This window comes from Misgurnus anguillicaudatus, chromosome 20 (genome assembly GCF_027580225.2).
Source record: "Misgurnus anguillicaudatus chromosome 20, ASM2758022v2, whole genome shotgun sequence".
In the NCBI taxonomy this organism is placed as follows: domain Eukaryota; kingdom Metazoa; phylum Chordata; class Actinopteri; order Cypriniformes; family Cobitidae; genus Misgurnus; species Misgurnus anguillicaudatus.
The window spans coordinates 25,982,672-26,120,595 of record NC_073356.2 but is presented as its reverse complement, the minus strand read 5'-3'; the positions used below and the strand labels follow the sequence as shown (position 1 = coordinate 26,120,595).

At 37.5% G+C, this 137,924-nt stretch overlaps 8 protein-coding genes and 1 long non-coding RNA gene across 16 annotated transcripts; 2 read left to right on the top strand and 7 right to left on the bottom strand.

Moving 5' to 3' along the window:
* Positions 1–49,344: 49,344 nt before the first annotated feature.
* On the bottom strand, positions 49,345–51,507 carry hoxa1a (homeobox A1a). The gene is made up of 2 exons (XM_055220028.2): positions 50,874–51,507; positions 49,345–50,629 (listed from the first exon to the last, which is right to left on the bottom strand). Exons 1-2 carry the CDS (start codon positions 51,505–51,507, stop codon positions 50,277–50,279), a joined length of 987 nt encoding a protein of 328 aa, XP_055076003.2. The 3' UTR covers positions 49,345–50,276.
* Positions 50,394–57,742, top strand: LOC141351486 (uncharacterized). Its single transcript, XR_012359745.1, has 2 exons — positions 50,394–50,522; positions 57,596–57,742. It is a non-coding gene; the product is annotated as an uncharacterized lncRNA (long non-coding RNA).
* A 130-nt stretch (positions 57,743–57,872) lies between these two features.
* Positions 57,873–91,872, bottom strand: hoxa3a (homeobox A3a). Of its 7 annotated transcripts, XM_073858396.1 has the most exons (6): positions 91,741–91,872; positions 82,635–82,786; positions 77,011–77,119; positions 63,667–63,727; positions 60,249–60,807; positions 57,873–59,312 (listed from the first exon to the last, which is right to left on the bottom strand). In XM_073858396.1, the coding sequence occupies exons 5-6, from the start codon at positions 60,688–60,690 to the stop codon at positions 58,519–58,521; spliced, it is 1,236 nt and encodes a 411-aa protein (XP_073714497.1). In that variant the 5' UTR covers positions 60,691–60,807; positions 63,667–63,727; positions 77,011–77,119; positions 82,635–82,786; positions 91,741–91,872; the 3' UTR covers positions 57,873–58,518. The 7 variants fall into 7 exon arrangements, with proteins under 7 accessions (XP_073714497.1, XP_073714502.1, XP_073714499.1 ...); XM_073858401.1 differs by lacking the exon at positions 91,741–91,872 and having other exon boundaries at positions 57,873–59,309; positions 82,635–82,891; XM_073858398.1 differs by lacking the exons at positions 77,011–77,119; positions 82,635–82,786; positions 91,741–91,872 and adding an exon at positions 68,159–69,400.
* hoxa4a (homeobox A4a) lies at positions 69,894–76,991 on the bottom strand. The gene is made up of 2 exons (XM_055220039.2): positions 71,234–76,991; positions 69,894–70,756 (listed from the first exon to the last, which is right to left on the bottom strand). The coding sequence occupies exons 1-2, from the start codon at positions 71,643–71,645 to the stop codon at positions 70,428–70,430; spliced, it is 741 nt and encodes a 246-aa protein (XP_055076014.2). The 5' UTR covers positions 71,646–76,991; the 3' UTR covers positions 69,894–70,427.
* On the bottom strand, positions 77,126–82,621 carry hoxa5a (homeobox A5a). The gene is made up of 2 exons (XM_055220038.2): positions 79,284–82,621; positions 77,126–78,778 (listed from the first exon to the last, which is right to left on the bottom strand). The coding sequence occupies exons 1-2, from the start codon at positions 79,843–79,845 to the stop codon at positions 78,528–78,530; spliced, it is 813 nt and encodes a 270-aa protein (XP_055076013.1). The 5' UTR covers positions 79,846–82,621; the 3' UTR covers positions 77,126–78,527.
* Positions 82,743–91,720, bottom strand: hoxa9a (homeobox A9a). Its single transcript, XM_055220043.2, has 2 exons — positions 88,561–91,720; positions 82,743–88,285 (listed from the first exon to the last, which is right to left on the bottom strand). Exons 1-2 carry the CDS (start codon positions 89,072–89,074, stop codon positions 88,041–88,043), a joined length of 759 nt encoding a protein of 252 aa, XP_055076018.2. The 5' UTR covers positions 89,075–91,720; the 3' UTR covers positions 82,743–88,040.
* A 5,245-nt stretch (positions 91,873–97,117) lies between the features above and the next one.
* Positions 97,118–99,444, bottom strand: hoxa11a (homeobox A11a). The gene is made up of 2 exons (XM_055220037.2): positions 98,829–99,444; positions 97,118–98,203 (listed from the first exon to the last, which is right to left on the bottom strand). The coding sequence occupies exons 1-2, from the start codon at positions 99,442–99,444 to the stop codon at positions 97,971–97,973; spliced, it is 849 nt and encodes a 282-aa protein (XP_055076012.2). The 3' UTR covers positions 97,118–97,970.
* Positions 99,445–103,304: 3,860 nt separating this feature from the next.
* Positions 103,305–105,770, bottom strand: hoxa13a (homeobox A13a). 2 transcript variants are annotated; one of them, XM_055220030.2, is made up of 2 exons: positions 104,971–105,770; positions 103,305–104,766 (listed from the first exon to the last, which is right to left on the bottom strand). In XM_055220030.2, the coding sequence occupies exons 1-2, from the start codon at positions 105,653–105,655 to the stop codon at positions 104,522–104,524; spliced, it is 930 nt and encodes a 309-aa protein (XP_055076005.2). In that variant the 5' UTR covers positions 105,656–105,770; the 3' UTR covers positions 103,305–104,521. The 2 variants fall into 2 exon arrangements, with proteins under 2 accessions (XP_055076005.2, XP_055076004.2); XM_055220029.2 differs by having other exon boundaries at positions 103,309–104,769; positions 104,971–105,764.
* Positions 105,771–115,519: 9,749 nt separating this feature from the next.
* On the top strand, positions 115,520–118,539 carry evx1 (even-skipped homeobox 1). The gene is made up of 3 exons (XM_055220027.2): positions 115,520–116,196; positions 116,960–117,195; positions 117,698–118,539. The coding sequence occupies exons 1-3, from the start codon at positions 115,839–115,841 to the stop codon at positions 118,232–118,234; spliced, it is 1,131 nt and encodes a 376-aa protein (XP_055076002.2). The 5' UTR covers positions 115,520–115,838; the 3' UTR covers positions 118,235–118,539.
* The last annotated feature ends 19,385 nt before the right edge of the window (positions 118,540–137,924 follow it).

The following is a 137,924-nucleotide window of genomic DNA, read 5'->3' as shown; positions in this document are numbered from 1 at the left end:
GCAGGCTTAAAATTGCCCCGTCAGCATATGGAAAACTCCCCCAATAGATGTCGGAGCAGTAGTGGTGCAGTATTAACATCTTCCATGCTGAAATTGCTCTCTTTTTCAGCCACATAAAACACAGTAGAGAAGGGAGTGAAGAAGATAAAGGAGAGAGACAGACATCTTGAAAGCGCAGAGTGACAGAGAGAGATAAAACCCAAGAGAAAATGAATGGAGGATGAGTGATGGAGAGAAAAGACAGAAAGAGAAGGAAGAGGACAGAACACAGGAAGGAGACCCCTGACCAAAAGGGCTCCGGGAAGTCTGATGCCCCCAAAGCGGTTGGTGTTATACATACATACACATTTATTTTTCTATCATGGTGGGGACTTTCCATAAACTATTAGCATTTTTACAGTTGAGATAACGATATTTTCTGCCCTCCACCCCTACACATTAACCTTATCCGGTCTAAACCCTTTTTTTATTTTACGCTTTTTGTGGGATTTTTAGCTGGTCCCCCAATGAATGTTATTTTAGGGTATCCTATACTTATGGAGACACGTCGTAGTTTATGCAGGCCAAAGTATCATTTTTTCAAAAGAAAGAATAGGTTTCAGATTTAGCTCACTTTTAGGTAGACCCACACCAACATGCAAACATTTACAAAGACATACACTTGCAAAAATCATGGCAATATGAGCACAGTTCCTTTTTATTTCTAGTTAGTTTGTGTGTGTGTGTGTGTGTTTATGGGTGTGTTGAGCCGATAAAGCGTCAGCTGTCAAAATGATGGAGTGTCTGTCAGACAGGATGTGAGCATCGAATGAGTTCAGTGCTGCTGTCTGCATCATTGACTTACATCCTCCAGTCATTCAGAGACACACACAGTCAAACTGAGATCCTCATAACAGAGTCAAAGATTTCACATTCAGCTGCACATGATAGGCTACTCGTGCCATCCTGCAGTCATTTTGTTGACATTAATTTAGCATTAAATTATTTACAAAGAAATTAGACCAATACATTTTTAATTATTTGAATATCACATTTCCTAGAAATGTAGCTTCATAAAGCAAATGAGAATTTCATCCATCCTTTGAGATTCATGATGCAGAAGAGCCACAGGGTTTTACAGTTTATACTAGTTAATACGAGTTCTTGCTAATCTTAAAAGCTTATAATGTTCTTGTAGCTCACTTGGTAGAACATTGCATTAGCAACGCAAAGGTCATGGGGTTAATTCCCAGACATACTGATATAAATATGTAGTTTTCTTTTTGACAAATACATAAATGTACACCTATTGTAGATATCTGTTACCATAAAATGCCAAACTTACACATGGGAAGGGAAATTAACACTGAATCTGGGTATTACATACTCATTCTGTTTAGCTTATCTGGGCCACATGGAGGCATTGTTAAGCATGTTCTTAATGTATGAGCTCCTAGATCGTTACAGGGTAGTCCCCTGTCAAAATGCTGACAGATTTTTGGTCGCAGAAAAACTCCAAGATAAGATCTCTAGTGCCACCTAATGGACAAAGACTAAGAAGGGTGCACCCATGACGACAATTACGCAAATTAACCATGTTGTTTGTAGTATGGTTTAACTATAGTAGCCATGTTGTTTTTTATTTTTAACTGTAGTAAAATCATTGTAAATTTTCGTATGGGATGTCAAAATGCAACATTTATGCACTCATCTGCGTTTAGTTTTCACCTTATCCGAAGTGTTATAATTTGTTATAATCAATAAAATATTAGTACAGCTCACAACACTAAACACTCCCTGCTGAAAAAAAAACAATAAAACCATTACAGAAAAATGTTAATGGTTTCCATTAAATTACCAAAGGAACCATTAGCTTTTACCATTAAAACCACTACACTGTAGTGTATTTTGGGCCATATTCCATTAAAACAAATACATAGAACCAATACATACCATTAGAGACCAACAAAAACCAATACACTGTAGTGTGGTTTGGGCCCAATTCCATCAGAACCAATAAAACCATTAGAATTTTCTGTAATGTTTTTTTTCAGCAGGGCTGACAGGCACGAGGATCATTAACAACGACTCAAACTCGTGTTATTTATGAAGACACTAAAGCCATAGGCCACCATAACATGTTTAAAATAAATAACATGATTACATTAAACATTAACATTTAAGGGCAATAAGACAGAAAAACGGACAAACAAAAATATTTGCTAACAAAGAATTTCTATTGAAATTTTGTCATAAAATATATTTACAGCACTTTGAGCTCTAGCTATGGCTAGTTCTTCTGCTTTTCACCACTAGGTGTCACACTACAACATTTAAAGAAGGTTGTCAAACAAAGCTGTGCAGTCAACAGAAAGGTTGGGGGCGCGCTGCGCGCTGCCAGGTGAAGAGTTCAGTGCGCGTCTGTGAGTGTGATGATGTGCGACCTCACATCAAACTATAATTCAATTTGCCAAGAGGTAGTAAATGCATGTTGTATTGCGAGCATCTAAATAAGGCTCTTAAACTGAGGCATGCCAATAAACGAATGCTTCGATCGCGAGCTATTACAAACAGTTAACATTATAGACGGTGTAGGACTGCGTCCATTAATTTTAGTATTTCACAGCGCGAGAGACAAAATGTGTAATGAGAAAATCTCGTGTTTTTAATTTAAGGTAATGGGAATTATATTATATTTGTTATCTTTTATTCCACTAACCCTGCAAATGTAATAGGCTGTTTTAACGCACATGCTGTTTTTTTGTAAAAGCCTATATACCATAACCGAAACATCGTTGAGATAACTTATCATCAACATTAAAGGGCTGTAAAACAACCCTCAAAGAACTTTATTTGTATTGTTAGACTTTATGTCAGGCTAATTTTTTTAAACAAATTAGCTACTTTGCCGTCAGTAATTTATCTTAATCTTAATAATGTTAATAAAATATTAATTTATTCTAAATATTAGATCACAGTAATATTGTGTGGTTGTCACGTGAAGAGGATGTGGGCGGGGAAAGAACGGAATGACATCACTCAAGGTCAACGTTCCATGCAGACTGTGAAAAGGGGAAGCGGTTGTGGAGATGATAAAGGAAGATCTGTTAATAGGGGTGAGACAAAATAAAATTAATGAATACATTTACGATTTCAGTTTATGCACTTCAATACGTAGCCTACACATTTAATGTGGTGTGAATTACCAATCTACACGTTGTTTAAAACACTCGCTATGAAAATAGTAGCAAGTAGCCAATAATTCCTGTTAATTGCTGTAATTACGAAGTGAAGACACTTTGATTAAATGACTGCAACACCAGCTGCTATGAACTTGTAGTGTGAGAGCATATGGCCATGTGATTTCTCTGGTGGGTTTGTGTGTGTGCACTGTGTTGACTTTAAACTTGTATTGGCCTATTATCGTGAATGCATGCTGTTATTTCACCAAAATGTAATTTATGTAAAGGTTTACGGCAAATAAAGAATGCATGTCAATCACAGCTACACATGAATACACACTAAACCTGCTTACACATACTAAACCTGTCAGACGCTTCCTTTCTTGCACATACACAGACGTCGATATGGGAATAACATACGTGACTTGTGTCAAACTTACAAGAAAGGTCTTATGCCTTTGCCCTGGAAGAGTTTGCCAAACACTTCGACAAAATTTTAGACACGCATAGTCACACATTCACAAAGACAAAGGTGGGTGGACTGATAAACACCGTGATATGGTTAGAATGCAGACAGCGTTTTCCTTTCAATGCACAGACATCCTGTTAAATTCACCCCCTTATTATGCTGTTCCCATTTTTTCCATTCACACTCTAAATGAGCATATAAAGAAAACGAATCGTGAGACTTTGCGTTGATTTGAGTTAACTTGTAACCTTTTTCTGTCTTGCTAAAATGATTTCTGGGCAAAATATCATTTAAAATGTCTCCATGGGTTTCCGAGCATCTGGCTTTCAAGTTTACATATGGAAAATGGATTGATTAAGGTTAAAACTCAGATTAAAGGGAAAGTTCACCCTAAAATGATGTCATCATTAATTTACCCTCATGCTGTTCCAAACACGGCAGACTTTCTTTATCTGGAATACAGAAGGAATAGTTAGGCAGAGTGTTAGATAGCCTCTGTCCTCATTTACCATCATTTTATGAAAAATAAATGTAATGTAAATGATTAGTGAGCGAGGAAGTTCCTAATGTTCTGCCTTCTGTGCTCCATGGAAGACACATTGTCAAATACGAGTTTGAAGAGTAAATTGACAGAATTTAAAATTTGAGGTGAATTTTCACTTTTTAAAATTATTGTTAGTTGCTCCCTGCTTCTTTCCATGTTTCTCCTTTTATTTCTTATCTGTAGATCTTCATTTTAATTAAAGTGACTCATATTCATTGTTGACCAGTTTCTTAATGGTATGCACCGTGAAGATGTTTGAGCTGGGCCAACATTTGTGCTGCGTATCTGAGGATCGATGAGTGGTCTTAAGTTTATCTGATTTTCCACTGGCCGGACGGGGGACAGGTCGATGGGATGCTGCCTGTGTCAAGTTGACCTTTTCAGGGCATTGGCGGCCGTCCGTCCCCTGGGCTCCCCTCCCGTTCCCGTGTCACACGCTGAGTGACACCGGTCTGTTGCACTCAAACACAAAGTCCGAGTGGACGTCTATATTGCGCTGTCGTGGCAGTGACAGAGATTGGCCGCAGTATTTGTGAGCTGTCCTTTGCATCTGACACTTTCCCGATGAATGCGAGCTAATTTATGCAGCTAAATCTCCTCTGTGCAAAAATGAAAGCTAATTGAGTCATTATCCGCTAATTCAGGCCAGGATTGCTTGTGTAAATTGGCTTACTTTGTAAAGCCTTCTCCTAACAAACTCATCTCTCTCTCTATTCTCAATGTCTCGCTTTCCTTTTTGTACCTTAACCTTAATATACCTTTCATATGGCTTATTTTCAAACATTGTGACCCTGCATGTGAAACCCAGGCTACTATCATAATCTAATTTTAGATTAGGAGCATCAAAGTTTGATTTCATTCATTGATTTCATTTTAATGTTGATATTTAATATTACCATGGATGCATGGATGGATAGATGGAAAGATAGATGCAATGTAACGAGACGGACAGATACGAGTAAGAACATTTATGTCATTTTGCAATGTAACAAGACAGACAGAAAAATAGGCGGACAGACAGATAGATAGATAGATAGATAGATAGATAGATAGATAGATAGATAGATAGATAGATTTATATGGGGAAATTATCATTTTATTTTGCAATCTAACAATATAATTAATGACTTAATTATTCACAGGCTAATGTCTGAACCACTGCATCATTCATTATGTAGCTCAATGGTTTGTTTATAAATCGATATGGACTTTTCCGGAAGGACAGTCACACTGTCATCATCATGATTAATTAAGATATTTCCTGCATAGCTAATGCATCCATGGCCATCACCATGACAACTGTTGAGCACCTCAAACGTGTGTGTGTGTGTGTGTGTGTGTGTGTGTGTGTGTGTGTGTGTGTGTGTGTGTGTGTGTGTGTGTTTGTGTGTGGTTAATATAGTCAAGTTGGCAATAAACAACTCTAACTGCGTTTTTCACTTGGTTGTGGTTTCTAGTGGGACACAACGTAATGAGCTTTCCTTCTGTGTAAGTCTTGCCGAAATAAACCACCCTTTTCTCTTCCCCTGTGGTTTCTAACAAGAATGAACACAGTAATTTGTCTTTCTTTTGTGGTTTGAATGAAGTACATGTGAGACTAACATTTGACACCCACTCTGACCCTACAGCTGCAACAGGCAATGAAAGTCCAAAACTAACCACTTTCACTTGCCACTTATCAGGGACTGGATCTAAAGATCTTTGCTCTCTGAATTACTGATACATGGTTAAAAAAAGGTCAAAATATGTACCCCAACTGCCACTGGGGCAGTACCCTTTAAAAAGGTACTAATATGTACAATTAGATACAGATATTGATAATATGTAATATGTAATTGAGATACTAAAGTAATATGAACCCTTCAGGTGGAAAGCTGAACTTTTTGAAAAGATACCATCACAGTGACAGGTGGTGTAGCCTACATATTTTGATAATTTTTTATTGTGTACTGATTAAACATTTGTGTTATTCTGCAGTAAAATTTAGTGCTAATGTGCAGATTTACAGTATAAATAATAATAATAATAATAATAAAAATTAAAACTGCAAGCAGTGATGGAAGGGCCCTCGCACTCATGTGCACCGCCACTCTATGGCCTTAGTAAAGCAATAAACCAGGGGGATTGAAATTTCCGTGGATAAATATAGGTGGATATTCAAAGGAACTTTGAAGTGCCACTACTTCTTTATGCAGCAGGTGGCGCTATGATTGTAATTGATTGTTGTAACATTGATGTGTTGAGGCCAGGACCCTTGTCAAACGTATGATGTCTGTGACAGGTCGGACATTGCATGTCTGAGTTACAACAGCTTTCTCATGGCGAAAAATCAAACTTTGACAGGCCACAACGGACTCGCCCCTTTAACGAAATGTCAAGATCTTCACAATTTATCATTGTGAAGTCCCTAAGTTCAGACTGACCAAATATGATGATGATCTGAATACATTTTAATGAGCAGTAAATCACAGTGTAAAACATGTAATTTCCTGCTTCCAGCAGGTGGCGCTATAACTTACTGAATATTGCCATGTTGATGTGTTCAGGACAGGACAATTATCAAACTTGTGAAGCGTGGGTCAGATTGGACATTTTAAACCTGAGTTAGAACAACTTCCTGTTTCATTGAGAAACACAGAAATTTGGCAAGCCGCCACATACACACCCTCCATAGAAATGTCAAGATCTCCGCAATTTAGCATTGCAAAGCCCTTTAGATGACACTCACCAAATATGATGATTATCTGATTAAATTTATAGGAGGAGTTTGTTAAAATACGAAGGCCAGAAATGGCAAAATTTGCACTCAAATTACAGAGAAAATTCAAAATGGCTGACTTCCTGTGGGGTTTAGAGCTTTGCTCCAAGAGACTTTTTTGTAGGTCTTGGGGTGATACATGATCCTACCGCATTTCGTATCTGTGCGATTAACGTAGCGGGGGGGCTGCTCTATTGAATTTTTGTAGGTGGCGCTATAGAGCCATTTTAACACCCCAAGTTCTGAAGCCTATATCACATGAAAATATTCGCCACTTTTGACACGTGTGCAACGTTTCATGACTTTTTGAGCTCGTTTAGGCTGTCAAAAATGGGATTCATTTAGCGATACTTTGCGAGGCCGCAACGGACACGCCCTTTAACGAAAAGTCAAGGTCGTTGCTATTTATCATCCCACAAGGTCTTGAGATTAGACTGATGAAATATGATGTTGCTATGGTTAAATCTCTAAGAGCAGTACGTCACAGCATAAAAGGTGGTATTTCCTGCTGCCTCTAGGTGGCGCTATGACTGATACTGAATTATGCCATGTTGATGTGTTCAGGCCGGGACCCTTATGAAACGTGTGAAGTTGGGGGCAGATCGGATTATGTATGTCTGAATTACAACAGCTTCCTGTTTCATGGTGAAATATCACACTTTGCCAGGCCGCCACGGACACGCCCTTCAACGAAAAGTCAAGATCTTTGCAATTTATCACTGCAACGGGCTTAACATCAGTCAGACCAAATATGATGATGATTTGATTAAATCTCTAAGAGCAGTAAATCACAGCGTAAAACATGGTGTTTCCTCCTACCTCTAGGTGGCGCTATGAGTGAGGTTAAATATTGGCATTGAAATGTGTTCAGGCCAAGACCCTTATCAAACGTATGAAGCGTGGTGCAGATTGGACATTGTATGCCTGAGTTAGAGCCACTTCCTGTTTCATGGCGAAAATGCAGAAATTTGTCAGGCCGCCACGGACACACCCTCTGACGAAAAGTCAAGATCTCCGCAATTTAACATCGCAAAGGCCTTTAGATGAGATTGACCAAATATGACGATGATCGGATTAAATCTGTAGGAGGAGTTTGTTAAAGTATGAAGCCTGGAAATGACCAAATTTGCACAAAAATCAAGGCAAAAATAAAAAATGGCCGACTTCCTGTTGGGTTTAGAGCTTTGCTCCAAGAGACTTTTTTGTAGGTCTTGGGGTGATAGATGATCCTACCAAATTTCGTATCTGTACGTTTTTCGTAGCGGGGGGGCTGTTCTCTTGAAATTTTGCAGGTGGCGCTATCGAGCCATTTCTACACGCCCACTTCTGGCGCCTATACCACATGTAAATTTTCGCCACTTTTGACATGTGTGCAAAATTTCATGACTTTTCGAGCATGTTTCGCCCCTCAAAAATGCGATTCACTTTGGAGAAGAAGAAGAATAAATAATAATTAAAGCTGCAAGCAGCGATGGAAGGGCCCTCGCACGCATGTGCACCGCTACCCTATGGCATTAGTAAAGCAGTAAACCAGGGGGGTATGATTTAAATTGGATAAATACAGGTGGATATTCAAAGGGAAACTGATGTGCCACACCGCCTGTGTGCAGCAGGTGGCGCTATGGCGGTACCTGATTATTGTTATATTGACGTGTTCAGGCCGGGACCCTTATCAAACTTGTGAAGTCGCGGGCAGATTGGATAATGTATGCCTGAATTACAACAGCTTCCTGTTTCATGGCGAAATATCACACTTTGCCAGGCTGCCACGGACACGCCCTTCAAGGAAAAGTCAAGATCTTCGCAATTTATCACCGCAAAGGGCTTAACATCAGTCTGACCAAATATGATGATGATTTGATTAAATCTCTAAGAGCAGTAAATCACAGAGTAAAACATGGCATTTCCTGCTACCTCTAGGTGGCGCTATGACTGATGTTGAATATTGGCATTAAAATGTGTTCAGGCCAAGACTCTTATCTAACATGTGAAGTGTGTGGCAGATTGGACATTGTATGCCTGAGTTATAACAACTTCCTGTTTCATGGCGAAAATGCCGAACTTTGGCAGGCCGCCACGGACACACCCTCCAGCGAAAAGTCAAGATCTCCGCAATTTAGCATCGCAAAGGCCTTTAGATGAGACTGACCAAATATGATAATGATCGGATTAAATCTCTAGGAGGAGTTCGTTAAAGTACGACGCTTGGAAATGTCAAAAAATGACAGAAAAAATTCAAAATGGCCGACTTCCTGTGGGGTTTAGAGCTTCGCTCCAAGAGACTTTTTTGTAGGTCTTGGGGTGCTAGATGATCCTACCAAATTTCGTATCTGTACGTTTTTCGTAGTGGGGGGGCTGTTCTCTTGAAATTTTGCAGGTGGCGCTATCGAGCCATTTCTACACGCCCACTTCTGACGCCTATACTACATGTAAATTTTCGCCACTTCTGACGCGTGTGCAAATTTTCATGAGTTTTCGGGTATGTTTAGGCCTTCAAAAATGCGATTCATTTCGGAATATAATAATAATAATAATAATTAAAGCTGCAAGCAGCGATGGAAGGGCCCTCGCACACATGTGCACCGCCACCCTATGGCATTAGTAAAGCAGTGAACCAGGGGGATATGAATTAAAGTGGGTACATATAGGTGGCTATTCAAAGAAAAATTGATGTGCCACACCACCTGTGTGCAGCAGGTGGCGCTATGACGGTACCTGATTATTGTTATATTGACGTGTTCAGGCCGGGACCCTTATCAAACGTGTGAAGTCTGGAGCAGATCAAACAATGTATGCCTGAATTACAACAGCTTCCTGTTTCATGGTGAAACATCACACTTTGCCAGGCTGCCACGGACACGCCCTTCAACGAAAAGTCAAGATCTTCGCAATTTATCATCGCAAAGGGCTTAAGATCAGTCTGACCAAATATGATGATGATTTGATTAAATCTCTAAGAGCAGTAAATCACAGCGTAAAACATGGCATTTCCTGCTACCTCTAGGTGGCGCTATGAGTGAAGTTGAATATTGGCATTGAAATGTGTTCAGGCCAAGACTCTTATCAAACGTGTGAAGTGTGTGGCAGACTGGACATTGTATGCCTTAGTTATAACAACTTCCTGTTTCATGACGAAAACGTTGAAATTTGTCAGGCCGCCACGGACACGCCCTCCATTGAAAAGTCAAAAGCTCCGCAATTTAGCATCGCAAAGGCCTTTAGATGATACTGACCAAATATGATGATGATCGGATTAAATCTCTGGGAGGAGTTCGTTAAAGTACGACGCTTGGAAATGTCAAAAAATGACAGAGAAAATTCAAAATGGCTGACTTCCTGTGGGGTTTAGAGCTTAGTTCCAAGAGACTTTTTTGTAGGTCGTGGGGTGATAGATGATCCTACAAAATTTCGTATCTGTACGTTTTTCGTAGTGGGGGGGCTGTTCTTTTGAAATTTTGCAGGTGGCGCTATCGAGCTATTTCTACACGCCCACTTCTGACGCCTATACCACATGTAAATTTTCACCACTTCTGACACGTGTGCAAAATTTCATGAGTTTTTGAGCATGTTTAGGCCTTCAAAAATGCGATTCATTTTGGAAAATAATAATAATAATAATAATAAACGAAGCAAAAACAATAGGGCTTTGCACCCACGGTGCAGGCCATTCTGGCCTGCTCCTCGGTGCTCGGGCCCTAATAATAATAAACGAAGCAAAAACAATAGGGCTTTGCACCCACGGTGCAGGCCATTCTGGCCTGCTCCTCGGTGCTCGGGCCCTAATAATAATAAACGGAGCAAAAACAATAGGGCTTTGCACCCACGGTGCAGGCCATTCTGGCCTGCTCCTCGGTGCTCGGGCCCTAATTAAAGCTGCAAGCAGCGATGGAAGGGCCCTCGCACGCATGTGCACCGCCACCCTATGGCATTAGTTAAGCAGTGAACCAGGGGGATATGAATTAAAGTGGGTAAATATAGGTGGATATTCAAAGAACAAAAAATGTGCCACACCGCCTGTGTGCAGCAGGTGGCGCTATGACTGTACCTGATTATTGTTATATTGACCTGTTCAGGCCGGGACCTTTATCAAACGTGTGAAGTCTGGAGCAGATCAAACAATGTATGCCTGAATTACAACAGCTTCCTGTTTCATGGCGAAACATCACATTTTGCCAGGCTGCCACGGACACGCCCTTCAACGAAAAGTCAAGATCTTCGCAATTTATCACGGCAAAGGGCTTAGCATTAGTCTGACCAAATATGATGATGATTTGATTAAATCTCTAAGAGCAGTAAATCACAGCGTAAAACATGGCATTTCCTGCTACCTCTAGGTGGCGCTATGACTGAAGTTGAATATTGGCATTAAAATGTGTTCAGGCCAAGACTCTTATCAATCATGAGAAGTGTGGGGCAGATTGGACATTGTATGCCTTAGTTATAACAACTTCCTGTTTCATGGCGAAAACGCTAAACTTTGTCAGGCCGCCACGGACACACCCTCCAACGAAAAGTCAAAAGCTCCGCAATTTAACATCGCAAAGGCCTTTAGATGAGATTGACCAAATATGATGACGATCTGATAAAATCTCTAGGAGGAGTTCGTTAAAGTACGAAGGCTGGAAATGACAAAATTTGCACAGAAATCACAGTGAAAAATCAAAATGGCCGACTTCCTGTGGGGTTTAGAGCTTCGCTCCAAGAGACTTTTTTGTAGGTCTTGGGGTGTTACATGATCCTACCAAATTTCGTATCGGTACGTTTTTCGTAGTGGGGGGGCTGTTCTTTTGAAATTTTGCAGGTGGCGCTGTTGAGCCATTTCTACACGCCCACTTCTGGCGCCTATGCCAAATGTAAATTTTCGCCACTTCTGACGTGTTTGCAAAATTTCATGAGTTTTCGAGTATGTTTAGGCCCTAAAAATTGCGATTCACTTTGGAGAAGAAACGGAATAATAATAATAATAATAATAATAATAATAATAAACCGAGCAAAAACAATAGGGCTTTGCACCCACGGTGCAGGCCATTCTGGCCTGCTCCTCGGTGCTCGGGCCCTAATTAAAGCTGCAAGCAGCGATGGAAGGGCCCTCGCACGCATGTGCACCGCTACCCTATGGCATTAGTAAAGCAGTGAACCAGGGGGATATGAATTAAAGTGGGTAAATACAGGTGGATATTCAAAGGGAAACTGATGTGCCACACCGCCTGTGTGCAGCAGGTGGTGCTATGACTGAAGCTGAATATTGGCATTGAAATGTGTTCAGGCCAAGAACCTTATCAAACATGTGAAGTCTGGGGCAGATCGAACAATGTATATCTGAATTACAACAGCTTCCTGTTTCATGGCAAAACATCACACTTTGCCAGGCCGCCACGGACACGCCCTTCAACGAAAAGTCAAGATATTCACAATTTATCACCGCAGAGGGCTTTACATCAATCTAACCAAATATGATGATGATTTGATTAAATCTCTAAGAGCAGTAAATCATAGCGTAAAACATGGTATTTCCTGCTACCTCTAGGTGGCGCTATGACTGAAGCTGAATATTGGCATTGAAATGTGTTCAGGCCAAGACCCTAATCAAACATGTGAAGCGTGGGGCAGATTGGACATTGTATACCTGAGTTAGAGCCACTTCCTGTTTCATGCTGAAAACGCCGAAATTTGGCAGCCCGCCACGGACACACCCTCCAACGAAAAGTCAAGATCTCTGCAATTTAGCATCGCAAAGGCCTTTAGATAAGACCGACCAAATATGACGATGATAGGATTAAATCTGTAGGAGAAGTTTGTTGCAGTATGAAGCCTGGAAATGACCAAATTTGCACAAAAATCAAGGCAAAAATTCAAAATGGCCGACTTCCTGTGGGGTTTAGAGCTTCGCTCCAAGAGACTTTTTTGTAGGTCTTGGGGTGATAGATGATCCTACCAAATTTCGTATCTGTACATTTTTCGTAGCGGGGGGGGCTGTTCGCTTGAAATTTTGCAGGTGGCGCTATCGAGCCATTTCTACACGCCCACTTCTGGCGCCTATGCCACATGTAAATTTTCGCCACTTCTGACATGTGTGCAACGTTTTATGACTTTTTGGGCTTGTTTAGCCTGTCAAAAATGCAATTCATTTACCGATACTTTGCGAGGCCGCCACGGACACGCCCTTTAATGAAAAGTCAAGGTCGTTGCTTTTTATCATCACACAAGGTCTTGAGATTACACTGGTGAAATATGATGTTGATATGGTTAAATATCTAAGAGCAGTAAATCACAGCGTAAAACATGGTATTTCCTCCTACCTTTAGGTGGCGCTATGAGTGAAGTTGAATATTGGCATTGAAATGTGTTCAGGCCAAGACCCTTATCAAACGTATGAAGCGTGGGGCAGATTGGACATTGTATGCCTGAGTTAGAGCCACTTCCTGTTTCATGGCGAAAATGCCGAAATTTGTCAGGCCGCCACGGACACACCCTCTGACGAAAAGTCAAGATCTCCGCAATTTAACATCGCAAAGGCCTTTAGATGAGATTGACCAAATATGACGATGATCGGATTAAATCTGTAGGAGGAGTTCGTTAAAGTATGAAGGCTGGAAATGACCAAATTTGCACAAAAATCAAGGCAAACATTCAAAATGGCGGACTTCCTGTTGGGTTTAGAGCTTCGCTCCAAGAGACTTTTTTGTAGGTCTTGGGGTGATAGATGATCCTACCAAATTTCGTATCTGTACGTTTTTCGTAGTGGGGGGGCTGTTCTCTTGAAATTTTGCAGGTGGCGCTATCAAGCCATTTCTACACGCCCACTTCTGGCGCCTATGCCACATGTAAATTTTCGCCACTCCTGACATGTGTGCAAAATTTCATGAGTTTTCGAGTATGTTTCGCCCCTCAAAAATGCGATTCACTTTGGAGAAGAAGAAGAATAAATAATAATTAAAGCTGCAAGCAGCGATGGAAGGGCCCTCGCACGAATGTGCACCGCTACCCTATAGCATTAGTAAAGCAGTGAACCATGGGGATATGAATTAAAGTGGGTAAATATAGGTGGGTATTCAAAGGAAAATTTATGTGCCACGCCGGCTGTGGGCAGCAGGTGGCGCTATGACTGTACCTGATTAATGTTATATTAATGTTTTCAGGCCATGACCCTTATCAAAAGTATGAAGTTGGGGGCAGATCGGACAATGTATGCCTGAATTGCAACAGATTCCTGTTTCATGGCGAAACATTACTCTTTGTGAGGCCGCCACGGACACGCCCTTCAACAAAAAGTCAAGATCTTTGCAATTTATCATTGCAAAGGGCTTAAGATCAGTCTGACCAGATATGATGATGATTTGATTAAATCTCTAAGAGCAGTAAATCACAGCGTAAAACAAGGAATTTCCTGCTACCTCTAGGTGGCGCTATGACTGAAGCTGAATATTGGCATTTAAATGTGTTCAGGCCAAGACCCTTATCAAACATGTGAAGTGTGGGGCAGATTGGACATTGTATGCCTTAGTTATAACAACTTCCTGTTTCATGGCGAAAACGCTGAACTTTGTCAGGCCTCCACGGACACACCCTCCAACGAAAAGTCAAAAGCTCCGCAATATAACATCGCAAAGGCCTTTAGATGAGATTGACCAAATATGATGACGGTCTGATAAAATCTCTAGGAGGAGTTTGTTAAAGTACAAAGCCTGGAAATGACAAAATTTGCACAGAAATCACAGCAAAAATTCAAAATGGCCGACTTCCTGTGGGGTTAAGAGCTTCGCCCCATGAGACTTTTTTGTAGGTCTTGGGGTGATAGATGACCCTACCAAATTTCGTATCTGTACGTTTTTCGTAGTGGGGGGGCTGTTCTCTTGAAATTTTGCAGGTGGCGCTATCGAGCCATTTCTACACGCCCACTTCTGGCACCTATGCCACATGTACATTTTCGCCACTTCTGACGTGTGTGCAATGTTTTATGACTTCTTGAGCTTGTTTAGGCTGTCAAAAATGCGATTAATTTAGCGATACTTTGCGAGGCCGCCACGGACACGCCCTTTAATGAAAAGTCAAGGTCGTTGCTTTTTATCATCACACAAGGTCTTGAGATTACACTGGTGAAATATGATGTTGATATGGTTAAATATCTAAGAGCAGTAAGTCACAGCGTAAAACATGGTATTTCCGGCTGCCTCTAGGTGGCGCTATAAGTGTTACTGAGTTATGCCATGTTGACGTGTTCAGGCCTTGACCCTTATCAAAGTTGTGAAGTCAGGGGCAGATCGGACAATGTATGCCTGAATTACATCAGCTTCCTGTTTCATGGCGAAACATCACATTTTGCCAGGCCGCCACGGACACGCCCTCCAACGAAAAGTCAAAAGCTCCGCAATTTAGCATCGCAAAGGCCTTTAGATGAGACTGACCAAATATGATGATGATCGGATTAAAACTCTAGGAGGAGTTCGTTAAAGTACGACGCTTCGAAATGTCAAAAAATGACAGAGAAAATTCAAAATGGTAGACTTCCTGTGGGGTTTAGAGCTTAGCTCCAAGAGACTTTTTTGAAGGTCTTGGGGTGATAGATGACCCTACCAAATTTCGTATCTGTACGTTTTTCGTAGTGGGGGGGCTGTTCTCTTGAAATTTTGCAGGTGGCGCTATCGAGCCATTTTTACACGCCCACTTCTGACGCCTATACTACATGTAAATTTTCGCCACTTCTGACGCGTGTGCAAATTTTCATGAGTTTTCGGGTATGTTTAGGCCCTCAAAAATGCGATCCATTTCGGAGAAGAAGAAGAAGAAGAAGAAGAAGAAGAAGAAAAATAATAATAAACGGAGCAAAAACAATAGGGCTTTGCACCCACGGTGCAGGCCATTCTGGCCTGCTCCTCGGTGCTCGGGCCCTAATTAAAGCTGCAAGCAGCGATGGAAGGGCCCTCGCACGCATGTGCACCGCTACCCTATGGCATTAGTAAAGCAGTGAACCAGGGGGATATGAATTAAAGTGGGTAAATATAGGTGGATATTCAAAAGAAATTTGATGTGCCACAAAGCCTGTGTGCAGTAGGTGGCGCTGTGACTGTACCTGATTATTGTTATATTGACGTGTTCAGGCCGGGACCCTTATCAAACTTGTGAAGTCGGGGGCAGATCGGATAATGTATGCCTGAATTACAACAGCTTCCTGTTTCATGGCGAAATATCACACTTTGCCAGGCTGCCACGGACACGCCCTTCAACGAAAAGTCAAGATCTTCGCAATTTATCACGGCAAAGGGCTTAACATCAGTCTGACCAAATATGATGATGATTTGATTAAATCTCTAAGAGCAGTAAATCACAGGGTAAAACATGGCATTTCCTGCTACCTCTAGGTGGCGCTATGACTGATGTTGAATATTGGCATTAAAATGTGTTCAGGTCAAGACTCTTATCAAACATGTGAAGCGTGGGTCAGATTGGACATTGTATGCCTGAGTTATAACAACTTCCTGTTTCATGGCGAAAATGCCGAACTTTGTCAGGCCGCCACGGACACACCCTCCAGCGAAAAGTCAAGATCTCCGCAATTTAGCATCGCAAAGGCCTTTAGATGAGATTGCCCAAATATGATAATGATCGGATTAAATCTCTAGGAGGAGTTCGTTAAAGTACGACGCTTGGAAATGTCAAAAAATGACAGAGAAAATTCAAAATGGCCGACTTCCTGTGGGGTTTAGAGCTTCGCTCCAAGAGACTTTTTTGTAGGTCTTGGGGTGCTAGATGATCCTACCAAATTTCGTATCTGTACGTTTTTCGTAGTGGGGGGGCTGTTCTCTTGAAATTTTGCAGGTGGCGCTATCGAGCCATTTCTACACGCCCACTTCTGACGCCTATACTACATGTAAATTTTCGCCACTTCTGACGCGTGTGCAAATTTTCATGAGTTTTCGGGTATGTTTAGGCCCTCAAAATCGCAATCCATTTCGGAGAAGAAGAAGAAGAAGAAGAAGAAGAAGAAGAAGAAAAATAATAATAATAATAAACGGAGCAAAAACAATAGGGTCCTCACACCCTGGTGTGCTCGGGCCCTAATTAAAGCTGCAAGCAGCGATGGAAGGGCCCTCGCACGGATGTGCACCGCCACCCTATGGCATTCGTAAAGCAGTGAACCGGGGGATATGAATTAAAGTGGGTAAATATAGGTAGATATTCAAAGGAAAATGTGCAGCAGGTGGCGCTATGACTGTACATGATTATTATTATATTGACGTGTTCAGGCCGGGACCCTTAACACACGTGTGAAGTCTCGAGCAGATCGAACAATGTATGTCTGAATTACAACAGCTTTCTGTTTCATGGCGAAACATCACACTTTGCCAGGCCGCCACGGACACGCCCTTCAACGAAAAGTCAAGATCTTCTGAATATATCATATTAAAGTCCTTAAGATCAGTATTACCAAAAATGATGATGATTTGATTAAATATCTAAGAGCAGTAAATCACAGCGTAAAACATGTAATTTCCTGCAACCTCTAGGTGGCGCTATGATTAAAGCTGAATATTGGCATTGAAATGTGTTCAGGCCAAGACCCTTATCAAACTTGTGAAGCGTGGGGCAGATTGGACATTGTATGCCTGAGTTAGAGCCACTTCCTGTTTCATGGCGAAAATGCAGAAATTTGTCAGGCTGCCACGGACACACCCTCAAACGAAAAGTCAAGATCTCCGCAATTTAACATCGCAAAGGCCTTTAGATGACATTGACCAAATATTACGATGATTGGATTAAATCTGTAGGAGGAGTTCGTTAAAGTATGAAGCCTGGAAATGACCAAATTTGCACAGAAATCACAGCAAAAATTAAAAATGGCCGACTTCCTGTGGGGTTTAGAGCTTAGCTTCAAGAGACTTTTTTGTAAGTCTTGGGGTGATAGATGATCCTACCAAATTTCATATCTGTATGTTTTTCGTAGTGGGGGGGCTGTTCTTTTGAAATTTTGCAGGTGGCGCTATCGAGCCATTTCTACACGCCCACTTCTGGCGCCTATGCCACATGTAAATTTTCGCCACTTCTGACGTGTGTGCAACGTTTTATGACTTTTTGGGCTTGTTTAGCCTGTCAAAAATGCGATTCATTTAGCGATACTTGGCGAGGCCGCCATGGACACGCCCTTTAATGAAAAGTCAAGGTCGTTGCTTTTTATCATCACACAAGGTCTTGAGATTACACTGGTCAAATATGATGTTGATATGGTTAAATATCTAAGAGCAGTAAATCACAGCGTAAAACATGGTATTTCCTGCTGCCTCTAGGTGGCGCTATGAGTGTTACTGAATTATGCCATGTTGATGTGTTCAGGCCTGGACCCTTATCAAAAGTGTGAAGTCAGGGGCAGATCGGACATTGTATGCCTGAGTTATAACAACTTCCTGTTTCATGGCGAAACATCACACTTTGCCAGGCCGCCAAGGACACGCCCTTCAACGAAAAGTCAAGATCTTTGCAATTTATCAAGGAAAAGGGCTTAACATCAGTCAGACCAAATATGATGATGATTTGATTAAATCTCTAAGAGCAGTAAATCAGAGCATAAAACATGGTATTTCCTCCTACCTCTAGGTGGCGCTATGGGTGAAGTTGAATATTGGCATTGAAATGTGTTCAGGCCAAGACCCTTATCAAACGTATGAAGCGTGGGCCAGATTGGACATTGTATGCCTGAGTTAGAGCCACTTCCTGTTTCATGGCGAAAATGCTGAAATTTGTCAGGCCGCCACGGACACACCCTCCAACGAAAAGTCAAGATCTCCGCAATTTAACATCGCAAAGGCCTTTAGATGAGATTGACCAAATATGACGATGATCGGATTAAATCTGTAGGAGGAGTTCGTTAAAGTATGAAGGCTGGAAATGACCAAATTTGCACAAAAATCAAGGCAAAAATTCAAAATGGCCGACTTCCTGTTGGGTTTAGAGCTTCGCTCCAAGAGACTTTTTTGTAGGTCTTGGGGTGATAGATGATCCTACCAAATTTCGTATCTGTACGTTTTTCGTAGTGGGGGGGCTGTTCTCTTGAAATTTTGCAGGTGGCGCTATCGAGCCATTTCTACACGCCCACTTCTGGCGCCTATGCCACATGTAAATTTTCGCCACTCCTGACATGTGTGCAAAATTTCATGAGTTTTCGAGCATGTTTCGCCCCTCAAAAATGCGATTCACTTTGGAGAAGAAGAAGAATAAATAATAATAATAATAATAATAATAAACGGAGCAAAAACAATAGGGTCCTCACACTGGTGTGCTCGGGCCCTAATTAAAGCTGCAAGCAGCGATGGAAGGGCCCTCGCACGCATGTGCACGGCCACCCTATGGCCTTAGTAAAGCTGTGAACCAGGGGGATATGAATTTAAGTGGGTAAATATAGGTAGATATTCAAAAGAACTTTGATTTGTAACACAGTGTAAAACCTGACATTTCCTGCTGCCAGCAGGTGGCGCTACAACTTTTATTGAATATTGCCATGTTGATTTGTTCAGGCCAGGACACTTTTCAAACATGTGACCCATTGGTCAGATTAGACATTGTAAGCCTGAGTTACAACAACCTCCTGTTTTATGGTGAAAAACCAACATTTGGCAGGCTGCCACGGACACACCTTCCAATAAAAACTCAAGATCTCCGCAATTTAGTATCGCAAAGGCCTTTAGATGACACGAACAAAATATGGTTTTAATTTAATGAAATCTGTAGGAAGAGTTCATTAAAGTCCGAAGCCCAGAAATAGCAAAATTTGCACTCAAATTAAAGAGGAAATGTAAAATGGCCGACTTCCTGTGGGGTTAAGAGCTTGGCTCCAAGAGACTTTTTTGTATGTCTTGGGGTGATACATGATCCTACCACATGTCGTATCTGTACGTTTAATGTAGCGGGGGGGCTGCTCTCTTGAATTTTTGTAGGTGGCGCTATAGAGCCATTTTTACCTCCCCCCCAGTTCTGAACCCTATATCACATGAAAATTTTCACCACCTTTGACATCTGTGCAACGTTTCATGACTTTTGAGCTCGTTTAGGCTGTCAAAAATGCGATGAATTTAACAATGTTTTGCAAGGCCGCCACGGACACGCCCTTTAACGAAAATTTAAGGTCTTCGCTATTTATCATCACACAAGGTCTTGAGATTAGACTGATGAAATATGATGTTGATATAATCAAATCTCCAAGAGCAGTAAGTCACAGCATAAAAGGTTGTATTTCCTGCTGCCTCTAGGTGGCGTTATGACTGTTACTGAATTATTCCATGTTGATGTGTTCAGGCCGGGAACTTTATCAAACGTTTGAAGTTGGGGGCAGATCGGACCATGTATGTCTGAATTACAACAGCTTCCTGTTTCATGGTGAAACATCACACTTTGGCAGAACGCCACGGACACGCCCTCCAACGAAAAGTCAAGATCTTTGCAATTTATAACCGCAAAGGGCTTAACATCAGTCCGACCAAATATGATGATGATTTGATTAAATCTCTAAGAGCAGTAAATCACAGCATAAAACATGTAATTTCCTGCAACCTCTAGGTGGCGCTATGATTAAAGCTGAATATAGGCATTGAAATGTGTTCAGGCCAAGACCCTTATCAAACTTGTGAAGCATGGGGCCGATTGGACATTGTATGCCTGAGTTAGAGCCACTTCCTGTTTCATGGCGAAAATGCCGAAATTTGTCAGGCTGCCACGGACACACCCTCTAACGAAAAGTCAAGATCTCCGCAATTTAACATCGCAAAGGCCTTTAGATGATATTGACCAAATATTACGATGATTGGATTAAATCTGTAGGAGGAGTTCGTTAAAGTATGAAGCCTGGAAATGACCAAATTTGCACAGAAATCACAGCAAAAATTCAAAATGGCCGACTTCCTGTGGGGTTTAGAGCTTAGCTTCAAGAGACTTTTTTGTAAGTCTTGGGGTGATAGATGATCCTACCAAATTTCATATCTGTATGTTTTTCGTAGTGGGGGGGCTGTTCTTTTGAAATTTTGCAGGTGGCGCTATCGAGCCATTTCTACACGCCCACTTCTGGCGCCTATGCCACATGTAAATTTGCGCCACTTCTGACGTGTGTGCAACGTTTTATGACTTTTTGGGCTTGTTTAGCCTGTCAAAAATGCGATTCATTTAGCGATACTTGGCGAGGCCGCCATGGACACGCCCTTTAATGAACAGTCAAGTTCGTTGTTTTTTATCATCACACAAGGTCTTGAGATTACACTGGTGAAATATGATGTTGATATGGTTAAATATCTAAGAGCAGTAAATCACAGCGTAAAACATGGTATTTCCTGCTGCCTCTAGGTGGCGCTATGAGTGTTACTGAATTATGCCATGTTGATGTGTTCAGGCCTGGACCCTTATCAAACGTGTGAAGTCAGGGGCAGATCGGACATTGTATGCCTGAGTTATAACAACTTCCTGTTTCATGGCGAAACATCACACTTTGCCAGGCCGCCACGGACACGCCCTTCAACGAAAAGTCAAGATCTTCGCAATTTATCAAGGAAAAGGGCTTAACATCAGTCAGACCAGATATGATGATGATTTGATTAAATCTCTAAGAGCAGTAAATCAGAACATAAAACATGGTATTTCCTCCTACCTCTAGGTGGCGCTATGAGTGAAGTTGAATATTGGCATTGAAATGTGTTCAGGCCAAGACCCTTATCAAACATGTGAAGCGTGGGGCAGATTGGACATTGTATGTCTGAGTTAGAGCCACTTCCTGTTTCATGGCGAAAATGCTGAAATTTGTCAGGCCGCACGGACACGCCCTCTGACGAAAAGTCAAGATCTCCGCAATTTAACATCGCAAAGGCCTTTAGATAAGATTGACCAAATATGACGATGATCGGATTAAATCTGTAGGAGGAGTTCGTTAAAGTATGAAGGCTGGAAATGACCAAATTTGCACAAAAATCAAGGCAAAAATTCAAAATGGCCGACTTCCTGTTGGGTTTAGAGCTTCGCTCCAAGAGACTTTTTTGTAGGTCTTGGGGTGATAGATGATCCTACCAAATTTCGTATCTGTACGTTTTTCGTAGTGGGGGGGCTGTTCTCTTGAAATTTTGCAGGTGGCGCTATCGAGCCATTTCTACACGCCCACTTCTGGCGCCTATGCCACATGTAAATTTTCGCCACTCCTGACATGTGTGCAAAATTTCATGAGTTTTCGAGCATGTTTCGCCCCTCAAAAATGCGATTCACTTTGGAGAAGAAGAAGAATAAATAATAATAATAATAATAATAATTAAAGCTGCAAGCAGCGATGGAAGGGCCCTCGCACGCATGTGCACCGCCACCCTATGGCATTAGTAAAGCAGTGAACCAGGGGGATATAAATTAAAGTGGGTAAATATAGGTGGATATTCAAAGGACAAAAAATGTGTGCAGCAGGTGGCGCTATGACTGTACCTGATTATTGTTATATTGACGTGTTCAGGCCGGGACCCTTATCAAACTTGTGAAGTTGGGGGCTGATCGGATAATGTATGCCTGAATTACAACAGCTTCCTGTTTCATGGCGAAATATCACACTTTGCCAGGCTGCCACGGACACGCCCTTCAACGAAAAGTCAAGATCTTCGCAATTTATCACGGCAAAGGGCTTAAAATCAGTCTGACCAAATATGATGATGATTTGATTAAATCTCTAAGAGCAGTAAATCACAGCGTAAAACATGGCATTTCCTGCTATCTCTAGGTGGCGCTATGACTGAAGCTGAATTTTGGCATAAAAATGTGTTCAGGTCAAGACTCTTATCAAACATGTGAAGTGTGGAGCAGATTGGACATTGTATGCCTGAGTTATAACAACTTCCTGTTTCATGGCGAAAATGTCGAACTTTGTCAGGCCGCCACGGACACACCATCCAACGAAAAGTCAAGATCTCCGCAATTTAGCATCGCAAAGGCCTTTAGATGAGACTGATCAAATATGATAATGATCCGATTAAATCGCTAGGAGGAGTTCGTTAAAGTACGACGCTTGGAAATGTCAAAAAATGATAGAAAAAATTCAAAATGGCCGACTTCCTGTGGGGTTTAGAGCTTCGCTCCAAGAGACTTTTTTTGTAGGTCTTGGGGTGCTAGATGATCCTACCAAATTTCGTATCTGTACGTTTTTCGTAGTGGGGGGGCTGTTCTCTTGAAATTTTGCAGGTGGCGCTATCGAGCCATTTCTACACGCCCACTTCTGACGCCTACATTACATGTAAATTTTCGCCACTTCTGACGCGTGTGCAAATTTTCATGAGTTTTTGGGTATGTTTAGGCCCTCAAAAATGCGATCCATTTCGGAGAAGAAGAAGAAGAAGAAGAAGAAGAAGAAGAAGAAGAAGAAAAATAATAATAATAATAAACGGAGCAAAAACAATAGGGTCCTCACACTTGTGTGCTCGGGCCCTAATAATAAACGGAGCAAAAACAATAGGGTCCTCACACTTGTGTGCTCGGGCCCTAATAATAATAATAAACAAAGCAAAAACAATAGGGTCCTCACACTAGTGTGCTCGGGCCCTAATTAAAGCTGCAAGCAGCGATGGAAGGGCCCTCGCACGCATGTGCACCGCCACCCTATGGCATTAGTAAAGCAGTGAACCAGGGGGATATGAATTAAAATGGGTAAATATAGGTGGATATTTAAAGGAACTTTGATGTGCCACACCTCTTGTGTGCAGCAGGTGGCGTTGTGACTGTAACTGATTGTTGTTATATTGATGTGTTCAGGCCGTGACCCTTATCAAAAGTGTAAAGTATAGGGCAGATCGGACAATGTATGCCTGAATTACAACAGCTTCCTGTTTCATGGCGAAATATCACACTTTGCCAGGCTAACATGGACACGCCCTTCAACGAAAAGTCAAGATCTTCGCAATTTATCACGGCAAAGGGCTTAACATCAATCTGACCAAATATGATGATTATTTGATTAAATCTCTAAGAGCAGTAAATCACAGCGTAAAACATGGCATTTCCTGCTACCTCTAGGTGGCGCTATGACTGAAGCTGAATATTGGCATTGAAATGTGTTCAGGTCAAGACCCTTATCAAACATGTGAAGCGTGGGGCAGATTGGACATTGTATGCCTGAGTTATAACAACTTCCTGTTTCATGGCGAAAATGCTGAACTTTGTCAGGCCGCCACGGACACACCCTCCAACGAAAAGTCAAGATCTCCGCAATTTAACATCGCAGAGGCCTTTAGATGAGACTGACCAAATATGATAATGATCGGATTAAATCGCTAGGAGGAGTTCGTTAAAGTACGACGCTTGGAAATGTCAAAAAATGACACATAAAATTCAAAATGGCCGACTTCCTGTGGGGTTTAGAGCTTAGCTCCAAGAGACTTTTTTGTAGGTCTTGGGGTGCTAGATGATCCTACCAAATTTCGTATCTGTAAATTTATCGTAGTGGGGGGGCTGTTCTCTTGAAATTTTGCAGGTGGCGCTATCGAGCCATTTCTACACGCCCACTTCTGACGCCTATACTACATGTAAATTTTCGCCACTTCTGACGCGTGTGCAAATTTTCATGAGTTTTCGGGTATGTTTAGGCCCTCAAAAATGCGATCCATTTCGGAGAAGAAGAAGAAGAAGAAGAAGAAGAAGAAGAAGAAGAAGAAAAATAATAATAATTAAAGCTGCAAGCAGCGATGAAAGGGCCCTCGCACGCATGTGCACCGCTACCCTATGGCATTAGTAAAGCAGTGAACCAGGGGGATATGAATTAAAGTGGGTAAATATAGATAGATATTCAAAGGGAAACTGATGTGCCACACCGCCTGTGTGCAGCAGGTGGCGCTATGATGGTATCTGATTATTGTTATATTGACGTGTTCAGGCCGGGACCCTTAACAAACGTGTGAAGTCGGGGGCAGACTGATAATGTATGCCTGAATTACAACAGCTTCCTGTTTCATGGTGAAATATCACAGTTTGCCAGGCTGCCACGGACACGCCCTTCAACGAAAAGTCAAGATCTTCGCAATTTATCACGGCAAAGGGCTTAAAATCAGTCTGACCAAATATGATGATGATTTGATTAAATCTCTAATAGCAGTAAATCACAGCGTAAAACATGGTATTTCCTGCTACCTTTAGGTGGCGCTATGACTGAAGTTGAATACTGGCATTAAAATGTGTTCAGGTCAAGACACTTATCAAACATGTGAAGTGTGTGACAGATTGGACATTGTATGACTGAGTTATAACAACTTCCTGTTTCATGGCGAAAATGCCGAACTTTGTCAGGCCGCCACGGACACACCATCCAACGAAAAGTCAAGATCTCCGCAATTTAGCATCGCAAAGGCCTTTAGATGAGACTGACCAAATATGATAATGATCCGATTAAATTGCTAGGAGGAGTTCGTTAAAGTACGACGCTTGGAAATGTCAAAAAATGACAGATAAAATTCAAAATGGCCGACTTCCTGTGGGGTTTAGAGCTCAGCTCCAAGAGACTTTTTTGTAGGTCTTGGGGTGCAAGATGATCCTACCAAATTTCGTATCTGTACGATTTTCGTAGTGGGGGGGCTGTTCTTATGAAATTTTGCAGGTGGCGCTATCGAGCCATTTCTACACGCCCACTTCTGACGCCTATACTACATGTAAATTTTCACCACTTCTGACGCGTGTGCAAATTTTCATGAGTTTTCAGGTATGTTTAGGCCCTCAAAAATGCGATCCATTTCGGAGAAGAAGAAGAAGAAGAAGAAGAAGAAGAAGAAGAAAAATAATAATAATTAAAACTGCAAGCAGTGATGGAAGGGCCCTCGCACTCATGTGCACCGCCACTCTATGGCCTTAGTAAAGCAATAAAACAGGGGGATTGAAATTTCCGTGGATAAATATAGGTGGATATTCAAAGGAACTTTGAAGTGCCACTACTCCTTTATGCAGCAGGTGGCGCTATGATTGTAATTCATTTTTGTAACATTGATGTGTTGAGGCCAGGACCCTTGTCAAACGTATGATGTCTGATGAGGTCGGACATTGCATGTCTGAGTTACAACAGCTTTCTCATGGCGAAAAATCAAACTTTGACAGGCCACAACGGACACGCGCCTTTAACGAAATGTCAAGATCTTCACAATTTATCATTGTGAAGTCCCTAAGTTCAGACTGACCAAATATGATGATGATCTGAATACATTTCAATGAGCAGTAAATCACAGTGTAAAACATGTCATTTCCTGCTTCCAGCAGGTGGCGCTATAACTTTTACTGAATATTGCCATGTTGATGTGTTCAGGACAGGACAATTATCAAACTTGTGAAGCGTGGGTCAGATTGGACATTTTAAACCTGAGTTAGAACAACTTCCTGTTTCATTGAGAAACACAGAAATTTGGCAAGCCGCCACATACACACCCTCCATTGAAATGTCAAGATCTCCGCAATTTAGCATTGCAAAGCCCTTAAGATGACACTCACCAAATATGATGATTATCTGATTAAATTTATAGGAGGAGTTTGTTAAAATACGAAGGCAATTTGCACTCAAATTACAGAGAAAATTCAAAATGGCTGACTTCCTGTGGGGTTTAGAGCTTTGCTCCAAGAGACTTTTTTGTAGATCTTGGGGTGATACATGATCCTACCGCATTTCGTATCTGTGTGATTAACGTAGCGGGGGGGCTGCTCTATTGAATTTTTGTAGGTGGCGCTATAGAGCCATTTTAACACCCCAAGTTCTGAGGCCTATATCACATGTAAATATTCGCCACTTTTGACACGTGTGCAACGTTTCATGACTTTTTGAGCTCGTTTAGGCTGTCAAAAATGGGATTCATTTAGCGATACTTTGCGAGGCCGCAACGGACACGCCCTTTAACGAAAAGTCAAGGTTGTTTCTATTTATCATCACACAAGGTCTTGAGATTAGACTGATGAAATATGATGTTGATATAGTTAAATCTCTAAGAGCAGTAAGTCACAGCATAAAAGGTTGTATTTCCTGCTGCCTCTAGGTGGCGCTATGACTGATACTGAATTATGCCATGTTGATGTGTTCAGGCCGGGACCCTTATGAAACGTGTGAAGTTGGGGGCAGATCGGACTATGTATGTCTGAATTACAACAGCTTCCTGTTTCATGGCGAAACATCACACTTTGCCAGGCTGCCACGGACACGCCCTTCAACGAAAAGTCAAGATCTTCGCAATTTATCACGGCAAAGGGCTTAACATCAGTCTGACCAAATATGATGATGATTTGATTAAATCTCTAAGAGCAGTAAATCACAGCGTAAAACATGGCATTTCCTCCTACCTCTAGGTGGCGCTATAAGTGAAGTTGAATATTGGCATTGAAATGTGTTCAGGCCAAGACCCTTATCAAACATGTGAAGCGTGGGGCAGATTGGACATTTTATGCCTGAGTTAGAGCCACTTCCTGTTTCATGGCGAAAATGCAGAAATTTGTCAGGCCGCCACGGACACACCCTCTGACGAAAAGTCAAGATCTCCGCAATTTAACATCGCAAAGGCCTTTAGATGAGATTGATCAAATATGACGATGATCGGATTAAATCTGTAGGAGGAGTTCGTTAAAGTATGAAACCTGGAAATGACCAAATTTGCACAAAAATCAAGGTGAAAATTAAAAATGGCGGACTTCCTGTTGGGTTTAGAGCTTCGCTCCAAGAGACTTTTTTGTAGGTCTTGGGGTGATAGATGATCCTACCAAATTTCGTATCTGTACGTTTTTCGTAGCGGGGGGGCTGTTCTCTTGAAATTTTGCAGGTGGCGCTATCGAGCCATTTCTACACGCCCACTTCTGACGCCTACACCACATGTAAATTTTCGCCACTTCTGACGTGTGTGCAAAATTTCATGAGTTTTCGAGCATGTTTCGCCCCTCAAAAATGCGATTCACTTTGGAGAAGAAGAAGAATAAATAATAATTAAAGCTGCAAGCAGCGATGGAAGGGCCCTCGCACGCATGTGCACCGCTACCCTATGGCATTAGTAAAGCAGTGAACCAGGGGGATATGAATTAAAGTGGGTAAATATAGGTAGATATTCAAAGGAAAATGTGCAGCAGGTGGCGCTATGACTGTACATGATTATTATTATATTGACGTGTTCAGGCCGGGACCCTTAACACACGTGTGAAGTCTCGAGCAGATCGAACAATGTATGTCTTAATTACAACAGCTTTCTGTTTCATGGCGAAACATCACACTTTGCCAGGCCGCCACGGACACGCCCTTCAACGAAAAGTCAAGATCTTCTGAATATATCATATTAAAGTCCTTAAGATCAGTATTACCAAAAATGATGATGATTTGATTAAATATCTAAGAGCAGTAAATCACAGCGTAAAACATGTAATTTCCTGCAACCTCTAGGTGGCGCTATGATTAAAGCTGAATATTGGCATTGAAATGTGTTCAGGCCAAGACCCTTATCAAACTTGTGAAGCATGGGGCAGATTGGACATTGTATGCCTGAGTTAGAGCCACTTCCTGTTTCATGGCGAAAATGCCGAAATTTGTCAGGCTGCCACGGACACACCCTCAAACGAAAAGTCAAGATCTCCGCAATTTAACATCGCAAAGGCCTTTAGATGACATTGACCAAATATTACGATGATTGGATTAAATCTGTAGGAGAAGTTCGTTAAAGTATGAAGCCTGGAAATGACCAAATTTGCACAGAAATCACAGAGAAAATTCAAAATGGCCGACTTCCTGTGGGGTTTAGAGCTTAGCTTCAAGAGACTTTTTTGTAAGTCTTGGGGTGATAGATGATCCTACCAAATTTCATATCTGTATGTTTTTCGTAGTGGGGGGGCTGTTCTTTTGAAATTTTGCAGGTGGCGCTATCGAGCCATTTCTACACGCCCACTTCTGGCGCCTATGCCACATGTAAATTTTCGCCACTTCTGACGTGTGTGCAACGTTTTATGACTTTTTGGGCTTGTTTAGCCTGTCAAAAATGCGATTCATTTAGCGATACTTGGCGAGGCCGCCATGGACACGCCCTTTAATGAAAAGTCAAGGTCGTTGTTTTTTATCATCACACAAGGTCTTGAGATTACACTGGTGAAATATGATGTTGATATGGTTAAATATCTAAGAGCAGTAAATCACAGCGTAAAACATGGTATTTCCTGCTGCCTCTAGGTGGCGCTATGAGTGTTACTGAATTATGCCATGTTGATGTGTTCAGGCCTGGACCCTTATCAAACGTGTGAAGTCAGGGGCAGATCGGACATTGTATGCCTGAGTTATAACAACTTCCTGTTTCATGGCGAAACATCACACTTTGCCAGGCCGCCACGGACACGCCCTTCAACGAAAAGTCAAGATCTTCGCAATTTATCAAGGAAAAGGGCTTAACATCAGTCAGACCAAATATGATGATGATTTGATTAAATCTCTAAGAGCAGTAAATCAGAGCATAAAACATGGTATTTCCTCCTACCTCTAGGTGGCGCTATGAGTGAAGTTGAATATTGGCATTGAAATGTGTTCAGGCCAAGACCCTTATCAAACGTATGAAGCGTGGGCCAGATTGGACATTGTATGCCTGAGTTAGAGCCACTTCCTGTTTCATGGCGAAAATGCCGAAATTTGTCAGGCCGCCACGGACACACCCTCTGACGAAAAGTCAAGATCTCCGCAATTTAACATCGCAAAGGCCTTTAGATGAGATTGACCAAATATGACGATGATCGGATTAAATCTGTAGGAGGAGTTCGTTAAAGTATGAAGGCTGGAAATGACCAAATTTGCACAAAAATCAAGGCAAAAATTCAAAATGGCCGACTTCCTGTTGGGTTTAGAGCTTCGCTCCAAGACACTTTTTTGTAGGTCTTGGGGTGATAGATGATCCTACCAAATTTCGTATCTGTACGTTTTTCGTAGTGGGGGGGCTGTTCTCTTGAAATTTTGCAGGTGGCGCTATCGAGCCATTTCTACACGCCCACTTTTGGCGCCTATGCCACATGTAAATTTTCGCCACTCCTGACATGTGTGCAAAATTTCATGAGTTTTCGAGCATGTTTCGCCCCTCAAAAATGCGATTCACTTTGGAGAAGAAGAAGAATAAATAATAATAATAATAATAAACGGAGCAAAAACAATAGGGTCCTCACACTTGTGTGCTCGGGCCCTAATAATAATAATAATAATAATAATAATAATAATAATAATAAACCGAGCAAAAACAATAGGGTCCTCGCACCCTGGTGTGCTCGGGCCCTAATAATAAACGGAGCAAAAACAATAGGGTCCTCACACCCTGGTGTGCTCGGGCCCTAATAATAAACGGAGCAAAAACAATAGGGTCCTCACACCCTGGTGTGCTCGGGCCCTAATAATAATAATAATAATAATAATAATAATAATAATAAACCGAGCAAAAACAATAGGGTCCTCGCACCCCGGTGTGCTCGGGCCCTAATAAGCATTTAAATGAGTTTTGTTTACACTGATACAAAATTGGGTCGGATATGCTGTAAAAATAGATATATATCAAAACAACAACCTATTCATAAAAAATCTGCAAATAAATTTTAACTACAAGTTTATTCACTGTTATCTGCAAGTAGATTCTCTTTGATAATTGAAGCCACTGAGTCCTGTTTGAACCCGACTGCTCCTGCTGGTGATAAATGGGTGTGGCTGTGACCTGGTTTGCCTGGTGGTCTCCTAATGGCTAATTTTAAGACATAATTTAAAACGGCTCAATAATGCTACTGAAATATTGGGTCATGTTTTTAGATGGCTACACAAGGACAGAAGGAAAATGAAAGAGACAGAATTTAAAAAGTGGTTCATTCCGTTTCAAAACATTTGTTCACACATCTGGCCATACCAAGATAAACATTATATTTATGATAGTATTTATAAAAGCTATAAATTATGAAGGCAATGTTTCTCCTATTTACATTAAATAGCTGAAGGAGTAAAAGTTGAATTAAAGTTATTAATTCAGCTATAGTAGTAACTAGGACTGGGAGAAACTTTCAAAGGCCTAGTATGATAATATTTACTTTTATAAAAAACCACTAACATTTACATAGTGATGGATTAACATAATCCTACAATCATAGAGTGGATATTCTAACTTTTGTGACATTTGATCATATTAGCCCTTTAATCTTTGTAATGCAAGATGACCTTATGGCCTCAGTACCATTGAATGTCAAATAAATCCCTGGTTAAGTAGTTTAAGTGTCCTCTGTCTGAGATAAATGGGCTTACTGGACTTGGATGGTATGATATATGAGAGACCTCACTGGAATAGTGTAAGACTGATAGTAACAGCCCAGTAAAAACGCAAGAAATTGTTGATATTTACTACTTAATCACACTTTTTCTTACTGACAGCAGTCCTGTCAGTTTATAATTCCAGGATTTGCTTTCATCTTTATAGATAATGTACAATAATTGAGACTTTGAATAACCATATAAACCATTCAGCTGCACATAGAGACACTACTGCACATTTAACATGACAAGCTGTAAATCTGTCAAATTTTCTTTCGTGTGATTCAATCTCTGGAGGGGACAAACCTGTCAGAGATGAAATATAATCTTTTAATAATGTTTCTATGTATCATATCTCTCCATACTAATTCAACACACAAAATGAAAACAATAAATGGAAAGTTCCCCCTTCTGAAATGGCAAAGACTGGCAATTATAAAAACAAACTTTTTGAAGAACTTGGAACAAAATCTGATGGTAGTCTCTTATTTTTAATTTACCATAAAATTAATATACAACAAGCATATAACTTGGTACAACAGATTTTAAAATTGGTTTGCAGTTGATGCACAGAAATTAAATTTGGTGTTTACAATCAATATTACTTTCACACTACAGTCCTAAGATTTAAAATGCATTGTTATTACATAAACATACACCATTGGAGATCACATAATTCAAGCTACTTAGTTACATTCTCACTAAAGACAACAAACATAAGATTAAAGTTTTGGCAAGTCATTAATCTCAATCATTGTCATATATACTGTACACAAGATTCTTACATTATGAAGTGTTTTACCCTAAACAAAAGTTTTGGATACTTACTGCAAGCAAAAACATTGCGCTGTGATAATATGGTAAGCCTTTTATTGCTGGTTTCCTACAATTGCATTGGTAAATGATAGGTTTATGTTATATAAAGACTTGAGATGTCAGCTCCAGTAAGCTTTTTGAGTTCAGCTACTAAACCTGTCTGGATTAAAGTATCTGCGAAATGATTAAATGTTACTGCTGGGGTTCAAGGACCCCAGTCTTTGAAATGTTTAGTCATGACAACAAGAAGACATTTACACCGTGTGCGTGTTTTCTCTGTGTAATGTTTCCTGTTGAACAAGATGGCTATTAGTTAATCAGCTAATTAGCACCCCTGGGTTTAATTAGGGCAACAGAACACACACTTGCACACTTGCTAATACACACTCACTCACACTAGCTGCTCTGTTAGACTGCTCATTAATTACTTCACTGTTCATTAGTGACAGAGCCCCAGGCCTTTATTAGAGAACTAGATACACAACGCATAAACAAGAAGTATGGCTGTTACACACACACACACACACACAATTTCACCCACAGTCTCACTCTGGGCTATTCCTTTGTGCATTTACATTTACAATTATGCATTTGGCAGATGCTTTTATCCAAAAATGCATTACAAGGTAAATGTTTTTTCAGCTGTGTGTTCCTCGGGTTAAACCCATGACCTTCTGTGCTGCTAACGCAATTTTCTACCACTAAGCTATATAGAAGCACTGTGCTGAGTTTCATAGGTTTTAAAGTGCTTTGGCTCCATGCACCTTCTTTACTAAATTGACAAGTGGATCCATTGATTTACTTTAGACAGCTTTCATTGAATGATTATGTATATTTAAGCATATGCCTACCAAACTTTGGGGCTAAATGCAACACTGATTAAAAACACAGTTGCGTTATATACTGTATGTAAAATATTGGCATACTTCCCTTTAGACATTCTGTTAAGGAACGTTGCACCTATACTCTCAGTATTAGTAGACTGTCTGCTTAATATCTGCTAACACTTAATTGTGCTTAGCAATTCTCATAATTGCTCACAAATGTAAACACAAAGAGGATCATCCCACACGGTCAGAAAGAAAAGGCACAAAACCATTGAAATGTTATAAGGACCAATTTTGTACCTTAAGGAACAATTTTGTACCATTTTAAGATTAACTGTATATTTAAAGGTACACAATAGATAATTGAGGTACAGTAATGTAACCCATGTTACCTGTAAAGGTACAAAACTGAAGGGTACCACTTAGGGTTCTCAAACTTTTTTGGCGTGCGGCCCCCCATGTAAGGTGCATCCTTTCGTGCCCCCCCAAAGTAAATGTATGATATAAAACATTCCAAAATGTAGGTGGTGATGGTTAGTAGCCTTATCTGTTTACACAATTTATAATAAATTATCAAATGTTTTTTATAAAATGTCATCAAACTGGCCCCCCCTGGCACCATGGCCCCCAGTTTGAGAACTGACTTAGGCTACCAGCAACAGTTTTGTACCTTTCTTCAGACAGTCTAGGTGAAAAAAGTGCACTAAAATACACTTGAAGTACACTTAGTAAATGAAGAGTTTCATTGCAAAACGAGATAAATCCATTTTTAACATTTTTGTCAAAACATGTTTATTATTATGTTATCATGTTATTATTGTGTTTTATGGTGCTACTTAGCTGTATTTGTTAAGTTATGAAGGTTTAAATCCAAACAAACCAACTGCAGTTGAATTAATATTAATTGGAATGCACAACCAAAAAACGAGATTTCTGAAAAATTAAAAAAACTCGTTATCTCGTTTTGCAACAAAATTCTTCAAATGTACTATTTTTACAAACTAATTTTGTACCTAATATTCAAAACATTTTAGTACTTCTTCAGTACTTCTTGAGATAGACTTCTTGAGGAACATCTCAGTACATGATTTTTTTTGTGCATTTTTTTCAAACACATTTAAGTACTACTGAAATAGAATTATATGTTAACTATTGTGTATTGCTTTTACACTTTTATTTAACATAAAAAATAACAATGTGCTATGAATGTATTTAAGTATATTTTGAGTACATTTATTTATGCTTTATGCTAATTAATTAGCATTTATGCTAATTTTAGTACATTGTGCCTTCACCCTGTGACGTTGGGGGTGGGGTTCAATTCATGCTTTTTTCAGATAACCGTACATTTTTATATAATTCACATTGTAGGAGTTCAAAAATTCGCAACCACATAAAATAGGTAGGTTTTACCATGATCAAATTGGATTGTCATACACAAATGCTATATACTATACAGTCTTCATCGTCCTTCTATTCTATCATTCTTTTATGAATCCCATCCTTTCCTTACAAAACCCTATTGTTTACATTACTTCACTGTCATTTATTCAGCTCTACCATTTTTCTCATACATGTATGCGAATGAGTGTCTTCTCACGGGCATGCACGCATCTGTCTGTGCTCATCTGTGATGAGGCCTTTATATGAAGGATGGTCCACAGAAGAGCCAGGCAGGTGTGTTCTGTATGTGGGAGGTTGGCTGAGTTCGAATTTGGAGTACAGGTTTGGATGTGTACGTGTGTGTGTGTCTAGAGCACAAAACACTAAGCCCAGCGATAAATCATGCAGAACCTCCCTCTGTAATCACACACACTCCGAGTTGTGATGTATGAGCCGTGTCAGAATCAGTGGCCCCATGACACACACACTTCACAAAGGGACACGGGCAAGCACACACACGTGGTGCAGGGGAGAAGTTCGCGAGGATAAGCAGCATGTGTTTAAGTCTCCACAGGTCTTCTTCACTGCCTCTTACTCGTTTTTTTCAATTATTTTTCTTTTTAGAAAAAAATAAAAATAAAAAAATATATATATATAGATATAGATATAGATAGATAGATAGATAGATAGATATATGTACTTTTTGCAAGCGAGTTGATATTTAAAGACTCATGCATCTTTCTTTAAGCTGTGGCCTTCATGATGTGAAATCACACATTTATGCAGCAAGGATTTGGCTTTAGCGAGAATTTTTACTTCAGACCAGAAAAGATAAGGGATTAGAGTGATAAAGCAACATGCATTACTCATTGGTTGTTTATATTTTCTACCTTTTGTATTGGATGCAGTGTTGGGGGTAACGCATTACAAGTAAAGTGCATTACTTAGTAATATTACTTTTCTGAACGAGTAAAGTAACACATTATTTTTAAATTGACACATTAATATTTGAGTTACTTTTGGAAAAAAGTAATGGAAGTTACTTTTTTAATTTGATTAATTCGATAAAGAAAATTATGTACTGAATTAACTAAACGTAGTCACATTCTGCACTCTATGCGTACATGCCTGTGTGGGAACAGTTGGAGTCAGAAACTGAGATGGCAGGCCAGAGCTCAACATTTTTGTGAAGAAATATGAAATTTTCAGTCATAAAAACACCTGCAAGGCCTGAAAGAGATCAAGCCTCAGCCAAGAAAAAGTAATGCAAAAGTAACTAAAAAGGTTACGTAAGCATTACTTTCCATGAAAAGTACCTAAGTAACGCAATTAGTTACTTTTTTTGGGGAGTACTTAATATTGTAATGTATTACTTTTTAAAGTAACTTTCCCCAACACTGATTGGATGGTATACATTATATCATTACATTTTGAGTGCTGTATCTACTTGTATACTTATTTTATATACTTTCACTTTATTTTATCTTTTTTACTTTTATTTGTTTTTTGCTTCATGCCTGATCAGAGAAAAGTCCCTTTAAACGCTCTAGTGAATGCTGGGTTATTTTCAACCCAGTGTTGGGTCAAAAATGGACAAACCCAACCAACTGAGTTGTAATTTAACATATGCTGGCGTGTTTTAACCCAAAATGCTGGGTTATTTTAACCCATTGTTGGGTCAAATTTTGCTGGGTTAATTTAATCCAATGGCTGGATTTGTCCCTTTTTGACCCAACATGGGAGGAAAATAACCCAGCATGTTTTAGTGAAAATGCTTGATTGTTTTCAACCTAACTGTTAAAAATAAAGGTACAAAGCTGTCACTGGGGCAGTACCCTTTAAAAAATGTCCTAATATTAGGTACAAATATGTATCTTAGAACTGCCAATATGTACCTTTGAAGTACTAATATGCACTCTTTGGGTACAAAGATGTACCTTTTTGAAAGCGTACTGTCCCAGTGACAACTTTTGTATCTTTTCTGAGAGTGTAACATTGGATCAAAAATGGACAAACCCAACCCATTGGGTTGTAATTTAACCTATGAGTGTTTTAACCCAAACTGCTTGGTTGTTTTTAAAATTGTTGGGTGAAATATAAACATTTCCTGGGTTAATTACACCCACCAGCTGGGTTTGTCCCTTTTTGACCCAACACTGGGTTGAAAATAACCCAGCTTTTTTACTGCATATGTTTTGTTTTTCATGGAAAGCAACTACAACCTTGTTAAAAAGCAATAAGTTGCCCTTGTCAAATAATCTATGTACAAACATAATAATATCCGTTTGCAAATACGGTGAAATAATAGAGGTTAGTGTGTCATAAGAGTATACGGCTGACATGTTGACTCATCAAAGTAAGAGTGAGGGTATCCATGGGGATGGGTGATAGTTCCTGGTCAGCAGTTTCCATAGAGACGCCTGGGAGAGTCTGAAATGATGAATAATTTAAAATTCATGCTGAGTGTTGGACATCAATACACACACACTTGTAAGGACAGAAGAGTATTCTTGCTGACAACCAGAATAACTGCACATTGTAAGTGTGCTTCCATAAGGTTCCACATCTTAATTTTTTTGCACAACACCTACGGCCTTTAAAATGCAGTAAATGCATCCCAAACCTGGTATCATCCTATAATTATATTGTAGTTATTTATTCAAGACGTTTATTCACTAAATCATGCAAATCATGTAATTACAGCAAGTGCCTTAAGGGGTCAGCACGAGCAACTGTATGTTACTCTCCAAGTCCAAAAGTGCACCTTCAATCATAAAACTGTCAGTTTGGCAGTGTAAAGTATGCTTACTACTACTTAATTACTACTTAATATAGACAGCGGTAAAGGTATATTCATATAAAAGAGATGAAATGGATCAAAATAAGACACCTCCTGTTCTGTTTCCTAAAATAAAGACCCACATTTGTAACCGGTTGTTTTTGTGGCAATGCCACAACATTTTGTATTACATTCAAAGAACAGATATTAACATATACTGTATGATTGTTAACTGTTTGGGATATAAAAGTGGCTTAAGACATAAGGATCAAAACTATGTTTAAATATAACCAACAAAAAAAGTTAACACAATAGGTAACAGTACTTATTTTATAAGTTTATTAGCTTGTTCTTGTGCAGAAGTGGATGCAGTGCCCTATGCAGTTTCTGTCACAGCAGGAATCCATGTGTGGACTGAGACCTGACCTTCATGTGAACCTGTGGGGTGTGATGCCTTTAAAACAGGCTGGTCACTTCACAGTGTGAGCTAACATATGTGTTCCATAGACACGCCATGTGGGGGAGAACATGAATTTAAGCAAAGCCTCATGGACTCTCACACTGGTCTTTCACAACATCTGGGCTTCAGACATAATTTAGCTTTTAATTTATCATACCTAAATATGTTTCCTTATGGACCCTAGGTAGTATGTCATTTAATAGTGATTTTCAATATTCAATTAAATATCTTCTATAATTGGTGTATCAATAAAATATATACGTTGTTTGTTTATCATTCCAGTAAATATATTCTGTTCTACGTTGGTGGTTTAATTTTGTGCCAACCTTGTGACCTCTTGGACTCTTGCATCTTTCTTTCTCATACACTCCTTGAATTGTCATCTTTACCCTCACGCACATACATACACAAACACCCAACTAAATAAACAATCTTTTCTTGTCTGAGATCAAGGTGTCTACCACTATGAAGCCAATATCAATATTGCTTTTAGAAATAATAATGTTGTGGGTGACAGGATGTGTTTGTGGACATGTAGACACATGTGCCACTTGCAGAAACATCCGACTCTATATCAAGCCAAATCACTGATGCTTCATTGACACAGCACACACATGCATTATGATTTACAGTCAACACACGAGGCAGTAGTGCTCTCTTGTTTAGGACAGTTACAATTGCAATGTTTGCTTAAATGCCTTGAATGCTCATAGCATACCTTTGCGGTTTATCATTTTTATACAATTAATTTATATAAAACCTACAGTTTTCACATCCTTTATGGTCTTTTATGTTTTAGATAGACTAGCAGCGTACTAATAGCAAACTCTCCGAAAAGCTTAGCTAGTGTAAAACAAAAATTCATAGATTTTCTTATTCATTCATAATTAATGTTTAATTTCTTTTCACTTTCTTGTCCTAAGTGTGTACGTCTGTAAAGTCTTCAGAGTATAAATACTGAAAAATATCAATGCAGTCAGAATTCATTTCTCATGTAAGCTCCACCCGCACTGTGTAATATCATTGCACCTGCTGCAGCCATGTTACGGCAGCAAAGTCTTTGATTATTACACCAGAATGAGAGTAGTTCCTAGACATAGCGGCCAAGAAAATCACAATTTTTAATTTTCTGTCAGTCTTAGTACACGATGTAACTACAGAAGGGTCAAGTTTTAAATAGGAAAAATATTGAAACTCTTTGGTTATTTTTTAGCGCGATGCTAATGGTCTGATAAGATTCAATGGATTGTGCTAAGCTATGCTAAAAGTGGTACCACCACACCCGGAGATTGGCTAAATGGAATCCAAAATGGTGTGAGTGTCCCTTTTTAATGGGTGTTTTCAAAAAAAAAGACACAAGAAGCTAGAATTATTTGTGTGTTGGCAGCTTATGCACATTTTGTTTGTCTGTTTGTTGGGACCAGATGAGGATCAAAACACATTTTGTGCCATAAAATGTGATCTGATAAAATGTGTACAGTATATAGTCACTTTTGAGTGTAAACCAGGGGTTCATGGTCATGTAACTGGATTTTGCACAGCTCTAACAACTTGGTGATGTCAGTGGAAAATTAAAGAAAACAAAAAGACAGAAAGGGAAATATTATTTTACCCCGCACCTCAACCAAAGAAATATTTGTTTAGGTCATGACCCCACTGAAGTGATGACCTCTTGTGGTTCACTGGGTAGACTGGATGTCATCCTTACAGAACAGTACCCACATGGAAACACACAACACCCAGGAACTGGCAAGATACAACAAAACATTTGCATATACAACAAAAGAAAAAAAATGGCAACAGAAGAAGTGGGAAGGCAAGTGTAACACTGGCATTGACAATCTTGATTGATTTGACATCGGGTTTCTGCATCCTAATAAATGAATAACTGTAGCTTACAGAATAACAGAGAGAGAGAAAGAGAGATACAGAAGTGATAGAATACACATCAATGGACAGTTTCCCGGACAGGGCTTATCCTAGTCCTGTTCCTGTATAGCTCAGTGGTAGAGCATTGCGTTTGCACCGCTAAAGGTCATGTGTTCGAACCCAGGGTACACACATACTGATAAAAATATGTATAGCTTGTAATGCACTGTAAGTCGCTTTGGATTAAAGCCTCTGCCAAATGCATAAATATAAATATAGGCCCAGACTAAAATGCATGTTTGAGCTGCCCTAAATTAAAAAAACAAAACATTGTACTAACATATCTTAACACATATATCGCTGCATATATCAGTGCCATTGTTTTATCTCAAGATGCACACCAGTATTGTTTTATGTAAGATAATGTATATTAGGGATGAAACGGTATGAAAATTTCATATCATGATTATAGTGACCAAAGTTATCACGGTTATCAATATTATCATGGTTTTGTTGAAATGAGATGGAAATGTTCAAAAAGAACGCACACACACTGAAAACATTTTTTGAAAATCACAATTTAATATTTCATGTCCCTAAAATTATTTCTGTGGTTAAAAAATAAAAAAATCTGTCTAATAAGTTTATTGTAAATGAATACAATACATTATTCCTTAAATGCATTTTTGTGCAAAAAAACTATGTTGCATGTGCGTGCCTGCGTCAAACTGATTCTGGCTGGACAGGATTTACAGCGAGTTTTCAAAATCACGGTAATCAAACACGGTTGTAATGATAATAACATTTTAATTGATAATACTTACCGTCAGGAAATTTTTTCGTGGTTAATCGTGAAATCGGTAATCGTCCCATCCCTAATGTATGTAATGTATTATATTGTAAAATAATGTAACTAAGGCCTAGTCCTGGATTAATCTAAACCCTGTCCGGGAAACCGTCCCAAGTGTCTTAAAACTTTATAATGAACAAAGTTATTAAACAGAAAATAATCTGAAAAGACTTTCTTTTATATTTTTTATATTGTAATGTAATCATGTTTTAGTCACTAACATAACTTAGCTCATATTTAACTTGCCTGTAACTCTACATGGATCATTTACTGAGCTAAAACAGGCAGAAATAAAAATACTAACACATATTAAAGAACACAAAAAATTCCCTGCACAATAGAAACCACAGTAATAAGTAATCATTTAAAGTACTACACGGGATTTAAAGCAGTGAGGCAAGCCCCCATGGCATCAAACATCACAGCTGAGAAAGAGCCACGTTTGTGAAACACATTAATGTATAAAACACATAAGCTCCATCGCAGCATTACATGTGGCTGCAGGGGCTTTTAAAGAAATTTCCTTTTGAAAGTACTTCAGAGGTGGTGTTAGCTTACAATCATGAAGATGGCTCTTGGGAGAAATATTTAACTCTGTCCTGTTGTGGCCTGTCACACAATATTAGTCTTGAAAACATGAGCTACCCTCATAAAAAGTACGGAGGTGGTACTGTAGGACAGTTATGGAGTGAGATAGTATTACTCTCGTACAGTATTAAAATTAATGTATCTTGGTATTTACATAATGCCTAACCAAAAATACCATGCTAAATGAAAAACAATACATTGGTTCCAGTTCTGAGTGGTGTATGACTAAATGTAAACTGAGGAGTGTGAACAAGAGGAAATAAGCCAGCCTCTTAAAACCAAGTTAAAGTCATTTGTTGCAACTTCTGTGATGATTAATTTGAGGTAAATCCATGGCTGTTGAATTTGTGTAGCTGTAAGATCTACTAAGAGTAACATATCTACTGACAGACCTTTTTTGATTGTAGGTAAATAGTGCTGCAGATCTGAATGTAAAACCATTATTATAGGCTTACCACTGTGACTAAGCAAGCCAAGAATGTGGTTTTGAACACACATATTTTATTGACTGGGCCAATAATAATAATATTTTGTACATTTCTAAAATCCCCCTATAAGTAATAGTTTTTTTTTCACAAAAAGGCACTTTGCACTTTCTATTGTAATTATGGGATGCTTAATATGGCTCTTAGTCCTGACATGAGGATGATAAAAAATATCCTAAACTAATAGGAGCTTGGTTATCTTGGTCAGCCTCCTGAGAGTTTGAGAATGGATCAAACCACTGTTTACATGGCTAAGCTAACAGGCTAACACCATGCTAATCCTGCTAAGCGGCTGTTTATGTAAACGCTCGAGTCAAGAAATCCCCGATGAGGGTTATATTGACCTAAGGCTCAGACATGTGCATGCACACCTCCACGCATTTAAATCACTTCACAGTCCCATGGACGTGTCAATGGAGAGATGGACAGATGGTCCCAAAGGAACTGAAATGGACACACATACACATACAAAAACAGAGAAACGTACAAAGCCAGCAAAAGGCGGATAATGACAAAGAAACAAATATACATCAAATATGTTGTTAATCTGTATTTTATAATTTTTTTCTATAGCATGATTGTTCTCCCACAGTATCTTTTACATGCTGTGTTTATTTTTAATTCCATGAATTAGTAGACTAACTAGAAGACTGACTGATTAAATTGACTTTCTGAAGTTTTAAGTTGTTGTTTTTTTTCTCTATTTTGACCTCCTTCACATAATTTGACTGTGAGCAGCCTGCTGCCATTTCGCTATTGGCGATTGTGTCTTCAGCCTCTCGCTGTCCTGTCTAAGTATTGCCGTGACTGCGTTAAGTTCCTGTCAGGATATTGGCTGACAGAATGTTTAGCATGCACACTGGGGTCTGGTGTCTGAGGGACCAAAATGCCAGTCTATAGATCATGAGGGGACTAAAGATCACATCAGGGGCCACATGGACACACGGGTGACACGGCACGCTCTGGTGGAATGATCTCTGCCAGTGTCTGACAGTGATGGTCAGGGTAAAGACAACTCTATCATTAAAGTTATCATTTTGCCTCTGCTGCACAAATTATAATATGTGCAAGTGTGAGCCAAAATGTTTAAAAAGGATCTGCACAAATAACGACCATGCTTTCAAAAGGGCATTTCTAAAAAAGCAACCAAATTCTTTTTTGCTCGTTTCATTGTGATATTTCTGCCTGTCATTCAAATTTTATAAAGTTTATTTGCTAGTTTAGCTGGTAGTGCAAGGAATGAAGTGCATGAATTTTTCTTTATTTTTAGTATGTCTTTTTCATTTGACACAGTACACAGATAAATGAATCAACAGGCATCTTAAGTTATTTACTACCATAAATGCAGCAATGGACCCTCATGATCTATTTTATGAGGCAGATAACTTATATAATTTAGCATGATTCGCTTTTATCCGGTTTAGGGGTGGGGTTTGGGGTGTGGTTTCATTCTTGCTTTTCCTATTCAAATTCATACAAAATCACCACCTGCATAAAACAGTTACATTTTCCTGTGAAACTGGGTTGAATTCAGATTTTAAAAAAGGGTCCAGGAGTAAGTGTACATTGTGGTATATATTTGTGACCCTGGAGTATAGGTAATTTGTAGCAAAATCCAAAAATACATTGTATCAGATGCCAAAATTCATTATTCAGGATTCATTATGTAAAGATCATGTTACGTGAAGATATTGTGAATTTCCTACTGTAAATATATCAAAACTTACTTGTCTAAGTGGATGCACTGCTAAGGACTTCATTTGGACAACTTTTCAACTTTTCTCAATATTTCCATTTTTTGCAGCCATAGATTACAGATTTTCAAATAATTGTATCTCTACAAGATATTAAAAAAAATACATCAATGGAAAGCATATTTATTGAACTTTCAGATGATGTCTCCACCTCAATTTTATATGACTCTTAAGACTGGTTTTGTGGTCCAGGGTCACATTTGTTCTTTTTATATTGTGGTACAGTTTCTTTAACAAGTATTTTTGTTGCTAACCTTTTTTTATTATATGGTTTATTAAAGGATAAGTTCGGTATTTTACACTTAAAGCCCTGTTTTCAGATTGTTTATGATGAAATAGAACGGTTTTGACTGAAATTTGGACATATGCGGCTGCCCCGATAATTTTCAGGTGCTTGTTGTTTCACCTCCCACCTCTACAATGGGTGTATAGGTGCACTGAAACAATCCTTCCTAAAATGCATTAAACTTTTGTTTACAAAGATGTGAAACTCACCGAGTGGTCAGGGGTGTTCACTGATGCTCACACAAACATCGCTGCAAAATACACATTCCAACAGGTTTTATCGTAGTTTTTGCCAACTCCATTGACTTGTATTAGATGTGCTGTGAGGTACGGTATTACTCCGCGCCGGGAACATTGTTTGTATTCTTGCAATTGGCAAAGGCGGATTATCGCCAACAACTGGGCTGGAGTGTCTATTATTCAAGCTCTCAACAGAAGAATACGGGTGTGAGGCTTTTGGAAAAATAGGTCCACATGTTTACAACGAACAGTAAAACACCTGTTGGAAAGCATCTTTTGCAGCGATTTTTGTGTGAGCATATCAGTGAACACCCCTGACCACTCGGTGAGTTTCACGTCTTTGTGAGCAGAGGTTTGGTGCATTTTGGGAAGGATTGTTCCTGTGCACCTGCGGCCATTGTAGAGGTGAAACAACAAGCACCCGAGGATTCTCGGGGCAGCCGCATGTGTCGAAATTTCAGTCAAAACTGTTCTATTTCATCATAAACAATCTGAAAACAGGGCTTTAAGTGTAAAATACCGAACTTGTCCTTTAACAACGTTCGGGAGCACGATCAGATAATTAACTAATTCAGCACAGGTGCATCTCATTAGGTAATAAGCCAAACATATCAGCCATACAGACATCCTACCTGTCTAAGTCTCGAGATTGTTTTCCGACATCCCTCCACCACCCCAACTCGCCACTCTAATCTGTTCTATCCCACTTTGGGATCGGGGAGTTCGAGCTTCACTCCGGATCCAGAGCCCTCCCCCAGGACAGCGCGCCAAAAGATGCCTACTTTCGCAATCAGATTAGATATTAGGGCGAACTCTTGAAATTATGGTTCTGAAGACTGTTTAGTATTTTATTCTTAACCTGTTCAATGCCTATTGTGTCCATCCCTGCAACTGATATCAGCATCTGATGATAACACAAACTGGTAGCCTTTCCATCTTATCCATACAATCACCCATAGACAACTATTGCCTTTTGGGAGATGTAGTTTGCATTTCATTCCTTCATATACTTGTACAGGTGTGTCAGGTGCGACTGGCGTTTCCCAGAGGGGACAGACAATAATTGAGTATGCATAACTTTACTGTAGGTGTCTGACAGGTTGTCGCTCTTTCTCTTTTTGTAAATGACATTTAGTGTGAGATTGAGTAGGTGTGTGAGAAAGACAAGATGTTTCACCTCATGAACATAGTTGAGTGTCACAGTCGCCCCAGGCTGCACTTCCATTCTTTGGAAAACTAGAATATCATTATTACTCAAAGACACTGACAGGATAACCATTGTTTGCATAAACTGGGAGCAGAAAGACAGCTGTTAAAAAGCATGATATACATATGATAACACTCAAGCAATGTCCCATGTAAAGTGCCTAAGCAGGAGTTTGGCCATCAGTTATCTTTTTACTTTGAAGAATATACCTTATTACAGTATACTAATAAATGACTGTCATTGGTTTTGGTCAATAATGTTACATACCTTTTAGGATGCTAATGCAAGGTCCACGCCCTGGTTTGTTTATATAAGGAATAATAAATCTGAAATTTGTTAAAAGGGATTCTTAGGAAGCTACTTAATTCCAAGAGCAGACTCTTGAATATTTGTTTTTTAACTGGAACTCAATAAATGTATTCTGAGCATATATCTGACATATAAAAAACATTAAAACTACAACCATTTTTCAACAGGAAGACAAATTGCCCTAAATCCACACATGCAATGTTTAAATGGTAGGCCTGTCAAAAGTAATGTGAGCTTAGATTTGTGATTTTTAGACGTGTGTGTGCGTGCGTGTGTGTATGCTTCACAAGGGATGAGAATTGTTTCCCTAGGGTTAAATGTTAAAACTGAATCTGATAAACCTCAGTTTGCTTTCAGGGAATGACTGCGGAAATATTTCCCATGTTCTCACTTATCTCTCTCTCTATCTCTCTCCTGAAGTGCATTTTACATGACCATAAGTAGCTTTCTTTTAAAGTGTTTGCATGTGTATTGTTGTGGGAGGACCTCGGACTGTGCTTTGGTCATTTTGTATTGGCTTTAATCTTCACAATTCTACAGTTTCCGTTTTCAACTGATTCCACTTCGTGTTTTTTATGAATTTTATGATAGCTAAAGAGATTTCACATCACTCATTTCAAACCTCTCCAGCTTTGACTTGCAAGTGCAATAATTAAGTGACTGTATCACACTATTTATATTGAGCTGTCAATGCACTATCATTTATCTTGGTAACAGGTTTAGGCATGTGACTTAAAAAATCCACCCCTGCAGCTATGCATAAAAGAATTCTAACATTATTTGTTTTTCTGCATCCATATATAGTTTTGTCAAGGCTTATTGCCCGGTTTGACTATTAGGACATATTAGCGAATGATTAGCATGTGAAGCGTATACGCACATGGCTTTTGTTTTCCAGATGTGAGTTGTTGCGTCCTTAAATGCAGTTGTGGTTTATGTTAGCTAGTCATTTTAGTTAAATAGTGGCACTCACATCAGTAAACTTGCAGTAACGCATTTTGGAAGGTGTTGACAGACAGCACAAAAAGAGCATGCTAAAGCGTTCATCTCCACGGTTACCCGATCTCCTGCACAGACGGGAGGTGCCCCATTGGCTGGCAGGCTGAGGTCACTGTGAGGTTAAGACAGTGTGATGGATGGACCTCTCTTTTTCTGTCCTTTTTACTTTGCCTCTCTCTACCCCCCATTTCTTCCTCTTTTTCTATCTGACTGACTCGCTTGCACACCCCTCTGTAATGGTGTTCGTTTTTATATGATGTTTGCTTTGGAAAAGTTTTATTTAAAATGAGAATGTGAAAGTTGGCGTGAATATATATTGTATTCGATTTGCGTTGTTGTTACAGTAGGATCTATTTTATCAAACGGGGGACCAAAACATAATGGGTTCACAAAGAAGGACGGTGTGAAATCTTTCTAGTCTTGATCGCACAATAGCTACGAACCTTTTATAATTTTAGGCAGCATCCAATGTTTAGTTTGCAATTGCTGGTGTTTGTAATATTGCATAATAAAATGTGTAGGCCTGTTTCTTCATCAGAGCTGATCGAAAATAATCAATGTTCTCTTATATTAATGTTTTAGTCAACACAGTAATGTATGAACTTGTATCAAGTTTAGCACAAGACCATCATTTAAGATAGTCTTAATAAAGAAACTTTGTTATATGTTTATTCCTTTCTCGACTATGCTTCTCTAAAAAGAAAATAATACATTAAAATGTATGTCATTAGGGTAAAAAGACAAACCCAAAATTCTAAAGTATTGGTGAGGTATTCAACAGTCTAAATTATTGAAGAAATGCAACAGTTTTGGGGTTATAATCTTATCACAAAGTATACTTACTGTAATACTTTCTATGTTTGTAAATAAACAAAATAAGTCATAATAATTATTTATAATATAATTATATTGTAGTTTTCTATTTGTATGTGTTTGGTAATAATTTACTATTCAAAAGCATTGAGCTATTTCAAGAGATTATTTAAAATTCTTATCAAATGGAAGGTCTTTAACAAATTTAATATTTCCTTGACATAATTTTGTCCTTAGAAAGAAGTGTGGATTATTTCTTACTGGTTGGGTGGTCATCGTCATAAAAATAGTAGAATGGAACAGAGTGAAACAGTAACTTTAAATCTCTAGATGTTCCATCTATTTATTAAGAGTAGCCTAACATTTTCACGGTGTCAATTGCTGGATCAGTAACGATATACAATGAAAAAAAAACTTTTGTTTAACGTAAAAAAAAAATACTTATATAAAACAAATAAAAATATTTAAATAAAATAATAAAATGTTACACAAGCTTTACATTAAAATAACAACAGTGTCCGCACAGTTTCTCTGTCATGTACTGCCCAAAGTAACCAACAAGTGCCCCATTGAAGATGATCAAATACATTTTTTTATTGAAGTTATAGAAATGCAAAGACATTTAATTTTGTATTGACTTATATCGTTTGAATTTTGTAATATGCATTAAATACAATTCTTCTCGCATGATCAACGGGAAATCATTTTTATCATAATCATGCCAGTAAAGCAGTAAATATTTATTTCAAACATGTGAAGCATTTTATCTTGATTCTTTACCTGTTGCTTAATTGTTAAGGACGTTGATTACATGTTATACAAACGCTACCGAATTTATGAAGCATTTATCTTTTTAAAATGTTAGAAGCCTGTAAGTCTGTGATGATTAAAGCCTGTGATAAAGAACCAGATTTCATAAATAATTATAACAACAATAAACAATGATATTTAATATTTTTTTAAATACATTTTTAAAAATACATACTTTGAAAATGTTTTGAAGAACATTTTCAAAACCTTTCTTCCATTATTATGCTCTTGTTAGTTTCTTGTTTAAGGACACAAGTTAATCGCTTAATAGGACAAAGTAAACAAATGTAGGCTATAACTTTTTAAAAATAATGTTAACTACATTTCTTTCAGGTGCTTATTTCAGTGTGTTTAAACACTTTTCCCATTAAAACATGAATAGATTTTAATAACCATATACGGTAGATGGCATACTGAATGTATCACGTATGATAAACTTTCAATATACAAAAACGTGAATACACTTTATAGAGAATAATATGAGCATAACCCTAAGTATCTTTCTAAATATTTTTTAATTACAATTCCTTAAATAATCTGTATTTGTTATGTTAGATTTGATTTAGTTGTGCTCGGCCTCTTCTGCACGAGAACGTAATCTCGTTTATGTTTTCATAGTCACGAGTCTTCATGCATAAGGCTTAGACTGGACAAGATGACATTACAATTCTCGATTAATCCCTGAACTGCTTAAAGAATTCGATATTGGATTTTAGATTGTCTTTATATTTTTAACTTTTTATATGACTAATTGTAAATTTAAATGGATTGTTGGTAATTTCGAATAATAGCCTAATATTATTAAGGTAATAATTAGTAATAATAAAGATACATTTACGTTTTAAAATTAATGTATGACATGGCCAAGTAAACTGCATATTACTGCCAAATTATCAAATTCAATATATAGCCTACTAGTCAACATTTGAAGTGGATCAAAACCTTTAATAAAAGATAAATATTGAACAATAGCGTTTTTTGTCCTGGGGCCACTTTGATGGGACTTTTTTGCCTGCACAAGTTAGCATTATTAAAATAAATCTTTAAAACAACAGTTAAGCTAGTTAGTGTTAGGCTACTTTATCTTAGTGCGGTTTTGCAGGTGGATTTGAGAGGTAGGGATGAAAAAGTAGTGATAAAAGCATTTAAGTTGTATAAACGCAAATTGTGTGTGGTGTTTTATCAACCTGTGGGTTCCTGTAGATTATTTTTTTATTGGCTGTTTGGTATGTCTTTATAGCTGTGTGAAAGTGAATGGTTGTGGTTTGGGGGTAGATCTTTGATCTGTACTTGAACGTTTTATCTGTAAATAGGCTTGGATTTTTCCAAAGTGCTAGAAGTAAGGAATTAGTAAATTTACCACTTATTAAATCGGCTTTAGATTATGTGATAGGCCTTGTGCTCCGTTACTGCCCCGCACAACAGTTTTGTAAGCAAAGTTTTGTTTTGTAAGCGGGGACTAAGAAATAGGAACTGAGACATGCCATTAACACTGATGGGGTCAGACTGACTCATTAATGTTGATAGGTGACATGACTTAATCGATGTTGCCTTCTTTAATCCTCGTCCTTCTTTTGGATTCGATAAACTAACAGGTCAATATAGGGTTGTCATCACGAATGACGATGACAACGTTGCGAACCTTTCTATAAACACGCTTACCATGTGCCAATATCGCTTCATCCCTAAGGAAGAAATACGCACAGATGCGCATCAGTTACAAACCCATGGAGCGCGTTATTAGATGTTTAAGACTATACAAATAAGCAAATCAATAATCAAATTCTAACTATTATCCAGGTTATCTTGAATAAACAATGGACTGTTTAAATATATTAAATTATCTAGTGTGGTAAATGATTATTAGTTATTACTGTTAAACCTGTTCAAAAAGACATCATAGAGATTTAATAAACAACCCTTGCATGGTTTGTGAATGTGTGTGAGCTGGTAATAACAGACAGACAAGAATTCAAAGACAAGCATTCAAATAAATTGCACTAGTAAACTATTTTAATACACACATATAATTCACCCGTGTCATGATCTTTTTCTAAAGCATGGTAAGCGAGAAAGGCTTGACCTATCATCTCCGACTGATAAAACTCAGTGTGACCGGTCGAAAACTTTATAGAGTTGCGCATTATGTTAAACTCGTATGAATGCAATAATCTGATTTGGTATCTTTCGACAAGACTTACGACAATAAATTATTCTTTCTCTTAAATTCACACATACCATAAATATATTGCACTGTCATCAGGTTCATGAGGTAGGCATTTTGACAAGTGGTTTACAGGTCCGACCTAGCAAAGGTGTGTAAAAGTGCAGCGTTTGCTATAACTGTGCACGAAAATGCACAAGCCACTTGTAAAAACGTGTTCTATCTGGTCGCTTGACAAAGTGCCAAAGAAAATAAATTATAAGACAAAAACGCAAAGTACAGATAAAATACACCGAGCTGTCAAAATTGTACAGGTCAATACAATCTCTAAATAGTGCATTGTTCTCTATATGTGACACTTTCACACCTGTCCATTTATAGACGTGATGACTTTGACAGTAAGTTTGACACGAGAGTCACTGATTGTTCTGCATCCTCATTAACAGTATGGCAAGCCTTCTAGTTTGAGGAGTAAGGATCAAGGGTGGAGGAAGCTGGGGATGGCGTCGATGGTGCTGAGAGCGACTTTTCGGAGGCGTCCTCAGGTTTTTCAGGACCATCCTTCGGTTCGGAAGGAGATTTGGGCATCAAACCTTCCTTTTCACGTTTCTTCTGCTTCATACGACGATTTTGGAACCAAATCTTTACCTGAGTTTCGTTTAGTTGAAGCGCTGCTGCAATCTCCACTCTCCTCGCGCGTGTCAGGTACTTGTTGAAATGAAATTCTTTTTCAAGCTCTGTCAGTTGCTTTGTGGTAAAATTAGTGCGCACTGTGTTTGGCTGCCCTCCATATCCATACTCTCCAGCTTTCCCTGAATAGACAGTAAACGGATAAATAAAGTGTCTGGACGCAAACTCTTTATTTAGCTATTAGACAGTTTGCTTCAAACGGTCTCCGGTTGTTTCACTTTTTAAACTACGGTGTTTGAAAACAAGTTTACTTCTATACTTAAGTCTACTTCTTTAAGTCTTTTTGATTATACTCTAGCATAAACACTGCGTCAACATAATTCAATAATAAAATATTTGGTATGGGAAATTTCTTCAGACACTCACCTGTTTTTGGTGGGTTCCGTTTAACTTTCATCCAGTCAAAAGTCTGCCCTGTGGACGCGCCCTCTGACAAAGGTGAACAGCATGCGTCGTGATGGGTCACATGAAGAGGGGATAACGGATTTGAGCAGCCCGCCACAAACGTAAGGCTCCCTTGATCCGAAATATTACCATATGTGGCTGTGGCGTACTGGAATTGACCATTCAGGTGCGCGTTTCCGCTGCTGTAACCATGGCGATGGTTACGGTGCTGCACAACTGTAGATGAAATATTTCCAGAGTAAACTAATGGGCCGCACTGGGGAAAGCCCACAGACGACTCTACATCCTGATTTAGGGCATAGTGATTGTACCCGGCGCAAAAACTTTGAGTTCCGTAACTAGGATGGGCGCTGTAGGTGATGGAAAGAGTCCCGGGGGACTGGTAAGTCCCGGCTTGATGTGGATGAGGGGGAATGGCGTCTTGTGATGATCTACTAGACATGAATCGCTCGTCCCCCGTGCAGTTATTTACCCTGACAGCACACGACTGTAATGTTGAAAGTCCGTGGTCGCCATGAAACGCTCTAACTGAGCAGGATCCCCCGCCACCTTCGTCTCCACTACTTATAGTCGTAAAATCTAGGAATGTGCTCATTGTGGCATCGTCCTGGATTTCCCTGCACGTAGCTGCCACACTGGCCGATCTTTGGGCCCAGGGACTGATTAACGTCTCACTACTCACCCGGGGTCTAACCCAGCCAACCTTCAGCCTTCTTCAATCAGTCGTGGATTGAGGGGGGGCTGTCTGCTCGCTAGTGATTTGAATGACCAGTGACAGTCACGTGGGCTGGGTCAGCCAGTGATCAGTTGTTCTGTCTCGTCCTGATCTTAAGTGGCCTTGCGCTGACAGGTTGTCGTTAAAGACCGGGCTTATGTAAATGCCGACCTCTTGTCGATCAATGTGACGTAGGCCTACATTACCCATTGGGCAATTTCCATTGAAAGGATGGATTAGCTGGCAAAGAGCAAGGAGGGATTGTGTCAGACAGGCAGCGTCAGGGTAGGATCCACATACTGGTGTGCTGCATGAGTGGAAGTCTATGTTGAAGAAGCGCGTCAGGTAAGAGTTTCAAACCATTGCCATTTTTTTCAAAAGTCTGTGTTTATCATTGTTCAGATAGCCTATTTAATTTGCGACGTTGCACTTCTTTGTGCATTCGTTTTGCTTCATGCGTTGATTATACAGTAAACTTTAGCATCAAAGCGTTAAAATTATAAACTGATTATATTGTTGAGTGCATTATTTGTTCACCATTCACCAGTCTACACGTTTTCTTTCATTAATCAGCTTTGTTTAACACCATTTAACCATACTTAAGCTGTGGTACTAAAGTAGGTAGCTTATCACAAATTTCATAAGAAATATCCGAAATTAATGTAGATCGCTTGTTACTGAATCCTTCATGTGCGTATGATTACAAAGTGCATCATACTGAATACGGAGTGTTTATGTTTCCTATAGGCAAGTGGAGAAGGAGAGACATGCGCCCCCTCTGGATGACAAGGGGAACATTTTGTTTACAGCTTTGCCCAATGTTTTGTAGTTCTGCTCAAAATGGCGCTTTCGCCGAGCTTCTGACTGCCTAAAGCGTACCCACGTCATTATCTTGTATTGTTTATCATGACTCAAAAGGCTTGTGGGAGGACAACAAGAAGAAAAACAAATAAATATAGTATATATTTCGGCCATGCGTCCTCTTGCCAATTTATAAGCATAGTATAAGAACATATTCGGCTTCATATAGAAGTATATTATACATCGCACTGATATGCATGGGATCAATTTTGAAAAATCATGTAGAACAACTTAAATAGTTTAATTACAATTATTTAACGGGTTTTGTGAAAGATGTGGATGAGCATAAGTAGACTACTTTTCAAAGTAACATTATAATTGTAATATCAGTTTTATACCAGCAGAATTACCTAAAAGTACAAAAGAAAACTACACATGGCAATCTTTTTAAAAGAAAATGTAATTGTTAAGTCAAAATCTACTTTAGTCATTTCACAGTCATGGCAAAGAGACAAGAAAAAGCTATAAACAGACTGAAACAAATTACGGCCTGCGCAGTGAAAATGTAGTTCAAGGGTGTTTTGTGTGATCCTAATTCCGGGTTTTAAACGGCAATAAAAAGTAATTATTATTGATCGTCCACGTGGGTTGTGCTTTAGGGTCGTAAATGGTTTAATGGCAAAAAGAGAGTGGAAAACTCGAAAAGACTCTTAAATATCTGCGCAGACTTTTCGCGGGCAGTGATTGTCTCTGGGCTGTCAACCTGCATGAAAGACTTTGATTTATGACTTTGTCAGGGAGAGAAGCATCCAAGGCATTTCCCCGGGCCGAGCAGAGACGAGGCCGAGACAAAGAGCGCAAGTCTGGCGGTAAAGCCATGTTTGAATCCGGTTTGTCGGCTTAAATGGTAACTTTTATAAAATTTTACGGATGCGGTTTAACTAAACATCGCAGCTAAAGTAAGATTTTTGAGGGATTAATTATAAAACATTAATAGGCCTATGCATCGGTCTAAAACGAAAATTATTAACAATAATATTTTCAATTAATATTTTATAGTGCACTTATTTTCCAGAATTTAAAGTAAATTTTACCCCGTTGTTCATCTTGCCATTACCCAACGAGTTGCTGTGGAACATGAATGCCTTAATGTATCTAACATTGTTTTAGCATGGACAATCTTATTTGTTTTGAAACACTTTCAACAAAATTTTTGTTTATTCCAAAAATGTCTCGGCGACAAAATACATAAATGCGTTAATGTAAAAACACAGTAGTACATATGAAAATAATAATCGGGTTAAAAGTGGTTAGATGAAGAATTAGATTATGCGTATACATTTTGTGGCGACTAATATAGTTGCTTCTTTGACATAGCCTAATATTTAATGCAGAATGTATTGTGCTGTTATTCTGACAACAGACTGAGACTTCAAGTAGTTAAAAAAATTTGTTTATTCTTACAAAAATAATAAGATAATCGTAACTGTTATTTTTGTTACGAATAGATTGGACCTTTTTCAGTACAGCATTCAAAGTTAGCTTACCTTCAACAATTTGTCACCTTGCATAAAAAAACAACTATTAAAACTTCTGTTTTGTCCTTGAATTTGTTAACCATTCCGCTTTGACAATCAGTCATTTGTATGTCGTAAAACAACCGTAGGATCCTTAAGTAAAATTCCACTGCAAATCTCTGGTGTTGACGAGTCTGTGTCGGACAGACACGAGTAGTCCCAAATCCTGCAAAAATGCGCCAATAACGTGGGGACTGTAATTGTCCCAGCTGGCACATTAATATCATGGCGTATTGTTGTCTCTTCGCCCAGAGCAGTAGGTGACTGACTGGGAACATCTTTCAGACTTCTGTCCCTAAAGCCACTAGGAAACAGATTAAAGGTTTGCATGTCTTTTGCATCGCAGGGCTGCCTGGAAACTGACAGCTCGTTTTGAAAAGACTCTCCATATACAAGGCCTTCCCTAACATGACTCGGGTCATACATGTCCTCGTCGCTCTATGCACCACTTTCCTCTTCGGTCGTTTTGCTTAGCTCCCCAAGGATGTCGTTAGTCGGGTTCCGACGCTTTTCGCCAGTTCTGGAACCACATCTTGACCTGGCATTTCGTTAAGTTGAGCAACGCGACTGTTTCCACGCGCTGTGGCCTGAAAAGGTATTTGCTGTATTTGAGCTCTTCTCGAGTTCCAAAAGCTGTGTGTATGTTTGTGTGCTGTTCTCACGCTGCGCGGACCTCCTCCTCTGGTAGCCAAACAACGATCTGGAAGCTTTGTGTAGCCTGAAAACAGGAGCCTATACAACATAATATCTTGTCATGTTACATATAAATAATATTTAGACATGGGCTATTTGCCTTATCTAACAAGACATATATCCAATACAATATCTGACTTCAAACTGTAAACGACGTAGGCTACTGTAAAAATAACACTAAAAGTACAACTATTGACCAATCAGATTCAAGGACTGGAACAAACTGTTTATAAATAGAAACAAACCATATTGTCACACAGCCATACTATGTTAAGACAGCACAGTAGCACTATTATGTTGTTTTACATGCTGTTGTATTTTTTTAAGTAAAGCTGTTTTACCAAAACATTGTTTCTCAGAGATGTGTGTGGCACAAATCATCATATGTGAAATCTAACAAACGCCTAAGCAGCACCACAGCACACTCCTAAAAATAAAGGTGCTTCATGATACCATAGAAGAACCTTTTCTGTCTAAATGGTTATTTAAAGCACCTTTAATATCTGAAGAACCTTTCTGTTCCACAAAAGGTTCTTTAAGGTTCTTCAGATTATAAAAATGTATAAAGAAATGGTTCAATGAAAAAGAAGTTTTCACACGATTTACCTCAATAATGTGAACAACGTGGAAAGGACTGTGCAAAATATTTAGTTTATGTAACATTAAATAACCTTCTTTAATTTAATTAGGTGCTTTAGTTTCTTATAGTTTACCTAAAATTGCCCTTTGGTAAGAAGCAAGTAACTTCCTTATTAATAGCTGTCGGCTAGGTGTTGTTTGTCTTTTCTTCGCAGAGGCAGGGAGCTGGCTAAAAGTGGGCTGATCCACTGATGTTCCTGGGCCCTAGGCTTGGCTGCTTCCTATGCCTGCTTGAGATGGTGTGTTCAAAAAAAGGTTGGATAAGTGGGTGATGGTCCTTGAGTGTTGAGCCGTTGATTGATAAGTCCGCGTCAACAGGAGCTAAAGAAGACAATCAGTAACTGACGGCTGACTATTGATAAAGCCAGTCTAACGCTTAAACTTATTATTTATTGTAATTTATTGTTAACGTGTTGCCTCACCCCCAAGAGCTTGGATATGGAAAGTTCTTCAAGTGTATTTGTGTTCAAAAATTCGCTCTAATTTTAAATGTGTGGAAAATAACTTTTATATTGTCAAGACGTAATCACGTGGCTTGAACTTTCAGTTCATTTTTAAAGTCTTTAGCTTGATAGATCCAGTGTACCAACACTTTTTTAGAGGGCGGGGCCACTGCTATTTTTATAGGTGTCATATTTTCGATAAAGCAGGCCATAGCCTAATACTTTGCAACTTTAGGCTATGTTTTGACTGGTTGCAGCCGGTGGATCCTGATAGTATTAAAAGATACTATAAAAATAGCAGTGCTGCATGAAACCGCGCAACCTATCTCTGTATTTTCTAAAAAATGTCAAATAAACATTGCACCAATTCTTAGTCAAAGAGGTTCAAATTGACTGTTGTACAGTTTTACGGATCTGCGCAGCTTTTAATACATTCAACTCACATAAGGGGATTGGAGAGTCACCTTTTAAAAATCTTTAGGGTACAATTAATTGTGAAAAAATATGCACGTATACTCTCCGTATCTTTAAATATTCACCATCTAAGTGTGCTTTCCGTAATGTAATTAAAATAAAATGCTTCCTTATATCACGATTACAGTTTTGTTTCCAAATATAGTTGTAAAGTTTAAACAATGAGGATTAAAGTGAATTCCTGATGATACATGACTTTATATCAGCATGTAACATATGGGTACTTGTTTAATGTATTATAATGTACGTGCTGTGCTGTGTAGGCCTGATTAAGATTCAAATAAAAGTTATGTTTACCATTACCAGATGGTGTTTAGATTTTTTTAATCTGTGAAGTGTTTTGTCAACTGAGTGTTTTTTAAAAAAAGCGCTAGGGAAATGATTGGTTGGGCCGTTTGAAGGTTTAGGGCTGGTGTTCCAAACAAAGAACCCTAGTAGCCTGTGCGCGATCAATCTTACTTGCCTAAAGGTCTGACAGCCTCGTAGCCCCACAACACATTTAAAAGCCCTACGCAAGATGAAATCCTTTTAGGACTCAAGGCAGAAAATGCGACATTGTTAGAATGGTTGCTTCTGTTTTTTTGCTCATATAGAGATTTGAATTTACCCGATATTTTCAGATTGCATAACATGACACACTTATGTGGAGTGTTTGTGCTTTTCTATATTCAGGATGTTATGGGAAGATGAATTAATATTGTGAGGGGTGGCAATGGGTCCCAAACGGTGTAATGTCTTAAGGCATGCTCCTTACTTCATGGAACCCCTAAACACATTTAAATGAGATCATGCGTGATTTCGCCTTAAATTGATCAACTTTGACTACATCCATTTATTTGTAGTGGATTAATTGTTCTGGTTTGTCCTGCTAACCATATGCCATAACTGTTCATAGAAGACTTAAGTAGACTATATGGTCATTGTTAGAACAGAAACTGTAAAGGTGTATTGAATTAATTTACAATGTATACCATTAACCACGACCACGATTCATTCGTAACAGACTATTTAAATAAAACAAATGTTTTTTTTCTACCGGTTGGCAAAAAACATCTTTTAAAAAGATATAGTTGCTAAATGTGATCCTAAATTTATCAGTGAATTAATCTTGTGTACCAAATAAGATTGGTAAATTTTGCAATTACAAAAAAGTTAATTATATTACCCAATTACTTAAAATTATAAGTGCTATTGTCATGCAACCAGACTAATATTTAATTGATGTTGCATTTTGTACTGTACACCAACGCGCTATTGTACACTCATTGACCTAACAGAGGACTCGATTTTATTATTGCAGAATATTAAAGATTATCCATTTTAAATGTTTCTCTCCCACAGGCGCTGCTGGAAGCCGGAGAGGAGCTGTCACGACAATGGATGGGTCTGCTTGAACTAAAATTCAGACTGCAGGAAATGACGGTGCGCCACACAAAATCACGGAGAAGTGTTGGCCTTTCTTTGCCGTAAAGCATTTTTTCAGTATTTTTTTAGAAACGTATAATTAAAATATAAAATTTGCCTAAAACCTATATGATGTTTAAATGCTCTTGTACTCATTGTGATTGATCTTGTTCTTGTGTAACCTCTTTGCTACAAAATTAAATATATAAGTTCGTCAGTTTCTTTCTTTCTTTATTTGAAAATGGAGCAGCATGGAATTGGACAAAAATATTGAACAAATAAAAAGTGTGAGTTTTGGGTGTTTAATCGATGTCTTTCTCGACTCTGCACATGATTAACATTCGCACACACTGATATATTTTGAACACATTGGCTTTCAATAAACAGTCTTGCGTGCCATCATAGACCATATAACGTTTCAGCACTGATGTGGCTGGGAGGATTCCCAACTTTGAGGGATTGGGCTACAACACTTAAAATCCATTGTCCAGGAAAACAAAATAAATACATCTGAAAGACACTAGCTCACTTGTCCAAGATAAGGCTGATGGATAAGCTCTGGTTGTGTTCCTACGCATTCTAACCCAAGTGCAAAATGCAAAACAATAAAGAAAAACATTGAACAAATTTGAAGCTTTAAATTCACATTTAAAAAAAGAATCATAAAACATAGGTTTTATGTGTTCTTATACCCTGTTTCAATTTTCCTTCAAACAAATAAAATAGTAAACACATTTCCATGATGTGACGAAATTTAAGTTTTTAAGGAACTATAACTTTGCCGTTAAGTATAAACCAACACAAATCGCCTGAGCTAGGTCAGGAAAACGCAGTCAGCAAAACAACAAATTGTAGCCACATTACAGATGAGTCAGTTTGGGCGCTTCCTGAATTCTTCCCTGAGAATAGTGCGGAGTAAGGTCGGTAAATGAGCACGGGTTTGGATCGCACGCTCCTTGCTGGTGGCCGTTTCCCATTGTGATAGCGCCGTTGTAGTCTATGTTGCCTTGAGGTGGATGCGGTAGATGTGTCAGACCAAAAACCGAGGCCCCCATGCCCACCAATGAATCCGAGTAGCCTCCATTCCCACTAACGTAAACTGGGCTACCTTGCACTTCAGTCCCGTAATTATTGTTTGCTTGAAGATGGTGAGTCTCGTATTCAGGCGTGGCTGTGCCAACCCCCGGATATCGCTTCTGAGGAGGCGGGCAATTATTAAGAGGAGGTGGATATGACGTAGGAAGGCTGTATGCAGTGGGCTGGAGCTTGTTATAAGATGCTGAAGAGGGTGAGTCGTAGGGCACACTGTTAACCAAAGAATGCATTGAACTTAAATATCCGCTCCCATTCCCTCCTCCTCCAACCGATGACAGAGCAATTGGACTGTTGGGAGATTGCGCCCCAGGAGAGGGCATCATTCCAAGGCCTTTCTGGTCCTTTTTGTACTTCATCCTGCGATTTTGGAACCATATTTTAATCTGCCTTTCCGTCAGATTGAGCAGATTGGCCATTTCCACTCTTCGCGGGCGACATAGGTAACGGTTGAAATGAAATTCTTTCTCCAGCTCTACCAGTTGCGCAGAAGTATATGCAGTTCGAGCGCGCTTGGAAGCAGCAGAACCAGGTGGACTCTTGTCTTCAGTGCAGCTTTCTACTGTATGAGGACAAAAAGGCTTTAGTCAATTAAAGCATAAAGTAGGCCTACAATAAATAGTGTTTAACATCAGCATCAGTAAATCGACTCCACCACCCACTCAACATTCAGTTATTGTTGTTTTTCTTGTTTGCAGTGCTCAATAACGCCCCTGTTGTTAAAACATTGTACAACATGTAATAGTGACATGAAAAATTTACAGCTCTAAATTAATTTAAGAATTCTCTTGTCAGTTGGTAAATTAAGCACATTATAGCTGCAACCATTACCTAAGGCTTAGTTCTTCATATGTTCAGATAGCACACTATTGCAACTGACTAATACATCTAAAGAAAACAAGGTTGTGCATGAAAGGAAAGCGTGTAATTGTAAATCACACACACGTGTGTGTGTTTGTGTGTGTGTGTGTGTGTGTGTGTGTGTGTGTGTGTGTGTGTGTGTGTGTGTGTGTTGTGTGTACCTGGTAATTATCACGTTGTGGGGACCAATTGTAGGAATACCAGTGTTTTTGTGGAAACAAGCAAATCAAAAAGTTTCTTGAAAATGTGAAGTATCAGAAGGGTTTCTGATGGTTGGGGTTAGGGAATTGGGTAGGTAAGGGGAATAGAATATACAGTTTGTATGGTATAAAATGCGTTATGTCTATGGACTGTCCCCACAAAACATGGAAACCAGAATGTGTGTGTGTGTGTGTGTGTATGTGCGTGCGTGTTGAAAGAGTGTCTTCAGTACATGTGATCACTAGCCTTTGAGATAAGTCTAACCACCACAAGAGACGCTCTATCGGAAGTGTTGTTTATCTTAAATAATTCAACATGTATAACGTCATCATAAATAAATTTGTCAGTTAGAATAAAGAACCAATGTAAATGCCAAAAGGCGACAAACTGCTAGCAAATACTAAAAAAACAGATAAGACAAATAATTTGTAATCACCTGAAATGTTACTACATGGTTTCTGCTTTGTATTCTGACGGGACTCCTTCATCCAAGGAAAAATTTGCTTTCTAGTGGCTGGGGTTGGAGAGGCGTGCCCTGGACTTTTGGTTGTGGCATCACTGCTCGGAATTTGGTTCAGGGCACTGGGGGAAACTGGTCCTAGAGGGGCAGTATGGGGCTGGTTGTTTTCGGGGATGTCTGGTACTGGGGCTTGGGTTCCGTTACTCCGTTGGCAACCTTCAGAGATTTCGCTGGGTTTGTGCAGAGCTGCAGAGCCACCAGGGGACTGCAGGGAGCAGGCCGGTCGACGGTACTCACTTTCCACATGAAGGGCGTGCAGATATTGCTGTTGATTGGCATCATAACCTAAACCGTTTGCGCTTTGATAGGGGAAGCCACTGTAAATTGCCGAGCCGTCGCAGTAGGTCGCTTTTTGCATCTCGCCGTTTCCCAATGTTTATTTCGCTTTCTGACAAGGTCCTGACACCGTTGTAGAAGAACATTGGCTCAGCGTAGTCACGTGACACCTCTTCGCCAATGGGCTCTACGGGTGAACCTATGGAGAGAAGATACGGTAAGCGGGTGAAATAAGGTCTATCCATCTTACTTTTCAAAGCTCAACTGACACCGCGGCGAGACCGGGTGAACCAGTCACCACTTACCTTATGGCCAGCTGAAACAATAGCCAACATAACTGAGGTGAACTAATAAATGACCGCCACTTGACCAAATCACCAGTCAACATTTAGGCCCATAAAAATATGAAAATGTTTACTTCCAAGTTTCTAACACTATAAAACAATATTTCATGTAACCAGTAGAGTAGGAGTTTAATGTAAATTTGTAGTATAAATTGAATTAAAACTTAAGCTATAAGTAGCGATAATTATAGGCCACTACGGGGATCTATGTGACCTTTATTTTTATGTTGGCCACTTAGTTTACAATTGAAGGCAAAAAAAGCATAAATCAGTGACCGGCATTTGATTTGGTTAAGTTTTTTCCAACATTTTATGATTTTAGGTATTTTCAAGTCTCTGCGTGTTTTGTGGGGGTTAGAAAGCTGTAGTAACAGAAAACCTGAAAAACCTGCAAAGCGCGGAGGTTGTAGTAGGCTACAGTCAACAATGACGGTTTAAAAAACTTAAAGCAATAAAAATACGTATTTTTATCAATTATTTAAATTATTTTAATTATTTAAAATAAAGAAATAAACCAGGTCTTTAAAAAGTAGTTTGCTAATTTATCCAGTTATATACATACATGTATATGCGTGAAAACAAAAAATAAACTATATGTTAAGCGTATATATAAGCAATGACATCATTAATATAATAATAAAAATAATACGAATATTTCAACGTTAACTATATATTGAAAAATTCATAGAGAAACAAGTAAACATTTTTATAACTTTTAAACAGATTGAACTACTATAAAATTACGCCTAATTGTTATACAAAGAATAGCCTACATAAACCACAAAAATAGCTAACTGAATTTAAAGGCCTTTCTACTTTCTAAACGAAACGAGCCCTTCACGCTTGACATTTACTAATTTACGGTCCGGCACTATCATACACGCAACAAGGTAAAAGAAAAGACGCTAAAGCCACAAAGTAGGAGACCCCAGCTGCCGCACGGGAGAAATCTGACTTGCCTGTGAGTCAGTGTGTGTGTATGTGCGAGTATGAACTCTCCCTGAACCGAGATTTCAGTCGCGCGGTCATAAATCACAAACTCGCCATTTAACAACCATGCGAGAACTCTGCCTCTGTCCCGCTTACCTTCCTCTCTGACGAGCAGCGCGCAGCACAGCGCGAGTTTTTCTCATTCAGCGGCAGAAATCGATCAAACCGCGGTCCAGAGTAAAGCTAAATCGGGAAGACAACAAAGCGAGAACCGCACTGGCAGGAGTCATAAGACGTTTCTGCAGTAAGGCAGCGATTCAGTCGCACTACAGAACTTAAAATCCTTCCTTTTCTCTGTTTTGACGTAGATCAGTAAAGCATGCAGATAACGAAAGTAGTGTCGTGCGCTCTGGTTGAAGCGTCTTCAGACACAGATAATACATACCACTAAATTAAACGTCCATGTTCTCGGACCTATACTAAATGCCACCATGGGCTGCGCTCTAGTGAGTCTTTCTTGTACCACTAACGTGCACAAAGTAGCATGTTAACATACTCATGCACACCCCAGTGAACTCCCTCGAAACAGAGCGTCACAGCAGACAAGGAAAATTATGCAAATGAAGCGCCTTCTGAAGCACAGAAAGCTGTTCCACTCCCCTGTGAACACGGTCAGGAGTAGATACACACAACTTTATCAAATCTAATAGTCTATTCTTATGCTCACAACTATAATGATTTATGAGTTGTCATAATCGTATAAGTTTAACAAACAATGTATTGTTTTTTTATAAAGAATTAAACTGAAAATCAGAAGTAGAGATAGTTGCTCTTAGGAGATAAATTATCAGAATCTCTATAGGACCAGGCTACATGAACTGCCTTAGGAGAAAATCGCAAAGACAATAAAATAGAATTTGCTGGTGAGCTGCTTCTACAATGCTTTCTACAAACTATATTTGATAAATAATTGGCATTAAAGTATAAACCAGTGACTACTACTAATAAAAGTTAAAGATAACTATGGGAAAGGTTAGGGCTAAGTCATAGACCCCCAAAGTAGCAAAAGGAAAAAAAGAAGAAAAAAAGAATTGCGAGATGGGGAGAGAGCCTGTGAATCAAACATTTCTGAATACGAATAAATTACCAACATCAGCTTGTCTTTTCTGGACTCGAAGACGTAATCCCCTTACGCAGCACAACAAGAAATAAATCCATGTTTTTGTTCGGCCCACTGCATTACAGCTTTCCAAAGCTAAAAAGAGAAGAGCAGGGGACGTGGGCTGGTGAGTGGGATTTCAAAAATCCTTGAGGTTGCGTTTTTCTTTTGACAATTTCAGCATTTTAGACATTTACTCCATTGTTTTCCTCCCAATCAAATCGATGACTAAGGAATTTCATTGATGGCGCGCAAACCGCGAGGTGAAAAGTCAATTGTATAAATTAATGTAAAACTCTTATTTATATCATCCAAACGTATTATATTTGTCTCCTTGCTGTCTAAAAAACATTCATCTGCATATTAATCTATATTAAACGGCCCAAAACTGCCACAAGACCACCTTGATACAGACGTCGTCTTCACAATGACAAATTACAACATAGACAAGTGGAAAGCAAAAATTATGGGGCTTCGGTTTCTTCCACATAGAATGAATGTGTGCGCGTGAGTGTAGGATGTGCGTGAGCATTTTAGAGATATGAATGATAGTAATAAATATTATTTGTGTGTGTGTGTGTAAAACATGGCAGTAAACGTATAATACAAAAGAGTAATGGCTCACCTTAAACAAAACAGAGTCTCTGGTAGTCTTTTTGATGAGACACATTCATTTATTTGGAGATCTACGGCAAAACAAAATGAAAATGCAATTGTTACAATTTTTCTCATAACCATTACAGCCAAAGTGACTCTCGGCAGCAACTTATCACAATTTCAATAGCACAATTAACCCAACAATGTACTATTCACATATATCTGTGGAATATTTTAATATTATTTTACGACTAAGTAAATTAATACTACTTTTAATTTAGTCTTTAAATTTTGAATAAAACTGTGGTAAAATATTTTTCTGTAGCCTAAATCTATTAGACTCATGATCTGTTGTAACTGCTAATCCCATCACAGTAATAAATTGAAATCAATAATAAAAAACTGATTTTTTATAACGTGTTAAGCTTTGTACAAACGTTTAATAGTAACAAACTACAACACTACTCAATTCAGACTTAAAACTTACTGTTTTTTACTTTCTTCACTTACATAATGTTTACTTTTATAGTTTTGTTTTGTTCTAATGCAAGTAATTACAACTACCAAAACATCTAAGGCTGAAAATAATGTATTGGTAAAGAAAAATAAAAATAAAAGCAAAGCTTTATCTCAATCTTATTACAGCGACCAAATTATTAATTCGCATGAGAAATAAGAATATATTATTAGGCTAATAAAAATTAAACAACCAAGCAAATATATCGGGCAATCCTCCATTTTGTTTTCTTTCAAGAGAATTTAGATCGAATAGTCATTAGCTCTGAAACAGCGGCCGCCCTAAGTCCCCCAGCCCATAAATCAAGACTCGAGCGTCGTGACCTCGGCATGGCAGTGTGCTTCTGGTTGATACTCCTTATATTATCCTCGTTTCCCATGCGATCCTCTGCAACAAACCGGTCTCTATTGCTCTGTGGAGTTTTATTCGCTGTCTTCTGATTTATTCTTCCTGGGAAAACACTGTTTACACATCCTCTACAATCTAGAGGGCTTTACAGCCACACACGATTGTTACTGATTTGAGCCCACGTGCAATACAAAGACATTATCATTAATCATTCACACATTTAAAAAATAAACAAGGATAAGAAAATATTTTATATAATAAATTCAAAAAGAATCATAAGTGATAACGGTGTTAGATAAATGGTAAATGGGCTGTAGACATCAGTTACATTTTTTTGTTTTTTAAGAAACCCAGTGAAAACACATTTAGTTTGGCAAAAAATTACCGGGTTAAATGTGCCTGGATTCTGTGGGTCACTGAATGTTGTATTAGTATTTGCTTCATTATTAGTTATTTTATTTAATGCAGACCAGCTTAGTGGTTGGGAAAATAGATTTTTTTACTGCAAGGCATCTCGAAATACTTGGATATCAAGGGAAACATCGAGATAAAATTTAATTTAAGTTTCAATAAAAAAATTGTTTTTTTGAAGTGCTGCTTAAAACAGAGTAGCGTACATGTAGCCTTTATTAAATACAACTGAAATGCAATGGGATTAGATTGTACGGGGGTATTGGTCCTTGACAGTTTAAGTGATAAAAGTTCTAGATCTAATTTGCGTCAAGTTTAGTTTAGTTCATTAATGAAGAACAAATTGATAATCTTCATTTAGGCTCTGTCTTATGTAACGCCCGTCTGCTGTTACTGACCTTTTCTTTGAGCCGCAATAACTCACTAAAGTAATGAACAATCAGCGGAAATACCTCAAAATAAAATCCATCCTCACGGTGCGCGGGGCTTTCTGTCTTTTTCTCCGTAGAAAAACATATCCGTTCATGACAGCTGTATAACACCATCCGCTGAACGTACCAGAGACTTTGGTTCTTATTTTTTTCTCTATCTCGCCAGCTCTCCAGCAAGTCCACAATGACCCAACCCCACTTTCGTGAAGTAGGCTAGCATAATCAGCACAACATAAGACCGAGGTTCGCACACCATCCACCCCCTTCATCGTAATATCGCACCCATATTATGCGTTTCACTCACGTGACCCAGTGTCTAATAAAAAAGAAACATTTTTTGAATCTGTGAATCATTAATAGAGACTGTTGTTGGTACCCCATTGAGACGGATCACAAAAGGAGTAGTGTGCGTGCGTACTGCTTTGGTCGAAATTGAAATGGTCTTATGTTTGAGTCTTTGCATCACAGATTAGGTGGACGTTTTCAGGTGATTGGTTATGAGGTGATTGTGGTAGTGTAGGAAGTTATTAAAGCGTTTTGTCCGCCTGTTTGTTTGGGGTAGGGGGTCTTAGAAGCAAGCAAAGCGTGCGTTTACTGTACACGTATGCATATACTTCATGAGTAAATAAATGATCAGGGTCCCTGGCGTTGGTAGTAGAATGTTCTGCCAGTTGAGTTACATGAAATACTACATTGGGCCACAAAACATTAACTGTGTGCCATTGTTATTGGAGGAGACAGCATGCATGACAAGAGACTGATTTTTCAAAATGTAATCCATTGAAAAGAACTTCTGCATCATTTGTCTTTGTCGCTGCCCACGATTTTTTTTAACACGACCAAAATGTGTGATCTAACAATTTACTTGCATTTACATACAATAAAAACTATAGCCTATCACAAAAACAAGTACCTGTAGAGAACTCGTGTGTGCAAGGTGGCCCTCTCTCGGTGAATACGGTGTATCAACAAAAAAGATTGTGAATCGAATTTCAGGGTCAAATGTTCAGCCCTGAACATTTACAGATTGCAAATATGAATCTCTGATGTTACTAAAATGAAAAATTACTATATATTATTGCTAGACTACATTTGACACCATATCTTTTAGTTCGGCCTACAGAGTTGATAGTTTCAGAGACATATTTTTTTTTAAATTTCCTTTCATAGAGCAGTGATCTATCATCTCAACAAACAAAGGAAAGGAGATCCGTCCCGAATAGAGGCCTGCTTTTGACCACCATTTGGTGCTTGTTTACCGGCAGCAGAGTGTTTCGGCTGAAAGCTCATACAACGGACGTGAAGAAGCTCTGTAGATAATTAATCACCTCAGTCGGGAAGGACGCTTCTCCCCCTTACACCAATGCTTTGTTCTCTGAAAAGCCACAACTTGAAGGAGCACAAAGTTTTACATTTGAACACGAGCCCATTTATGTTCTTGCTTAAGCTACATATTCCACACAAACAAGTGCTGGGCAGAAACAAGCAGTGCCAGATGTGACGCGTTATTAAAATACGACGTGTTATTAAAAAGCGACGTATAAAGTCTAGTTTGAACTAGCTTAGGTATCTTGAGTTGACTGTGGTATGTCCTTCATCAATTGCTACTTCCGAAATTCGGATATTTTTTATTAAAAAAAAACAATCTGAGAACCACTCTAATCTGACCTGTTTGGATTGTTTACAGATTTGTTTTGGTTTTGATGATGTATTAACCAGGTTGCGTCTTTTTGCACTATAGTTTCGTTATAGAAAAATGGGGACATGTTAAGGTCTTGGTCCTGTTCGTATGCTGCTTACACATTTCAGCATGGCTCCTGAACTTCCCACTGACCCCAGAACAAGGAACACCACAAACTTACATACAGTGTACAGGACCAGGACGGTACATATCATGGGGCGCAAGTTAACTGTGATAATTGTGTTTTGCGTCACTTATTTTCTTTGTTTAATTCTAATAATTAAAGAGTAATCTCACAATAGTGTACATGTGTCGACATCGGACTCTTACTTCCTTATTGTTCCTTATTGTTTGGTCAAAGTCTGCTTGTAAAAGACGCTAGCAGACAACCTGCTGTATTCACTAAACGAAGTACCCTCGCCAGGGGACAGAACAAATCATGTTGACATGTGGAGCTCTTAATGCAAAGCAAAGATTTTTCCACAAACATCCGAAAATGACTAATCTCCTTGGATTTATTGCTATCATCAAAACTAATAATTATATAGTTATATCGTTTTTTTTTTTCAACGGAGCCAGTAGAAAGTGTAAAATTTTGCCTGCTTTAAAGTTGTGATTAAGACTTATTTGTGAATAAAATAAAATCGGGAAATGTTTAATTACGGTTCCCAACGAGTTGTGCTTTAATTGTAGTAGAGAATTATGTTTCGTACACATTTCAAGTGTTTTAATTGTTGTTATTATTATGTTGACTTTGAAGTTTAAAAGCGTTTCATTTAAGATCCGGATGATGACTTACAGATGTACGAATGCACTTTTCAAACTTCATGTTAAGAAAATGTAGTAGCCTATTACGTCTCTTCAGTTCAATAAACTATTAAACGCACAGCAAATTGCCTAATATTACATTTCAAGTCACTCACATAACCTTTGTAAATAAAGTGACTTTCTACACTTAAAAATAAAATAAATTGATCTATAAGAGAACGTTGATAACTTAAACGAGAAATCTTAGTCCACACCATCTAATATGGACGTTTGTATAGCCTATAACATTTTTTTAGATAACTGCTGCATAACACTTACATAGATAACCTAATATTCAATATTTGAAATGACTCAGATTACTTACTGTATGGCGCAATTTGAAGGTTGACCGGAAGAAGAGCTGGAGCAGGGAGGTTTTAAGATGTCTCGCTAAGTCGATGGTCAATGGTAAAATGAAAAATCCTACCAACCTCCTGTGTCTATTTCTGACCAAGAGAGGTATCTATTATTTAATAAGGTCATGTGAGCTAGTCAATTAAAATTTAAGCACAGTGGATTGAAGAGTGAGGTTGGGGGTGTCGTGATAGAAGTGTACATTTCCTATCTGCCCAGATCTGAATCAATCATGACAGATTGTGAAGATCTTTGTGACTTTTGCTGATGAAATATGACTATTTACTTATTTCACTGATCTCAAATATACCTTCTTGCTTTATTCGGGTAGTAAACGGAAAGTTTCAAGACATACAGGTATTTTCTGTTTAAAATAATTATTTCGTTATGGTAGGCTGTGTGATAAATGCATAGGACGTAGTATGTATTACTTGTGAAAAATTTTGACCTCGTTTTACAGCTCAAAATCGACCATTTATATCTAACGTTTTCTTCTTTGTGACCCGTTTACATTTGTTTACTTGTATTTTGTCTTGTGCAATGAACAATTTAGATAAACATTTAAAGCTTGCCCTATATTTAAAAATAATCACGACTTAATTTTATACGTTTTACACATGAAAATACTTAATATCTTATTTTTCATGTTAAATGGTAGCACAAACGCTAGACAAATACAAAAAAAAGCGTTTCGATTTTCCATTATATTTTGGAATATGTGTCATATTCAAGTTCCACCGCTGCCCTTTGCGTTAGTGAAGAAAGACCATGGTCCTGAATATGGCGAGGTCAGAGGTGAAGAGGTCGTACACAGTGCTTCAGTTTGATGATTGGATAGCTCATGTGTGTCCTCTGCGTGAACCCACAGTAGTTTTACACCAGTGTCTACTGTCGCCTCCTGTTTATTTTCTTACTGACTTCTATGGGAGATATACTTGTTATTTGTTATTTTATTAAATATTTATGTGAATTAAAGTTGAGATGGATTTAAAAATATACTTTAATTTAACTAAGAGTACCTTGAATTAAAAACAAATAAATACGCCTTCAATAAACCCAAAAGCTAGTGGCGTAGAACAGCTCCGTTAGTTTAGAAATTATTTAAATGTTCAGTAATATAATTTCTTGAATGTTTATTGCTTATAAATCAATGAGTAAATTTGTGTGACTTTGTTATAGTATAAATATATTATTATTCAAGATATTTATAAATAAAAATTAAGCCATATAATGTTAGCTAATATCAGTGGAAGTCGAATGATACATTTTCTAACATCATATCCTTTAAATTAAATAACTTGGCAAAAACGAGCAGTAATAAATAGTAATAAATTCGGTTTAATAATGGTTTCAACTTGATACATTTTTGGATTAAATAAAAACGTAAAATTTAAATGCACAGGTTTGGTGGCAAACTACTTTGGTTCGTAAAAGCACAAAGTCACGATAAGCAAATATTGGTGTGGAATTTTGCGTTGTATTTTACAGAGTCTTGTGGCAAGCTTTCTTCCAACAATTTCCCGTTTAATGTGTTAATTGAAACTAAACAGTCTTAAACGAAGGGTCTGTCTTTAAACGTTTTTTTTTTTTGTGAATTTTAATTTGTGAACACGTTTAAATAAAGTAATCACGCCTCTGTGAACATGTACAAATGTAAATAAATCTTGCTTCAACCTTGGTCCTAGCTAGGGATTAGTCTAAAGGGATTGTACACAATAAATTCATATTTATTATTTCCACTGGTTGCCTACAGTTACTTGCATACAGGCTTACTAAAACATCTTGACATCTTTTACCAATATACAAATAACCAAATACACGAATATTCACAGCTTTGATGACGTAAATACAGACACAATACACTAAAAATTGAACTATAACAAATATGATCACTACCTCACATAGCTCGCTCCTATACTTGTGCCTTCATATTAAAATGTCAATGGAATTTGTACACGCGTTACCAGCATTGGCCGTATGCCTTGGTTAGAGAAAAAGAACGCAACGATCCATTAATCAAGTTAAATTACACTCTACAATTGTTCCATTACGAAAAACAACTATCTATACAGGACATGTGTGTTTCCCAGCTCAAATAAGTGTGAAAGAAGAGGTTGGGGAGGCGAAGTGACGTTGCCTTATCGGACATCGAAAAAGTAACCCTGTGAAGTTCCGATCCTAATTCTAATATGTATTCTTCTTTCTTGTTCAGGTCCGTTTGTGCAGATGTGCCTCAAGTACTATAGGTTCGAGGAGCAAGACGTAGGAAGTAGTGTTTGCTGCTGCTGCTGACTGGCGTCCGTTTTCACGTGATGGCTGGAGGACGCAGAACTCGAGGAACGGATCTTTGTATTGGGAAGCTTGTGGTCCTTCTTCCACTTCATACGGCGGTTCTGAAACCAGATTTTCACTTGACGCTCAGAAAGACACATAGTGTGCGCGATCTCCACTCGTCGACGTCGAGTCAGATATCGGTTAAAGTGAAACTCTTTCTCAAGCTCAAGAGCCTGCTGGCGCGTGTAGGCGGTGCGAGACCTCTTGGGCACTCCTCCAGAGTAGCTGGCGGTCACTAAACACACAAACACAATAACCAGCCAGGTGTTACTGACATTCTTCCTTATGTGTGAGATGTCGTCATATCATTGGGTACATGAAATATTTAAACAACAATGAAAATGAGTGCATTACACGATTGGCATAATTCGTGGTCCGAAGGCAGTGTTCCTTTCAGACGAAGCATTAATGTTCTAATTTGGTAGCATTGTAACATTCTGTAAAGCGTGTCGGAAAAAAATCGCTAAAATAAAACACTGGCTCGTGCGAATTCGCCAACACTAAAATATATTTTTGGGCTATAAGAATCCAAGGCAAATAGCCCGGCGGATCTTCAAAAGAAATTGGTGTAATATTTGCAAGAACTCCAAATCACCGGGACTTCATCTTGAGGGTAGTAAATCGTCTAAACGAGCAATTACTACTGGGTCTGTTTCGACGAACGCCCTCCACAGGGCTCCTATAGCGTTTATTGCTCATGCAGATTACTTACCGGTATTAACGTGGACTTTTTTCATCCAGGGATATACCACCGGCTCCTTACCCTTCTGGGCGCCTGGGAGAGTCTCAGACACAAGGCTACACTCCTTGTTTTCAGTTGAAACCGCACAGCTCTCTGTACCGAGGTGGGGTCCATGATTCTGCGGAACGGATTGAGGTTGCGCGTGGTGACGGTCTGTGAAGTCGTTGAGGCCGGTCGTTGACACATTACCGTAATCATAGCTCGGTTCTTGGTAGTTTGATCGCGGGAATGATGCCTCCTCGTGATGGGGGAAGCCCGAGTCCTTCGGCCGCTCATAATAATCAGAAGGCATAGGCATGTATCCGTTTTGCTGGTATTCTTCGCAGGGTGGAAAAGACGGTTCGATGTAATTTGAATTGATCAAGTAGGAACTCATGATCATTAATTTGTAAAGTGCAACAATTCTAATTTTTATCGTGCTGTCGTTTTTCTGATCTCTCCAAAACCCACCTACTCCCCTGTCAAATGTACAAAGTTGGTCGGTCACGTGAGAAATGCGACCAATCAGCGCCTCCTGTGGGCATCGTGTAAACAAGCACCAATAGCAGGTCAGGCATCAGCACAACGAAATTTTGCTCGGGCGGTCTGTGGAGCTGTTTTTTTAAACAAAATATAACTGAAATAATTCGATGTAGTTACTATATTCCTACTTTGGAAGACTTAAAAGTAAGCTGAATTTATAATATGTATATTACAGTGTATTATATACAGTCATAAACAATGGGTGCAACGTGATTTATCATGGAATTATACTGTTTCTGTGATAATGCCCTTTCTGATGATGAATGTACTAAAAATCTCTTTTGTTTTGTACCACGACCTGCACTTTTGTTCCCTACAGGGACGTTCCAGTTTCTATAGGCTTCTCAAAAGAACCTTCATGAAGGCCCACCACTACTTCCCAAAAGAAACTGAATCAGTATAGCCTAGTGAATATCTGTGCACCTGTTAAAGGAAAGCACGAATAGACAACGGCCAATCATCAACTAATTTTACATGTCTTTTTTTAGCAACATTTAAATATAATTGATATACTGGCCTTTTTGGCATCAACCATAGGTATTTCGCCGATAAATTAACTACTAAAACTGCGAATTTGCTCAATGGTGCAAGTCACAAACAATGACAATTGAAATGTTTAAATAAGCACTTAAGTTGAACACATTGGTATTTGTGTGTCCTTTGAAACCCTTATTAAATGTAAAAATGTGTTTTTCTCATGTAACCTAACAATTTGCTTCACGTAATGGCATCTAAAATAGTTTAAAAAATGTATGACTAAAATAACCGGACTTCCTTATGTTACGAAAAAAATAGTAATTATCAAATGCTAAATAAGGCAAAAGTAGTTAATTAGGGTAAGAACTGAATACTACCAACTGTAAAAAGTAGTCTTTGTCTTCTGTAAAAACAAAATAGAAAATATAAATTTTTATTTAAGAAATATTTAAATTTATTTTATTTGACATATTTAAAATGTTTGGTTTGCTTTTGGGTTTAAATTAGCACAGCAAACTGGACTTCTCCGAAATTATCCACATTAATATAACATTACCACGTGCTAACTGTGAATACGCCTGGATTACCAATAACATGTGTACTGTTACCATTGTGTTGGTGTAACCTTATACAGTTGATTGAAGACTTTTTAAATAATATTTTGAACATTAATAAAACTGAGTTTACATCACAACCACTTAAATAAAATGTTAGAGTATTCAACAAACCTTTTTCGCATATAATACAAAAATAAATAATTCATATCTATTTAAATATACACTGATCTCTGTAAATCTTAAAACCAATAATGCTGGTTATTTCTTGTATAGTTCATATTTCAATATCAAATTTACTTCTAATGTTTAAACGGACAAAAGAAAATAAATGAAGGCCTACCTTGCATAAGTTTGTGAATGAAACAGCATCCCTGACCTTGAAGGTGAGTTGTCAGTTTGCTTGCCCAGATGAACTAAAGTATTGACACCGTTCTCTTGCGACAGGTAGTTCCCAACGCTCAAGTAATGTTTAATTTTTCTTACCATCTCCGTAAAGTTAAGCAATGGTCATCCTTGATTTGAAACTTTTACCCTGGAGCTTCACGTATTTGTGTTAACTATACTCTGTAAACCACGTGCGATCTTGCTTCAGAACCGCTATAGCTTCCTTCTTTAATAGTCACACAGAGATAACTTTGGTCTGACCTCTCAGTGAGTGTCCATTTCGCTTCTTATTAATCTTGTTCGTTGACAGTCTTTGTTAAACAACAAGGCGTGCCCTCTGAAAAGGTGACATTTTCATATTTGTTAGACGCAGTGACCTTGCGTTTACCCCGGCCTTGGACTTCGTTTCTCCCTGAATCCCTAACCCCTCAGGGAACTATAATAGGTCCTTTTGGAGGTCGGTGAACCCCAAAGAAAAATATTCCGTTAGTGTAATCATGCAGTGAAATCCATTGGTAAACTGTTGGCGTTTTCCCTTCTATAAGCTGTAAGTTAACAGCTTCACAAGTCCTGTAATTTTCAAATATCATGATTATAATTGTTGTTTTGGGTGTCTAACATTTCAGGTGGTGTAAATCGTATGATAACCTAACTGGTATCTTGATAAAATCAGTAACGACCGTACGGTTTTAACCTATAGTTATCAGTGTGAAGCAAAGTTTTGCCAGCGCTATTTATATATGACGTCTGTTATCCAAATTATTAAATACTACAGAAAACTGGATGCCGAAATCAAACATGCATTGTCTCTACAATTTTAAAACAATTACAATAAACCAAACTATGGCATTCTCTTAATATAAAATAAAGATTATGTATATACAAAAACTTAGCAAAATACGCTTTAAAATACGCTAATAAACCAGGAACAAATATATGAGATGCCTGGGGTAGCCTAGCTGTCACACTTTTAACTCCAGTAGATATTTGGTAAGTTTATTTTTGAAAGTCAAATTCTAAGCGAAACATGTCATACTTTTAAACTCAAGGCAGGTAAATATATATTTACTTCAATTTAAGTAAAACAATTATTAATCATAAAACAATGAATGAAACAGCACAGCATACGAAAATAAAAAATCGTGTGGTCATCAATTATTTTAAGTTTTAAATTGTTTACAACGCAGGAAAGCACACGAATAAGCCTGCCATTTTATGAACAAAATAATTAAAACACAATCAACTTTTTGTTTAAAAGCTTAATTTACGATGAAACTCAATATATTTTACGGCCCTGGTGACAACTGGCCACGGCGTCCCTTATAGATAGGAAAATAATATTTACGCAAGCATCTTCTCTAAACATGTCCATCATCTCTATTTAACAAGTAAAATGCCTATAAATTCATGCTATACAGCAGTTTTTCTATCGCCGTTAATCTGCATATATCTACATTAGGCTAATCCTTTTTTAGATTTTTTTGTACTTTCAATACAATTCTAGAAATGTTGAGGACACGTAAAGTGGCAATAAATCTTATCCAACAACTACATTAATAATTGCTAATGTTTCTTATGGTGACGTTGTGAAACGTTTAAGTTTCCATTGAGGGTGACTGAGATCAATTTTGACAACCAATAGTCTCTTCAAAATTGCTCGACACAGAGATTCATATTTGAAGGTTTCTCGTCAAAAATACGGACAAACATGTGTGTCCAAAATATAAAATAGAGTCAAATGAATAAAGTTAAATTAATTGCATCAATGTGATTCGTACCCAAGTTGCAGAAATTTAATAAATGACTGTACAAATCAAATTACTTGTAAGGCATTTCCACGTAACTGTTAAAATTTTGCCTTGGCATTGATTTTAGTATTTAACAGTAAAGAATCCTTACAGTGGAACTTTTGTAAAACAGAATGTAATTTCAGATACCAAAATTTTCCTTTTATCATTCCTAAATCTTCGTTCAAATAAGCCTAACGAATGTTTAGCTTTTAGGATGCGAGACAAACGTTTTCTCTAGTAGAGAAGGCAAATCTTCAGAAATGTGGGAACAAAGAAATGTTCATTGCGGAAAGATTATCCATCCTAGATGCAAATGTCCCGTCGAACTTTTGGTAATCAAATGCGATTTATTCAAAAGGAAATTCACTAATCAAACCCCCTAATAAAACCTGAATACTCAATCTTTGGCTTTAAAGGCGCATGAGTCTCTTGGGGATGCTAACCCAGGGTCACCTAGCTCGCAGAGTTCACTGGGAGGTTACACCAGAACTCACGGGATTCAGAGCTATTCCATCTTTTGTGCCATTATAAAAGTGGCATTGCGCTCTACAAGAACAGATGACAGCTACGTGTTCTGCTCTAAACTTTTGACCCTGGCCCTCCCCCTACCTTTACAATCTCACTCACTCTCTCAGACTAATAATACGTACAAATAAACAGATGGACACAAATAAGCATTTGAGCTCATCCACTCGTTCCTATTGCTTTCCCCTGCCTTATATATACACACATCTCTTTCATTCATGATATACATCAATGTTAAGAGAAAACTGTTAATACGTTAATCAAACAAACGTTATATTTGCTGACATTTGTGTGCATTTATGCCATCAATTTCTTTCTACTGAGATGCACGTATTTTTTGGGAATGTCTGCAATTTATTGTGTATTTTTGAGTTATTATTTTTCTTATTTATAGTTGTAAGAAAAAAGGAACGGCAATGCGGGTGACACTGAACTTGGCCAAAAGCGAGCTCTGCTGGTGGTTTACGGCGTGTGCACAATTCATCTTCCTGCCGCCGCTGACCTTGCGGTGAACCAGGAGCGAAGACATTTTTCTTTAGTGTTTCTCTCCCCCTCTCTCACTCCGTTGTCTGTCGAACACTGCCTAACTCCCATTTGCTCTAACACTTTACTTTAAGTATGCGGAAGTTAAATCCCCTTTCCTTAACTTAAACATGATATCTGAATTGTTTTATATATTCATTTATAGCGTTTATGAGACCTTTCAGGTTTTTGCATGTCAACGTCTTTGCATAGCCTATAGCATCTGCAAATAGTTGCTTTTTGTTGCGTTGTTTATATTCTGAGTTACTTTTCTTACATATGAATAAAATAGTTTACCTATATTACATAATTTCCCTATGTCAAAATACACAAAGCGCATTATCAAGTGTTACGCTACTCTGAAGTACATTCGAACTCTTTATTTGTTTTAAAACCTTTCAAATGTTTCAAATTTTTGAGCCATTTCTTATGGAAGGAAAAATTGTGAAACTAATTCAACTATAGTTTATTTCACTGATAAAGGATACCCGTTCTCCTTCAATATGCAAAGGGTATACAATTTTACACTTGGAAGGAAGCATTTACCCACAAAAGAAATCCCATCTACACTCTAAAAACAAACGGCGCTAAATAGCACTAAATGTTGTTCACTGGCTCTTAATCATAAGGGAACAATTTCTAGTGCAATACAACACCAATGTAGCACCTGTGTAGAACCATATTGTACTCTGTAGAACCATACGTGGTGCTATATTGCTCCGTATGGTTCTTTTTATGTGCTGTATGGCACTCAAAATGGTTCCCCTTTGATTACGAGCTTTTAGTGCTATTTAGCACCATTTTTTAAGAGTGCACCACTCATATGCCGGACAAGCAGTTTCTCACAGTACAAACTCTCATTAACGCGGTAGGAACTGACCGCATTTATGATCTACTTGTTTTACTGAGGACCCGAAGAAATTTATTTTTCAACAGCAGCGAAGGACTGAAACAATCAACTTAAACTCACCATGAGCTGACCCTCGTCCACCCCAGTGAATCCGGTAGTTATGCTTCCAGTCCATAGCAATCTGGTATGTCAGAAACAGTTGGATGCAGTCAAGGAACACCTCTACGGTCTGTAGAGAAAGAGTCAACGAAGCTCCACGTCAGTGCGATTAAACATTATATGCGATATAGTGTCGACTCCCCAAAACCATAAAAACTGACTTTAATTGCCACCACGTGACGTATTTTATGGCCAGTGAGCCTATCTGCTGGCTGGAACGGTGACTTTTACGATCTAATTCATGGACAAACCTCCTTATTTATCTTACCCGCCAATGTCACGGAGCCAGAATGGTACAGGGTTTAGTAAAGTTTGCCGCTTTAAACTCTGTTAAGCTTTCCAGAGAAGAGTTCGAGACACTGGGCGTGGATGCACTCGTGTTGAATAGGTTGGCAGGGGGACCATAGGTGCCCCCTGCACAGCGGGTGAGTGTAATGGCGATTGGTGCGTCTACCTGTTGAGCTGCCAGAGATCATACCAACTTTTATAGAACTGAATAAATCAAATAGTTTAGATAGATAGATAGATAGATAGATAGATAGATAGATAGATAGATAGATAGATAGATAGATAGATAGATAGATAGATAGATAGATAGATAGATAGATAGATAGATAGATAGATAGATAGAAAGAAAAAATATTTAAATTTTGCTTATGTTAAAGTTTAACATTTTTACTCGACTTTGATTATAAAACAATTATAATTTACGTTTATTTCATGTTCTACAGATCTATTACTCTCAGAAAACAGGATATGGAAAAACATGAAACGGCAATGAGATCAAATATTTTAAATAAAAGTTTACTGTCATATCCATTTTTTTATTAGCACACACCACAGTTTTAGTTTTAAAACATACTTCCACACATTCAAAACGAATACAAGACAAATATGACAAATATGTGGAGTGAACGAAACAATTTTAACAATACAATGGTGGCAGTACAGCACGAACAAAATGGGTACCCTAAATTTGACTACAAAATAATGATACACTTAAAAATATTATATGAAATTAAAATAAATACAGCAATGAATATTTACAAAACATAAAACAAATTTACACATTTTTAAAACAAATTTACACATGTCTTTAAGTTTTGCTTCGTATGCAGTCAAATGTAACACTTCTACAGTTTAGCTTAACTAACGCGTCTTTCAGAAACTTCAAGTATTATCTATTCCAAAATATTTTTGATATTTTACACCTTCGTTTGACTTTTATAAGACAATGCAAAGATAAGCAACACTGAAACACGAAAAGGAAATGATTTTTTTTCCGGCCAAGGCCAACTGGTCATGAGCCAGTGAACGCCCTGTCCAGTGGAAAGTCTTTTGCGAAATGGAAAAAGCCAATAACTTTCGTTTTCTCTTTTTTACAAACACACACGGAAACAGGCACGCATACACACACATTCATTTTCAACACTTATAGACATATAGTTTATACGCATATATACAGTTTGTAAACATTCTTAGGGCCGGTATCCGCCTCCTGCAGCTGTCATGCTCATGCTCTTCAATTTGTTGTCCTTTTTCCATTTCATTCTTCGGTTTTGAAACCATATTTTGATTTGTCTTTCTGATAGACAGAGCGTGTGTGCGATCTCAATTCGTCGGCGGCGTGTCAGGTACCGGTTAAAGTGGAACTCCTTTTCTAGCTCAAGCGTCTGGTACCGTGTGTAGGCTGTCCTCGGCCTTTTACCCTCCGGTCCGGTCAAATTGTCTGTTATACATGAAAGTGTAATAATGTCACCGTTATTTTATATACTACAATATATACAGTTTAATGCACTATACATCCATAGTTAAATGAAATCTATCAACTACTAAAACACGGTAATGGTACATCAAGGACAGATAAACATCTAGGTAAATTCTTAAACAATTTGTTATTTAACGAATATTATAAATAACATAACTAATCCGTAATCAACAGTCGGGGAAACACTAAAGGGCGTAATTAGCCCAATTCTTATGTTTTAATTTACAAAATAACATTTTATGTGCTGATAATTATCGAAGATTATTTGTCTAGTGTAATAATAATTTTAGAGGTGGCATTATTTGCTATAACACCAAATAGTGGGTAAAAAAACAAATTTAACAGTATTTGCAAAATACATTTTTAAATATTACGCCATGTTAAGCTTACTCCAAAAGTAACAGTTAATTCCAAACAGTCAGTCTCAGTCTACAGAAAGCAGCATAACAGAATGCTAGCAGTTTACCATGACTTATATGAAGTTTTCTCATCCATGGATAAATGTGTGGCTGCTGAGCATCAGATACATTCAGTGAGGCTGCCTTCGCACTTCCTTCTGGATTTTCTTCCTCCATGCTGTGGGACGCTTTAGAGACGTCCTCGCGACTGAGAATGGCTCCGACAGTGTTGGTCGTAGAGCCAGTGGTATTCGGTAGTGATGTTTTTAGGGCGCGGTGTGAGGGCTCGCTGACAGTAGAGTTGGCTATTGACGAACAGGGGAGAGGGTCAGAGGAAGGCGACTGGGACTCAGCGCTGTTTGCGGTAACCGGTTGATTGTACCCGACAGGCGTCGCAGTTCGATTGTCTGTGTAGCTTTGAGCTTGCTCACCAGATGAGAGAAAGTGTCCGGTGTTAGAGCTCCCGGTGCTAAGATCCATTCCACTGTAACCATAGCCATACCTGCCCGAATGCATGCCCGTAGAATCTCTGTATTGGCCACTAGAGCTGTGATCTCCATAGTTATGTAAGGGGTAGTCCGCACCATTTGGATAGCGACCGCAAAATGAGTTCACAAAATAAGAGCTCATTGGTTGACAATAATTACCTTATAATTATTTAGTGACTATAACCACAGTTGTGGAGAGAACAAAACTGTGTGTGTTTGATTTGTGTCTCTTGATGGTTTTGAGCTTCTATTGCACCCTTGCACAATTTATGATGAATTATGGAAATGAGTGAGACACAGACTTAATGCTTCCTTACGTATGCTTCCAAATATGGAGTAGGCTTAGAATCACGTGTTTTTGTTGACCAGTCGTAAATCCTATTCAGTGACCTCCAGTGGTAAACTCACGCGTAAGCAGGAAATCAGCGTTTGGAGACAAGAACGCGCAACGAGACTTTCGCCAAACTACATGTCGTCGGTTGTTTTAAAGATTGTAGTAGCGCGCCACCGTCTGGATAGACGTGGAACTGCCCTAAAATATCCGTCGCAAGGCGAGCACGCGACGGGGTCATTCAGAGGGTAACGACTCTGCAGTAGAAAAATAGGATCTGCCGAAACAATGCTCCGTGGTCTGCACACAAAGCACGCATAGGTTACAGAATGCTCATAGAATTCGGAAGATTCATAGAAACAAAATTTGAGGTTTTAAATAAATACGGTCGTCATCAAAAAATATACAATACTAAATATACATACAATACCGTCTTTATGTAAAGACTAATAATTTTTTATTTTTTTATTTCCAAAATTTAGCTGGATTTACTCGGTAAATTTATTAAATAGTTTATGGTTTATTTTATTAATAGGGTTTACTACCACTTTGCCTCTAAATTACCTTATTTATATTTTAACAACTCTTGCTTGTGGGTGACGATAAAATGGTTAGGTTTTGTTACTATGTATTTTTTTGCGTTGGACTGATGACATCTATTTAGGATCACAGCAGTAGGCTATCTTCAACTGAATTAAATTTTTGTAGTTCCGAAGCACAGTAATAAGCCCATTTTCTCCTTATTCTCCACGAATAAAGAGAAAACGAGCTATTATTTTGTACACTGATTTACATGTTCCTGGCCGTTTCATTTAGCTGTTGGGGTACCACCAGGAGTAATGCCTCAACTTACGGTGATGAAAAGAGCTATGGAAGTGTCAAGGACGTAGCTGCCTCTTCGTCATGAACCTCTGAATGACAACTTGTGTTATACTTGTACTGTATGTGTTCAAAGTTAAATGTATACATGTTGGTTATACTTAGTGTTATGCTGACCCTAACGTAGGCCTATTTCGTGTCCAAATAGTCTTCTTCAACTATCTTCTCTCAGATCCATCTAACCATGTCTCCCGTGGAAAAAAAATCAAATTACATTCTAAAAATATTTAATTTTATTTATTATTTCACCACTATATATTATCATTCTTGTGTTTTTTGCTCCTGGTATGTTTAACGAATCGGAACGTACGGGCATCGTAAGGCTACTGGAGCTGAATTAAGGCCAATACTTTCACTAACAATTACAGGACATAATTGGTCTCTGCAACATGAAAATGTTTTGCTATTTTGTGACAACAATTACTGCTTTGGGGAAAATGGGTTAAGAAATGTTAAGCTCAACCACGCAACACTCTAAAAAATGTCTGGGTTATTAATGGGTAAATAATTGGACAGAAAAATGACAGCTGGTTTAAAAATGACCTCATCATGCTGGGTTAAAAAAATGACCCAATGTTGGGTTGTTGTTATGCAACCATGGGGTATAATAAACCAACAGTGGCGTTAAAACAACCCAGCATTGGTTCAATTTAATTTTTTACAGTGAAGGATGAATAAAACTTATTAATATCTAGTTTGCTCTTAAAATAAAATACTCTTCTCTTTACTCTTTAAAATTTTTGACACGCGTATGCCTTGGGGAAAATACTTTACAGTTAAACAATCAAATGCTTTGCAAAAAAGATATTGTAAAATCAAACGGACAAACTATAACAACGAATCACTTCCATTTAACATTTTACATGAGGACTAAAGCAATACATTAAGAAAAAACGAAACCAGTTCATTTAAAATTCTTTGAATGATGAAAATCAATGTTATAACAATATATTTGTATAGACATCGTTCAGATCATAATTCATCAACTGAGTTTCATATGTTGGTTTGAACAAGTAGCCTCAACAAATCATTCGCTCAAGTAATCTCAAGATCGTCACCTTGCCAGTAATGTGATAGATCGCCACCTTGCGGCGTTTTAATGGTATATCTTTTCCGTGTCGTACAAAATGCAGGTTCGGGATATTGCATCCACACATTTTTTTATGTTCAACGAGACTGAAATAGACGCAAACATATAAAAACTATTGTTCTAAATTGCTCTACATCAGAAAATCCTGAAACAAGTACCCCAGGATCTAAACCCCAATGATGGAGTGAAATCTTAGATTAACAAGAAATGAATCAAATTTTTTTTTAATATATACGCAGAATACACACAAAAGAAACAATAGCTGATACAGTCCTACTAATTTCCTTGGGATTTCTTTAAGCTTTAATAATAGAAAAGAGAAAGAGAAGTCTGCACAAACCAGGCGGTCTTTCATCGCGGTATGTTTGACACATCAAATAATAAAAACAGACCATTGTTATTGGCTACATATTACATATGACTACAGCTACCCTACTGATCTGTGGAAAGCATTCGGCAATAAACGGCAACAACAGCCGCAACACTAACCGACACTAGACATAAAACAACAATACAATACACAATAAATCGAAAAACAAAAACAAGCATTAGAAAAATACTAACAAATTGTTATTATAGTTAAAACCATTTCCTAGAGATTTAGTAGTACAAAAAAAAAACAAATCCTTACCGTTCTGTGTGTCTTTTGGTTCAAGAAGGCGAGAAAGAGAAGTTAGCAACAGCTTTTTAGATAGCTGCTCTACCAGCCATAGCGCGACAAACATGTTAAACAATCCTCTTTTCTTTCCAATGTCAAGTTCCGTGTCAGGAAATGTTGAATATCTCCACAGGATTAAACAAAACAACATATAAAGAAGTGAAAAGATTATACAGAATGGCGTTGGTTAAAGAAGCCTAGACAATGCAGGATCAGGAGAAGAATGCAGCTCTATTTTGGGCTGGGATGCATACACATTAAAAGTTCACGTTCATGTGACCGTAAGAACACGTGACCAGCTGGTAGCCAATGGGACCTAGCAGCACCTCATAAAGTTGTGAAGCAAAGTAGTAAATTTTCATAAACAACAACAGATTTATAGCTTATTCGGGGCAGAGGACGAGGTGGGGGTTGGGGAAGCAGTGTCTGCTGCTAGGCGCCATTTTACAGGAGCAACTCAAAGGAAAACAATAAGGACAGGCTTTTACGCATCGCACTTCCCACACGCAAAAGACACATAACACGTCATCCATTTGTTATCAAAACCATTCCAAAGATGAGCACACATAAAGGACAGAACCAACCTAAAAACCTTTATATACCCATACATACATACATACATACATACATACATACATACATACATACATACATACATACATACATACATACATACATACATACATACATACATACATACATACATACATACATACATGCATACATGCATACATACATATTTACATATAAACTTCACATTAAGTGATTTGTTAGGTTGGCTCTATTCCCCACATGTGCCCATCACTTGGTCAATTTTGACAAGAAATGGAGGACGCACACCATATCCTTCGCGTATAAAATGCAACGCGCAAAAGCCCGTCATCATCCTCCTTTAAGCCACTCCTGCAAAATGGCGCCCAGCTTAATATGTATATGGTTCACTTACATTCTTGCAGATGCTGGTGTACCTGCCGTAATTATGTTGTCTTACTATGTTTAAAAATATTATTCACGTAATAATGATTAATATAGATAATGGTGTGAGAGTATAACCCATTATTGCTTGCATATCTTTTCATATCTTTTCCAAAACAACTGCTTTCATGAATTCATAAACTGAAATATATGCAGTGCTCGACGCTAAAAAATCGACACGCCTATACAATTCGATTGTTAAATGTTTGTAAATCATTACAACACGGTTTGGATCATCGTCCCTAAAAGCTGCAAAATATAAATGTAATTCTTCATTGCAGTATAACTTACAAATCTTTCAAGCGGACACAATAAGAGAAATCAATTATGTAACAATATACGCATTGGAGAGCAGCTAATTTAAGACGCACCGAGTAATCAATTTATTACCACAGAGCCAGGGCATTAAAATGTTTACGACTTCACAAATGCTACATAAACAGCTGCATGATGTGATGTCTGCAGTGACAGCACACAATACTGTAGCCACCGACACTGGTAAGTAAGACGTGCTTGGCGTTGTGATTAGAGGATTAACAAATTTCGTTGAGAGGTTTGCAAGTCCTTGCTAAATACCCCAATATTTTAACCATTTCAGATCAAAAAATTGCTCCTGTTGCATTGACACAGAGAAAGAAGATTGGAATGCTCATTGTCCATGAGAAAACAACATCACAATTTAAAAAACAATTCAATACTTTATCACTTGCTTCAGGCATCGTATTTTACTGGTGATTAATACATGCCCATTACAGCCGAGTTATAATATATAATCATAATTCCATGAAATTATTAATGAACTAGATGAATGCCAATGCAAAAAAAAGTTATTGCTATTTTTATTTAGTAGCTATGTGAAAAACTGTATTTTAAATTGAGATATGCTTTTGAAAGTTTTTAGATTAAAGTGTTGAAAATGAAAAAGCAAAAGAAAAATACTTTTTTCAATGTAATATACATTTGAAATATACATTACTTTTTTCTTGAAAATGTAATATACATTTGCGTTTTATCCACTATAATTGTAATTAAAGTGCTTTCTTTGTAGAAGTTGTTCAATTTCATCATTTCATAAAACCTAAGATCTAAGTCTTTGAGAAGCATTGATACATTTAAAAGAAATTATATGACTAAAACTTTCAAAACATATTTAAACATCTAGGCTTATGAATAAAGAAACGAAAGAAGTGATTTTTAAATTTGTAAATATTAATTTTGCTTTTTCACAAACCTCTTTCTGCTAGGAATACGCTGGGAATACAATGTTAAACAATGCAACTAAAAATAAAGAATGTTTTTATAAAAAAAATAGATCTTTCTTATAACTCACTTATAACTATGATATTATTACACACGAGATCTTATGAAATAAATGAATGTGTCTTTTTTAGTTACAGCTCACCGGACCACAAGAAATCTGCATCCAATTTAAACAAGGTGAAGTCTAAGTATTCAAAATTAATAATTTTCAACCACATAAAACAGTTAATATAATAATAGTCAGAGTGTTAAAAACGCAATTTAGCCCAAATTAAACAAAATAGGAAAACTTCTTTTTTGAGGGTTATTGGTATACGACAAAGTCGCCATTTTACTTTCACTGTATTCAAATTGAACAGATATATTAAAATTTGATATCGTGCATGAAAGAAAAGTGTGTATACTGGATTTTTAAGTAAAAAAAGACAATTAAATAAATGAAATGCTAATATAAGTAGCAAAATATAAAAGTAATATTTGCCGTTTAATAATAATGTTTTTTACTTTACTTATATCTTAGTTAGAAGTGTGAATTTAATAAGAGAAATGTAAAATGTGAAGGATTATATAAGACTTAGTGGGAAAACATTAAGTACAACAACATGAGTGCTAAAGTAGACAGTGTTTTTGTGCCAAAAGTATCAACACCAAAGGACAACAGAGTATCACTACACGCCAAGTTAAAATGTTGGAAAACGTAGTTTTCGATAGAGCAATGGGCATTACAACAAACAGGACTAATTACTTTTAGTACTTCAATATTAAATGTCAATTAAAATGAAACTCACCGTAAATAAATTAAAACTATTAGCTATATATTAACAATTATTTTTATTCACAAATGAATTTTTCATCTTCATTACAATGATTTGGTGATGCAAAAAGCAGAAACATAGTGTATAAGGAAAAGTTGGTTTTAATTTTAATAACTAAACATTTAGTTAAAGAAAATAGTTTTAAAAAGAAGCAGGGAGCATAGATCTGAGCAATGCAAAAGCTTGCAATTGTTTACGCACACAAACAAGCAAAAGCATATCTTCGATTGTGAGGTTTTGCTGACATCAAGTGGTTTAACTGTATAACAACAACACAGATGCTTTCGATAGATTGGTTTATTTGAACTGTAACCTCAAAGTTTAAGCCTCATCTTTAGACTAAATAGTATGTCCTAGAATGAAAAGGAATGTTTTTCAACATTGACATACTCATTTCGGGTGAATCTGCACAGAAGCTTCCATTTTGCTGTGTATACCTTCTAGGTCTGCACAAAGGGGGTTTTAGGGTGCCGTAGGGCGAAATGTAATCAAAGAGGCCAATAAAACTAGATTGTTTCCGCTGTTTTTGTGCACACTGTCGAGTCTCGCTGAAGGCAGGTGGGGAATAAGGGGGGAAAACCTCTCCAAATGGGAACTAGGCCTCTGGAAACGGTCTAATTGTGTCTGGGCGGCCATAAAGCCATTGAACGCGGAATGCCAGACAGTGTTGCCGAGTCTACGATTCATGGCTCCTACATGAGGCCTTTGAAGTTAACGTTCATTCGTGATAACTATGCCTACCATCATCTAACGTCTAGTACGCTGCACCGTTTATGTTTTATAAAATATCTGTGTTTTTGGTTTTGAGGTCTGTCTGACACAGACCGCATCTAGAATGGCAGCCTTATAGGCTAGCCAATAGCAAAAGTACCCCGTCATGGAGGCAAATACGCTGGTCCGTTCTTTTTTAATTCCATAGATCCATGAACGCATGACGCATAAATTACTGGCCTCATGTGTCGAGCCTCATATCAACTCTGTTGTGTTGCGTTCTCTCGCCTCGCAGCGCTTTGCACCCCATAAACTGTTATAGCGGTAATTGTCTTTTATGGTAGTGCATGCAGCTAACAACCTCATCTGCCAGGTCTTAAGACTGCTTTTCCCCGAGTTCAAACTCGCTTTAGAACGCATTCCTCAAAAGTAAATGCACATGGGCAAAAATCTAAATGCTGATTAAGATAAAATTAGTATGTTCGTGTATATTATCTTTAAAGCTGAGAGGAATAGTTTTTCTGTAGACAGAAAACATTATATTTATCTCTGATTACGGCAAGTTTCATGTGGCTCCTTAGTTTTTAGTTAGTTATAAGATAACAATTATGTCGAAAATCTATCTGTTCGAATGTTCAAAAGTAGGATAATCTTTCTCAATAATTCATTTTTATTTATATATAGCCCTTCCATCAAATTCGACAAACCAAAATCTTGGTTTAAAATAACTAACCATAAACCAAAAGACCTTTAGACAAGCAGAAGATACAAAAAAATAATTCGTATAAGTTTGCAAAGTAATCTGTAATATACTTTTCAACTTAATTTCCATTAAAATGTCTTGGAGACTTGTTTGGAGATATGATTTGCTTTTATTATTCAATAAATAAAATCACAAATTACATCTGAAAAGTTTCAAAGTAATCAAAACAAAATCATGACGGTCAACAGACCATGAGGTATTTGTATAGTTGTCTACAGTGCTTATTTCTACAGCTCAGTATCTAATTTAACCATTTTCTGTTCACAAACCTCAGTCAAAGCCATTGTTTCGGCTGATATGGCGTGAAGATTTTGGTCAATTTTTTAAAAAGTAATACATAGTCGAGTGTAGGTAGTGGCATGTGTTTGCAAATTATTTGTCATCAACTGTTATAATTAATTTTGTATCATACAAAAGAAATGTGAGGACCATAGCCTTATACAGCCCAAAGCTGTAACCTAACATGAACATGGACCCAATCCCCCCACTTTAAATTTAGTAACATGCTAAAGAACATATAAGAAAACTATTAATAAGACGTCCGAAATACACATTAAGCTGCAATCGAAATGGAATAGCACACATTGCTCCGTGTTCAGTCTTTCTTAAAAAAAATCAGGGCCCAAGTGAAATACAGAGCTGCAAGAAGGTTGGAAATTAAGGAAAATTTAAACAAGTAAGACAGAACAACATATGACAAACAATGAGCCTAATCCCACGACTAGGCCCTAACATGCTATAAGACAATCGACAATTATGGTTTGCTTGAATGGAATGACACAAGACCTAATGTAAAAACTTGGTCCAACAACCAAATGGATGGATCGTTCCTCATCCTCACCTACACGAAGTGCTTTACTCTGGATCGTCCTTCGTTACGTCCTTGTTTATTTTTTTCATCTTCATCCTGCGGTTTTGGAACCAAATTTTGACCTGTCTCTCCGTAAGGTTCAGGAGACGCGCGACCTCGTACCTGCGGTCGCGCGTGAGGTAAGTGTTAAATAAAAACTCTTTCTCCAGCTCGAGGATCTGATGCTTAGTATAAGGGCAGCGTTTTTTACGCGAAGAGCTCGCGTGAAGCCAGTTGGACACAGGGTTGTCTGAGAAAAGGTAGAGGGAAAGGTAGGGGGTTCGAAATCATAAACGAGTAGTGAATAGTGTTAACAAAAGAAACGTCATCTTAAATCCAGGCCAGTCACAGCAACTCAAACTCCATAACACCATTCTCAAATCAAACATCTAAAACTAGATTAAAATATGTATTGTTTCTGGCATGCACGTTTACAGCAGATTAACTAAGATTAGCATCACATTTGGACAAACTATGCAGTTTGATCTTTTAGTTTTATATATGCCAATAACTGGGGAACCTTACCTGGGTCAGCGACTGGTTTCTCTTCAATCTCACCGTCCCCGTCTACAGTTCGCCCTGTCTCTGGCTTGGTAGAGCATCCGCCGTTAACGAAGTCCCCAGGAGGATGCACAGCATGTGAACTGGCCTGTGCGCCTTCATAATTTGTTCTGTGTGTATCAGGTTTGGAATTAAAATTATGATGGACCGCCGGTGGCTCAGTGAGAGGCAGACCACAAGTAGAATCCAACAGCCAAGACTGCACGTAATCCCCAGCTACAGGAGGCTGCGTATGCGGCTGATACACTGCTGGCACACCACTGGAAAAATGAGTTGGGATGTGGCCCCAACCGGAGCCACCATACACAGGTTGCTTTGCTGGGAATGTGCAGGGACCAAGCTCTGTGTGGTCTGTGGGAAGAACATGAGGCCTGGAGTGCGGGATGAGCGCTGAGCCTGAGGAATAGCGAGTCTCCTCGTTCTCCGGTAAAATAAGAGCGTCAACGTAGTATCCTGTCAGAGCGCCGGATGTCGACATGGCGGGGTTGCACTCTCACACACACACACATAAAAACACTAACACACACATACAGTAACACTCTCACAAAATAACAATCTGTGGATACGGAGAGGCAACCCCCTCACAAAGCTCCAGCCAGCTATTAAGTTTAGAGCAGACTGCCATTTGATTGGGTGAGGTGCACACGTGACCATTAGAAGAGGACAATAAAAAATAAATCAATGGCGTTGATGCTGTATAAAATTCCTTGGCTCTGATTATACCGTTTTTTACTGCCAAATGTGAAATCATTAGGAATAAAATTAACATGCGTGTCAACAAAATGCTACTTTCAGCAACAATAACTAATCTGTCAGTTGTGTAAATGTATTTTGAAACATGGACGTTTTACAGAATTTTCACTAATTAATTACAACTAAGAAAATCTATACAACCGGTCTGCAGAAAAACTGAATTAAACATCAGATGTTGCCAAAAAAATTAACAAAATACCCAGACTATTATCTGATAAACTCTAAAAAAAAAAAAAAGTTAACTACGAATTTACTACAAATAAGCATTGGTTAGTATAGTTAAACCTTAACAATTGTTTCATTAAATTAACAAGTATAAACATAGTTTTTGTAGTAAAACAATTATTTAAAATCTAACCAATCCGCCAAAAAATGGTTACTACACTTTTACTATAATAAACAATGTTTAATTTTCCTAAGTGTTAGGATAGGGAGGGATTAGTTTCACTGTTGTAGGAAGAGCGTGTATCGTGTACACTGCACCACACCCAATAATGATAGTTATGTGTTTTCCGTGGTGTTTTTTTTATATTTTATCAATGTAACCGTGAAATGAAAATTAGTAGCCTACACAGATACACTTCTTGGCTTACAAAGAGGAAACATACTTCTAGCTTCGTTCATGCTTGGTATTTTGTTTGGTGTTTAGCAATCATTTCTTTTTTTATTCCAAACTGTTCGTTGTAAATGAGAAAAATATACTTTAATTATTAAACGAAAAGGCTTAATACAATTATAAGTTTATCGTTAAGTCCATTGACCAGCTAAGTTCATCGTGTGCCGCGGTATAGACAAATTATTAGTGTGTATAAAAATAGAATATTCGTCTTGCCTTTATTGTTTGTGCAAGTAAATAATGCCTTAGATGTAATAAAATATGCATTCACAAAAAAAAACCGTTGAATGTGAAAAATTCAGCTGTAATTATATTCTACTCAAATGAAAGTGCAATAATGTAAACGTGGCCAAAACATACAAAGTGGTTAGTTTAACTAAACATATATACAGCATCTGATGGAACTTCCGAAATTGTGATAGAAAAATGAATACTAATACTGCAGTAATTTAATGTTTGTAATATTATGTTACTCATTATGTGGCCAATAATTTTTGTCCAATAAAATAATATTTTGACGTATCGTGTAGATGTAATAATGTTTACAAAAAAGGTGTTACTTACAGACACATGCAATAATATTATTAATAATATAACGTAGGCCTTTAATTTATTCACGTGCCACAGATATGAGAATTTCAGAAAAAAAACTATAATAATGCTTCTTCAATTATAGAAAAGAAAAAATAACACTACTAAATGCATAACATATTTTGCCATCATGGCTTTTAATATAAGATATACAATTAAATCTAAAGTTCTCATTCACTGCGTCACATGCAATAATGGAAATTCAGAAATAGACTATCATTACAAAAATATATGTGTAAACGGTTACAATCCGTGTGCCCTTCTGGAAATAAAGTGAACATCCACACATATGTGCATTTAATATTTAAAGATGAAAATTAATAAATTAAAATATAATTTATTAGATCTTCAAACTGCCGAACGGTCCACTAGTGACTTCCAGAAGGACATGGGGAGGATTTTACTATTTTACAGCAGGAAACACGAAGAAAGAAAAAGGGACGGAAACAACATGGCCCGTTGAGGCAGTAAACGGCACTAAACGGCACAGGGGTGTTTGCTAACACAACCGAGTTAGCACAATGCCTTTTAGGTACAGATAAATCCTCTTTGGTTGTGCCGCAGTGCCACCATAAAGCCAATCTTTTGTGTTTAGCCACCTAAGGCACTAAAGTGAGGATATTGGGTCTTTTAAGCTCATTGGCGTGCCACTGAGGTCGCTGTTGCCCACAGCCCCCGATGCTCGGTTTCGGCTTTGTGGACGTAACCTAGGCCTTGTCAGGTACTGTCTAGAATGAGCACACATCAATGTCTAGAATCATTCTCGTTCTAGCAAATTAAACAACTCTGACAACAGTTATGTTAAAATAGCATGATTAAAAGTCGCTTTTTGTACAACTGAAAGAGTAATGGAGGCTGTGAAGTGTATTAGTAATCGAAAAGCGTTTACATGCCGCCTATAGCCTATTGGCAGAATTAAATATCGACGAATTAAACTGGAGCGATTAAGACAGTTTCATGTTGCAGAGTTCTACAATACAATCCCAACAACATGAAACTACCTAAACCACCCGACAGTTTGGTTCAAAACGAAAGATAACTTAAGGTATCTAAACAAACCCTCGGCATTATCTTGCTGAAACCATTGATGTATTTTACACAAAACAGTGTACCATCATTTTCTTATTCTGATAAATGGCAACCCTAAATCGTGCGATTGCGACAGAAAGAAAATTATTGCTTACCTGCGATTATTTGAATATTACGGCGCAACAAAAGCGTATTCTCCATCGTCTGATATCCTAGTGTTGTTATTCCTGTCTCTATCCAGCCGGCACTGAGGGTAGTGACTCTGAAAAGCGACTGGCCTCATAAAGTAACCAGCAATAAAACGTCACAAAAGCGGACTAAACTCGCTATAATACTACGTACATTGCAACCCCCTGTACAATTAAACCATTTCCGCTATAATGGATAATTTAAAATAATTCAAGTCTCAATGTCAGAATATAAGATTTAAAGTAATATACACAAACAGTAAAGCTTAGCACATGGCAAAGACAAGCACAAAACGGACATTAAATAAGCAAAACTACCCTATAAGCATTTTGCCAGAAATGCTTGACAGAAATAAAGAAAGAACGTTTTTTGGCCGTGCAGAAATTCCATATAGCAGATCCATTTATATTGTTCATGTTGCACAATGCTGAGCGCTTATTAGACATCCTAATGTGATATATTACAGGTTTAAATACCATAGCACAGTAATTCACATTACATACGTTTCTAAATAAACAAAAAAGGAAAATGACAAACACATGATGTTTTGTCAAACGCTGTCATTATGTTTAAAATTCGGGTCATGACTTGCCTGTTGATCAGGTGCTCACTACGTCTGATTTCTAGGCGGCGCTCCTGAGTCAAGTACATATTGGGAAAAAAAACTTCTCCAGGACATAGCCTCTTCCGGTTTAGCTCTAGCTATTAGCCAGTTTGCTGAGCAATCCATGAATCCTGTAAGAAATAAAGCATGCATTGTAAATTATTAGACAAAATTGACATGGTATAAACATGTATTTTTTGTCAGTCTCTCATGTTACTTTTAAATGATTTATTTGGATTGTCTGACAATTATACACACACACACACACACACACACACACACGTTTTGCATTGTGTTGTTCACTCTTAAATATAAATAAAATAGGGTAATAACATTTGCACATGTATTTTATGTTGTTGCTGTTAGAACAATAGATAAAAATTAAGCATTTAATATATTCTATAGAATAGGCTCTACTCCCTGGTGCCAGAAGTTTAATCCGAGAGCCCCGTTTACAAGGTTAAGCACATATTTATAGTAAGATACTGAAAAACACAGTCATCCCATCTCCGCCCATGAACCAAAGATCGTCATCTAAGTTCCAGCGTCACTTAGAAAATAAACCTTCAATTTATCAAAGACTAAGAAACATATCAGTTGAAGCACATCTGGTCAAATAGAAGAAATTATTTTGTTCTCAGTGAAACTGAAACTACCGTTTACTGAGTTTTTCCACTTGTTCATCATTTGTTACTTATCTCATTCACTAGCCCCCCTTTATCTTATCTGGTAGGACTTTGCATAATGTCCTAGTCTTTGGACATTTTACTACTGAACAGATGGAAAGAACAGAAATCTTTCACTAGAATAGAAGAACAGGATTTTGCATTTAACAATTATGTAAGGAATGGTTGACGACGGGCCATTGAGTTGTAAGAAAATAATGCACACCAAGGTGGTAATGCGGCACGACGCGAAGCGGAGTGCTGTTACACCGCAGGTGTGCATTATTTTCAAATAATTCAAGGGACCGGAGTCAATTATTCCTCTTATACCACGGTTACCACAAACATTGCTCTGTTGACTATTTTTAAGACATTTGACAAGTTAGGTGTGCGGTTTACAGAAAAATAATCAACACCCATAGAACATTTCTCAGCCAATCAGAATGCAGCATTCAACAGACCCGTGGTATAAAAGTTCATAAACTATAATTAAAATAAAAATAAAAAATCTTCCACTACAATGTAAATAGAATCAAAGTCAAACAAAAAAAATAAAACAACAAGTTAGCAATACTACACACTGAACAATGGCTGTTTGCCTCACCTTTGCCACAGTTCAGTTCCTTGTTGTAATGTTGTAGGCCCAAAGGATGGAATTCAGATATATTCAAATAACAATATGTTGTCCCCGGAACTTTGTGTTTTGACTTTTTGCCACTTATAATTTATGCTCCTTTTCGTTCTCTTGATAATACTGCGTTTAAGATAAGAAAGTCCAAATAGTTAGACATTGCAGTGATGAGACGTCTGAATCTGATGGCCTCAATAACTGTGGTAAAGTTTTCGATCCTAATGCAAATATGACACAGGCCATGCACACCTAGTGATTCGTAATCCTTTGCGATTCAGTGTATTTCTGCAACTGGAACAGAGAACATGCCTGTTTCTTTCATGTCCTAAACGGAAACACGAACAGTAGGCTAACCATGCTGCATGAGCTTGTTGCTCCCCTCATCTCGATTTTGTTGTATATTTGTTGTTTATGCAGGCATTAGCCCAAACTTTGGTTGCTAATATTGCCATTAAAAGTCAAAATTTAGACTCCAAATGCTGTTTGTAGTGTAGGTGACAAATTCACTCTGCTTTTTAAATAGCACAATACACTGTCACGCTGATTGTAAATGCCATTAACAGTAGGCGTTTTGGATATAATGCATGGCAGAGCTCATTGCCGGTCATTTCTCTTGTTTAACACGCTGGCTGGGTTGTGGCTTAGTGCATCAGTGCACACATACAGTAGGCTACCAGTATAAGCACAGAAACTCAAAAGAACCACACCCCCTCCATCGCCGCATCATATTTACGGTAGCCATATCTTATGTAGTGCAGAGTGGATTTTGAAGTATTTGCCACTCTACACTAAACCTCATGTACAAAAAAAATCATTGTTGAGTCCCAAAATTTGTGCTCGAGTAAAACTAAGGTTAACCATAAACTAGCTTTGATAGAAAAACATTTATATCAAACAGCTTTTAGAAAACCAAACTACATTTTGGAATAAAAAGCTATTTTAGCAGACGAGGTAAATGCCTTTAATCGAAAAACACAACGATACAACTTAATAGAACATACTTTAGGATAAGCACGGTTTTCGTGTTAGCTAGGCTATAGCTTGTATATTTTTATACAGAAAGTGGACAAAATAGTATTGCAAATTTACTGGTGCCGTAAATACGGTCAAAGCATAACATCACTTATTTTCAAATTCCATTTAACACTGTGCTAAAATAAAAAAAATAGAAATCTATAAGTAAAGTGGCCCGAATATGCTTATACTAAGTAAATTAATGACACAGACCTTTTTGAAATATTACAAAAAATTATTCATATTTTTTAGAACGTATAGTATGTTTATAGAATGACAAATTCCTAAATTTTTCAGGTTTGCTTTTAATCTTTGATTATTTGTTATTGGCGAAAGTGGTACTCTAACCCTTACGTTAAAGACAATGATTGCACTTTATAAAGTAAATACTTGCGACAGCAAAAATTAATTGAAAGTAGTCATAAAAGTAAACCAATAGCAAATGGAAAAGTGTATATTATTAGGATTATTAGTTATTATACATTATGTATTATTTATCATAAACATAACGATTATGATTAATATTGTTATTAACTTTAGTACATATGTGTCTATTTGTTATCTACAAAAAATACCAGTAAAACTTTCCATGCTGTATAATAGGATGATCAGGTTTTCTTTGATGAAAAGGAGACACTGGAAAGTAAATATTAGATCTAATATTCAAATTATGCGTACTTTCTAAATATACAGCTATTTCAAAGTTGATAATTCCTCACACGCTCACTCATTTATTTGTTTCACATTTGCTTAACTAGGTTTGGCATTATAGTTAGCAGGCCTATAGCCTACCCGTATGTTGTAATAATCACAAAAAAATAGTTTTAAGGTTTCTTCATACACAAGATCCAGTTCATTATACAATAAACCCAAGAAAAATAATCTGACACTGCATTGCTATAAGCGAAAAAAAAATTGGACTGGAGACAAATAGGGGTACTGTAATACTATACGTCTTTCACGCATATGCTGTTACTAAATCTCTGTTGCGGAAAGGCGCGATTTGTTTCACAGTTACAACACCATTTCAAATTACATTATTTCTCTTAACTATAGTGAAAGAGTGGCTTTAAAGAAAGCCTTTTCACTATTATGTTCTTCAGCTAAAGTTCAATCATTGCTGAAAGGTAGAATGAAAGATGTGCGTCATTTCTGAAGCCACAATAAATACATAAAAAGCCTGCAGTTGGCTATAAATTATCTTAGCCATTTTTGTAAAAATGAATCTAATAATTTTTGCTAAACAATCTTACTAACAACTGAACACAGTCTGTGCTATGTTTAATGGATTTCTTAATCGCATGAGCAGAGGTCTCTTGCCATAATCTTTTTGATTCGGTAGAAAAAGTAGACTTTTAAAACCCTTACACGCCTATACTTTATATAATAAAATCTGTTAACATTTAATGTGGGTTCTGTACGCAAATGGTTACTGGTATAAGATGTTCGAGTGATTTACTGAATAAAGTCAGTTTGAAACACCTGCAAAGGATTTTGTATGTTTCAACACACCGTTCAGACCCACATGAAGTCTCGATGAAATCCAATCCAAGCCACTATTCTTGTGGACGTGTATACTACTTCAGTTTAGTCTATAGCCTATCTGCTATTTGTCAAAATATTACTTTAGATAAACAAGTCTTAAATTGATGGTTTAAACTGGCGTTACTTTAAACTGCGTCAAAGCATTGGTTCTACATGCCATTCAATAGGAATGATCCACGACCATGACATTGATCTCACGAGTGCCTCCCAATGGGCACCATTTGAACTTATACTCGTCGGTTGACGGAGGGCGATCACGGATTGTAAGGGCAGATTTAAAGAGAATGGAGTGTAAATTCAGCGGACATACAGTTAAACAAAACAACTATATTAATACAAGCAGATAAAACTAATGCAAACAGGACAAACACAAAAGGCACTTCTGATACAATTAAAAATCTCTTTAGCCTCGGTTTCCTTTAAATCGTAGCTAATAACCTTGGTTCTCAGACAGTTTATGACACTACACTGCAATCGTCCAAATGCTCCAGACACAGTCAGCTTTTATGGTTGCGTTGCTTAAGCAACAAGGAGGATGTCCCCGTAATTAGGCGGATATTTCTAAGCGCCTCAAAGGATGCGCCGACCAGGCCCAGTCGCATCGCTGCAAGCAATCTAAAGCCTTTCTCCCCCTCTTTCTACTTTCTATCTCCTTCTCACTTAGTTTATTGCTTTTAGACTGTCATATATGAACACTACTAGTACAGCAATAAACACTCGGATGATAACTACAACAAGCAAGGTGAGCACTCAGATAACAATTATTTTCATTTTCCGCATTGCCCATAAAAGTAGCTTGATCAAAAAAAAAATGAACCCAAATATGGAACATGCATATCGAAGATACAATGGATATTAAGATAAAACAATGTACTACGAAAAACTTTCAAAATTCTTTTTGATAATTTAATTTATGAATTATGTTACACATATGATCCTCCGGATTACAATCAGCCAATTTCTGCTGTAATCCAAGCACAATATTTGTCATATTTCTGTGCAGAGTAGATGATGGACAAAAAATAATTTTAAGTTAAATAACGGTTAGCCTGGACAAAATGGTATACACATTACCAATTGTAAATCAGGCAAATATGTTTATGCCTTATGCGTATAAGATGGGATCCAGGCAGAGTGTTCTAGTTTTCCGTTCAATCAGCATTTGTTAAAATGTTCTTTCTTGCATGTCTGTGTAAATCTTTGGATGATCAGAATATGATCAATACATAAACCACTAGAAGAAAATGTTATTGCTTACCTAAGATTAACAAGGGTGTAGGTATCCATTTGAAAAATCATTAAATAATTTGACAACTGTGAGCAATCAAGACAATATTCTCATGTCTGCTTGGTCGTACCAAAGTCTTTAGGTCAACACAAATTCTTTCCTCTCCCCACAAACACACGATTAACAGAGCATACCAATAGGGTGTTAAAACTAAAACATTTACTTCTCAGACCCATATGCGTCATGCGTTTTTTCTTGTAGTCCACCACAACTGAAAACAAATGAGTACCTGATTATTTACCTTCTAATAAAGTATTCTTTCCGCAACAAAAATGGATGAAACACAAAAATTATGTGGAGCACAAAACACCTGTACATACATGATGGAACTCTTAAATGTTACGTTTCATGCTTTCTGTATGCAGTTGTCACGAACTTGAAATATGCAACTCATCCCACGTCTCGTTTTTTTGGTAATTTTGCAGTTGTTGTGTGCATCTTTTGGTTTTTCAAAGCAAATGGTTTGTACTATAGTATTGTAATCTGTCCCGATTAAGTTTCTTTTCCTTCATGCGCCGGTTTTGGAACCAAATTTTTACTTGGCGATCGGTAAGGTTAAGCATCCTTGAGAGCTGAAGTCGTTTCTCTTTGTTGATATACACGCTGAAGAAGAATTCCCTTTCAAGTTCTCGGATTTGAAATTTAGTATACGGACATCTCTTCTTGCGAACCCTGGCTCCACCTAAATGACAAAGAAAAATATAAGAAAGATAACATTTAATATTAATCTGGTGTGTGGTGTGTGTGTGTGTGTGTGTGTTATATGTTTTATATTTATGTATAAAATGGTGCATATTATATTATTATATAACCGAAGTATAAAACAAAACATTTAACTGCACAACCGACTGATGCGAAATTTTTTATTCAAAAAGCTGTAGGATTGTAAAAGCTGCCAAAAATAATATCGTATAGTTATTAGAATTATATTAGAATTTTATAATACAAGTTTACATATACAAAAATATGTCCTATTGCCACATAGCTCATATTTTTTTAATCTGCTAAAAAGTAGCGTGTATGATTTAACAGAGACACGCTGGAATCTTCTATTACAAGCATTAGGCCTGTGAAATTACCGCGGCCACTTTTTTAAGTTCAAGTTAAAAATCACACACTCCGAATCTTTCATGGCCAATTTCAATTCCAAACACGTGATTCAAACTGTTTATATGTATCCTAGGTTTCGTTGGGGAAATCTCAAGCCCTCCATAAACCTTATACGCTTATAAAACAGCATATAAAAATTTTAACAGGAGCGCGCAAGATTACTGACTTTCTCGCACACTCGCTGCGCTTATACATACTACTCGCACTGCTAGTCTTTTCCTCATTGTTGCCGGAAGACGATTCGGGACTACTGGGCTCCTGTCGCTCCATTCCTTCAGTCTCCTGCTCCGGTGCAGGGGCTGGCGTCGGTTGTTTACTGGAGTGCTGTTTATCCCTCGCCGCATAGTCGCTTTTCGCTGCACTGTCCGAGCCTCCAAACGCAGTGTCGAAAAACTGGTCAAAAGCTTGAGGCAGCACCCCGTTTCTTCCAACACTGTCGTAGAAATTAGACGCGGAGCTCGAATGCGACGTGTGATAATATGCAGTTGAATTATTCTTGGGAAACATTTCACCAACGGTTGTCGTTGCTGCTAAACACTCCCTGTGTATGTCTTCCGACGGATAACACTGAGCCAGTGGACCTCGGTGAGGCCATTTACCAGACCCGTCAATAGAATAGTCCCGAAACGTAACCTCTCTGACATGCTGTACCTGAGGCAGGTTAGAGGAATAAGAGTAAGGTACGGAACGAGAAGTCGGACTTTGGGATATAAAAGAGGGCAGCGTGGAAAAATCAGCCCCCGGAACATAATACGTGCAGCTGGGCAGATACATGTTTGAGCCAACGGAAACCCTCTCGTCAAAATCCATCATTGTACCTGCGCAGATTCTTGCTTGGGCTAGCAAGACCTAAATGCAACGCCCACAACATAGCTCCCAGAAGCGCGTGCCTCTAACCCGAGTTGTAGTGGTATCCGCTAGGCAGAATTTTAAAGAATTAAGATGACGTGGAGATCCATTACGATCCATTTCAACTAAGGCCAAGGTCACGTGATCTAAGATAAAAACTGACTCTCTCTCTCTCTCTCTCTCTCTCTCTCTCTCTCTCTCTCTCCATTAAGAAGATCTGCTTATTCCATTTTCATGTTTACTGGGAAGGTAAAGCGTGCAACACAGTTCTAAAACTCAAATACAAAGTAACAAAGAAATGTACAAATCTGAACTGTTTTCGAATGAATACACCTCAACTATAGTGCGTTGACACATTTAGGGTAGTTGTTTCTTTCGTATCCCAATTTCAATTGAAAATCCTGCTGTTCCTTAAGTGTTCAGTTTTAAAACTACTATGGTACAAAGACTAATTCATGTATTAGGAATAGAAATTACATTTGGATAGTAGTTACTTTATCCCACTTTGTTAGTTAAAATTTTTACGATTTTAAAAATTTAGATAAAACATACTCGAACAAAAGTGTTTGAGTGTTCATGAGTCTACATCAGTGTATACATGTATTTGCAATAATTCTTGCTATATCACATTTTCAAACGGTTTTCTTTTATTTTACTGTAAGTATGTAAAATTGTGCGTTTTCAGCAGCTCAAATTCCGTTTATTCGAGAATGTCCAGAAAATAAATTAGCGTAACAGTGGGTCTGAAACCCGGATTAGGCCAAACGTGCCTCCTAGGAACACACACGGAGGTGAGTAACATAAGCCTCTCACATAAAAACTTTTATAATGCTTGCATTATTATTATTATTATTATTATTAATATTGCATTACAAAACTTCATCGGAGTATTCGTTGTATTATTGTATTGTATTATTGATTCTATCGTTATAGATTCTCCCAGATTTTGCCACATAACAAAAACAACAACTGACTTGAATGAATGAATTCTCCATTGTGTTTTGAACAGATTTCAGCACTAATTTAGGGTATGAGTGCAACGTATATCTGGGGTAGAGAAGCTAGGGTTTAACTGCAAGATATCAAATAATAAGTTATAAATAATATCTGTGAAGGCTAAATTGTTATAGAAATATTATAGTAAAATATAGCACCATATCTTATAATTGTATATTTGATGTACAGTAACAGTATTTCTCATTTGTTTGTTTTTTTTCCATATGCTTCTATGTAATGTTTAGTTTTACGTACGGCATCCCTTACCCTCCCCCAGTGTTACCTCACAGACTTACGGTCGACTTCAAGTTCGGGGAGGGGGACAGGCTACCCACCACGCAAGTCAGAAAGAAGAATGTACAACAAACGCCACGCAAGCCACTGGATGAAGTTTCACAAATGTCGCTTTCATGGCAAGGAGTTTTCAAAGACTTTACATACAACGATACGTAAAGCAATATAACGTGATAAGTAGGAAAAAAAGGCAGTGCATGAATACTTCACACGGATAAAGTAACTCAACATCATATCAACACACGCCACAAAGAAAGATTTTCTGTACATATGTACATACAATACATAATGCAAAATTATATTTTGCTAGGGATATAAAATTGGCAGGAGTAAAATACTTTCTTATTTTTCTGAGTGTTATTTGTAGGTCCACATTGAGTTGAGTGAAATTCATTAAAAAAGTTAAAATAACATTTGCTATTACAGTTCCAACGTAATACATTTCAACTACATAACTACAGTATAATTTACACAATGATACTGTAATAACATTATAATAACGTAATAATGAACTTAATGGAATTAATAAAAATAATGCAAGCAATAAAGTAAACAAATATTTTACGTCTTTGTTTTATTTAATCTGTGTAATACGCGTAATTTTCTGGCACTAAATTATTTAACTATAATATAATATAAATAAGAATTTCTACGTCTAAAAATATTATTTTCGTCATTTTTTATTAATTGAGTTAAACAATTAACACGCATAAATATTTGGTACAACTGGATTAAATTTTGTTTAAAAAAAACATGTTCTTAAAAACATGGTCAACATGAATGAAAAGCAATGGAATCATGTAATGACACATATAAATATACAATAACAAACTTAAAACAGAACGCAGAAAAAGCCGAAGGCGCCTATTTAGTTGAGTAAAATTAAAATCTAAAAACATTACAGATGAACATTTTGTCTCGCTTTTTATTTGTATTACTTTGGTACTATACTTACATTTTAATGAAACGAAACGGATAAAAATGTGTAACAGTAAAGAAGATATAAACTAAACCAGAAGTTCGCTTCTGATTTTGTCTATGACCTTGACCACCATGAAAGCTTTAGCCCTTCCAAAAAAGCCAGCAGCACACACTTTTACTAAAACCTTTTGCAAGATTAAATTATTTTAGACACTGTGGAAATCTGTGATTTTAAACACAACATTTTGCCCATTAAGTTTTTGTTGTTGTTGTGTCAAAACGATAAAAATCTGGACTATATCTGACATGTTACAAGTTACAAGAAAATTTATATTCAAACTATTAAAACAAGGCTTGTTCAGTAGCTAATTTTGAAATCATTTAGATTCAATTCTCAAATTTGAACTGACGAACAAAAAAAGAAAAGAAATATAGTATAGAGACATTATTTTTCATATGCAGTTTATTTTCTGTTCTGTAGATGGCGCCAGAAACCAGCTTAACTAATAAGCAAATGACATTAAGCTAGAAACCTTAATACGCACAAACACATACGTGTGGTATATTTAGGTTGCATTTTGTATGTAAAATGTAACAAACAACTATAATTAAGAGACCATAGGTCTAAACAATCTAAAACTAAAGCTCCCTAAAATGCTTACTGTTGGGCTGGACGGTTCCTTAAAGAACCTTTAACGTCCACAAAATCTTTCTATTGCAGAAAACTTTTTTGTATTGGAAAAGGCTCAGCAGATTTCACGAAAATTAACCGTGGTTTTTAGGCTACTTCAAATAAAATCAATTGTTAAACAATGGTTACAGAAATTAACTGGTTTTGCTACAGTAACCATAGTTGAACCGTGTGCTGTGTTGCAAAAAATAGTAATTAATTTTAAAAAAATGGTTATTACACTTTTATAATAATAATGTGTTAACAAAAAAGCTGTTTCACTCGCTTTGCATAGCAATAAAAAGTGTTAAAAATAATAACACGGTTTAAAAATATATAGTTTAGTTTAGTTTGTTAGTTTTTTTTAGGAATAATTTAGCTCTAACAAAACAATATTATTGTTTATCAAGAGGTTGGAAAATGCAATCAACAAAATGAAGAGTTTACGTTTGCTTAAAAGTGTTCGAAATACCTTATACAAAATACAGTTTAATAAAGGCCTAATGTATAAGTTCGTAAAATATTTTCCGTTTTATTTAGCTAATCAAATTTATTTTATGACACAGTTAACCAGAAGTATATATAAACGAATATAAGGTCTTTATTTGTGCGCGTAGCTTTTTATTTATTTGTGCCCCAAAAAGTCACACAATGCATGCTACCTTATTGCATTTAATCTGAAAACTGCTAAACCGCACTTTACAGACTGTACAAAAATACAAACGCGGGGCAGAACAGCTAAATTTATGGGGATTCAGCAAATGTAACCTGTTCTGTAAACAAATTTTATTAAAAGTTTTAGAACTTTTACATGTAATGGAATTTATATCAAATTAAATGCATGTCAAAAGATCACCGTGAAAGAATAACTTATAGATTTTTCGACGTATAGCTTTTCTAAACATTTCTAAACGTCAGAGGCCTTAAAGATGTGATACGTATACGATAAAAATCACTCACATAATTAAATCAAATTAAATTGTTTTATTTAAACAATTTAAAGATTTGTCTCTTCATAATCATATAGTCGGTTACTTAAAATCAATATGAAACGGTCCATAAAATGTCTCTATACAAAAACCATAGACAACAGAATTTTGCGTGCTTTAGAGAGCCTGTTCAGAGCTCTAAATGAAATAATCTCCTAAAACATGTAATTAGTAATATATTACGTGAAAGTGGGTCTATTGGATTTATGTATTTCAAGGTTGTGTTCAATTTTATAAAATGACCAAGAACATCTGCGTCCACCTAACGTTCACCAGCAGATGGCGCCATTGCTCTATGCATCACGATTCATTACCTAGCCTACGTCTCACAGCAAATCTAAACGAATTGTTTCTTGTTACGGCCTAAAGACAAGAGATTTCATATAGTACACACTAAGACATCAGTGATGTGCAGTCCATAAAACTTTGTACAGCATCCAATATGTCAACTTACAAAGATCATGACTGGCGTGAAAAATAGGTCATATGTTGAAGAATTTTTACTTTGTAATTTTAATGGTTCATTTTGTCATGTTGTGTATCTTGTGAAATGTATAATCTCGTCCGTATACACATTTTTCTTATCAATGGTTTAATAGGACGGATTTTTGAGAAACACTAATACTAATAACGACAAAACACAAGCTACTCCAACACACAGTAATTTATAGTGAAGCCTATTTTGGCCCAGATAAAAACACATATTATACATGGATATGATAAACGTCTAGGTCCATACCTCATATTTTCCAGCATGAGGCGAAGATAACTTGAGATTTTAATAAGATTGTAATTAAAAGGGACACTGGACGTGATGAAATTTAAAGAATTGACCATGCTTAAGAGGGGTCAATACAAAATCGAAATCCAAAGTTTTTCAAAGATATTTTGTGAGCAGTAAATAATTACAACACAACACAATATTTTGGCCTATAGTTGGGAATATGGCCATATGCAGTTTGCGCCGTCACCTGGTGCGGTGTCAAAGATGACGCACCGCGTCAACATTCAACCCTGTCCGATCCAAAGTGATCTCCACAAACTCCAAAGCAGTAGTCCAAGAAAAACAAATATTCGTTAAAACGTCTATTATTTGATAACTCGGAAAGACACATTTGAGTGAATGGCCGATCATTGTTTAAAATTGTTCCACTCGATTTTCCAAACAAAGCTAACTGCTGCTTTTTAATTTGTTGACTATTTTTTTCTCCTTTACCCGTCGGTTCTGGAACCAGATAGTGACCTGTCGTTCAGACAAGTTGGTCTGAGTGGATATCCGTCTGCGTTTGTCTTTGGTGATGAACTTGTTGGCGGCATATTCGCGTTCAAGTTCCTTTAGCTGAACCTTGGTGTATGGAACGCGCTTTTTTCTCCCACGTCGATAAGAACTGCCGTCTGCTCCTCCATGAGATATTGCTTCTGGTAAGAAAATTATGGTATTAATAAACATATTTAATTATGCAGAACTATAATTACACGAAACCTTTAGCAAATAAGTTAAATTTCAGTGTGCATTCGCAATCTGGCCACAAATGTTACAATACAGTTGGAGAAATGTACTGCAAAAGCATGTTGTTAAGTTTATACATTTTCCTATTTTACAAATTGTGCTTACTTTACCTGGTACAGACGACTTCCACATGTGTCCCGTTTGGTGCTGCTCTTTGGTGCAGTAGACCTGGCCATTCCAGTTACTGGCCGTGATTGCCCAAGGTTGGTAACTCTCCATAGGTAACAGGGGTTCGTGTCGGGACTCTGCAGGCCCGCTCACTGCCTGGACCACAGGGACATCCAGGTAGCTTGGAACTGGTTGGTACGGACTCGAGGCGTAGCTGGAATAGAATGCAAACTCTTTGGCGCGCGTGGTTGTATAATCTTCCCCTGTAGAGGTGGACGTGTCCACGTATTTTTCCCCGTAAGGCGAGGCAGACGCAGGAGACTGGGAACATGTTTTAACACCTCCACTGCCCCCGTGATGGTGTGACATTCGGCAAGGGTAGTATCCACCGCCACCGAAATACCCGTAGGAAAGTGAAGCGCTGGCCGAACCCTGAACGGCTGAACAGGGGCTGCATTGCTTTCCAGGTTCACCCGCTCCTGCTGCAGCTACTTCGCTTGACGAATAAGCAGCGCTGGGCGCAAGAGAGGCAGGATGAGCCATCAAATTCCTGCATGGACTCGGAGAGAAGTTACCTCCCGTGAACCCTTCCATGTTCTTGCCGGAGTCGTCCAAGCAGCCACCGTTATCGTACAGAAACATGATCGGGTCAATCCAGCGCGGGCGAAGTATAAGTGACGTTGTCATAGCCCGTCAGACATTGAGACTTGTGGCTCTTGTTTGAAAAGCCTTGAGACTGAGAAAGAGAAGACAGTCGATTCCGCGAGAGTCAAGCGACTCTGACGCACCCTGCGCATTTAGAGATTCACGACTCCATTGGCTTAAAACTGGTCATGTGATATGTAAAAGAGAACGACAATCAGTTCAAGTGCTGGCAATTTAATACTGCGAGATAAGATATCCGTCACAGAACTTTATCCGTTTTAAGATGCCCTAAAATTGGAGAAATGCGTGAGTAAAGGAGAAAATTGAGAATTCTGTGGTACTTCGTAAAATTTCTGTTTCCTGCTGATCGAAAGTGTTGTAGAAATTGCATTGCAGCTGTTATAAAATAGTACTATTATTACTTATAATAGTCATCATTCTAATATTGATTCATTAAACTGTATAATTGTGTGATGAGTTTAGACACGTAAAATCATTCATGTTTATCTTTGCAAAAAAAAAACTTTTAACAGCCATGTGTTTAGCTGCTGCCAGTGTGAAGCTCTTGGTGACCTATACTCGATATGAAAGCCTCCGAGTTTAAGAAAGGTTCAAAATACACCCTAAATATGATTTCAAACAAATGCCTATTACTTATTGTTGGGCATAGAGAAATACAACATCATCGAAATCAAACTAGGCCTGACTGACATTCTTTGAATTAGCAATTCTCGTCGTCAAAGAATATAATCGTCGCACGTCTAAAGATGCAGCGCATGCGTGTGACAGGCATTTAATAGACAACGAAATCTATAGGCCTACGTTGTTTTCCTCGATACATAGAACTAGGTTGCACACTATGATTGCAAAAGAAAAGGTCTCATTTTTTTAACGTGGTCTGATCTCCTGCTGCGGCGGCATCCGTTTTGTTTACAAGATGCTGAGACAGAGAACACCCCCTGTATTCTGTGCATTTTACGTGCATGGGCTGACGTGTCTGCGGGCCAAGGTCAAGTTGAAAGTTGCAGTCTGGCCACGACGCTGTGCCGGTTGGTCTATTCAGACTTTGATGACCAGTCTTAAGGCTTACAAAGAGTGAAGTCGAATGGTGAGAAATCTTTAATGAATAAGATGTGCCAAAGCCCCAGTTCTGAGCATACTGGCATGTAAAGAAAGAATCTACAATTTCACACGGTTACCTTTTGATTTTGCATTTATGGACTTTGCTTTAAATTCAACTTTTTTCCAAAGGAAACCATGTATTCTATTCGATTAAATCGAACCTATAGCGTATTCATTCGCATATTCGTTTAAACAGCCATCTGTAATGAAATAAATATTTCATTTCAAATAACATGGAAATTATTGTATATATTTTGTTGTGATCTATTTGGTTCGTATGAAAATTGTAATAACGAATTTACACAATCTGAAGATTCTGAAGTTTTTTGCATATGAAAACAAAGCTTTCTAAAAAAACCCCGCTACAAAGCACTTTGAAAGACGAATAAACAATGTCAGAAAGATTCCTAAAAACGGAAAAGAATCATACTTGTAGAATAAGACACTTGATTTTCTCAGTAAGCTGGCTTTTAGTGATGACTGTCGCAGCATGAAGTGAACCTATGATCTACAAAGTTCAAAATAAAATATAAAATCTTCTAAAATATGGCTATTTTTATTGATTCAAAAAATAAGCCCCAAGCTTTTCCTTATTTAATTTTTATGCATTTTATATTTCATAAGTTTGATTTTAAACTCACTTTCGATTTTTTTTTCAAATATTGATGATATAAGGCAATCGATTTTAATGCAGTTGATCCTATTTAAAATTTGAAGTGTGGACATATAAAATATTTGGTTTCAAGGTTTAAGATCTTTACGTGGCTTTTATAATGAAATTAAAGCAAAAGTGTCATTTTGTCTATAGAAGAAACGAAAAACACGTCGTTGAAAAAAACATGTTTACAACTAATTAGCTCTAAATCACGTTTTACTGGACTGCAACAAAATTTGATGGATAAAAATATGTCTGTTTAATTATTCCTACTTGCCGATATGTAGAATGCAAATATTAACTGTGCTAGAAAATTTCATAATCCTGTAGTCAAAACATGTAATATGAATGTTGTTGCCTTATGGTGTTATTTACTTTGGATAAAACGCATTCACTTTGGATAAAACGTTGTATCAAAATAAGTTTTTGCAGTGATACTAGCATAATTGAAATTAAACATTAATTTATACCGTAATTTTCCATGTATTTATGTGGATTTTCCAAATGTTCACTTTACAACATGCTGTCAAAATTATCAAAAGGATGATGGTCGCATTTAAATACAAGTGAATAGGCTAGAATAGCAGCTACAAGTCAGATTATAATTTAATAATTTTAAAATATATTTTTAAAACAATTTCATATTGTTTGCACCAACATTTACTGACAGAGATGACAAAAACACGATAATGGTAACTACAATAAACAATTCCTATATTTTAGGCATGTGTAATGATAATATAAGCTACTTTTATCATCCGCTGCATAGAAAAGATATCATATAGTACTTCTCTCATGTATGTATACATATGAACATTAGTTATTTGTAATTTTTTTGTTATTTAAAGTATTAAAATATTATGTGCGACCGTTTGGACATGCTGTTTTAGAAAGGTCGTTGAAATTACACAAAATTAAAATTTAAAAACTATTTTCTACACTATTTGGCATGATGAAGTGTTTTGTAATCCTGTACGGAATAACATTATTACAGCAAAACTAAATCATTTATATTTATATTTTTATCATAATATACAAACAAACATTGTCCAATGATGTCCATTATATAAAATCTCATTTGGTGCAATATCTAGAAAATACCACTTTGGCACTTTTATGCTGAATTCCATTAAAAGACAGGAAGTTGCATCATATACCAATTAGCCAAGGACCAATGGAAGCACAAAGCAGGATTGTAACTCTCTTTAAAATTTGAAAAGAGTAACTTTTTTAACAGCTTGTATTTGGTTACCATTTGGATATCATGTGGTATGATTGTATATATTTTATTATAAATTTCATAGTGACCTTTCAAAGCTTGTTTTGTTTAGGCTAATTCTGTGCCTGTAAGTGCAGTGTTTTACCGATTTTTGTCCTAGATTGGCAGTTTTGTGCTCATATATATTTAAAATAGGGTTTATACACAAAGTACATTAATATAGTACAATTTATTATTTGTATAATAAATTTGCAATAAATAAATATGCAAAAATCATTTAGAGAATGTACTTAGAGCATGTATTTGAACTTTGTTATTTATTTATAACTATTTTAATATATTTTAGATGCAAATGTCAAGCAAAATAAAAACTGCATGCTGGTCGAAGGCAACTTGCTGACCCTGCAGCAAGTTAATAAAATGTTTGTTTACAGCAAGGCCATAAATGTGCATTCACTTGTGATGAAAGAATATTACATAATTATACATGTGTCTGATCAAAATGAAATCAAAATGTATTTATTTAATTTTATCCATTGTTAGGTTAAAGGTTCAATGTGTAAATTTTAGCAGCATCTAGCGGTGAGGTTGCATATTCCAACCAATTGTCAGTCCACCGTTCACCCCTACCCTTCAAAGGTAAGCTAAGGTGGTTGACACAGGACAAAGATCTCGTCTGAGACAGCAGAGAGTAGCCAGTCAAGCAATGATGTTTATATAGTGACAAAACATGCCTTGTAGAGCAGTTTGTCCGTTTAAGACTATTGTACAAACATTGTGGCGCAAAATGGGGACTTGCAGTGTATATAGATAGAAATAGCTCATTCTAAGGTAATATAAACATAACGGTTCAGTTTTGTAAGGTCTTAAACTAAAAACATAGTTATGTATATTGTATTGCATTTCTGTATTTTAATAGATCCTCCTAACATTTACGCACGCACATATACATATATACATATATATACATACATATATATATTTATATATATACACATCTTATTTCTGTGGCTAAATGATTCACTGATAAAGTGTGCTTAAGTAAATGGTATTTCTAAGAAAATGAATAAATTCTAAAATAAATAACGCAACACATGACATTTTACGTGTTTTACGGCTAGAGTCAATTCCTCTACATAAAAAAATCACAAAAATCACTTTTTAATACGAATTTATGTGTACACAACGTTCTTAATGTTTGAACAATTGCAACAGATATTATTATTGTTTGTATTTTATCTTTGTATGCCCCAAAAGTCGATGATCGATGAAGTAGAACAAACATGCATCCAATGAAAATACTCTTATCCAACAAATTAACAGAATGAATAATACAAGAAATTTAGATTCAATTTTGAATCAGGCACATCTTGTGAATGTATCGAACAATCAAGAAAAAAATATCAGTTTAACATTTATTTTTATCACTCTTTATATAGGCTACACTTAAAATACACTGCAAAAGTCTATTTTAGATCAATCAGCTTTAATTTATTAAATAATTAAATACTCTGAGAGTATTACAATTACACTCATGTAAACTCTTGACTTCTCTAATGCTATATGTGCTTAAAATATGAGATAAAATGGCTTTAGAACTAGCTTGATTAGCTAACAGAATACTGAGCATTATGTGTATTTAAAGAATAAACTATGCTATCAGTAGAATCAATTACTCGTAAGTGTTTACTCAAAATGCAGCGCCATAAATGTGACTGTGGACAAGCGTAAAGATATATACCGACAAAGATTTGAATCATACTGCAAGCGATGTTCATAATTGGTTTACATAATCGTGCTGTAAACTAGCCTATAGGTTCGCTTCTCAAACCTCAATGTATACCAAGGAATAAAACATTTTGTTATTAAAACTGCATCAATTTTGATAAATCACAATTCTAATCGGTCACAAGGTCACTGTAAGATTCGACAAATGATTTTTATTTTGTCAGTTTCACAAAAGTTTAAGAAATTAAACTTGATGAATAAATGCGTTTCCAACGAGTTTTGTGTCTCTCTGTTTGCGGTCAAGATGAGCAGATGTGGACAAGATTGCGGGGTAGAAAGAAAGTTTATTTTACGACAGTGTGCATCTTATGGGTGCATTCGGGGCATTATTTTATTTCAAACGCGTAGGCTACTGTTCAAGCTAATTAAATTACACATTGAAAATTATCCCCACACATACAAACCAAAATCGCCCTATATGCTACTTAAAAGATAATCCAGCAAAGAGCGAAGTACAGTCTGTGCAAGCCATGGTCAAGTTCAAGTTGGGCACTGTTGTTTTGAGACTGGGTTGGTTTTAGACATCAAGAGAAAGTGTTTTAAGAACTGAGGACGGATTAGCAAAAGCCACCGGGCGACAAAGGCCTAAAATTATTACCCGCATTACATAAACACTATAACTGAAAATATACTTAACACTAGAACCCACAATATGAACAATTAAAGAGCAAGATGATCTTAGCGACTCATTAAGAAAAGCGGGGGTCGGCCAGAGTGAGACAACTTGAACACTAATAAATGTTGGTTAAAACCGTTTTTCATTGTGGAAAGTGGTTCATTCAAAAATACAAACTCAACTCATACAACTTGTTTAGAAGAACCTTAAATGAACAGAGTAAACACTAAGCTATCCCACAAAACGCAGGTTCTATGCTAATACAACTTATTAACACGTAACGATGGAATCTTGAGCAAGTCTGTTCCCTTGAATAACATTTATTCCTTTTTTACATGCTCAAAAACATCAAATATCAATTCGACCATTCACTTTCAAAAATCGAAATCCCATCTTATTCCATGCAAAATTTAATCGAAATAAGAAAATCCCTACCTAATTTCATTTAAATAAACGAAAATTCATTTTAATTTTTTTTGTTGTTCCATAAGAAACTGATTAATAGTGGGCTATTTATACGCAAAATGAAATTAAGCTGAAAAAATGTATTTCATTATTTTAAATATTTTAAGCAAGCATACTTTTACTGTGCCTTCATCTGCTTTCACATGCTCATGCTAATTTTACAATTTATAAAAACTGAATGTGCCTGAGGAAGTACCCTGAATAAAAGACGTGTAATCATAGTAATTATGCTAATTAATTAAACACTAATTATGCTTTAACATTAGACATTAACCAAAACGTTAATGTAGGTAGGCCTATACCCTAACCTAAATGCGCATGAGTTCTGCTTAACTTAATGCACTTACTATTTATTAGGCGACAGGTTATTAATGTTATATCCTCTTTATATAGAAATATTTGACAAACACAGAAATAGGCTCTATGTCGCCCTTTAAAGGACAATCAAAAGACATCTTACATTTACGTTAGCTAAGAAGTTAACATTTTAATAGAAATGCGTTTTTAAAATTTTGTAGCACGATCTCTAACAGGGAAAACTATTTGTTTTGTTTACATTAATGCATGTTTACAATACAAACATTTCATTACCACTTATGAAAAAGCCAAGGAGATTGGAGTGGACAAAGGCGGCAGCTGGAGAAGTTCATTATTTTACAGGTGGGAGATGAACTTTGGTGGAAAGCATAAATGTAGCCCATATAAAGCATTTATAAGTCGACTTAAATAATTAAAATATTTTCATAATTCTCATTTCTTTGAAGTGAGTGTGTAGGTTTGACATGTTAGTTAAGTGCTACAAAATATGGAAACGGGCGTACAAGCTAATGTATAATCAACAATACTGAATCAAGTAATACGAACTTGCCAATTGAAAGACCTCAGACTGTTAATATTGAATCTATAAAAATCTGGAAAAAAACTCATTAAAGAGGGCGTTCTATCCACAAGAGACGAAACCATTATCTAAATGTGTAAAGTTCAAGGACGACTGCAAGCTCCGCCCACAAAAGGTTTATTGGTGGTTTAGGAATGTACACAAAATGAGCAACAAGGAATGTCAGAGTCCATGTTGGCGAGTCATACCACAAACTAAGGCTACACATATTGGACAATTAGTAAAAAATTCATTAAATTTATGTAAACGAATTGCTCAACGAGTAGTCTACTCGTCCTACTTTGTAATAGTTTCGCATTAACGTGCACCTAAGACTCGCTCAGTTCGCTGCTGTACTGTCTAAACTAGAGCTTCATGTTAAGCTTCAGTTACACATATATGTGTCAACATTTTTGAGTCAAAAGACAACTGATTATCCTGATATCGGACTGAGACAGCTTAAGTTAAAGTTCGTATTAGAAGGGAAAAAGTGTGAGAGATTGTGCAAGTGTGCACTGATACTGTGATAATATTGTATGTAAATCACAAAGAAACTTGAAAATTGAAACAAAAGGGAGAGAGACTCTGCCCTTATCTCTTCTAACGGGCGAGGGCGCACGAGGACAGCTCAGAGAAGAATTGTCACCGCGACCACACAAATAGAACTCGTGACGTCACTCTCTAACATGCGTGTGCTGTCCACTCGCACTTTTATAAAACAGGGCGGTTATGTGCTGAAGCACTCGTTAAACATCCCAGTATTTACCATGCACTGAACAAGAAAGACGGAAAACACGCAATGTTGATTTATAAACATTTAGTACAAACATCTTTAATAAAAACCAGTAATGTGTTAGTGGTTCCCAATCATGGTCCTCAAGGACCCCCTTCCAAAAAGTTTTAGATGTTTCCTTAATTAAAACACTTTATTCTTCCAAAAAGGTAAACAGATCTCCCTAACAAGCTGATGAGTTAAATCATGTGTGTGTTAAATAAGGAGACATCAAATACTTTTTGGGAGGGGATCCTCGAAGACCAGAATTGTGAAGCACTGTGTTAGAGAATTGCATGAATCCGACGAATTAATCACTCTTAAAACGAACGTGTTAATGTTGTGTCTAGTTAAGGACACAACTAGAAACATCTCCGTGTTATTTTTGGAACAATGCACTTTGTGTTGTTTTAACACATCTTGTGTAGTCCCTATCTTTTATTTGAACACAAAATCAACGCGAAGTAATGTTAAAATAACACATAGTGTGTTAATTACGATATAACACAAAACAATGTGTACAAAATTAACACATCCTTTCTTAGAGTAATGACAATTCTTCAAAAATAAAGTTTTTATTGTCCATGTTACCAACAAGCCTAGTCAACTAGTATAGCTATTCAGAACGTGTTGAAGTAGAATGGATTGAAAGCAGTAATTACCACCATTCTCATCTGCGCATCGCAAACACACAGACACAAAATACGTTTAGACTTCACTGACCACCTCTTAATCAAATCACTTGCTCTGCAAATCACTAAGCTTTAACACACTGCACTTGATTTCGCAAAAAGTTTGTATTTGCAGAGCGAGATGTGGTTTGTGTTTAGTTAAGATATATTTTAACTAATTACATCTCACTAGGTTATGATGCTGACTCTGTGGTGCATCAACAGTGTTGTTAAATGCGGTTAAAAGAAAAGCCACATAGCTGAAGAGGGTTGTATTACGCCAACAAAAACGATGAAAGCAATTTGGGTAAAGACATAATATCAAGTTCAAAGCCTCTTTTGCCATATTACTTAAAACTATTCAGCTTCATCATGGTTTGTAGTGAATTTTTATTGCCCGAGCTTTGACATCAAAGAGGAGGAGGGAGCGGCCTCCTCCCGAAAAGCAAGCAGTTCACTGCGTTATCTTTTCATTCATTAAAAGGTATCCGACAGACTACAGGAGCCGGAAAAAAGCACAGGACCCACTACCATGACATACCAAGTGTTGTTTTGTCAAAATCCAAGATATGAAACTGTATTAAGAACGATTTCTAATTTAGGCTAATTTAAAATTTTCTAATATTGATATCTAATATCAGAAAAAAAGATGAAAAACACTATAGCGTACTAACTGTTAGGATTACAAATTTATACTTGAATAATATATTATAACACATTTTGATTTTACAGTGGACATGCCACATTTACCTATTCTATGTCTAATAACAACTTTTGGTATTCTACATTGGACATTTTAATGTGGAAATAAAATGGTAACAAAGAAAATTAATTATTATCACTGAAAGTGGTGTAATAAGTGCAAGTATGGCCTCTAATCATGTGTAATCTGGAAAGTTCAGACTAGTTAGTGAAACTCGACAAGCCGCCTTCCACCAGTAGGCGGTGAGAGTATGCGTTGTTGGCCCAGCTTAAACAAATCTAATTAAATGTCAAATAGTCTGTTATTCTTACTCCTGGTCACGGAGACTTGACCTTTTTGCACTTTACTTGACACCACTTTGGAAGATTACGTTAGGGCGGGAGAAAGAAGGAATACGATAGAGAAGCGCGACCGAGATGGTAAGCATAGAGAAGAAATTGAACGTGTTCGCTTCAAATTACGCCGCTGGCTGAGAGACAGCCCTCCTCAGCTTTTGAATATTCTCATTCAGCCTGACGTCTTCCAGCGCGCACTTACTGTTGATCGGGAAAGAACATGTGCTAATATATTCTGAAAGTCTGCCATTATGACTCTTATTCAAGTGGGCTCAAGACGGGAATTTACGAATATAATCGACATTTTCTCCTTCATCAAACCCTAACTGTTATTGTTAAATTGACAAATTGCTTTTTCACCCATCAAAAATATTCCTTAATTTATGCAAAAATCCTTAGCCTCCAACCATTACCTTTTAGGAACCAATGAAAGTATCCTGAGGTCTATTTCATTTTACCGTAATCGTTTGATTTTGAATTCACTTCGTACGAATTCATACGAATCGCCAGGCTGTATGAAATATATAAATAGGGATATAGAGTATAGTCATAAAACGGGGTGTTGGGAAATGGAATTATTATATTGTAAGAAAAACAATACAGTTTTCAACAAAAAAGTCAAGCGAAACGCATTAACATTAATCATCGTGTCAGGATAAAAATCACCTGAACATGCTAGGACAAGGCTAGGAAATATAGATTTGGTCAGCTATTGTTCTACTTCGTGTTAAGCTAATGTTATGTGTGGAGTAGCCTTAAATTCACCTCTGTCTCTACTCTCCCGCTGTTTATTCACCCCATATCGACGCGTGGCGTCACTGAGCTATCTATTATGACGACTGCCCTATTAAGAATGACAGCGCTGGAGGAGAGAGAGGGCAATGGTGATCCCTCCCAGAGCTCGTGCAGCACTCTCGAGCGATTGCATCGCACAGCTCATCGTCTGCGTTTGTTGTCTAACCAAGCTCTATCAAACTTGGCTACCTGCTTAGTCTATCGGTTATGGACAGCTGTAAGGACATGTTGATGCGCGCTGAGGGTGGTCAGATTGGCAAAACTGGCTCTAATTTTTCGGAAGGTACTGGAGACCCCATGCGCGAGCACACGGACAAACCGATTCGCCAGAACAGCCTAAGCCCCTGTCCCGTATCTTATTCGCGGAATCTTGATGAAACAATAAAGGGACATCGTAACGCAAAGTGCGGGGATGTGGGACTGGATAGCAAGCCATCTACGACGGACAGAGAGCTGTCAGATATTCATAACAAAGAGACGAGCAGCTCAGATGCGGAATCAGACCTCTACGAAGAAATAGATGTCAGCTGTACCCCTGAGAGCATGGACTATCCGAGTGGACAAGGTAAGTTAAACGATGGCTGACTTTTTATCATTTATATTTATCTTTAGTAAAATCAATACCACGTTTGATTTGTCCGTCTGGTCGACTGTATGAATGTCAGCTCAAGCGTATGAATGTCAGCTCGTTATCTTGTTGCAAGGTTTTGAATTAACGAGTTAATTTCCAAATCACAGTGCATCTATGATTTTGCGCCCAGACATTTAAAAGGTTGTGCAGTTATGTAACACAAATCGTCGACACATTCAACGTTCTGCGTTTTGTGAAATTGTTGACCCAAAATCCATGTTCAACAATGCAACAGATTAGTTGACTTGATTACATGATGTTTTCAGTGCACATTTGTACTCGTTTAGCGTACATGTATTAATAGTAATAAATAATTTCAACTAGTGCAGAGAAAGAAATACGTTTTTATTGAATGCATAATGGTGAAAAAAATTCTAATTCAGTTCGTGTAGATTATAAAAGATAGCAATGTATTTATTTCTTCAATGGGTAATCAGTCTGCAACGCAATTATTTAACCGCTGAAATGTTTTAATACATTAATGATATATTATTAACAATACATAAATACATTATTTATCTGAGAAAAAATAATGTAAGATTTAATGATAATTTTAATATTATACATCTTTCTGTGTAATAATGCAAAAAAACAAATAATAAAACGGATTCAACAATGCATTTTTTTATTAATTGGGTAATTGAATTTGTAATAGTTTGTTGAATTCTTAAAATCAGTTATGTTTATTTTGTGTAAGGACTGGAGACAAACTCGCCGAACCACGTTAAAGAACTCGGCATGGACAACAGTAAGATGGGTTCAGGCCCTGGGGCTCTCAGCTATGGTTCTGACCAGATGAGACGTTATCGAACAGCCTTCACGAGAGAGCAGATAGCACGACTGGAGAAAGAGTTTTACCGGGAAAATTACGTGTCCAGGCCACGAAGATGCGAGTTGGCGGCTGCCCTAAATTTACCGGAAACAACAATAAAGGTACTGCACTGTGCTCAAACCTTGTAAGGAAAAATGAATGTTACTTGATTTAAGTGTTGATTAGATTAGACTCTTTATATGATCTTATTAAGATTTAGATAATAAGTACAGTTGGAATTATTCGTTCAAATACAGCTTTGTCATTGTTTGTGTCAGCCATGGGACGCCAAAAGCTACTTTTTCTGCATTTGTCCACGAAAAAACAAATTCTATTTCGACGCAAATTGTATAGCCTATAATTCTTTTGATCAGAAGAAACATGTCAGACATATTCCATAGAGCTACCATATAGAAGACCATTGCTCCATTAATTCTTCGTTGTTTATAAAAAAAAAACAAATGGCAGTGAATAATCGAATTATTTATATTATTTATATATATGTTATTTTCTTAAATATGGCATTCAACACAACACACTTCAGTCAAAAATAGTTTGCCTAAACGCACTAGGCCTCAGTCAGTTACTATTATCAGATCACCAATGTTCTTGTTTTGGTTGCAGGTTTGGTTTCAAAACCGTCGCATGAAGGACAAGAGACAGCGGCTGGCCATGACTTGGCCGCATCCCGCGGACCCCGCCTTTTACACCTATATGATGAGCCATGCTGCAGCCACAGGCAGCTTGCCCTATCCATTTCAATCACACCTTCCCCTACCTTACTATTCTCCTCTAAGCGGTGTCACTGCAGGTTCAGCATCTGCCACCGGTGGTCCATTCACTAACCCTTTGCGCTCGCTGGACAGTTTTCGGGTTCTTTCCCATCCGTACCCTCGTCCTGACCTGCTATGCGCTTTCAGACACCCATCACTGTACCCCAGCCCGGGTCATGGGCTTGGTCCTGGGGGAAGCCCATGCTCCTGCCTTGCCTGTCATGCTGCCAGTCAGACAAACGGGCTCCAACAGAGGTCTAACAACGCAGACTTCTCTTGTTCGCCCACGACCCGGACTGAGGCCTTCCTTACGTTCTCGCCCGCAGTTCTCAGCAAATCATCTTCAGTTTCTTTGGACCAGCGTGAGGAAGTACCATTGACAAGATAAGACGATATCAAGGGCTACGAATTCTCCAGGCACTATCAAGAAAAACTTTGGGAACTTTGGCAATATTTAATTAACAATTTAACGCATTAATGACCCAAAGCAATCTGCTTTTTAATGAGGTTTCAAAACTGTGAATAGTTCCAGTTAAGAAGCTAAGCTTATCATGCAAGAAAAGCCTACTTTACCACTGACAGGCCACGGACATCTTGCTGAAAATAATCTTTGGATAAAGTAGCCTACATGTTCAAAACAGAGATATCGTATTAAAGCAATTACATATGAAGTAAAACATTTTAACAAAAATATCATACGAGACTTTTAAATTTATTTATACAAAATTGAATGGCTGAAGAATAGCGCAAATGCTTTATCATAAAGATAATTTATACTTTTATTTTTATTTTCCGTACAAATTGACCCATATGCTGTTTCTTTCATATTAAAACAATGTTTTTTATCTTGATTTTAACAAGGGGATTTGTTAACCGAACAAGGTTGGCTCATTATTCCCCCACCAACACCCGGTCCCGGTAGCACAACGAAATGTGCAGATGCGAGGGAAATTAAGGAGTGATGTATTCGGATGGGAGAAATTTTGAATGTTGAATTAATGATAATGCTGCACGCTCAGAAACTTGTCTGCCAAACCAGTAACAAGGCGCCAAGGGAGCGGATTAAGAAGCTTCGCGCAAGGCTCGACGGGAGAAGATGCGCTAGAGATCCATTGGACAATCACATGCGGCAAATTGGGGCAAGCCAGAGATGCCTGTCTTATTGGCAAACCTGAGATCCCTGTCTCATCCCGTCAGCTGAATACGTTTACCCCAAGACTCCCATCTCGTATCATGCATTTTACTTTGCTGTTGGCTTAAATTCTAACATGCACACCACACAATAAACATACACAAATAAAATGGTAGGCTAATTAAAGCCGCAATAGCGTTATACGTAAAACATAACGTCAGTGATTATGAAAATCAAAAGCAGCATTATTTATTGATTCATTTGTCCTTATTGTATTTACATTTATGTATTTTGACTTAAATTTTTTGCATCATCCATTTTTAAATGAATGTACAGTTCACATATTTGTTCTGCTGAACATTCTCCAGAAAATGCGAGAAATAGGTCAGTACTGTTCTGATTAAAGTTCTGATTAAATTGATTTTCATAATAAACTGTATTTTAAACGAAAACAGACAAATCTATGTTCATTATCAAGACAAAATTATAATTTGGGAAAAACAATGTTATGCATCTTTGCACAATGTGCAAGAAATATGCTACCTTGACGAGTGAATTCAAATAGTTCACAGAATTTTTTGTAAATGTTGTGGAAGCATCATAACGAATCTAAAAACGAAAACAAAATAATTATATATTAAATCATTCTCATTAATATGGATTTGCATTGAGATAACAATGTTGTCAGCTTTGTCTCCATTCTACCATTTCCATTTGAAATACAGAAATTATTCCATCTAATAGCTTGGATATAGAGTTTTTGACAGTTAAGGAGTCCCTAGGTGCAGTTAGCAGACATACTCACGTCGCCGTTAATAGAAAGGAAGAAAAATAAAATGTCTTGCGGTGATATTATAATGCAGAAAGATCAATGTTGCTTTTAACCTCACCAATCAACTCAAGCTAATTAGCTGGGTTGGCTGCTTAATTGTGGCACGTGAAACATCAAACTGAACCCTTCTGGACATAATACTAAAGACTACATACTGGGTTTAATTTGTACAAATTGTCTTTATAAAATACGTCAAATAATCAATGCACAAACTATAAATATGAGAACACTAAAATGACTGCCTTATTCAGTACACAAAAATCAAAGAAAAACAAAACGGTTCAACCTAAATTAGAATGCAATATTCGATTTTCCATGTTAGGATTGTAACCTGTATTAATAACAGAAAAATAGACATAACAATATTCAGTAAAATAATACTTCTCTCTAGCTCTCGTTCTATATCTGCTCAAACACATTTTAATATTCTTGAACAAAATTTCAACTGTTTTTGGAATGAGGTGGCCTATTTTAAATATTGAACTATATTACTTTCGTTTACAAATTTCTAGTGATCGCATGCTCAAACAATTCAACCACCCTCCAATCCAGCCACCCCCACCCCAACATAATAAATACACACAAGCCTACGACAGAAGGTCCTGGTTGAGCGTGTGATTGATGGCCTTATTAGAAGCAGTTCTTGTAAGTGTGACCAAGTTGATTAAAATGCATATGTTTGGAATAATACGCCATTTAAACGCAGCAGTTAACCAAACTCAAAGACGGATTTATGTTGCGCGTTACATTAAATCATTAAAGGCGCAGGTAGGAATATGACCAGCGACTAAATTGACAATGAATAATAATAGGCCTAGGCTACTACATTTTTAAAAAGCAAGGAAACTATAAATACCATAGAGGTGATAGTTTACCGCTGTCCAATAATTTTTTGTTAGATAGGCCTACTAAAAATGTGACATTTTCTGCGCGCACCCAATGCCAGTTTATCTGCACCAATGAACATGTGGGATGAAATAAATCTGTCATTGTACGTATTTATCTTCGTATACCTTCTAGCTATCGCATTGATTAATCTATCCACCGATTTAGTCTCTGTGGTCACAAGCATTTATATTGAACACTCAAAAATAAAGGTTCAAAATTGTGTTTTTGGCTGTATGGTTCGACAAATAACCTTTAACATCCAGAACCTTTCCGTTCAGCCTGATCTCACGGGAATTCTTTTTTTACCAGTTGGCTAAATCGTATGGATTGGGTAAAACCTTGATAATAGCCACATCGTGAAATACGTACGAACTGCAATGAGATTGTGTTGTTCTGTTGCACAAAATGTTGTGTTTTACAGACAATAGAAAATTAAGAAAGATGGTTCTTTAAAATATTTGTTTTTAAGAGTGTATGGCCACCATCTAAAAATAAACAAGACGAAAAGCGACATGATGTAGTCCTGTTCAGTAAAATTTAACCAACAGTACTTACAAAAAAAAAAGAGAAAGAGAGAGGAATGACTGTAAATGAGAATACCATTTGACATCTCGTTTCCTTTTTCTGGAGCAACAATACTCCATAGGCTGGGGCGGTATCACGCATCTGTCTGTTGAGGAGGAGACGACTGTTTAAAACCCTGTTTACGTTCTCATTTACACCAGGCAGAGAGGGGCGTGAATGGACCGTTCACTGCTTAATGATGATGAATGGGGAATTAATGCACAAGTGCACGGGACAATCTGAGCCTTCATCTGCTTAAATAGGCATCCAATAGCATTAAGAAAGCAGAGGTCATATTAAATCAATAAGATCGTGTGTGAAAGTCATACTCTTCTGATATCTATCAACGTTATTTACGGTGCACAGGAGAAGGCATGCTTTCAATAGAAGAAACAATGTGCAACTTGCAATGTAATTTAGCAAGATGCATAGCATTATATTGGCCTGATGGCTTACTGGCTCCTGCAACTCCATCTCTACATTTAAATGTTTGATCCAACTCATCTTATATTATTATACCAGTATTTACCAGTCATTTTAGGCCTAGGGTAAGCTTACAGTGAGTAACTTCAAAACTTTGTAACCTTATTTGTAATATTTTCTTTTTATTTTAGATGTGTTCTATTCAACAATCTCCAGAGAATGTCTTTAACATGTCTTAGTCAAAGATCAGGTTTCATATTTCAAGTTAAATGCTTTATGACATAGGTCAAAAACCAAATAAACGAAATGAAATGCTTTTGCTCTGAGGGATTGTCATTGCATTTCCTCTCAGACATCTGGTGACAAAATTAATCAACTCAGTCTTGTGCAGTAGGTACATAAGCAGTCCCTATTGTCTTAACAATTATCTTTTGAACTTTTCCTGCTTTAATGGTAAGGTAAGGCTTTTACTCTCCGCAGTCTTTAGCTCAGAGCAAAAACACATTGTGGCAGATATACAGTTATACTCAGTGGTGTAGTAGTGTCTGGAGAAGTGGGTATACTCTTAATTTATGCCCCCAATAGAAGTGGGTATACTCTTAATGTATGCCACCAGTAGAAGTGGGTATACCCCCTGCCATCAAATAAAGAGGTGGGTATACTCCGTATACCTGCATATACCCTGCACTACACCACTGGTTATACTATGTTATTAAGTGTAATATTACTATTTTGCTCACATTTGAACACTTAAGGATGCCTGCTTTATTGCGGATATCTGCAAATTATTTCTAATTGTAATCACCTAGTAGAGATATTTATTTTCCTGTGCTCTTTCATTCTCTCTTTTCCTGTTTTGTTCTATATATATATATATCTACTGTGGACATTTTAGCAGCTTCAATTGCAATAGTTGCTCTACCCAGCTCTTTATTGCCTATACTGATGGATTCACATATCAGAGGAGCAGCCGGTCGATGGCCCCACATTCTTCATTTACTACCGTGAGAGGAAGACAGAGGGCTAGAAATGTGGTTAACCTGGTCAATTATTTGAATCTCTCCTGTTGGCTAGTCTGCTAATTCAACACATGGATAATAAAATCATTGGTTCGGTTTTAGGTTTTGTGCTATAAAAATTAAAGGCATGTAAACAGTTTATGGTAAATATGGTCTGAATGTGCTGCTTCTTTAAAAAAAAATATCATACACCACCCCCTATAGCAGATGTATTTAGATCAAAATGGAAAGTAATCCCATTTGGATTTCTGTAACACTGATAATTGAATACCAGGTAGCTTTTAGGGGCCTGTATACAAATTTTTATTCTGCTCCAACCTTACAAAAAATGTGAGAATAGAAACTTGTTAAATCTAAGATGGAGTCTAAGCCATATTCATGTTTCCATTATCTTTGTCTTCAAATCATTGACAAGTTACCTTGTAGATCTTACTGCAGATGAATTAATAATAAGCCTTTGTTAAACCTGCAAGACATGTCATGTTCACTCACTGTAGTAAGGGCAGATAACCTTTCTGTATTGATTATAACATTATATTTTGTATGCCTACAGAACTACACTAATGACTATCTGCAGTTTATCATATGCCTACACTCTATTATAAGCATCATGATTAAAGCAAATTTAGAAAATTAAAGATGGCTGGGCAATATACTACACATGCACATTAGTACTCATATCATGAGTTAGATTAACGTGTATGTATTTTGCAACTTACAGTGGATTTTATATGCTTAAAAGTTAAGATTTTTATGCAAAAAAAAACAAAATATTAAGCAATGTTTACATCATTGTTTAAGTAAAGACAATATCTGGGTTAACAGTGTAGAGAGAAAAATACCCACACTGCCCACAGAGAACGTAAGGAAGAAAAAGATGTAAAATTGTTATTTGGACAAGTTTAACTTGTCGTTTGAAATTATGATGAAAGAAATTGCAAACACGTTCTATTTTAAACAACATCCATCTTTCAACAACCACTAAAATCATTTTGTGCTATCAACGATGAAAAATCAATAGTCGCGGTTGTCTAATGTTTCAATGGTGACACCTCCCCTATCTTGTCCCTGCACTAGTCAGTTAACACAGATAAATGACATGGTGTGACCTCAAATCTTTCAACACAAGTACATTTCAAATCTGATCTGATTGAGGCACGTTACAATGTTAATAAATTGATTTTTGTATGCAAACTAGCATGCTATACAGCTATACAGTATGCTTTTTGGCTTGAAAAAGTATCCAAAACAACTTCCAAAAATCAGCTATTTACAAATATGTCCAACATTTGCTCTTGGTATCACATAAAAGTATTTGCTAGGTGCCAATATTTTTTAACGTACTGTTCACTATACCAGACTCTTTACTTCTCCTGCTACTGTAAGAGTGATGTGTGCCCAAATCATACGATATTGGCTAAAATAATTTAATAAGCACTTTTGCTTTATAGGAGTGAGTTATTGTTTTATGATGGCTCATGAAGCCAATGGCTTTGCAGTTCTCTCCAGCTCTTTCCACACCTCATTTTATTTTACAGCATGACGCTTTATTACTCGGCAACCATGCCACCAAGCTGCATGGCAACTGCGCCAGACCCTGAGTTTTCTCATCCTATCTGTTATTTATCTATCATGTCTTCTTGTTTTGTTTATGTCTTTTATTTTGAAATCGTTCATTGCAATGTTTGTCTCTAGTTTCCCCGTTCCCTGATGTGTCATGATCTCATTGGTTCCCTTGTTCTATGTGTCATGTTTTTGGTTCACTGTCTGTATATATATGGTTATTGTATATAGTTGTATGTGCTGTCTTTGTGATCATGCCACGGTTACTCTTGTTCACGTTTCCGGTTTTTGTCATCGTCTTTTATGCTATGGATTATGTTTATTGGAGTGTATTAAACTTCACTATCTGCACTTAGATCCTGCCTCATTACATTTTGAAAGCCACAGAAAAACCAACTGCAAGATGGATCTAACAGATAAGAGGTTTATATTAAATTAAGATGGAATATGTTCAGGACTTTTTGGATTGAAGTTATCATACTTGAATTCAAGAATCACCCACAAAATTACTAAAAGAGGTATTCTCTGTAGTGTCAGACCCGGTACTAAATATCATCAACTCATCGCTAGAACTAGGATAGGTTCCAACAGCTTTCAAACTGTTATTAGACCCCTTGTTAAAAAGCTGCATCTCGACCAGGGACAGCTTAACAACTTTAGACCAATTTCAAATCTTTTCTAAAATATTAGAAAAAGTAGTGGCAAGCCAACTATGCACATTCCTAGTGAAAACAGTAAATTCCGATCAGGATTCAAGCCGCACCATAGTATAGAGACAGCACTGCTTCGTTACAAATTACCTCTTTTCAACATCTGATTGTGGTGCAATTTCTTATATTACTAGACCTTATTGCAGCCTTTGCACAACAATTTCACTCAATAGACTAAAAAAACTGTTGGATTTAGTGGTCAATCATTAGCCTGCTTAAGATCATTTTAACTGACCGCTATCACTGAGGAAAAGTCATGTTACTTTCAGGTTAAATATGGCATACCGCAGGGATCAGTTCTAGGCCCTATCCTTTTTGCGTTATATATGTTACCTCTAGGAGACATTATCAGAAACTTAAAATCAGTTTTCATTGCTATGCATAGGATAGCCTGCTTTACATCTCCTCACATCCTGAACCTAGGTGTGATGTTTAACAGCAATCTATCTTTCGATATCTCCATAGTCATATCTCCAACGTCTGCTGAATAACATTCTTCCATCTTAATGTATCTAATATTGGGAATTTTAAATATGAATATAGCTTCATATATGCTAAGAAAAATGAATGTATTCGCCCAAAAAGATGTCATCTTAAAACAAACGCCATATTTCATGCCTAACGGTAAATTGTTATTTTCTAGTACTCTTTAAAAAAAACATATGATGGCAGTAATGTTCCTTGTAAATGTTATGCAAGTACTGTAGATAAGTGTGTATGCAAGAAGTAGCCTACTGTAAGGGTATGATGGTGCTACCCTGGGAACAAGTGATGTGTTTTCATTACAGCTCTCTGTCCCTTTTACTTGTGTCCGATATGCTCCAACCCCCAACCCCCAGAAGTCAACAGGACAAGGCACGCTCTGACAGGAGAATCATTGGCGCATGACAGGGGTGTCCTGGTTTCCCCCTTTACACGCTGCTGTAAAAGATTCAAGCATAAGCTGTGTGCACTGACAAAGCTGCTGGCATAAGCTTTCATTAGAGTCTAAGAGGCTTCATGGCACACTTCTATACTTTTTGAGCTTGACAGCATGCATGCATTTACCTAAAATAGAGAATATAGAGAAATGATACAAAGCAAGGAACAATGGAGCTGGCTAAAGTTAGTCTAATTTTTGCCATTACAGGATTGATGATGACATAGCTTATCTGGAATTAAAAAAATGTCCTTGATGCGATTGGTCAATAGCTTTGTTATATTCGCAATATAGCTTAGCCATGACCTGCACTTGGTTATATGCGCAGCACCCATAGCAGACCATTATTTTTGTTGCATAGCAACATCCCCTTCAAGTTCACATGTTAGGGACTACATCTTCCAACAAACGAACAGCACCTAATAAATAAGTATCCTTTTTAAAATGACATTATAATAATAACAACCATAATTCACAATATAGCCTTGCCTCTTGTACCTCATTGCTTAAATAGAGTGTATTTGTATAATGTTCTTTAAACTATATAGAATATAACTATATTTTAAGTAGAAAACAGCAAATCAGAAAAAAATTACTTTAGCTGGGTTTTCAGAAGTTTAAAAAATTAAGATTTATGCAAGGGTGGTGCATCCAAGGTGGATCTGGGTTTTTAAGTTTAACACAAAACTTTAAAGATAACGCGATCTTTGCGTTTGAGCCAATGAGTGTGGGAGTCAAGCACACTAAACCATACGCATACAAACACCTACACTTCAATACGTACACTCTGGCGCCCTTGTGTTGTGACTCATTCAGAGGAAATGCAAGGCTGGGCCAGATTAAGTATGTTAGAGATAGCTGAGGTCTTAGTGTAATGTGTTTATGTGTGTTTTCTTTTTATGGTGATGTTCTGTTTGTGATAGTTGTCTGCAGCGTAGTTGAACAAGCTCTTAACTCTGAACAGGTTAATGGAACTTTTATGGCTCTCTACAATCAGTTGACCTCTTGAGTTTCTCTATTTTACTCCCTCCTCTGTCTGTCTCTCTCTTTCTCCATTTTTCCTACTGGAAAATATTTTTTCACCAAACTTCAGATCATCCCCTTTTCAAATAATACATTTAGGGTCAGTTTAGCAGACAGGAACACAAACCACATGCCGCAAGCAGATTTACAGTTCCCTTGCATGCACAAAATTCATAAATGGCTCCAATTAGTATTTTAAACAAGGTACATTGGTTAAACTGCCAATTTGATGGATTTTGCAGATTTTGAAAGTGTTTTAAACAGAATTTCTACCAGCTTTATCAGCGACAGCTACAAAAGAAAACTACAGCCATATTTCTCTCTCGAGCCATTTCACTCCGATCTCATTTTCTGTGACTCTCCTGTCCTGTAGTCACTCACACACAGACACACGGTGTGTGATAGAGGTGGGTGAAAGATAGCCTAGTAAAAGTCTTATCACAGTCACTTTTATTCATGTCTATCATCAGTGTGTCAATAGTAATCATGGACCAATCAGAAACAGTGTGATGGAGCACTTACCACAAAAGGACACTGTACAAGTGCACACATACTGTACTAATCCAAATACACACACTAATTCTGGAATTGATTAAATATAATCGTTTTGTATAACAATTATGCTCATCACTTTCAAAAAATGACATTGAAATGCAAAACAGAACTAAAATAGTCAATTCAACTACAAAGTAACACATATATCCTTGCACTTCATAAAAACGATCAATATGCGCTGCCCTATAGGTTTTGTGCCTTCCTCCCTTCTCATACTTATTTCCTCTCACATCATTCATTTCTCACCTCCTCTTGCAATTTACACTTTCTGATGAGTAGTAACTCCTGCACAGCAGAAATGATGATGATTATATATAATAAAATACAGCAATGCTGTGTCCTGTCTCTATATACTGCAGACTAGACACGGCTCTTAAAAGATAATAATCAATATTGATTTTAAAAAGTGAGAGGGAGTGTAAAGTTGAATAGTGGAGAAGAAAGATGGAAAAGGAATGGATGCATGAGGAGGTTAAATAAAATGGAAGTATATGTGAGTGTGACAGAGAGATGGTTGAATGGACTTCTCTCCATTCTGAATCTTGACAGAATCAATGAGCTTTAGAGGATAGATAGAGCCTCAAGGTGCTCTGCTAAAGAAGAGAGCGTGTGTGTATACAGCCAGAGTTGACAATGTATGTGTGATACTGCAGGTAAAAGATCAGTTTGCACTTTTAAGACCTAAAACGTTCATATGATATATTTTCTTTTAGTGCTGGTCAAAGGTTTCATTTTACACCAACAAACAAACTAATTCCCAATATTAAAGCCATTTCACAATAAAATCGTGTCAGATGTCATGACACATACAGTAATGGCCAAACTTGCATTGCTTATGCAAGATTCTGAAGCATATGACACCATACACAACAGAGAAGTGGAATAAATGCCGCCATGACACACAAAAAAACATTAACAAATAAAAACAAACCATAATTGTAGTTATGTTGCTGCACAAAGGCAAAAAAGAACTTACCAAAAATCTTTAAGGTCCTGCTTTCCTTTTTGATGATAGTGATGACAGACCACCTCTCACGTTTTGTTTCTCCCTTTATGTTGTAGGTCTGGAATCGTACTTCATGATAATACTGCAAATGTAAACGCAGCAACTATGACAACACGAACAAAAAAGCCTTTAAATTCACTTGCTTTTCTTGTGGATTGTGTATTTCAACAATTTGCACACTGACGTTAACATTAAGCAAACATAACTTTTACGTTGAGTGATTGGATTCTACGGCGGGAAAAGTACAGTGCATGCAGGTTCAACAATTTTGCCGTCTGCGTCACCGCCGCGTTAATATGACGTATTCTATCCAAGTGCACGAGATTAGCCGATTTGCCACGCACCTGTTGAAAGATTCCTGGAGAACTTTATCATACAATTCTTCAGTTCAGAAAATTGTCTTAATTTTTTCCAATTTTATATGTATAAGTAAACTTAAATGTATTATTATTGAAATAATATAGGCATAAAATCGTTTTTATTTTGCAGACTTAATCTAAAATTAATTAAAATTATGATTTATGTACCCGGTCTTTATCCTTACATAGACTTGTACAGTTTTTATTATTTTCCATGAAAGTTCAGTAATAATTCGTTTACAACTAATAATAATAATAAAGAATAGAATGATCTAGTCACCTAAATGAATAAATAATATAATCAAAGCTATCTTGAAGGTGTTTGAGGTAATTTGTCTACAACTCAACAGGTTTTGTTTTGCTTTTACTGGACGCTTTTAATTAACTATGTTTTACTTAAGTAATGTTAAGGGAAAATGTCATTAAGTGGCACCTCTCAGAGCCTTAACCTTATTGCACGTTCACTGTCATAACACAGACAGCTCCATTTTGAATCTGTTACTTTCTTCCCTATTTTGTGTGCTGATTCTAGGTCAAAGACTGTTATGTGAAAAGAAATTTTGATAAAGTAAAATGTTAAACAAAGTTAAGATTACGGTAAGCTATTTGTTTCTGAAAGTATAACCAGTTTAGCCAGTTTATATTTAAAGAGCAACTATGGTCCGATTCACGATTTGACATTTCCTTTGGTGTATAAGTGTGTATTAGTACATGTTAACGATATGCAAAAGGTACATACCCAGTTGGTGTAGTGGTGTCTGGAGAAGTGGGTATACTCTTAATTTATGCCCCCAGTAGAAGTGGGTATACTCTTAATTTATGCCCCCAGTAGAAGTGGGTATACCCCATAGCATCAAAAAAAGAGGTGGGTATACTCCGTATACCTGCGTATACCCTGCAGTACACGACTGTACATACCCCAAAGCAAACAATGACGCGAGTTATCGTTTCCAATGTAAATCTCTTTTCTTGTACTACAACAAACACACAGATTGTAGGCAAAAGTTTACTTCCTGGGCCTGTTGATGTAGACAAGATCGACATTATCATAATTCCTCCCGCTTGGACTCACAACCTGTAAATTAACTCCTGTCAGCATTGCATTGTGAGCCAAATCTTTCAAACATGGTAAGGAGCGTCACATTTCCTGCTGATGTCAGAGGTATACAGGCCAATCACAATGTACAGATTAGCTGGCCAATCAGGGACAGAGCGCTTTTCAGATCGATGAGTTTTGTACAAAATCAATGCGTTTGAGGAAAACAGCTTATCTGGAGCTACAAAAATGTACGGTATATGGAAAATAATGTGTTTTTGAACCATAAACCATGCAAGCACATTATATTATACCAAATACACAAAATAACATTGTTTTTTAGCAATGAAATAAGTGCACTTTAAAGGTGCAACAGTAACATTTGGCACTCTATCGCCATCTCCGTTTGAACCATACTCTGAACCAATTTGTCAGTTATAAGGATATAAAATGATGGGGGAATCTGCAAAACATTCTGCACAATTAAGCACGCGTGGCCCTAGCAATTAGCTCAAAACTCTTGATGTGTGGAGCTCTAGAAAATTTCTGCAGCACTAAACACGTGTAGATTTAGTTCTAGATCCAAGGCTCTAGGGCAGATCAACGAAACATATTTGTGATGTAATTTAGGGGAATTGTAAGTACAGATTTTCTGCAGCAGTGAAAACACATAAAAATCCCAGGAAGAATTTTAGCTCCAAAAGCGGTCTATGCAAGGGAAAAGTCTGCATCTAAGTAATCTGTGTGTGTGTGTTTAGAAAGGGTTTGAGAGGGCACCCTAATGTCCATCTATTCTCCTTACCCTCTGACAGCCACACTGGAGCTCACTGGCCTTTTCTATTCCAATCAAACCAATTCTATCTATATTTACTCCATCTGCCCAGCCCAATGCTCTGCTGAGCTGTATTCGGGTGTGTGCAAGTGTGTAATGGCACAGGGTTTGGCTGATAGATGAAGATTTAGCCCAGTGGATGAGAGCATTGGATTAGTGATGACATTGTGACTACGCTCCCATCATTCCCTGTCCGGCACCGTATCCCAGAAGCCCCAAACCAGTTCCACTCCATCGAGGGGCCATGATGGGGTGATGAATGATTGGCGCTATGGGAGAATAGAGAGAAAACGGGGGCAGATATGCTCTTCTTCAGCGAGTGACGATGCTGTGACCACTTTTGTCCTCTTTATCTTTCCACTCCTCTTATGCAATGTAAGAGATATGTATTGTTTGACACAAACACACTCGCTATTGCTTTTGTATGCACACAAATCCAGGGTTAACCGCTTTTTATTGGCTATCCCTTGCTAGAGAGCAGTAATCCCTGGATCCATTATTCAGAGGCTCCTCCCATCAGTAAATGAACCAATTATGGGTGTTTATGTGTTTGTGTTGCTGTGATGAGGCTGAGTTAGCTGGGAAACACTGCAACGCTGAACAGCTAATCAATGCTGCTTTAGCGCTAAATCACTTTCTCTGTCTTGCACACATTTTTCTATCCTCTTTTCCACACCAACCGTCTCTCTCTCCCCATTTCATTCGCTCTATCTCTTTACCTCTTACCTTGTTCAATTAACACAGGCATGGATGAACTGTCAAGTCAATTGACCATGAAGCAAACATCAAGTGCAGCAGTGATATTGGAAACAGTTGTTCTTTCATTACGACATGATGGTTTTAAGAGCTTTATTTCCATAATGTGAATTCCGCTGTTAAAGTGACACACTTAAGTGTATTGATTATTTTGTTATATTGCCTAATTTATACAACTTGATTGCCTTGGTTCGTCCAACCCAATTAGTCCTGCCAAACAAGCTCTGAAGCAGCGCTTAGAGACTGTCAAATTAAATTTAGAAACATAAAAAGGATAAAAACGAAGCAAATATTGTCAGGCAAAAATGCTGAGGCCACTAGGGTACCGTAACTGACACAGCAATGTAAAACGTGCTGGACTGAAAAATGCAATATTATAGGCTGATTGGTGTGGAGATAGAGAGCCCCTGAGATTATTTGTGATAGCATTTTAATATCATATATGTTTCCTCAAGTACCACACTATAGCATCTGAACACAAGATACAGACAGCTCAAAAAAATGGGGTGTCTTTTCTGAGAAATAGCCCCATGGGTAATGTTACGATGTATGGTCCAGTAGCATCGCATTGACCCGAGTTCTTAATCCTGTCCCTCGTTCCCTTCCTTGTCATTTCAAATCTCTCCTTTCTTATCCTATTACGATACAGGCAAAACTATCTTCAAAAGTAGGCCATCTCCACATTGTTATGTTAAAAAATAACATATGATGAGTTGTTTTAGTTTTAGGTACAGCGTGCCATCAGCACCTACGCTACCGTCATCATTTAACAGGGTAATCGTCATGAGAACAGGTCATGGATGGGTTCTGATCGCCACAGGATTCGGTATGTGATAGATTCTGATTGGGTCGATGACCATTCTTCCAATAAGAGTATGATGAATACAATGAAGACCTTCTGAACACGTGCAGAAGAGGGTGATGAATATAAGAAGCCATTGCTCATTACTCATATATGGCACTGTATGAAGGGAGAGAAAGCAAGAAGGAGAGAGAAAATAGGATTCATAAACACAAGGGGATGAAAATGCTCTGAAAATATGTGTAAGGATGTATATACTGTAAGTATAATACAGCAGATTCAAGGTATTATGCCCATTATGACCACTGAACTTTACAAAAATCTCCATTAAAACTGAGTACCAGTATATACAAAGGCATGTACTGGTTAACCCGTTGGGTTAAATTAACCTTGAAAAAGCCCATATTTGACCCAACTATGGATTGAAACAAACAGGGATAGGTTAAATTTTCCAAATTTTACCCAACCACAGGTTCTAACAACCCAGAGTACTGGAGGGCAAAAGATAAATGTAGCTATCAGCCTCACTTTCATTGAATTGAAAAAAGCATCATACGTTTTCACAGTTTCTCTTTAATTTCACATGTATTAGTTATAAGTGCCCTGTAAATATTAAAGGTGCAGTGTGTAAATTTTAGCAGCATCTAGTGGTGAGGTTGCGAATTGCAACCAACGGCTCAGTCCACTGTTGACCCCTCGCTTTTAAAACGCATAGAGAAGCTACAGTAGCCGCCACCGGAAAAACAAGTCATCGACGGAGACAAATGAGTAAAAAAAGTTTGTCTATTAAGGGCTTCTGTAGAAACATGGCGGCACAAAATGGCGACTTCCATGTAAGGGGACCTTCGGTGTATGTAGATAAAAACGTCTCATTCTAAGGTAATAAAAACATAACAGTTCATTATAAAAAGGTCTTTATACACGCCTGATAATAAAGTTTTGTATATTATTTTGCATTTCTGTCAAGAGATCCTTTTAAAAATTACACACTGCACCTTTAACAGCATATACACATATTTCAATACAGAAGCTACGGATTGGCCTTTCAAGGAATTGGAAGTAAATCATTGCCCCCACACAAACTCTCCTCCACCCACCTCTTACCCCTAGGGCACTAACGCATGCATCTCTCTCTGTAAAAGCCGCAGTTCTAGTTATTAGAGTATGATAATGAACACAGTGGAATGAACTGAGGGCTCACCACAGAGGAATCTAAATGAGTCTACATACACATACACACACTGGGGAAAGGGCAATTAATGTAGGCCCTTCTAGCTGACCCCATAACACACACACATACACACACACAAGCATACAGTGAGGGACCTCCCACGGCACAACATGAGTACATATGCAGATATGTCGTGGGATGTGACTAATTGGCTAATCTTTTACCTCTCGCACACTTAATCATCTTAAGCACTTTTAAAAGGGCTGCGCAACAGGAATGTAATGAGAGAAAACCGCAGACTCCCGGTGGTGCAGTATACGTTTCATCCACCTTACTTCCTTTCTCTCTCGATTTTTCATCTCTTTTTTCCTCCATTAATCGACGATTACTAAACACAATTGCTGGTCTGCAATTGTTTCTCATCTGTACATTTCTGACAAGCTTCCTTTGGAATTTTTTTTAGGTTTGCTGCATGTACTTTACTTAAAGGGATAGTTCACCCAAAAATGAAAATTCTGTCTCTCATGTTGTTACAACCCTGTATACATTTCTTTGTCGTGATGAACACAAAGGAAGATGTTTTGAGGAATGTTTGTAACTAAACCGTTAGTGGACCCCATTTACTTCCATAGTAGGAAAAAGAATACTATGGAAGTAAATGAGAGAGTGAGTTAATGATAACAGAATTTTCATTTTTGGGTGAACTATCCCTTTAAAGCTTTCCATGTTTAGAAGATGGACGTTTGAGTAAGGCATATAAATAGGTCTATAGACCATTTTTTTTATAGCCAGTAGGCTTTAGTTCCATCACAACCAAGCACAATGACTTGCTACTTGCTAGTCATGCAGATGGTCAGGAGGAGAGACACTGTCAATCTAGAGCATTTGATTGGACAGGTCTGTGTAAATGGATGAAAGAGAATACATTTTAAACTGGTATTTTTACTGGTGGATTTTATCAATGTTTAGGAGTACAGGATATAGATTATCCATGCGCTTTTGAAAAAAGGTGCTTGATGATCTTTGTCGAAATGGTTCTAAAAGAACCTTTAAGATCCAAAGAACTTTTCTGTTTCACAAAAGGCAAAAAAGTTTTTTTAGATCAGAAAAATATAAGAAATGGTTCTTTGAAGAACCTTTGACTGAATAGTTCATGAAGAAACCAAAACCAAAAGTGGCATCGTGAAGAACCTTTTATGCACCTTTATTTTGAAGAGTGTATACAGTTTGCTACACAATGCCATAAAGGTACCATTTTTGGTCCCATATCCGATAAACCTTTTCTGTTTTACTAAAGGTTATTTGCAGTGTAAACAGCTTCTTTAGAACTTTTGAAAACAGTTTTGTAAGGTACCATAAATGGTTCTTCTCTTGCAGCTTTGAAGACATTTTTTAGCACCTATATTTTAAGAACCTTTGTATACAAGAGCATAAATAACGGTTCCTATAATGGGGCTTTTCCATTGCATAGTACACCACGGGTCAGGTCGTGTCAGCTCACTTTACTTTGGCTTGGTTAGCTTTTCCATTGAGTTTATAATCACTTCAGAGTGGGAGGGAATATAGGTGTGTCGTTTAATTAGCGCTGCCTACTGCTGTGACATCATACAAAAAGTGGGAGTGAGCATCGTTGTAATGCAGTGTTTCCCATACATTCATTTATTTGTCAGTCCACCACAAAATCAAAATTGAGCACCACAAATAGATGTTTGCACATTGCGCTCCGCTAAGTTGCAAAATGCCATGTATATGTGCGAGACGCAGGTGTGCCGCCACAAACTGCAAGGAAAACACTGTTAATGATGTTCTTGATTCTCAGCCTGTGATGTGTTTTGACCGCTAAAAGGGACTTTGAGAACTTACAACAAAGCACAAATGACAACAGGTTTGCTCGGAGTTAAAGTTAATCTTGCGTTTAACATGATGCTTGTAGTGGCAATTCTCTCAGACCAATTAGTGATCTACAGTGTTTTCATATCACAAGCTCGCTTGGAACCCCAACCAAGGTGGTACTAAAAAAATCATGGTATCAGGTACTACCATAGACTGTAAAAAATGATGGACGTAGTATCCGTGATGTCACCCATAGGCTTCTGAAGATCGTTTTTGAAGCCAATAGGCGGTACCTGCAGTCGCCATCTTGGCCATCACTCGCAGATAACGGAAAATGGGTAAAGAAACAGGACGTGGGTGAAGCTGAGGTGGCTGGTTGCAAGTGGCCACACCCTTAATTATGCAGAACTTTAAGACTTAATATAATTTAAATAGATGAGGTACACATAAAAAATCACCCCCTCACAGTTGTCATGAAGGGCAAAATTAGCTATACAGACCAAAAACAATTTTTGTACCAGGCTGTAAACATTTTTTTCCTGCTCTAAAGATGGGTATTTTAACATGGGGGTCTATGAGAATTGACTCCTTTTGTAGCCAGCCTCTAGCAGCCAGTCGATGAATTGCAGTTTAAATCACTTACGTATTGGCTTCATCAGAGAGATCGGAAGGGTGCCCCCTCAGGTACTACGTACTCGAAAGGCCCTCAAAAGTAAGCTGACCCGACCCAACCCGTGGGGTACTATGCAATGGAAAAGCACCATAAGACCAAATGTATGGTTCCACAAAGAACTTTAACTTTCCCAGAACATTTCTGGTGCACATTTCTGTTGTTTTAGTGGGAAAAGATTTTATAGACTAGGAAAAGGTAACAAAAGGTTCTTTGAGGAACCAAAAATGGCACCTTTGTGGCATCACTTTGAGGAACCCTTTTATAAAAAGTCACATACAGAAAAATATGGGACTAAAAGCCATTACATACATACATACATTACATTACATTACTTTAAGCATAGTGTTTAGGGAGTGAGCTAAAAGAAGCACGTGTAACTTTAGATACAAAAAACTACTTACATTGCTTTTTAAACCTTTTTGAAGAGATGCAAAATCCAGAACAAGGAAATAAGGAATATAAGTTTTTAACATGTATAAACTATGCATCAAGAGAACTTTTTTAATGTCCGTTTTGAAAATGACAGGACAACATCTTGATTAACTTGGTGAGGTTGAGATGCTTAAGATAGTTATGACCTTTAAAGTGGATGGGAGACCATGCCCTTCTCAACAGTTTGTCCATGTGTGGTGTGTTTGAGCGCACAGACGTCAGTGCGGGCCGCTTTCACCGCTATTCGATTTACAGCGCCTTTCATGTCCTGTTAATGAGAAAACCACAGCACCCAGCATTCCCCTTGTAAACAAGGACAAATTAAAACCCAAATATGAATCACCCTCAACATGGCTGACACTCAAATGTAGCATTTTACCAAGGTCAGACTGGACAGCACATCGTCTGGGCAGCTATGACACCAATTCTCTGGCATGTCTGTATGGCTACTGCTACTTACATAAGCTTTATACATCCATAATATTAAAAACTGTTCATAGAGTGAGTACAAATAGTTTTTTATACTGTATTTTCAAAACAAATAGTTAAATGTATAGCTAATATTAATAAAGTATCATAAGTAACATAAGTGTTTATTTCAATATACGTAATCTTTAAAGTAATTACTTTAAGAAAATTTGCAACATCGAGTTAACTATTTGTTTTGAAAATACTAATATACAATTTATCAGTATGTGTGTTCCCTGGGGATCGAACCATTGACCTTTGCACTAAAGCAATGTTAAAAAAATGCAACAATTGAGCTACAGGAACAACTATATAAAATACTATATAATATCTCCCTTTTCCCAAAGACATAATGTAAAGATATTTACAAAATACAACTTGGCCTCTATAACTAACTATATTCCCTACAATCAATACATTAAAAAAACACTCACCCCTGATTTGAATCTACTGTATGACCTTTAGCATTGCTAACATCATCCCCTCTCACCATCTATTATAGCTCCGCCTGCATTTTCAGTTAAACACAAGCTTTACCAGATACAGTCTTTAGGTTTCCACTTAACAGCCGGCAGTCTCAGTTAAACAATTAGTGCACTTATAGTGTGTCGGACCGTCTGAAACTACAGCCACATAACTGCACATCACGAGCGCTGGTCATAAAATTAAGACCTACAATTAAAAGTTGAGGATAAGAGCACTTTTAACAACCTATGCGCTAGTTCAGACTGGGCTTGCCTGTCTGAGGCTGTCTACAGACACAAACAGAACTGCCGGAATAACAAAAACACACAAAACTAATAACCAAGAACACTTAATGGGAGAGCCCACGGGTGATGTGTTTTTGGGGTTTCTGATTGTGATGATGGAAATAAGGCATCATCATTTGTGCAGTACGAATGTGTGTGTTTGTAGGGTTCAGTGTCTGGGCAAAACAATGGAAAAATCTGACAGACCAGAGACTGAAGGACCAACAAATGCACACAGGCAGATGGAAGGCAGTAAGAGGACATCCACATAGGTTTCCAAAAATTAAATGTGACCCTGCCTGTGAAATCCAAAGTCTCAGAATCTAATTAAGA

Bases quoted from the DNA above. Each gene is read 5' to 3' on its own strand.
- hoxa1a (XM_055220028.2), bottom strand. From the start codon at position 51,507: ATGAGCACATTCCTAGATTTTACGACTATAAGTAGTGGAGACGAAGGT. The intron at 50,630-50,873 runs GTGAGTGTCTGA...CTGTCTATTCAG, and splicing joins ACGGAACCCACCAAAAACAG to GGAAAGCTGGAGAGTATGGA.
- hoxa3a (XM_073858396.1), bottom strand. From the start codon at position 60,690: ATGCAAAAAGCGACCTACTGCGACGGCTCGGCAATTTACAGTGGCTTC. The intron at 59,313-60,248 runs GTGATTACAAAT...GTCCTCATACAG, and splicing joins ACCATGTAGTAACATTTCAG to TAGAAAGCTGCACTGAAGAC.
- hoxa4a (XM_055220039.2), bottom strand. From the start codon at position 71,645: ATGATCATGAGTTCCTACTTGATCAATTCAAATTACATCGAACCGTCT. The intron at 70,757-71,233 runs GTAAGTAATCTG...TTGTGTGTTTAG, and splicing joins AAAAGTCCACGTTAATACCG to TGACCGCCAGCTACTCTGGA.
- hoxa5a (XM_055220038.2), bottom strand. From the start codon at position 79,845: ATGAGCTCTTATTTTGTGAACTCATTTTGCGGTCGCTATCCAAATGGT. The intron at 78,779-79,283 runs GTAAACTGCTAG...CATGTATAACAG, and splicing joins AAAACTTCATATAAGTCATG to ACAATTTGACCGGACCGGAG.
- hoxa9a (XM_055220043.2), bottom strand. From the start codon at position 89,074: ATGTCGACATCCGGCGCTCTGACAGGATACTACGTTGACGCTCTTATT. The intron at 88,286-88,560 runs GTAAGGTTCCCC...ACCTTTTCTCAG, and splicing joins GAAACCAGTCGCTGACCCAG to ACAACCCTGTGTCCAACTGG.
- hoxa11a (XM_055220037.2), bottom strand. From the start codon at position 99,444: ATGATGGATTTTGACGAGAGGGTTTCCGTTGGCTCAAACATGTATCTG. The intron at 98,204-98,828 runs GTATGTATAAGC...TTTGTCATTTAG, and splicing joins AAAGACTAGCAGTGCGAGTA to GTGGAGCCAGGGTTCGCAAG.
- hoxa13a (XM_055220029.2), bottom strand. From the start codon at position 105,655: ATGACAACGTCACTTATACTTCGCCCGCGCTGGATTGACCCGATCATG. The intron at 104,770-104,970 runs GTAAAGTAAGCA...TTTTCTTACCAG, and splicing joins GTGGAAGTCGTCTGTACCAG to AAGCAATATCTCATGGAGGA.
- evx1 (XM_055220027.2), top strand. From the start codon at position 115,839: ATGGACAGCTGTAAGGACATGTTGATGCGCGCTGAGGGTGGTCAGATT. The intron at 116,197-116,959 runs GTAAGTTAAACG...ATTTTGTGTAAG, and splicing joins GGACTATCCGAGTGGACAAG to GACTGGAGACAAACTCGCCG. The intron at 117,196-117,697 runs GTACTGCACTGT...TTTTGGTTGCAG, and splicing joins TACCGGAAACAACAATAAAG to GTTTGGTTTCAAAACCGTCG.